The sequence below is a fragment of the Sorex araneus genome, chromosome 2 (genome assembly GCF_027595985.1).
Source record: "Sorex araneus isolate mSorAra2 chromosome 2, mSorAra2.pri, whole genome shotgun sequence".
Lineage (NCBI taxonomy): Eukaryota > Metazoa > Chordata > Mammalia > Eulipotyphla > Soricidae > Sorex > Sorex araneus.
In genome coordinates, this window is record NC_073303.1 from 132222410 (window position 1) to 132366588 (window position 144179).

Below are 144179 nucleotides of genomic sequence, written 5' to 3' on the forward strand. Positions count from 1 at the left end.
GTCTATAACTGTATGTCATGGTGATTAATTTAAAAAAAAGTAAAAAAAGAGTTGTGGCTTCTGCCTACATTAAAATAAATTTTAAAACATTTTTTACAAAGAAACATAGGTAAGCTTTAGGTGAGGGAGACGTGCTTGCCACCCTCTCTGGTCTCGTCCACACTATGGAGGCAATTTGGAAGTTTCATCAAAATGCTAAATATACTGTCTTATTTTCAATCTGTTCCACTTGTTTTTGCTGTTTTGTTTTGGGTTACTCCTGGCTTCATACGCAGGGATCACACCTGGTGGGACTCAGGGGACCATATGGGGTGCCTGGGATCAAACCAGGGTCGGCTGCATGTAAATGCAATACTTGGCATACTCTCATCGCTCTAGTCCCCCAATCTGTCCCACTTTGGAGACCTTACCCTACAGGTACATTACACCCACACGAAGTGGTATATGAGCAGGTTTTTCCATGGCACTATTATCTGTACTAAGGGAAGAATGAATGCCTTTGTTAATACAAATAATATTGTATTATTTGTATGTTAATGCCCATCAATAGTAACTGGCTGAATAAGCTATTCTCAAAAAAAAGTGCAGCTATAAAAAAATGAATAAGGAAGCTCTTCATGTGTGATATAAAAATTTTTCTAAGATATGACTTTAAAAAGAAAGGCATAGAAATTTGCATATAGCAGGCTAATTTTTAAGAAATATTTAGATAGATTTGGGGCATTGGAGAGAGTCACCAGCAAGGGCTGAGGGGCCTGTAACTATAGAAGTGGGAAGGAGACCTTTCACTGTATATATCTGTGTGTATTTTTAGTTATGAAAGTATTACAAAATTCTATTTTAAATATTATTAAGCAAATATAAGGGTTTGTCATCCTGTTTGTTTGGACGGGTAGGTTTCCCTAGACAGCACCCAGGGGAGGCCACACGCTCTCCCAGTTGTGCCTGGGTGACCATATTGTACCAGCACTCAAACCCGGGCCTTCGAGTGCCAGGCATGCTCTCCAGCTCTCAGAGCTGCCTCCCTGTCCCTGAGAGAAGCTTAAGAGGAGAAGAGCCAGCTCTCCTTCCCCCATTTCCTCTCTTATTCGCGCTTTCCACCTCACAGGACTTCTTTTCAATTAGATCTGTGGTTCCAGGACTTCCTGTGGTTAAGTAAGAAATAGACATTATCTAAATAGCATTATCTAGACCCACTGTTGGTCTCTGGGTTTATTTCTTCAGACTCAGGGCCAAAGAGAGAATAAAGGAGGTAAGCAGCACTGGCTTTTCATGCTGCTGCCTGTGTCCGCCTAGCCCTGGTCTGATCGCCAGCACTGGGAGTTATTCCTGAGAAAAGCCAGGACTAGTTGCCAACACCAGAGTGTGGTCGACCATCCCTCCCCCACTAAGAAAGAACAATTACATTTCTTCTAGTTCCTGGAAAGCAGAATAGCGAGGCCTGAGGTGTGATGTGCCTTTGGCTTTATGGTTCCCTTTTGCCTCTGCTTGTGTTGAAGCAGTTCTGAGCCCACTGTGGAAACAGAAGCTCCCACGCTGGCTCTCCTGCAGCTGTGGGGTAACAGGAGATCTGAATGGGATTAAGCCTTTAGCCCTGATCAATCCCTGTTCCATCCCAGCACCATGTGGCCCCTGTGTACTGCTGTGTGCAGCTCCAATGCAGCTCTCAGTACAATCGGGGTGGCCCAGAAATCTCCACAATACAAACTCAGCAGTACCAAGGCCTCACTCCGAAACTGCAAGATCCCCAGTCCTTCACATTGAACTGCTGGCCGAGTTGACCAAGAATGGCTTGGAGGGGCCCTCAGGCATCCTGAGAACCCCCTGTTCTCTACCTTCAAACACACACACACACACACACACACACACACACACACACACTAAAAAAAAAAAATCTAAAAATCCTGTAGTGGAAAGGATCTAAAACTAGCTGGAAACCACAGATGTCATTTTGCCAGGAAGACAGTGTGAACCCCAGAGCTGAGGAGGACGCCAGGCGGCCCAGGGTGTGTGGGGCTCGCTGCCTGCAGTCACGAGGCCACGCTGGGCGTTTCCAACTCCAACCTCACTGGATGCTTGCCACCTCTCTTGGCTTCCACCTGGACCCAAGAAACAAACCACCCTTCAGGATTGATTTTTTTTTTATCATAATAACATGATTTGTAAAGTTGTTCCTAATACAGTTGTTTCAGGCATTCAATATTTCAACAGCAATCTCACTATCAGTTTGAACTTTCCTCCACCAAATTCCCACCCCCTCACCACCCACCAAGCCTGCTCCCTTAGCAGGCACAGGCAAACTTACTTCATACTGCTTCACTTGTATCACTTGTATCACTTGTCGTCCCGTTGATTTTCGATTTGCTCGAGCAGGTGCCAATAACATCTCCACTTGTCCCTGTCTCGTGCTAGTGTAGCACAATGATATCTGCTTGCTCCAGGCACAGGAAGAGCCTAAAATCGTTCATTCAGGGATTTGATGAAGAAATCTGACCACCTAGTTGGTGGGCATCCACGCAGTCTTCTGATATCCCGTGGAATCCAGTCGATAACAGCTCTAGGCCAGTGGTCATCTCTGAATTGCATTACATGACTGGCCCATCTGATTTTTGATGCCTTGGCAAACGAGACAGAGGCCCTGATTCTTGACCGTCGATGGAGGTCAGAACTCCGGATTCCTTCTCTCACTTGAGTGAGATGTGACACTCCTAGCATAGCTCTTTTGATTCCTCTTTGGGATACCTGAATAGCGTTCTCATCCTGTTTGCGTAGGGCCCAGGTCTCTGAGGCATATGTGAGTGCGGGAAGAACGGTGGAATCGAAAAGATGTGCCCCGAGTCAGAGGTTCTTGGTCCTCTTAACCACTTCTTCAATGCTCTTGAAGGCATTCCACGCTGCTCTCTTCCTCCTGCGCAGTTCTGGTGCCAAGTCATTCCTCATGTTGTTTTCTCGACCCAGGTACACATAGCTGCTGCATTCGGAGCTGTTTGTTCCATTGAGAGCAAATGGAGTTTCAGGGACTAGTTTGTTTTTCATGAGCATTGTCTTGTTGAGATTCAGCTGTGATCCGACCTTTCCACACCCGAGGTTGAAGTCGGCCAGCATTTGTGCCACTTGGCTAACGTTTGGCGTTATGTGAACGATGTCATCAGCGAAGCGGAGGTGGTGTAATTGCCGACCGTCTATCTTCACTTCCATTCCTTCCCATTCCAGTCATCACATGATGTTCTGAGGGTGGCACTGAGGAGTTTCGGTGAAATGGTATCACCCTGCTGCACCCCTCTCTTTCATCAATGATCACTTCCTTGTAGAATAGTGAGATCCTGGTGGTGAATCCACAATACAGCTCGCAGAGGATTTTGATTGATATACTGAGTTTGAACACCCTGTTTGGCTAGGGTTTTGATGACTGCTTAAATCTCAACAGAATCGAAGGCCTTCTTTTTTTTTTTTTTCCTTTTTGGGTCATACCCGGTGATGCACAGGGTTACTCCTGGCTCTGCACTCAGGAATTACTACTGGTGGTGCTCAGGGGACCATATGGGATGCTGGGATTCGAACCCGGTCGGCCGAGTGCAAGGCAAACGCCCTACCCGCTGTGCTATCGCTCCAGCCCGGAAGGCCTTCTTTAAGTCGATGAACGTTAGACAGAGCACTATCTTGAACTCTCGTGAAACTTCAATGAGTTTGGTCACTGTGTGGATGTGGTCTATCGTGCTGAATCCCCTTCGGAACCTGGCTTGCTCGAATGGTTGTCCTTCGTCTAGTGATCTGCCTATTCTATTCAGGATGACACGAGTGAACAACTTGTAGGTGACAGACAGCAGGCAGATTGGGCGATAATTGCCGATGTCGTGGATATCTCCCTTCTTGTACAACAGAACAGTCCTACTGGTTTTCCACTGAGACAGCACCTTGCATTCAGACAGGTAGCGTTTAAAGAGTTGAGGCAGTGTATTGAGAAGTACTGGCGGCAGATTCTTCAGGTGTTCGGGTCTGACTTAGTCTGGACCAGGTGCTGTATGTGTCTTTACCGATGAAATGGCGTGTCGGATTTCAGAAGGGAGGATGTTGGGAACGACATATTCATCCTGCGGAATTTGGTATGTGGGCAGGTGGACATGGTTGTCAAAGAGATCCGAGTAGAAGTCGTGAATAATCCTCTCCATTTCCTTTCTGGAAGATGTGATAGATCCATCAGGACGTCAGAGGGCAGTCATCTTGGTCTTATAGTTGGCAAAGGATGGGCGAGCATTGCGAATACTTTTCCTGGCTTCTGCCGCATCGGCCAACACCACTGCTCTTCTTTCTTTGAGGTCTTCCTTTGTCGAATCTCTGCACAGCTTTGCAAGCTCAGATGTTAGTTTGTGGTTGCTTGAGGTTCGTGCCAAACCATGTTGATGAATGAGTTCGAGAGTTTCCGAAGACAGGCATTTGTTTGTGACTTTCTCACTCTCGGCATTCTTCACACAGTCATGGAGGTGCTTAACCAGTCGATCATATTCCTCATCGATGTTGTCAAGGATGGCATTCCCACGTTGCAGCAATAGTGCCAAAGAGCTCCCAGTTGATGCTCCTTCTGGGAGTTCTCTTCTAAGACTTAAATTTTGCAGTCCTTTCTCCCCGCTCTGTGAAGTAGAATTTCGCACTAAGGAGACAGTGGTCCAATCCCGTTTGGAATTTTGGGACAACAGCGACATCGGTCAGGCAAAACCTTCGATTGAATAGGATGTGGTCAATTTCATTGTAGAACTGTCTGGGAGACTCCCATGTCCAGCGTATAGATTGGGCCTTCCGGAACTGTGAGTTACCATGGATGGTCTTGGTCGACATGATAAATTCAGACAGTCTCTCACCTGATCATTCCATTCTAGGCCATGGGTCCCAATGTGGAGTTCTTCGGGCAACCTTCTTGGATCTATCTTAGCATTAAAATCACCAGCAATGATCTTGTAGAAGGTGTGGTCTTCTTTATAGAACTTCTCCAGTTCCATGTAGAACCTTTCAATTTCTTCTTCATCGTAATTGGATGTTGGTGCGTAGACCACGAAGATAGAAACTGCAGGCAGTGAGCCACATCTATTCAAGCGTAATCACCCGGTTCGGGTTGTTAGGCATTCGAATGAATCAATGCTCATGGCCAAGTTCGTGTTGACAAGGACACCAACACCACCGGATGCCTCTTTTGTCACATGTTCCGAGGAACAATTCTTCTCCAGTGTCGAAAATGGCGTGATGTGATTAATGTCTTCTCGTTTCGGTCAGACCAATGATGTCATACTTGATCTTCTGTGCTTGCACCATCAGGTCCTCGATGGATGCTTCTGATGCCAGTGTACGTGCGTTGAAAGTACAGACAATCATTTTAGTCTTTCTTCGTTTTGGCAGTCTAGTTCGTCCCTGAGATTTTTTTCAGCCTCTCCTTGCTCATCCTTCTTAACGCTGCCATTTTGGGGGCTCTTTCGGTGTCAGGTGAATGAGGCCGATTGTTGTTACTGTTGTTGGCTCGGCCATGCGGGCGGGATACTCTCGGTAGCTTGCCAGGCTCTCCAAGAGGGATGGAGGCTTTTAGGGCGGCCTCCAATTGCCCTTAGAGGTGTTACCATGGTTCACACCTTATTTGAACCCCATCAAATACGGTGCGGAAATAGTGGGTATTAAATGTCTTATGGTGTGTCTGGAGAGTGGCTTGGAGCATGGCGGTGACTTGGTAGTGGATGTAGTGGGGGTCGGCCAGTAAGGTATTTATCTGGCTTGGGTAGGGTGGGCCGTCTGGGTTGGACCCCTCCCTCAGATGCCAGAGATTGGAGGAGGCTGACAGAGGATCTTGTTTCCGGGTCTCATTGAACCTAGAGTTCAAGGTCGCAAAGTTCTACTTACCTGGTTTTGTGGGGCTTCACTCATGTGTGAGGTTCGGCCCAAGTGTCCGGAGATGGGCCTGGAGCATGGTGGTGGCTGGGTAGTGCTTACAACAAAATGGCAAATGGAATTATTGAAAAATATATTAATACAAGTCAATTTGTCATAATTGCTGTATCTTGCAGTGGTGTTGCTCATGTCACTGAGGAGTGGCTGAGCTGGCGCTAGCTGAGTCCACCATGTCGCTGAGCGTGGTGGTCTTCTACACAACTTTCCCACCACATTTGCTGTGCTCCAGGGGCCATGGCAATAGGCAGGTAGGGCATTTGCCTGGCACGCTGTCAACCCAGGTTTGATCTCTGGCATCCCACATGGTCCCCTGAGCGCCACCACAAGTGATTCCTAAGCCAGGAATAACCCTGAGCATTACCAGGTGTGACCCAAAAAGCCTGTGCTCCCACTGGGCATCAGTGCTACGGAATTAGGAGGTGGTGTACACTGAGGATGTGCGGCTGTGAGCTCCAGGAGCTGTGGAGCTGGGAGATTTGGTGTCTTGGCTGCTGGACGGGGTGAGTTGTAAAGCAGGGCTGTCTCTGTGAAGGATGAAGCCGGGCATACGGGGTGGGATTTGCTGGTGCCCATTCTGAGAAGTGCCAGCTCACAGCCCAGACCATCTATCTGGGACAATTCCACAGCTTGGCATTCTTCTTGAGATTAGCTGTGGAACTGGAACATTTCTGTAGTTGAAGATGTCAGGTGTGGTGGGGGCTTCTGGCAGAAGGCTGAGAAGGTCCCAGAGCTCCCCACAGAGACCCATCAGGGTAATTCAGAGGCTTGGCTCCTTTTGAGATTAGTTGTGGGTGTTGGGTCATTTCTATGCTGGAAGATGTTGGGTCCCTTCAGGATTGATGTAAACCTATTAACTCACCTTGCAATTTCAGGTATTAGGTGTCCCTCCAAAGCCAGAGCAAGAACTTACTTCACTTCTTGTCCAGAGCAGTTGCCAGAACTGAAGCCCTCCACATTGGTAGATTCTCTTTCCTTTTAATCACCTTTAATGCCAACATCAAACTCACAATGGGGAAGTTTGGGCCATCTGGCAGCTGTTATCACTAAAACTGTCTAAGAGCCTGGATGGATTTGATAGGACCCAGGAGACAACTGCGGCTGGGCAGGGCAGGAGGCACAGATGATCCCTTTCACCCATACCTAAGTCAAAAGTTCAAAGAAACAAAGGAAGCAGCATTGTGTCTCTCTTAACTGGGATGCTGAGATGATCACACATCTGGGCTGCTCAGGGGGAGCACCTTGTCTTGCACATATGAGTCCTGGGGTTCAAATTCCAACACTCACCTCCCCTCTTTATACGAATGAGGTGATACCCTTTAAACACTTAGATGAACAGAAATTGGTGAATAACTTAGAAATGCAACACTGGATGGCTAACTCACATGCCCCCCTCTGGAGTGTGCCCCCACAGATCGGCAAATCCTGCAACTGAGCTATCCAGAGACCAATGTCTCTGCCCTTCCTGAGATTTAGTTGTTAATTTCCCTTGGTTTCTGTCATTTATCCCAAAGAATGTGTCTTGCTTTTAAAAAAAAAAGCTTGCTTTTTGGAAAATATGAGCATTCCTTAAAAAACTAGAAATCGAGGTTCCATATGACCCCACAATATCACTTCTCAGAATATATCCCGAGGGTGCAAAAAAAGCATAGTAGAAATGACATCTGCACTTGTATGTTCACTGCAGCACTGTTCACAATAGCCAGAATCTGGAAACAACCCAAGTGACCAAGAACAAACAGCTGGTTAAAGAAACTTTTGAACATCTACACAGTGGAATACTATAAAGCTGTTAAAGAAAAGACAAAGTCATGAAATTTGCTTATAAGTGGATGATCATGGAGAGTATCATGCTAAGTTGAAAATAGTCAGAAAGAGAGGGGCAGACATAGAATGACTGCACTCATTTGTGGAATATAAAATGAGACTAATGTCCAAGGACAGTAGAGACATGGGCCAGGAATATTGCTCAATGATTGGTAGCCTGCCTCATGAACTGGGGTAGGCAGCTGGATAGAGAAGGGATCACTAAAAAAATGGCAGTTGGAGGGATCAGTCAGGATCAGAGATGTGTGCTGAAAGTAGATAAAGGACCAAACATGACCTCTCAGTATTTGTATTGCAAACCAAAAGTAGAGAGTATGGGGGAAATTGTCTGACACAGAGGTGGGGGTGGGGATGGGGTGGATACTGGGGACATTGGTGGTGGAGAATGTGCACTGGTGGTGGGTGTTTGATCATTGTGTGACTGAAACTCAAACATGAAAGCTTTGTAACTGTATCTCACGCTGATTCAAAAAAAGTTTCTAAATTTTAAATTTTTAAAAATTTTTCAATAAGATAAAAAAATAGAATGGCCGAATATGAATGGAGCAGCAATGGTAATAGTATGCCACATGCTACTCCAAACATTTCTCTGCTGAGCCACTAAAGCCATCTCTGCAGAATATGCCTCTGCTTCCTCTTGCTTTACTCTCACCTATTCTCTGCTTAGTAGGAACACTGGCATTTTAGCCAGAATTAAAAACATTTTTTCTTCTTTTTCTGGATTTTTTTCCACACACCTGGCTGTGCTCGAGCCACTGCTAGTTCATATGTAGAACTAGGAGTTCTACATATATAAGGGACCATATGTAGAGCTAAGGATGTAACCAGGTTGGCCATATTCAAGGCAAGTACCTTACCTGCTGTACTACTTTTGCTGCTTTGGGGCCACAGCTGGCGATTCTCAGGGCTTACTCCTGGCTCAGCACACAGGAATCATACCTGGCAGTGCTCAGGAGATCATATGGGATGCCAAAGACCAAACTTGGGCTGGCCACGTGCATGGCAAGTGTACTATCCTGCTGTACCATCTCCTCTGCCCCAAATCTTTCTTTTTAATAGGATCAATCCCAACAGTGTAGGCCTGATGTGCAGTGCTCAGGGGCCACCACGGGTGACGAGGTGCTGGAGATTAGACCCTCACATGTGCTAGGCATGTGCTTTACCATAAGCCATCTCCCTGACTTGATGGAAATGCTTCACTGGCTTTCTGGTGTTCTTAAATAAACTTAAACTCTAGGAAGCCCTGCTTGCACTCCCAGCCCAAATGTTCCTATATCTATCCTAATGCTCGCTTCTGTCTGAAACCTTCTTCTCCCTTCTCTGACCTGGACCTTTGGATCTTGGTTGAAGTTTCGCTTTCTCAGGGGTCTGATTTGTTGTCTCCCATTTAAATTAAGTCCCCTTGTTACTTACTTTTTATTTTTAATGTATGAAACATTATTGTTGTTCACTTTTTTAATGTATAAAACATTATTATTTTCATTTTTTAACTCTTTGAGATTTTGTAACAAGTATTTGGAACATTTAAAAAAAAGTTGCAAGAGAGTCCGATATATTCTTCCTTCAATTTCCCTTCATGTCCATATTATTTATTTACTTTTTAAAAAAATTATTTATTTTTAATTAGTGAATCAACGTGAGGGCACAGTTACAGTTTTATACATTTTTGTGCTCGTGTTTTCCCCATACAAAGTTCAAGAACCCATCCCTTCACCAGTGCCCATTCCCTACCACCAGTATTACTTTTAATAACATGTTGTTTTCCTTCATAGCTTCCATTACAGCTTGTAACCACACATTCATTTTGGTAACTTTGGACAATGTCTGACTTCCTCAGATTCTAAGCTTCTTCAGGGCAGGACATTTCCAGGATGCTTGCTGCAGTCACCCCAAAGCCTACCAGACAGGAGGACAGAGTAGGTACTCAAATATTTGGTGAAAGAGCAAATAAAAAGACATTTGCATGACTGGTTAAGAGGTAAGACTGTAAAACGTGTAGTGTTAGAAAAAAAGAATAAAGAGAAATACAAAAAACCTTTGTTGACAGGTGGTGGAGGGAAGGTAATGATTTACTAGGCCGATCTGCTACCTGACTGAGAGAGGGGTCGAAGACACCTGTTGTCACCAAGTTGTACACAGACAGTTTCAAATCAGGTGGCGCCTCGTAGGGGAATACACCGGCTTTACACAAATGGCCTGAAAATGACCCAGGATGATCAAGGTGGAGCTGAAATTCCAGTGGATGAGAGAAACCAGGGCTAGAGAGAGCACAGCCTTGTGATGTTCCACCTCAGTTTGATCCCAGGCACCACATGGTCCCCCAAGATCCCTTGAGCACAGATCCCAGAGTAGTCCCTGAGCACCGATGCGTGTAAACCAGCCCCTCCTCCCCTAAGTCAGAAAGAGATCAGGGCCAGATGTTTGGAAGCGGAACCCAAGCATGTAAGAGCACTGGGATGAGTGAAATATTTACCAAGGAGGTCACCCCACAGGAAATATCCCCTGCAGTGGACAGAACCCACACCACAAAATCTTTACCATCAAAGAAACAGATACCCACAAAGGGAAGGAATTCACTCAAGATATCGCAGCCAGTCAGCAAGGCAGCGTTCCAAACCCACTTTTCCTGACAGTTCAAGTTTTCCTTGTATTATAAAATAGTCACTTTTTGAATTTCAGACATACCAGCTTGATAATAAACACTCAGTTCCCTGACTGTCAAGGCAGCAAAATGAAAAACACAAATTTCATTTCCTTCATTTATTAAGTATGACAATGAACTGTTAGGGTGTATACATGAACTACAGCCAGTAGGACTCCAATTCAGAACACAAGCTGTACACATATTGAACATCTCTATTTAGACTCTTGCCCCTTTTGTGTTGACTTAACACAAGTTTTAAAGTCTTGGCAGAGAAATTCAATAACAGCCTCATTTAAGTGGAAAACATTTAACTTCCACTCTTCTGCAATGTCTTGAATCTTGTCTCCACCTTGTAAGCAAATATTTTTCCCTTTATTTTAGAAAAGAAACACTTCTCCCTTTTCACTCAGAAGGATCTCTTCAGTGCAGTCAAAGCTTCTCCCCGCACTAGGAGGGGATTTTCATATACTGTTAAGTTGCAAAGTGCTTTCAAAACATCCCGTGCCTGTCCTCCCTCCCCTGTGCTCACATAAATCAATGGGCATTGGACAGTGTCAGGGTCACTAAAACACACAGTTGGGCTGGGGAGTGGGAGGGGAGGAAAGCCCAGTGCAAAGACAGGAGTGCATTGGCAGCTGAGCTCTGTGTGGGAGCCATGCCAGCACGCTCCATCCTTTGGTCCTACGTGGATACAGAACAGGAAGACAGTATGAGGGTATGTTTCTCCTCCAGTGTCTCGACTAAGGAGCAGGATTTGCAATGAAACCAAAACTGAAAGTGGAGATTCATCATGCCCTGAGTCTGAAGACTGAGTTAATCCCTAAAACATACAACATAAGGATGGGCCAAAGGCACTGGCTTCCAGAACCCTCCCCTGGACCTGGAGAGAGGAAGTCTCAAGGTATTCCAAGTCTGGGGCAGAGGGACCAAGTCCAGGAGTGAATTCCTCCCTGCTCCTTCTTGCCCTGGGGAGCTGCAGCTCTGGACAGAACTTGCCACCCCTCCTACTTTCTCTGTGAGCTTCTAGGGACCTGAACTCAGGAGCTGCATCCAGCCAAGTGAGAATTGTGGTTCAGCATCCCACAGAAGTGCCCACACTAAGTTGTCTACTGGCAGCCATGGAAAAAAGGAAAACAGGCTGAAGTCAGTCCAAGAACAAAAATGCTGTGGGCTTGCGTTTGTAAAACTACCAGCCTTCAGAACAGGAATCCTGTTCAGTGTTCTATGAAAACTTTAGAAGCTATAAACTTAGAGCACCACTAACACATACACGATCCTGTTAAAAAGCTTTCCTCATCAAATACACATACATTTAAAATAGAGGTGTGTGTGTATGTGTGTGTGTGTGTTAAAATTAGTAACATAAAAAATATGATGAAGTATATGACTATTGCCAGGCTAAAGAGTTAAGTGCTTAATTGGCATAGAAGCTCTTGTTATCCCAAGAACACAGGGACATTCACATTCACATCCACAAATTGTCAAGTTCTCTACCAACACTGATAGCAGAAAGCTTTCCCCCAACTTTTACACAAACACAAAAAAATAAAGATGGGAGAGAAGTCTCCAGGAAAGGTCCCAGCATGCTAGCATACTTCTCAGAACCCCAGTGGCCAACCCACAGATGACACAGAGGCAAAAGACCCACTAAGACGATGGTGGGAGGTATTTCTCTCAATTTGGAACACCATTGAGAATTTCTAAGAGTCGGGCTGTTTAAAGGGACCTTATCACCTAGAAGGAAATGAACACCATTTCCAACATTCCTTAAATAGAAGTGTAGCCTCACTCTGATTGGTGTTAAGGCTGAAAATGGGCCCAGGCCCAGAATCCATTCTATTCTTTGCTTCAAGCCCACATGGGTAAACAAAGAAAGTGAGCTTACAACTAGCTATGCCTGGAATATTTCCGATGAGGTTATCAAAGCTGCCTCCTTGAGGTCCCTGAGGGCTCTAGGGTAACACTGGAGCCCTTTAGTAAGCATCTCTGATACCTCAGCAAACTCAAGATACTTAACAAACTCAACAAACTTCCTAGCCTAGGAAGCCCCCATATCTGCTGCTTCTCAGGGCACAGGTCACCACTTTTCCAGGGCTGGGAGAAGGAACAAACTTTTCATTCTGTTTCAGCAGCAAAGGAGAAGTGGGTTGACTGAGAGGGCCTAGCTCAGATGCTCCTGAACTAAAAATAAAACTAGACGTGGTATTTGAGACGCAGCTGAAACAGCATCAGTCTGAGCAGAACTGGCCATGAGCATCAGAAGAACTGGGTCTCAATGTTCCCTGCCTGGACGGAAGCACAAGGAGCTTCCCTACACGACCCAACTGCCAGCTTTGCTAAAACGACCTGATACCTGCAAACCATCGCCACAGAATGAACCCCAGCAACCTAATGAAAGCTGACCATACACAGACACTAAACAAGTCATTAAAAAAAAAAAAATGGTTATAATAATTTTTTAAAAAATCCCAAGCAGGGCAGGTTCTTCAATGGGTGGGTCGATGTTGCACTGTGTGCTCCTCCGAGCTGAGAGGCTGCCCAAGTGCCCTCAGGTGGTCTCCAGCACGGAGGCCTCTAGCTCCAAGGCTTCCGTGGGCTCCTCGTAGTCTGACATGTAGGACTCCAGGCTCTGCCTCGCCATCAGCTCCCGCCGTGCCTGCAGCCGCTCACAGCGTGGACAGCTTCCGGACTTGAAACAGACTTTATGATAACATGCTTTACACTCTGGGGTGAGAAGAAGAGAGGGCACGGGGACACCCAACATTGTCACAGACTGGAAGCAGGTCCCTTCTGTAGCCCCTCACCACAGCTCAGTGCCCAAACACAGGGGACCACCAAATAAAACCTAACTTCCCCTTCTTCCTCTCCTCCTCCTCCTCCTCCTCTTCCCCCTGCCCCCTCATTACTACTACTTACTACTACTATTGGTTTGCACCCACATCCAGTGGTGCTCAGAGCTTGCCCTGGCTGCATGCTCAGGGATCACTCCTGGATACTTTCAGGGGACCATACGAGGTGCCATGGTCAACTGCATGCAAGACAAGTGCCTTAAACCTATACTATCTCTCTGCCCCTCAGACCTAACTCCTATTAAAGTCCTCACCTTCACAGGTCCGACATTTGTGGAGTTCAAAAGGAAAGATGATGTCATCCTCATTCTGACAGAACTCACAGATGAAGCCCTTTGCTTGGCAAAGCTGGAGGGGAAAGACAAACAGCGGAATGAGGCCCAGCATGCTGAGAGCAGACAGAAGGAGACTAGAAGTGTGGGAGGAGCGAAAGGGCCAGAGAGGTGAGTGGACTCCGAGGGGCTGTCCTGGCCACAGGAGGGTCAGAGCCCAGGCCTGTGTGTGCAGCATCATGACACAGCCCACGAGGCATGACTGAGAAACCTCAGTGTCAGAATGGTTCTCAACGAAGAAACGAAGAGAGGAAAGTAACAGAGTCCCACTCTCAAGAAAAAAAGAAAAGGTAAAGATAATTGATGCTATTATCTATTTTTTGGAGTCAACAGAATTGAGGCTTACCTCAGAGAGCAAAATATCTTTGGTGACAGGGACTGAAACGGAAAAGAAAGCCAGGCCCCCGTCTCTGATTCTAATCCAGGGTTCTCCTCCCGGAATAAGGCAATTCTCTCCTGACAATCTGCCATCATTCACCTGGGGCAGTGCCAGAATTAATTCCTCTTCTAGTTCTAGGTGCTGTACACACTGATGAGTTAGCTGTTCGCCAGCCCAGGAAGTAGTACACCTGTCCAGTTTCTCTCACAGAATTCACAGGCCGCCTCAGCCTCCTGGAACTCAACAGTAACAACTGCCCGACTCCCTAGCCAAGATTCTGTTCCCTGCTAACGTGACTCCATTACCATGCAGCGCTCTACGTGGGCAGCCCCTGTCCTGGCAAGCTCGGCAAGCCGGGGCCCCAGCTCCCCCTTCTTGGTGGCAGTGAGATCATTCAGTGAGTACAGGTGGAGATCCTCAGTGAGGTGGCCTGGAACTACGTCAAAGGAATCCAGAAGCCTGGAGGAAAGGCGGGGCGGGAAAGGGGATGGAGAGTGAGCGCCTCTGAGTGTACAGCAGAGCAGAAGACCTGTCAGGAGGCCGGAGAGGGAAGACAGGCCTGGGCAGGGGCCTCTGCCAGCCCAGTGTCCCCTCACACTACTGGGGGCCTCTCTCTCAGCCCAGTGTCCCCTCACAATACTGGGGGCCTCTCTCTCAGCCCAGCATCCCCTCACACTAGCGGGGAACACCTCTCTCAGCCCAGCATCCCCTCACACTACTAGGGGCCTCTCTCTCAGCCCAGCATCCCCTCACACTACTAGGGGCCTCTCTCTCAGCCCAGCATCCCCTCACACTACTAGGGGCCTCTCTCTCAGCCCAGCATCCCCTCACACTACTAGGGGCCTCTCTCTCAGCCCAGCATCCCCTCACACTAGCGGGGAACACCTCTCTCAGCCCAGCATCCCCTCATACTACTAGGGGCCTCTCTCTCAGCCCAGCATTCCCTCACGCTACCATGGGGCCCCTCTCTCAGCCCAGCATCCCCTCACACTACCCGAGAATCCCTCTCTCAGTCCAGAGTCCCCTCACACTACCGGAGGACCCCTCTCTCAGCCCAGAGTCCCCTCACGCTACCAGGGGCTCTCGCTCCCTTCAGAGTGAAGCATGCCAGCTCGCAGAGAGCAGAGGGCCTGCCCAGGGGACAGACCCAGACCCAGTTACTGCTGGGGTTTCTCAGTTCTCACTTGTGACATCTCTACAAGATCCCCCCACTTCCCATCTCTGCCTGCCAAGCCATCTGCTGCTGCACAGCCCTTCCAGAGCTGACCTCGCCAGAGACGCTGGCCTGCAGGTCGGACTTACTCTTTGGCCAGCCGGCACGTCTTGAACATGTTCTTCATGTGATACAGCTGGATTCGCAGCAGCTGAAGAGAAAGACCGACATGGTGGTGGTTGGAGGGGTGCAGAAAGGAAGGGAGAAATACCATTAGGCAGTCTAGCACCAGCCAGGGAGACAACTCGAAGGGTTGGAGCCCCTGATCAATGTCGGCCACTGCCTGGCCCCTGCAAACCACTAGAAGGGGCCCCCAGGCACCACTGGGCATAGCCCCGCTCTCCCAGAAAAAAAAAACCGGAACCTTTAAATCCTGGATACAGAAACCAGACATGGGGAAGCCAGAGTTGCACTCTTCTAAGTGACCCTTAGTCAGAGAAGCTCCCACTGTCCCCCACTAGATTGGCCTGTCCTCCTCCCTGTGGGCCTGGGTCAGCCTGTCCACCCCACTGTGGGCCTGGGTCAGCCTGTCCACCCCCTCCCCCGTGGGCCCGGGTTGGCCTGTCCAAGCACACATCGGGGTGTGAGAAATCTGGCAGGTTCCCCCCCCCCCCCCCCAGGCCCTCTTCTCTGTTCAATAAGGCCATTTTCAAGAAACCTGGCCTTTGTCATGAACACTGGCCAAAGCTTCGGAGTTACTGAAGGGGGTTGGTGCAAGATCTGAGACACTGGCCAGACCAGTAGTTAAGAATGGCAAGAGAGGGGCTGGAGCGACAGCACAGTGGGTTGGGCATTTGCCTTGCACACGGCTGACCCAGGTTCGATTCCCAGCATCCCATATGGTCCCCCGAGCACCCCCAGGAGTGATTCCTGAGTGCAGAGCCAGGAGTGACCCCTGAGCATCGCCAGGTATGACCCAAAAAGAAAAAAAAATGGCAAGAGATCAAAAGCACCCAGAGGAAAGAGGATGAGACACTACAGCTCTGACACGGTGACCCTGGGCAAGCCCGCAGAGGGAGGGCGCCTCTGACTCGGCCTTTCCCGGGGTCCTACCCGGACTTGACTGAGCAGCTTGACCTTCCGGTAGAGCGCACTGTTGATGTCCTGCACGTTGAAGAGCGGGTCGTTCCAGATCTTGAGGAGCAGGTCCTTGGAGAAGTTGCTGACGCAGTACTTGCTGAAGTCCCACTTGCGCAGGATCCGGCTGGGGATGACCACTTGGGCGTTCTCATGGCAGCACTGACAGAAGTACTTGCCCAAGTACTCACAGTACCGCAGCCGCTTGATATAATCTAGAAAGACCAGAAGACCAGCAGGCTGACTGTGGCTCCTCCTGAGAGCCAGCAAGGCTATTCACGGCCCCTGGTGAGAGAGGACACTCACCTGGGTCGGTGCGGATGCCACAGCCCGCACAGCGGTAATTCTGCTTGGCCACAGCGATCTTCCTCCTGAGGAAAGAACGGGGAGGTGGTTGGCCGGCAGACAGACAGCGCTCAGACACGGGATTCTGCCAAGCCCAGGAGGGACCTATAGGGAGAAGGCAACGGGTGGGAGCTGCCAGCTGCAGGCCCCTGACTAAAAAGAACTGTGTGGCTGATGTGACACTCTGATAACCAGAGGCTAAAGCCATTTTCCCAGGTTGATCATTGGCAAACTCACGTGGGAGCCGGATGGACATTAAAAATGATCTGAGGCCGTGGTGGCGCCCACTCCAGGTTCCCACGGACACGGATGCGGAGCTTGTAGATGTCTGCATGCTGCCCATCATCCGGTGAGATGGGGAGTGAGTCAGGGATGGGCAGGAGCTAAGGAGAAATGAACAAGGAGATCTAACACGAACAGTCTGACAGAACACGTGCATCATGTTTCTACCACAGCAGACTGAAATACTTTTCAGGAACACTGTAAGTAAGGCTTTAGGGCAGTGTGGCCTCAAAACAAGCCACGAGGCACCAGGATACTGCAAGCAAGGCCCTTGGGGTCCAAGAAGCGAAAAAACAGAAAGAAACAGCATCCCAGTGTGATTCTACTGCTGACCTTGCCGTGTCCCAGCCACTGACCAGGCCAGGGTGCTCTGTGCCCTGTTCCACTGCAAGACAAAAAAGGGTCTGAACAATTCACAATCCATGATTGCCACCTCTCGGTCTGACTAGGGGGCCGTCAGAGGGAGAGTGAAGCCACTGTCTGTGGCTCTGGGACAGTAATGAAAAGTCTAGGCCTCACGCGTGCATTCACATTCATTTAGCACACACAATGAGCGGCTTCTCTGAGTGAGGGGGAAACAGGATCATTACAGGCGGGACATGTGACACGTGTGGGCATGCTCAGAAGACTCCCTGCTCTGGGAGCCCGACACCGAGTGAGGAAGAGTGCTACAGCATTTACCTTCTGAGGGGCTTCGTGCTCTGCAACTAACCACTCGAGCTCTGAGGCTGCCGGCAGCTGCATGCCCTCAAACTGCTTCAGGAGCCCCATGGCCACGGCCTCGGCAGAGGTGGAGTGTGAGAAGCAGTGGGAGCTGGAAAGAGAGACACAGAGAGGCTGGGCAGGAAGAGACAGCACTGGCCATCAGGCTCTGGTACCAGGGGCCCCAGCCTGCCTGGCCTTCTTACCAGACACTGTATACAGGGAGAAAGAATGAGGCACTTAGCCTCACCCCTGAGGCAGGAATCCACCCTGGAGCACTATTCCCCAGCTCTGAATCACTTCCCTGCCCTGACTGGTAAAATAGAAAGCAAAACCAGTTTGGGGGAGGGGGAGGGAAAGGCTTATTTAAAGCTAGTGAAAAGCTTGTTTTAAAATATCTTTAAACAGAAGTGAAGCCCACCCCAACAGAAGCCCGGCAGCTGCAAACTCCAGAACCTAATCACCACCATGCTCACGGCCCACCTTCACAGGCTCTGGATGAGGCCCTCTTACATGGGAACAAATCCACTGAAAAGCCCAGGTATGCGGGTTTTGTGACTGAAACTTCCAGTCTCGCACCAAGCCAGGAATAGGCCGTCTCCCTGCATCTCACTCTGCTTTGGGCAGCCTGGCAGTCATGCCCACGAACTGCCTCTGAATGCCATATAAGCTTATGGCCATAATCCAGAGACTCAGAAATAAATCTCAAAAGAGAGCAACATGCTCCAGACCCCCAAATCACCATCCAATTAAAAATTTAACCCCAGTGCTATGCTTTAGCACTAGAGAAAACTGTCGTCCACGGGAAGGGACTGAACAGGACAGTGAGGCGGAAGGAACTCAGAACTGTGGTCTCTGCACCATGAATGGACTAGTGGGGACCCTGGGCCTCCCTTCCCAACACCTGTTCAGCGGAAAGGAATTTACCCGGGAGAGGACTGGCAGCTCAACTTCATGCAAATGATCAAATGCTCAAATTCTCAAGGTTCTCAAATTCTCAAATGTCTGTTGGTTCTTATTGATAGCCTCAGTGGATAGGCAGAAGCTTTTCCAATCTGAGAAGTGGCTTGGTGCTTCTATGCCATTAGAAAAATCTGGACACAGGAAGTCATTTTCTACCAACCAAACCTGTGGGTGAAGTTATTTTTTCCCATTTTTTGTAAATGACAGAAACGGGTAGGTTTTATGTTGCTTCGGTCTCTATTAACTCCTATGCTTTCTAAGACAGCAAACCACATCCTTACTGGATCAGAAAGGACCTTCTCCAGGGTCTAATCATTTCAAAGTGATGTCACTCAGTCTACTTGATCTGGTCTTTTCTTTCAGAAAATTTCAGGAACCCAACCAATTCACTGCCTGGGGCCCACTACAACTAAGTTAGCATGAGATTTCACCCCTTGTGCAGGCAGGGTCAGTGCCCTTTTGTCAGCATGAAGCAGCTCCAGAAGACCTAATCTTCAACCATTCTCCCTTAAAGACAGGGAAAGGCCCTCGGCAATGAAACTTAGCTCAACAGAACTTCTGGGAGGAAAATCCTAAAACTGACCCACCCTGTGGACACAAAAAACAGACCTTCAGCAGACCCTGAGGAGGTTGGACCCCTCCCCATGGAGTTCCTCAAACCCTTGGACCTCTCCCTTAATCTGATTAAAATGTGACCCAGCCCTGAGAAGACTCCAGAACTTCCAGATCAAGACAACCAGGGAATGAAGGGTTGGGTATTCAAGCATTGTATAACTGAGATTTAAACCTGAAAACTTTGTAACTTTCCACATGGTGACTCAATAAAAAATTAAAAAAAAAAAAAAAAGACAATCAGGGAAGAGCCTACAAAAGACACCTTGAACAAAGGAAGGGCGCGCATATGCACATATGCTGCTTGCGCCCACATGGCTGAGCACATGTGTTGCCCGCATCTCCCCTCTTGAGATGTGTACTTTCATGCTTTCGTGTCCAATACTAGGATTTATGTAGGGGCTCTCTCCGCCCTTGGAGAAGCTCGTGTTCTCTCGAGTGCATTACACACACTCTCTCTCTTTCTCCCTCACACACACCTTAAAAATCCTCCAAATAAAATCTATTTATTCACACACACACACAAAAATTTAACCCCAGCTCTAGCACCCTACTTAAAATTTTAGAATTTCTGGAGCAACATCTCATACTTTGTGCCACTGCTATACCAAGAGTAGCATACCAGATATGATGGAGTGTAAAGTAGAAGACAACCCATGTTGATAAATATATATATAAATATATAATATAAAAAATAAAATATGTAGAATATATAAAATATTAAAATGTGATATAAAATTTATAAGTATATTATATATATATATATTCCACTACCCAGCCACCACCACGCTCCAGGCCACTCTCCGGACACTTGGGTCGAACCTCACGCACGAGTGAAGCCCCGCAAAGCCAGGTAAGCAGAACTTTGTGACCTTGAGATCTAGGTTCAACGAGACCTAGAGACCTAGACAAGATCCTCTGTCTGCCTCCAATCTCTGGCATCTGGGCATCTGAGGGAAGGGTCCAACCCAGATGCCCCACTCTACCCAAGCCAGATAAGTACCTCACTGGCTGACCCTCACTACATCCACTACCTAGCCACCGCCACACTCCAAGCTGTTCCCTGGACCGTGCAGCCGCTTTGCAGCTGTGCGACAAACCATAAAACATTTAATACCTATTATTCCTGCACCATATTTGATAGGGTTCAAATTTGGTGTGAACCATGGTAACACCTCTAAGGGTGATTGGAGGCTGCCCTAAAAGCCTCTGTCCCTCTTGGAGAGCCCGGCAAGCTACCGAGAGTATCCCGCCTGCACGGCAGAGCCTAGCAAACCACCCGTCGCATATTCGATATGCCAACAACAGTAACAACAATTGGCCTCATTCACCTGTCACCTAAAGAGCCCCCAATATATAATATATATATAAATATATATATTAGTACACAAGGCTTAACCTGTAAAGATATGTTAGTGATCTCTTATACAGGGGTTTAATGGCTCTAAAGTGATATACAACAATTTCACATACTTTCCTCTAAGAAACTTTTTGATCATTTTTAGTCAATTATTTATAACAAATATTACAAAATAAATTATTCAGCATCTGCCTCTGGGGCAGGATTGGGATGTGGTGAGTAAATTTTAAATAATGGTGGTGTGAAGGTGTAATGGTGGTGAGTTTGGTGTTGAAATATTGAATGCAATAAATTACTGTGAACAACTTTATAAAAATAAAAATTTAAAAAGTAACATTTTTTAAAATAATAATAAAAAAATAAAAAAGAAGTGAGTAACATTGCTTTGTGGACTATCACTTGAATGAGCTGTTATTTTCCCTACTTGGGTCTATAACCAGAAACACATCCCACCAAACTTCATAGGCAGAAGCCATGACCCCTGGTCTCCTTGCTGATCCCTAGACATAGAGATGACCTACAGACTTCTGTTCTCGTCAGTCAGCAATGAAGGGGCCACCTCCACACAGCCCATTCTGCACTGTCCCTTGGGCTCCCACCCTTGGCAAGACCCATCACTTGAACTAGCCTTCTGGTAAATTTAGATGTCTTCATCCACAGTCTTTCCCATCTCTACATTAAGAACCCACATATCCCAAGGTTTTATTTTCTTAAAAATATACTTACAAGGACTGGGAAGAAATGAAGGACTTGCTGTTTGGGACTGTGTTCCTTCTGATGTCAGCATCTAGACGGAAACCAGTGGGAAGGGGAGCAAGAAATGGGAGAGCTTTAGTAAGGAAGGGATATCAGTGGAGGCCATTCACAGGTATTTGCATCTAGGCAATAGGGCGGGCACAGGTGTTCTGCTCTATGCAGTGTAAGAGCAGAATCCAGGCAAAGCTCTAAACACATTGGAATTGGGCTGTTAAAGTCACAACCTGACTGAGTTAGTGACATTATACATACACAGAGACAATCAGAGTGGCTACAGATCCAGTGGAAACAAACTCAGATCTGGTGCAATACAGTGAATGAGAAAGGAAAGCACTCAGGGCACATCCTTTACAACGCACAGGCACAGGAGAAACACGACAATCTCTCCATCTTTCTCTAAACCTCAGCTCTCTTACCTGAGAAAGCTACAGAACAAGAACTCTAGCTAGCACTCTCTTTTCCTCCTTCTCTCTCTCTCTTCTTCCCTCCCTCCCTCTCTTCTCCACTCCCCACCCATCTCTCTCTCTCCCCCTCTCTCTTTTTTGGCTTTTGGGGTCACACCAGTGATGCTCAGGTGTCAGCCTGGCTCTGCACTCAGGAATTACTCCTGGCGGTGCTCGGGGGACCAAATGGGATGTCAGGGACCAAACCCAGGTTGGCTGTGTGCAAGGCAAACGCCCTCCTGTACTGCTGCTGTACTGTTGCTCTGGTCCCCTATCTAGTTCTTTTTTATATCAACTGATGCCTAACACAGAGCTTGGAACATGAGAGTTATTTATATAACATATAATGTGTATGATATTGAAACTGTGCTTCTAACATCTCCCTACTATTATTACCACCTATAGTGCTTGAGGGAAAAGGCCACATAGAAATATTTCCTTCCTCTCTGGTGGGGCAGGGAGAAAAAAAAAAAAAAACTCCTGTCTATGGAGAGCAATTCTGGAAATGCGTGGGAACAAACTTTCATGAAGATATTCACATGGTTTGACCTACAGTAAACCGTGGCTGACTTTCTAAAGCCTATTTCTGAGAAGAGATTTTGAAGAGTATTTCTAGTAATGGCATGCCTGAGTGTCCAGAAATTTCTACCCCAATGGTTTCGATGGGAATAATGTGAAATACAGCGTCATGTTCAAGGCAAACAGTCTATTCATGTCATGAAAACAGACTGATCTGGAAGTCTCATTCCTCACTCTCTACCTCCAGTGCAACGAACCTCCCTGCCCACTCCAATCCACACAATGGGCGGTAATCTGACACGGGTCACCCTCACTTGGCTGTGGCAGCTCAATTTTCCGGCATGTTTCCTTTCTACATACATATATTCCCTATATCCCGTTAGATTATAAAATCTCCTTTTGAGGAAATGATATTGTCTCATTCTTCTGCTGGTGCTTTAATAGTTAACACAGTACTCTGAGTATAAGCACATACTCAAAAATTTTCCTTACATAGCTTCAAAACTGTATACACAAGAGAGTAGATGGAAAGCTGATGAGTTTTCATACATGTGCCAAGCACAGAAAAACTTAAAACAGGAACAAAAATTCAGACCAGTAATTAATAAATTCTCTTTTTATTTAACAAAGAAGTTCATGTATATCATAGTTTTTACCCAAACTTAAACCACTAATATCCATATTCTGCTAATTGTCTAGTACAGTTGAAATACTACAAGTGGATAAAATTAAAAATTGGGATGCCTCCGAGTGAAATGAGTCAGAAAGAGAGAGACAGACATAGAAAGATTGCACTCATCTATGGTATATAGAATAACAGAGTGGGAGACTAACACCCAAGAACTGTAGAAATAAGTACCAGGAGGTTGACTCCATGGCTTCGAGGCTGGCCTCACGTTCCGGGGAAAGGTCAACTCAGAGAAGCGATCACCAACTACATTGTAGTCGAAGGCCATGTGGGGGAAGGGAGTTGCGGGCTGAATGAGGGCTAGAGACTGAGCACAGCGGCCACTCAACACCTTTATTGCAAACCACAACAGCTAATTAGAGAGAGAAAACAGAAGGGAATGCCTTGCCACAGTGGCAGGGTGGGGTGGGGGGGAGATGGGATTGGGGAGGGTGGGAGGGACACTGGGTTTACGGGTGGTGGAGAATGGGCACTGGTGAAGGGATGGGTTCCCAAACTTTGTATGAGGGAACTATAAGCACAAAAGTGTATAAATCTGTAACTGTACCCTCACGGTGATTCTCTAATTAAAAATAAATAAATTAAAAAATAATAATAAAAAAAAAAATTGGGATGCCTCCGGACTTTAAGCCAGGCTGACTTCACTGGGGTGTCTCAGATGGAGGCAGGCATCGTCCCTCCACCTGCCCCCTAAGGGCCCCCGTGGCCACCAACTTCCCGAGCCCAAAGAGAAGTGCAGGTATGCGGGTTCACTGACAGCAAACTCCAGGCCTCAAGGGATAGGGGACAGACCAGTCCTTCTAAATCCCTGCCCCCATCGAGCCCTGGAGGTCACACCCACAAACTGCTTCTGGCTGCTACTTACGCTCCTTAACAGCCATGATCAGAGACACACAAAAGAATCCCCGAACCAAGCAACTCGATGGAGAGATTTCTTCAGATCCTAATTATCTAAAATTTTATAATTCTAGGACATCTTATGCTATTCACAACAAGCATTACGAAAGAGAGTATGGGGGAGGTTGTCTGCCATAGAGGCAGTGGGAGGGGTGGGAGGGGGGGATACTGGGGACCTTGGTGGTGGGAGATATGCACTGGTGGAGGATTGGGTGATCAATCATTGTATGACTGAAACTCAAACAGGAAAGCTTTGTAACTGTGTCTCACAGTGATTAATAATAATAATAATAATAATAATAATAATAATAATAGGGGCTGGAGTGACAGCACAGTGGGTAGGACATTTGCCTTGCACGCAGCCGACCCGGGTTCGATTCCCAGCATCCCATATGGTCCCCTGAGCACCGGCAGGAGTAATTCCTGAGTGCAGAACCAGGAGTAACCCCTGTGCATTGCCAGGTGTGACCCAAAAAGAAATAATAATAATAACAATAATATTAACATCCTAAATTAAAAAAAAAAAAGCAATGTGGAGTTCATGCACAATTCAATCAGCTTAATCAATGGCTGAATAAATAGCAGTACTCCTACATTTCCCTCTCGGAGAGTCTGGCAAGCTACCGAGAGTATCCCGCCTGCACAGCAGAGCCTGGCAAGCTCCCTGGGGTGTATTCCATATGCCAAAAATAGTAACAAGTCTCACAATGGATACGTTACTGGTACCCGCTTGAGCAAATCGATGAATGATGGGAGGACAGTGCTACTCCTACATTAAAAAAATAAATGGGGGCGTGGAAATAACTCTACAGCTTAGGCACAGGCACAAAGCCACACGTCAACCCCCAGTGCACCAGCACCCACCCAGTAAGTTCTGACATGCCTGGCGGCTCAGAGTCAGTGACCCCAGCACCGGTCATGATGCAAGCTTGTAACTGCAGGGGTACAACCCTGACAAAAAGGAGAACCTAAAAAAAAAAAAAAAAAAAGGAGAACCTGAAGGTGTGTGGGCAAAATCACCAGGAAGGGATCCCTCGCTGGCCCAGAAGAGGGTGAGCCTGAAATTTGCTAAAGAAAGCAGAAATGTCCCCCTAGACAGCCCAGTCATACACAGGAAGACTCCCAGGGCTATACTAAGAAGTTTTCTTCCTCAGCAGTCTCCACTGTAGTATCAGTCTAACCAGTTCATCTTTTCTTTATTTTTACATTTTTTTTGTTTTGGGGTAACACCTGACGGTGGTCAGGAGTTACTCCTGGCTCTGCACTCAGGAATCACTCCTGGTGGGCTTAGGGGAACATATGAGATGCAGGGATGGAACCCAGGTAAGCAGCATGCCAGGCAGGAGTCCTACCCACTGTCCTATCTCTCAGGCTCCACCAGCTAATCTTTTCTAATAAATTTACTTTCCTCTCATTTAAACTGCCTCATTCTCCTGGTAAATTCTTCTAAACCCACCACGCAGACCCAGCAGGGCCCATTTCGAGTCCCTCGGCCTTCAGACCTTGATCTTATCTCAGAAGTGGAAGGACAAGGCCACGTTCCACAAATGCCCTTTGGGAACTGAGCCTCAGCTGTATCTTTCTGGCTCTGATCAGTTCAGACACATTATTAGATTAAGGGGGTTCCAACACTAGGCAAAGTCCTAAATAAAGAGAGCAGAGCCTATGAGAGAAAATTAAGCAGTAAAGAGAAGAGGAAGCTATTCGACAGACTTCCCCTTAGGAAGGTCTGGATGGCCACCTGCCAAGTGGAAGTCAATGTAATTATACAAATTTTTATTCTTTGCATTATAAACAAGTTTTTTATTCCATCAAAGAACTGATCTCATGTGCCCCATGACTGGAATGAAGCTATTACTGCTGAGTGAAAAAAGTGACAGAAGAAAAAAACTTGCAGGTTCAGACACTGATATTGAGATCATCAGTGACGAACTGATGTAAACTCCAAAGCCTAGCAAAATATATAAAATGTTTAACACGATAACAAGGCACAGGAAGAGAACCAACTTCAGAAATAACTCATTGTAATGATGCTGGTTTCCACCCGCTGCCCTTTGAGCAAGTATGGTCATGTACAACACTTTTAGAAGTCATTTTCTTTACTTGCAAGTTCTAAGGGAAACACTTTAAAATGAAGACCCACAATTATTCTTGTTTTATAAAGAGAAAAAATCATTTAAAAAGGGGTATGTAGGGGGGGAAAAGGGTGTGTGGGGGAAGGTCAGAAAGTTAAGAGAGCAGGTAAGGTCCTTGCTAGGACCTGGCTCAATCCCCAGCTCTACATATAGTCCCCCAAGCACCACCCAGAAATGATTTCTGAGTACAAAGCAGAAGTAAAGCCCTGAGAACCACAGAGTATAATCCCAAAACAGGAAAAGAATGGGGTGGGGGGATATAAACAAGAGAAACTATCAAAAATCTAGAAAGGCATCATAGCAATGGGAGAAATATATGCATGTCATAAAGGGTTAATATTCAAAATATATAAAGAACTCACACACTTAGCAATGAAAAAGCATGAAATCCTGAAAAGAAATTGGGGAAAGTCCTGAAGCGATGGATTCTGAACCAGTCACACGGATGGCTAGTGCACACACTGCGCGCTGGGCACAGCGGCCACCACACCAAGTGCTGGTGCTGAGCGCCGCGTGGCAGTGGTGTGCTGGTGTGCTCTGGAACAGATGCTCTGTGTTCGGGACCCAGAAGAGGAACTGCTGTGTTGTAGTAACTCTAATTTTAATTGTGTTGTCAGCTCGTGCTAATGGAGCTTGCTGGGTGCAGCACTGGGTGGGTGCGAGGGCAGCTCTGTATGCAGAGGGCTGGGAGGGAGCTGGTGGAGGGAGGGTTTCTCCTGCTCTGCAGGGACTCCAGTATCCGCAGTGCATCTTCCCCGGGGGCTGGGGTGGACCCGAGTTCCCTAGCAGTTTTCATGATCAGCTGCCCTTGGCATCTCCTCTGTGAAAGGCCTGGCACCTCTCCTGAATGGCTTCCTTCAGACAAAGAGGACGGTTTCCCAGCAGGATGCTGACAAGCCCTCCCATGAAGAGTCCCTGACATCTCGACCCCGGACAACGGGAGTGCCTGCCCCACCAGCTGTGGCCTCCTGAAAGGAAGAAATCAGAACTTAAGAAAAGGGATTCATTCTGTTAAGCAGAGTAGATTAGACAGTTGCAGAGCAACTGAAAATAGACAAAGTCCTTGAGATTATGCTTAAATAGTTCAATTTTTCTAAGTTAAGGGCTCAGAGGAACTTCCCAGGGACTCTCAGTAGCAAACATCACATAAGGTGATCAGAATAAGGTGTGTTTCTACAAACCTTTAGAAGAAATCAGGAAGGGAATTCAAGAGAAGAATAATGTCATTTTTAGAAAGAATTTGGTACCATTAATAAACTTCATTGAAGCCAGAAACATAAAAAGGACAGAAAACAATAAATGTGTAAACGAGCTGCAAATTATACTTCCATGAAAAAGATAATCTGTGCTCAGCAAGAAAGTCACCATAATAAAGAGAGGTTTGTTCTTATTACTTTGTGCCAATCCCAATGAGTTAAGACTGTGTGTTAAAAGAAAAAGAAGGCTTTTGTTTTTGTTTGTTTGAGAGGTGGGGGGTGGGGGTGGGGAAGTGGTGCTCAGGGCTTACTCCTGGCTCTGTGTGCTCAGGAGTCACCCCAGGAGTGCTTGGGGGACCACACGCAGTGCCAGGGATCAAACTAGGAGAAGAGGCATGCAAGTCATTTCAACTTTCTTTCTGCACTCAGAAAAAAGTCATTTTTCAGTTGAAAACATTTTATATTCTTGTGTAAAACTATATATATACACATGTATATAAACACACATACATTTACACATGAAAAACTTTTAAAACATAAAAAGTATAAAACATATAAAAAGACATAAAACTCTTGTGTTTTTAAGGAAAAACCTGCAAGTCCCAAAATGTGAGGTATAAGAACACTAGAAAGCAGACAGGCTATGCCAATAAATACTATAGTGAAACAGTAAAGGATTGTTGTGAGAAACATATTAGACACCAGATTACAAAATTACTTTGCATGATTTTTTTCTCAAGCAGGATAAAGATGTTAGAATAAATAATAGAGAAAAAGGTAACTAAATGACTTATTTCTCTAACTCTCAACCCACTATTGATTATATTGTATTCTAATAATAACACTAACAATTAAAAGGAACTATGTTAAAAAATATCTTGGGTTGTTGATTATTGATTTTATGTTTTAAAATCACCTTAGTAGAAAATGCCAATTTCATTCCTCTATCTACAGAGCCTACTTGTTTGGAACACAGACAAACGATGAAGGCCAAATCCTGGGCAATCAATCCTAACGGTATACAAAGTACCCAGAAGAGATAGCTTTGACTGTAAATCACAGGAAGCCTCATACCATTGCTCTCTGAATAAGTAGCAGTGATTTAAGTTATAGGTTTAGACTAAAATTTCTTTACCTGCTATTCCTTTCAAACTGTCCCCCACTTCCATCAGTCACAATGACTAAGTACACAATCTACAGTTATCACCGTAGAGAGATTCAGTATGGATAACCCCCGGAGGTGGATTATTGGGATCATATGGGGAAGAAGAAAAGGAACATCGGAATTGCTCCTAGTTGGCTTAAGATCATTTCCAACTAGTCCTTCAGAATCTGTGGTCCTAGTAACCTTGACAGATATACATGACGAAGAATATACAGAAGCGGTGCCAACTTTTACTCACACACATACATTTATAAGCACACCCACACATCCAACACAGACTACCTGAAAACATGGAGGCCATTGACACTGAGAGTCCAGTCTTTGACATGGGAGTCAGGTTAGATCCTTCGCTACCATCTGTGTAACGATTGTAAAGGAGGCCCTTCAGTATTCAGGCAGGAAGCAAGCCGAGGAGACTGACAGTTTTATACCATGTTTCTGAAATCAAGGCTTGACTTTGGCTCCAAAAGATAAAAATAACTTTTACATGCTCATAAAAGTACCTCTGCAACTTGAGAGACAGAACTGTTTCTTCCCCAGGTGACTCTAGTCATCTAAATGTCCCATGTGTTGGGTCCTATCCTACCCAAGCAATGCCACTAGCATCCAAGTAAGCCATGCATAGGGGGTGAGCTTATGTCCCTCAACTCTTTGTTTGTTGCATGGATGCAGGAGAATCCCTATGACTTGTGGGACTAGATTCATTGAAGGCTACACTAGTTTTATGCAACTGCCCCCACCCCCAGATTAGAACCCCAAGGAGCAGTTTTATTACACATGGACAGGGAGAGTTGTGGCTCTGCTAGGCAGGAAGGTACTTCATAGACTGATATTACTGCTCTATTTGAAAAAATTATTTTCCTCCCTTTTTCACTTTCTCTCTTCAATGACTCTTTTTGTCCTTTTCTTTCAGGACTATAGTAATGTTCCCTTTAAATACTTAGGAGTAATTTCTATTGTATCGCAGAGCATAAGAGAACAGAATTCTGATTTCATGTAGGTAGAGGTCTTCAGGAGCTCCTAGCAGAAAGGAGCAACTGGAAACAAAGCGTCAGGGTGAGTGTCACGGGAAGCCTGCACCCCAGAACAGTTCCCACCAGTGTTCTTTCCACATCCACTCTTAGACCACCATGTGGGGTTGGAACCATTCCCGGCAGTGCTCAGGGCTTTCTCCTGGCAAACTCAGGGGGGGCCATATACGATGTCAGGATCAAACCTGGGGTCATCCACATGCAAAGCAAGTACCTAAAACCTGTTCTCTCTCTTCCACTTAAATTTTCTGGGGGGAGTTGGGGGACTATCTCGACTACTTAATCTTGGGGGAATTGTGGAGGGGTCACACCCACAATATTCAGAGTTTACTCCTGGCTCTGCACTCAGGAATCACTCCGGCAGGCTCAGGGGAAGATACAGGATGCCTGGGACTGACCCGGGTCAACCATTGCCGGGCAAACCCCTCCCCGCTGTGCTATCTCTGGCCCACCACTGGCACTTTAAAGGGGTTGTTTCTAGCAAAGAATGACTTCACTTACAGTAGTAACAGAGCATGTTAAGGTCCCCAATCGAGGGAAAGTTTCTCAGTCTATGCTCCCAAAGCAAAAGCATAATGAAGAACATCTGCTTCAAAAAACAAAGCAAATGAAAGCTCTTGAAACACTTGATCAGGTCTTACCTTGAATTTCAAACTCATCAACCTCATCAGCAGAGCCAGAGTCAGAGAACTGGGTTGAGTCACGTGAACTAAACTGAGAGCTGCTGGAAGTGACTCGAAAGCCTGTTGTTAAAAAATAAAAATAAATGAAAATAAAATTTAAAAAATGAGAACCAGAAAGAGGTCACTACTACAGGATCCTAGTGAAGAGGCCTGCTCTGACCGCGACTGTAGAGGAACTGCAGCTGGGACGGTGGCGGGGAAGCCAGCTCTTCAGCTGATGGCTCCCATTCTACTGATGAAGTCGGGGAAAGTAGCATGTCAGCAGGAGGCACCGTCCTCTCTGGAGGCCACGTCTGGGACTTGGTCTTATCAGGAACCTACTTTTTTTTTTTCTTTTTGGATTATACGGAGAGATTCTCAGGGGTTACTCCAGGCTCTGCAACTCAGGAATCACTCCCGGCAGTGCTCAGGGGCCCATATGGGATGCTGTGAATCGAACCCGGTTGGCTGCGTGTAAGGCAAACTCCCTACCTGCTGTACCATTGCTATGGCCTCAGAAGAAACCTACTTTTAAAAAGTCAGTCATGACAGAAAATGGATGGTATTCTAGAACTCTGGTCTAGTATAGAAAAAAAATTTGAAAGGAAAATAGGAAAGTTGTTGACAACAGAGGACTCCTGGGTTTGGCTATAATGTCTTATTAAAACCAAAAAACTGTTTTTTTAATAATGGTGGGTGAGGATCCAGCAGGCACGCAGAGTCCAGAGAGAGCCCCCAGTGGGGTGGGGGGGTGGGGAATCCTGCAGCCACTCACTGCCGTGCTCGGTCTCCTGGTACACAGGGAGCAGGTTCTTGGTGCGGATCTGTTGGCGGCGAAGGCGGATCTTCTGCTTCAGCTCCTGGATCTCCCGATCACTGTCCTCCTCCCCATCCTCTTCCTCTTCCAGGCACTGACTCATCATGTTGCACTTCATCAGCTCAATGGCAGCAATCAGGGACTCTGAGATGCTGAAGTGGGCATTCTCCTAAAGCAGGAAACACCAACAAGAGGCACTAAACATCTCACTGGCCACAGAAGTCCCTCCTCCTTGGGGGGTCATTCTAAACCAGCCCCTCAGGTGGGTGCCTGAAGCCTGAAGCTTGCAACCTTATATATCCTGTTTTTTCCCTATACACCCATGTTATAAAGTTTAATTTATAAATTAGGCATAGTAAGAGATTAATGACATGAAAGGTTTTTTAAAGAATAGTCATAAATAATATACTGTAATAAAAGATGAATTTCCCAAAATAACTTATCATATACAATATTTTCAGGCCATAGTTGACTGAAATTGCTGAGGAGAGCTGGAGACCCTGGATAAACAGGAAACTGTTGCACTGTAGCAATGTTGTTCATCGATTTGCTCGAGCGGGCACCAGTAACGTCTCCACTGTAAGACTTGTTACTGATTTTGGCATATCGAATACACCACGGGGAGCTTGCCAGGCTCTGCCGTGCAGGCGGGATACTCTCGGTAGCTTGCCAGGCTCTCTAAGAGGGACGGAGGAATCAAACCCAGGTAGGCCGTGTGCAAGGCAAATGCCCTACCCGCTGTGCTATCGCTCCAGGCAACTAATGGATAATATTAGAAAGCAGAGCTCCAAGACCTGCTTTTATTCAAAACACACAAATGAAAAGTTTATTTCTACTATGAGAAGATTAATGGCCAGAAAACCTGTTCCATATTCTCTTTGCTCTCTACATGGCTAAGCCTGATTCACATTCTACATGAAAATATGACAGAGAAGTAGTTCTGGGTTATATATCTGGGTTTTTTCTAAAGTTATATACCTATACACATAATATAAATAAAATGTTTCAAAATAAAGTGACTTATAAGCCACAGGTTGCAATAGGCTTGGTTTTGTTGTTGCTGTCATGTTTGTTTTTTAGTTACAAATTCTTAGGGAAAAATGTAAAAGTAGATTCTGGAAAGATTTTTACCTGAGGTCAAGAGAGAAACAATCACAAAGCTTGCGCTCAGTGCCTCTCTAACCAAAGCAGCTTGGAGACAAAATCTGTAACAGTTTTGGACTCAGCGAGCTCTCCAGAGATGACCTGTAAGCCTGCCTTTACTGTAAATTTCTCTTCATTCTTGCCTGTACAGCATTTTTCAACCGGGGGCCATGAGGACCTTATGCACTCCCAGGAGATTCCAAGGGAAACACAGTTGAAGATCTTGTATGTGAGAGAGCCCAGCGTAAGGGTGGAGCAGGTCGGAAGGAGACCATGGCCCACACTGTCACTGCTGTGTTCTCAGAGCCCCATGAGGTCAGGACGGCCCCGCCCTCAGGCCACCCTGAGCCGGTCCTCACCTTTTCCAGGTCAGCGCAGCTGCCAAAGTCTTGCTCAGACAGGTAGCTGATGAGAGACTGTCCCTCCGAGGGTCTCCGGAACATGCCTTCCCCCGAGCACAGGTGCTGGCCACTCTCTACGGAAAGGGGACGGACTCTGTAACAAGCGTGCTCTCCGAGAGGGGGGAAGCTCCTTCCGCTACAGACCCCTAGCTTTTCCCGTACCGGCTGGGGAGATGTGCACCTGCAGGAAGCCTCCGAATCTCACGACCCTCCAGCACCAAGCCTCTTGGCTGAGAAGGGTGAAATAGTATGGAGAAGCCTAGAGATAATCCTCTTACCACCTAAATGTAAAGACAACATACTGGCCCTCCTACCCCACACAGAGAGAAAAAACAAAAACCTGGGCTGAGTCAGAAAGGAAATAAATGGTTTCCTCCTGTGGATAATTTCCAAGTGGAACCTATCTTCGGATATTTAAACCCCGACACCCAAAGCCTCTTTCCAAGATTCCTCTCGCTCAGATAGCCAATCACCTTGATTAACAGACACACACTGAAAACAGCTGTTGCACCATAGAGGGTGGGACCCGTACGTGACAAATGAGTCAAGAGAAATTCGGAGCAGTGTGAATTCTTGCAGTGGGGGGAAATAATGCCAGGGAGGATGAGTCTGGAATATTGTACCTTCCACAGAGCTCGGGCCTCAGCAGCCACAGGGGAGAGCAGGAAAGAGACTCAGCTGGAGCTCTGGCCTTCCTAGCGCTCACTTATCATACTCCACAGGCCGAGAGCTGGGCATGCTGGCTTCACTGCTCTGGCCAGAGTAGGGCAAGGGGCCTCTCAACTTCGGCTTATCATGCAGGATTCTAGTGACAGTGACCACCAGGAAGTAAAAACACACATACAAGGTGAGTAACAGATACATTCCCAACCTTGGAGTTTTCCACATTTCACTGCTCCCGTTCCCAGTGCCCTCCCAGACAGGAGAGAGGTGGCACACAACTTGGGACAGTCCAAGAATAAAGGGACACATGGAGGAAGAGGATGGGAAGTCAATATAGTCAAAGGGCAGAAGGAAAACCAGAACCCAGAAGGCAACACACAAAGGAGGGAAAAAAAATCAAAGGCGCTGTCCCCTTTCTTTCTCTATCCTGACCACGATACTCTGTGAGTTCCAAGAATATCAGCCAATTTCTACCCTGCTTGACCAATTTAGAAAACTATCTTCTGATGGCAAAACAAAGAGAGTGACACTGATACTTTTCTAACACCATGATACCAGGTTTTAAAACAGTATCACAAAGGCCATACTCACTAAGGAAATACTAGGCTATAGCCTCTCTCCAAGCTGAACTATGAGGATGTTATGCCCACAAATCCAACACACTTCTGAGTCGGGAGAACAAGAACAAATTACCAGCAAAGATCTTACAAGCATCAAGCAGTGCTACATAAGCCAAGAGTGAAAACCTTCTAACAGGGCTTATGGGACAGGAGAAACTGACCTTCTCTGAGGAAAAACAAAATGTCTGGTGACAGAGTCAGGTGGCAGCCTGAGAAACGAGCAGGATGTGTCAAGAGCACAACTTGGGATGCTGCATCCAACCCATTTCCTTGACAGAATTCCCTTGCCAGATATTTCTCTCGCCAAAATCGCCACTACACGGTAAGAAATAACTCTTCTTAGGTTTCAAAGACCTTTAGTCCTACCAGAGTTCTGCTCCTTAGTACTGAACCGGAGACAAATCAGCACTCACTAAACATCTTGTTAAACATCCATGACTTTGAAGGGACTTTAGTTGTCCCCAAACTACCCAACACACACTCCAACATTGTACCTTACTCCCTCACAACACAGTTGTCTTGACTGTCCACAATAGGACAGTTCTAATTCTTAGAATTTTCTTGTACTCACTTGAAATCTGTCTTGCTTACAAGTTTTCATTTCCTGACAAACAATGCTCTTCTAAATGAGGACACAGACTTATTTCCCTTTAATCTCCTCTCTCCTAAGCTAGTATCCCTGGGAGCTTCATTCATTACCAGCCTCTGGTTTCCAGCCCTCCCTCACCACTGTTTTGCAGACACTTTCTAGACCTAACATATCTGTGAATGATGGTACCCAAAATATGCATGGTATCCATGCATGGTATCTGTGAATGATGGCACCCACAATGCACAATGAGAACACCACTGTGAAAGCGAAAAAAAAACAGACTTTAAATGACTAGAAAACTGTGCAACAGCTAGGATGGAACAGGGCAGGGCTGTCTTACAAGGTAAGGAAGCTGGGTGAAAGAATAAAGGAAACTATAGGCAAGACAAAAAATACTCCCCCCCCAAAAAAAAAAATGAAAAACAGAACATGCACTTATATCCAAGACCACAGAAAAGGGAGAGGAGACATTCTGGTGCTAATGCAAGGAGAATCAAGTGATTAATTGTTACTGTTCTGTTAGAAGAAAAATTGTGCCAGGGATTTATCAAGATGCTTAGGACAAACAAAAAGCCTTGTCACTTTTGGGCAGAACAGAATTGGTAAGTCTTGAATCTGCCTCCAGGAAGCTTTTGGGAGACTGAACAAGACATTTGGAAGTTGTAAACAGAAAACACTTTGTGCACAATTTGGTCCATTTTACAGTAAGGTCCAAGCTTCCCAGATGAACCAGACTTCATCTGACACCAGAATGGAGAGGGATGTTGCACAGTGAGAAAGGTGGTCACAGAGGAACAGGAGGAGGAGGGAACAGACAGAAAGGAGAAGCACCAGCTCCCAAACCTGCAATGGGGTCTTCAACTATGATGGTGACACTCCTGGGGCCTCCTGCATGGACAGACAGGCACAGAGGCGAGTCCAGAGAGGGAACGGGAATACAGAGAGTGAGAAAGAGTGAGCTTCTGTCTAATAGAGGCAGGGACCCTGAAAGAGAACCCTAGTGCTGAAGGAGGGACGACCCTTGTGAACAGCCAAAATGACCAAGACCCCTCCCTCGGGCCCAGTTATAGAGGTGTAAGTGTGCCCTGGTGCCTTTCCCCAAGTAGGTCATGAGGTTTCTGGAATCCACATGGCTCTGAGAATGGGGCAGAAAAATTTCCCATGCTCAAAAACCTGTGGCCTGGAAGCAGATGTGAAGAAAGGTTTTAACCCAAGTATCCTTCACATCAAAAGCAGCATATGGGAAGACGAGCATTGATTTGGGAGGGGTCTGTTTCCCCCCAAAAGAGTTTCAGTTAGTCAAATCATATTGAAGGGAAACAGAAACAAAAATCACTGAGATATTTCAGAGGAGGGCCTTAACTCTCATCTTTCTAGAAATTACCAAGAGAAAGAAATGGCAGCTTCGGTTGCTAAAGAATCCTTATATTTGTGGAATTTTGGAAGTATTTTATTCTGGGTGGGATTTGTCACCCTCACCTAGCTCTGAGTTCAGACATACAGGTTGTACTGGCTGTTTGTGCAGATTCTCCTACAAATGAAACCCAACCAAGCCCTGCCAGATACCATCAACACAGAAAAGATAACGGCAGGCAGCAAAGGAACAAAAGGCACCTTCCCCCAGCCCCGAGAGCAAGCAGTCCTGTGAGGAACCTGTGGCCTGGGCCTCTACCCACTGCCCGGCCAACAGAATTAGTGGTGGAACAACCAGTCCAACCACTCACTAATTCACGTCACTGTACCACACTCACTATGCCCCTGATTTTAATGAGGAAGCCCTATTAGTATGGCTTTTCCTCTCTCGTATGGTATGATATCCTAACCAAAGTTCTCAGAAATCATAGGGAGGGTGACATTTAATGGAATTATTTAGGGTGGCGGTTATGGGGACCCACACCCAGTGGTGCTCAGGGCTTACTTCTGGCTCTATGTTCAGGGATCACTCCAGGCAGGGCTTTGAGTACAAAAGATGGAACTGGGATCAGCTACATGTAAGATAGGTGCCTTAACCCCTGTACTACTGCTCTAACATGTAATTCTTTTTAATTCTCCTGACAAATGTAGTTAAAACTTAAACTATGATGAGTCACACTAAGCTCTACTGCAAAGGAACTGCTGAAGAATCCAGGACAGGGGCTGGAGCGATAGCACAGCGGGTAGGGCGTTTGCCTTGCACGCGGCCGACCCGGGTTCGATTCCCAGAATCCCATATGGTCCCCTGAGCACCACCAGGGATAATTCCTGAGCGCAGAGCCAGGAGTAACCCCTGTGCATAGCCAGGTGTGACCCAAAAAGAAAAAAAAAAAAAGAATCCAGGACAGTGCTTCCTCTTCAGCCATGTACAAAGGAATGGACACATTCTGAGACATTCCTGGGTATGCATAATGTACTGCACTCTACTCTCACTCTGAGCAGGATGCCCATCGTGTCTTCAGAAACCCATCTCTGCCTGCCATCTGAAGATCTTTCAAGACCAACTCCCCACTGTACCCGAGGAAGTTGCCCTGCTGAGCTAGTCACTGCAGTTACCTGGGGCTCCCCTGGACGCAATGTTGGTGTCTGAATGGGAGCGAGTGTGGCATTTCTTTGTTCCACTGGGAACCGTGAGAATCTGTCCCTCTGAGAAGCTGGACCTGCGCAGAACGCTGGGCAGCGGGCTCTGCCCACCTCCCTCCTGGCCTCCGAGGGAAGCAGCAGCAGACTCCAGCTTCTGGGAGATGCTGTTCTCCTCACTGCCGCCGTGACTCTGACAGCGGGCAGTCCAGCCTTGGGGGCCTGGGTTCCCAATGGCCAAGTACTCAGGCCCCTCGCTGGCTTCACTCGGAGACTCATCCTGGCTGCTGACCCAGGAAGTTTCAATGGGGCTGGTCAGGGTGCTGGAGCTCATCTCATGTGGGGTTGAGAGGGAATCCTTGGCTACAGGGGAGGACAGGAGCAGCGCGTCTTGGGCAGTCTGGCCCTCTGTCGGTGAGCTGTGTCCTCTGCTCTCCTGGGGCCTCTGAGGACCAGAGAGGGAAAAGGAAGTAGATCTTCTTTCTAGGGTAGAAAAAAGGGAAAAGAAAGGTGTGATGAAATCCTTCAGTCACAAATAAAAGGCTTCTCCACAAATAAAGACCAAACGCCCTATTGCTTCGAGGGAGGCAGGCCAAATGATCAGCAGGGAGTTTGAGGGAGGGAAACTGAGATGCAAGGAGGCCGAGAAAGGTGCTTTTGAGATGGTGCCTCAGTGCTCGTTAGCAGAATCCCTCATCTGCAAGTAAGCACCAGGAGCCAGAGAGATAGTCCAGCAGACAGAGCCGCTGCCTTGAGCTCGGCCAGCTCGGGCTCAATCCCCCGCATGGGCGGTCCCTTGAGGCTGCCAGGATCAGGCCTGAGCGCAGAGCCAGGAATAAGCCCTGAGCATCACTGAGTGTGGCCCCAAAGCAACAACAAAGTTTAAATTAAAAAATTAATTAAATGAACACTAAATAATACCTCTTCAGAGGTCTGTTTGAGGGTCCAATAAGATGATATATATGAAATAATTCAACATAATGTGACACACAGTAGGCATTCAATAAGCATCAACTATTATTACTGAAATGCCTCCTGGTTTAAGATCTATAAACATTTCTCTTCTTCAGTTTTTCTATAACTTTTTAGAAATACCACATTAAAATGTGACATCTGACAAACCCTATACCAAACCTGTATCTACAGCCCACCGTGGGGAACCCACCAAGTTCTCTACTTTATTGTGACTCCGCAGACTTAGTGTGACTGTCCCTCTCTGTCCCCGTTACCTGAGTTGTTGTTGGAGACGGGCTGGAGGCTAGAGAAGGACCCAAAGTAGGAAGGCTGGGTGCTGCCAGGTGGGGGCGCATGTGTGGAGCCGGGCAGGGCAGTGAGGCTCTGGCTCTTTGTCGAGAGCAGTGGGCTCTCCTGCTTCCCAGCAAACTACAAGCAGAACAGAACAACCACGTGTCACAGCCAAGGACCGAGGCCCTCGGGAGATGAGCACCCCACACCACAGAAATGCTGAGGAAGCCAGCTTTTTCCAGCTGGGACTGCAGCCAGACTGGAGATAACACCCGAAGACCCTCTACTCACACATTCAATTTAATGTGAGTTAAACCTTGAGGTCGGTCAAACACCACAGCTTTTATTACTGAGTCCCGTGTGGCAAACCACGAATGCTTGATCATAAAGGGAGTACAATGACATGTTCAAAACCACGCACATAGAGTCAGAGAGACCAGAGTTCAAATCCAGGCCCTATCCAAATCTTTATCAAGTGACTTGCCTACTCCTTTATTAAATGAAACTAATGCCTATCTTACAAAGTTGAATTAATTAAATGAGATTATTTATGCATGCATATGCGTAGCATCACGCCTGGCCCTAGAAAATATTCAACAGATGGCAGCCAAGAATCAAAATTCAAAAACCAGGGTAGATTCAGGATCCCCCCTGGAAAGGAGAAGCTGATTTACTTCTAGGTGAAGCAGTTTTACAGGATGAGTGAGTTAGAGAGGGTTAGAACCAAGCCTCAACAAACAATGACACTTCCTTAGATTTCAAGGGCAAAGTGATTCTATGTAATTCTATATTAAGGTCCAACATGCTAGATACACCTGATTCAAAATCATCCCTATTTTTCCTAACTCTTTGTCAAGTCTGCACTTAAGGAAGTGTTTAGATGAAGGATTTTAAAAAAGAGTTTTTTTAAAAAAATAGACACCTTCCTTCTCAAATAGACTTACTTTTAGACCACTGACTTCAATGGGTACATACTGTACTTGACCTTCTCTCCAAGTTGCTGTTTTTTATTTTATTTTATTTTTTGCCTTTTGGGTCACACCTGGCAATGCACAGGGGTTACTCCTGGCTCATGCACTCAGGAATTACTCCTGGCGGTGCTTAGGGGACCATATGGAATGCTGGGAATCAAACCCAGGTCGGCCGCGTGCAAGGCAAACTCCCTACCTGCTGTGCTATTGCTCCAGCCCCTGTTGTTTGTTTTTTAAATGTAAGATTTCAGCCCTAGTGAAGACACAGTTTGCTACAGAGGGGATCAGGAGCCCAGCAGAGAAACATACACTTCCTTGTCCCCCCTTACCATAGAAGCATCAATCTGAGCGAGGAGACGGGGGTTGTTCTGTTCCACCGCTTCTAAGCACTGAAGCATGGCTGTGACATGGGCGTCGCTTAGCAGAAAAGCAGTCTCTGTGGAGAGAAAAGTGACCACAGTAAGGAAGCCTGTGCAGATTCCATGTAGGCTCGTGGAGAAGTTCAGGCAAGGAGAAGGGAAAACATAAAATGATCTGAGAATCAAGCAACTATGAAGAGAAGCGGAATCAGAGAAATATACAAAGACAAGTATATGGAGGTCCACATGGTGTGCAATACAGCTGGGAGGCCATGAGCATAGGCTTGGCATCAGAAAGACGTACATCTACCCGCTGACCTCTGCTTCTTGGCTGGAATATAGGGAAATTCACACCTGGCTCTCAGAGCATCACAACTGTGATGGGCACACAGAAAACCTGTGGGCATTCTCACTAGTTTGGATGCACCAAAGTGGCAGATACATACGTCATGTTAGGCTGTGTTTTGCATAAGGGACAAGAAAGACTGGAGACATATTTCTGATTAGACTCTTTAATGCACTGAGTGAAAGTGAGAACATGGGGAAGGAAGAGTCCACACAGGAAGAGTAAAGCCTACGTGAGTCCGACCTACCTGTGTAGAATTTCCTGATGTACTGCCTGTCCCCGAGCAGGGGCCGGAGCTGGGCCGAGAGACAGTGGCTCTGCAGGCTGTGCTGCAGCCACAGCTCGGCCACAGCATGCTCATTCTCCTCGCCAGAGCTGTTCTGCTCATTCTCATGCAGGTCAATGAACTGGGCAACAAAAAAGACAAGGTTAAACAGATCTTCTGGCAAATACTGCAAGGCTGAGACCGAATGATCAGAGAAAGAAAATCAGACGGGTAAGAGGAGGCGATCAGAGGCACGTTTTTCTCCAGCAAGCATCTACTGGCTACTGAAAAGGAAAAGGGGAGGAGCTGGAGCTACAGCACAGTGGGTAGGGCCTTTGTCTTGCATGCAGCCGAGCCGGGTTCAATTCCCAGCATCCGATATGGTCCCCTGAAGTACAGAGCCAGGAGTAACCCCTGTGCATTGCCAGGTGTGACCCAAAAAGCAAAAAAAAAAAAAAAAGGGAAAGGGGAAGCAAGGCCCAGAGAGGGCCACACTGCTCCACCTGGCCTCCTGTTCCAGCTCCTCGGGGTACTCAGGGAAGGGTGGGGGCCTGACTTCTCTGGCTGCTCTCAGAGTACTTTCTTCCAAGTCACTGCCAGGAAAGAAAGTCATAAAAACCTGGGAGGTAGGATCTAGGGGAAAAACTTGCCAATGAAGAAATAATGTGACTTTTGCCTCTAGTCATAGCATTCTCTATCTGGAGCTCCTTCTACTTTGCCATTTCTCAGAGTGAGGTCTCAGTCCAGAATCAGTGCAAAAACAAACAAACAAACAAAAAATCTTGGACAATTTCAGATACTTTCTAAGAGAAAATGACTATTGCAATATATTGTAGAAAAGGAAGTTGATTAAGGGGGAGTTGATGTGGGGGAAAAAAGTGAGGACACAGAAATTTATGTAAGAAAATCAAAGGTCAATCTAATACCTGTGATTTGGTTCTCTCATCATGTAAAAACAAATAACTTTGGGGCTGGAGTGATAGTAAGGTGTTTGCCTTGCACGCGGGCGGCTGACCCAGGCTTGATTCCCAGCATCCCATATGGTTCCCCAAGCACCGCCAGGACTAATTCCTGAGTGCAGAGCCAGGAGTCAGCCCTGAGCATCACCGGGTGTGACCCAAAAAGAAAAAAAAAAAAAAAGACTTTTCAGGGCCAGAGATAGTACAGCAGGGAGGCACCTGCTTAGCCAACAGTCAACCTGGGTTGGGTTTGACCTGACCCGCACAACTACATATGGTTCCCCACACCTACCAGGACTGAGCCTGAGCACAAAGCCAGGAATAGTCCCTCAGTACAGCTGGGTGTAGCCCCAATACAAAAACAAACAACCTGGGCTGGAGTGATAGCACAGCAGGTAGGGCATTTGCCTTGCACAAGGTCCTGGTTTTGATTCCCAGCATCCCAGAGTCCCCTGAGTACTACCAGGGGTAATTCCTGAGTGCAAAGCCTGTGCATTGCCCGGGTGTGACCCAAAAAGCAAAAAACAAAACAAAACAAAATAAACAAAAACCACCAGAGAATTTATAGACTGGAGATAGAGTACAGAAGGTAAGGGGCCCTTTCGAACGTGTCGTTGTGCAAAGTCATGCCACATCCCAGTGGCCCGACGTGAGCCGAGAGGATTTTCTAGTCCTCTGTATTCGGGACGCTTTAGCGTTCGTGCCCTGATGTCTCTCACGAATCTTTAATACCTCCGGCACTCTCAATAAAAGACACCGTTTATGACAAAAAAAAAAAAAAGAAGAAAGTAAGGGGCCTGCCTTGCATCCTGCAAACTCAGGGTTACTCCCTGGTACCCCAACTGTTCCCTCTGAGTACAGGGCCAAGAATAACCATCACCATAAGTAACCCCAAAGCAAAAACAAACAAAAGAGACTTTTCTTGCCAGCTTTCATCACTGTACCTGACAATAGATGAGATATATATGAAACATGAAAGCATATATCAAATACCAGAGATGGCAGGCTATATTCATTCTGCTGTTCTTTGTAATTTTATATATATTAGAAATTCTCCATAAATAAAGAATAAAAGAGAGATAAAAGTGCCAAGTGGCTTTGTAACTGACCACGTCACTCGCCTCCTGGCCTGGTTTCCCTGAGTGGACTCAGGGGTGCTCAGCTGAGCTGGGAGGACAGGTCTGAGCACAAGGGCAGCTGCTCCCCCAAGAATATGGCCTCCCCAAGGCTTGTGCTACCATCAACCCCTCCACACTCATCTAAACGGTGACCAGCAAAACCGTCTCATCTCACCCCAACCACTTTAGGGAATCTCTTGCCATTTCCTTGGATTTGAAAAGCTTCACTATGATCCCATAAATGCAAAAATTTTTTTTTGGCTTTTTGGGTCACACCCGGCGATGCACAGGGGTTACTCCTGGCTCTGCACTCAGGAATTACCCCTGGTAGTGCTCAGGGGACCATATGGGATGCTGGGAATAGAACCCGGGTCGGCCGCATGCAAAGCAAATGCCCTCCCCGCTGTGCTATCGCTCCAGTCCCCAGTGCAAATATTTTTTGAAAGCAGAACAAAAAGCTTTCTCCAGAGAAACGGAGCAATGGTGTCTGAAAGAGTTTTTTGCTCGCTTACTTGCTTATCTTGGGGGAGCTTCCAACCTGGATCGTGGTGCTAGGGCCACCTGCATGGTGCTCCAGGTCCCTAAGGGTCACATGGACAGGTGTTTGGGGTTGGGAGTATACAGTGCCAAGGTATGAACCCCTGGTCCTTGAGTTGTTTCCCTGGCCCCTAAAGGCTAAATTTTAAAGTGAATAATCCTCCCCTCCAAAAGTCAGTCCTGGGGCTAGAGTGATAGAACAGCGGGGTAGGGTGTTTGCCTTGCATGTGGCCTACCCGGGTTTGATTCCCAGCATCCCATATGGTCCTCCGAGCACCACTGGGAGTAATTCCTGAGTGCATGAGCCAGGAGTAACCCCTGTGCAACACCGGGTGTGACCCAAAAAGAAAAAAAAATTCCAAAAGCCAGTCCTCAGGGATAATTTCCTATTCTCAGATAATAGCAAACTTGATACGCAACATCCTTTTAGTCACAAGACTCTTCCACCAGAACATTAAACAAGGAAGGTTAGGGCTCCTCACTTTGCCTCTTACCTTCTCCACATGAAGGGCTGAGTGGGGACTGAGCCAGCGTATGTCTTTCACGAACTGCCAGTAGTCAGCCTGACGGCAGCACACCTGCTACAGGGACACACAAGAACAAAGCACAACCACTATTCACCACATTTAGCTCTGGAGTTGACAAAGAAAAGAAACATCACTTTCCCTGCTTAAACAAAGGTTCCTGGCAGCAGTCAAAGGAATACATAACACATAACCACTAAGAAACCCTGAAGGGACTGCAAAGAGAGTGCAGCGAGTAAGGTCTTACGGGCACAGAGGGGACCCAGTTCATCCCCTGGCACCACATACACATACTCTCCTGAGCACAGAGCCAAGAGTGAGGCTGTGGCTGTGATCCAAAAGCAAACAAAAAAAATTCATTTGGTTTTAATCATTCTTTTGGACAGATAAAAAAAATATGATATAAAAGTCATATACATTATATAGTGAAAAAATCTGTTTTTTCCTTGTTTTTCCTACCATCCGATTTCCTAAAAGTAGCACTGTAGCACTGTCACACTGTAGCACTGTCATTCCATTGTTCATCAATTTGCTCGAGCAGACACCAGTAACATCTCCATTATGAGACTTGTTACTGCTTTTGGCATATCAAATACGCCACGGGCAGCTTGTCAGGCTCTGCCGTGCAGGCGGGATACTCTCGGTAGCTTGCTGGGCTCTCTGAGAAGGACAGAAGAATCGAACCTGGGTCAGCTGTGTGCAAGGCAAACGCCCTATCCGCCGTACTATTGCTCCAGCCCCTATAATATGTTTTAAGGCACCAGACAGAGCCCAGAATCCTTAAGAGAAATGATTACTGTGAGTTACTGAAAAATCAGAAATCTCTATGAAATAAAGGGCAGCAAACAAAACATCAAAAAGAGTTTGATAAGTTGCTCAGTGAGCCAGAGTTCATTAACTGCAAACAGAAGACCTGAGGTTCAACTCTCAAAACCACATGGCCCTCCCGAGCACAGCCAGCAGTGGCTCCTGACACAGAGTCCAGTGGAGTCCCTGCCATGTATGACCCAAAAATAAGCAACTATAAAAAATACCAGAACAAACTGGAAAAGAAATTTGCGATTCATTACAAAGGGCTAATTTCCTAAAAAAATTAAAGAGTTCTTAAAAATCAGCAGAGATTAATAATCCTCGGGGGAAATGGGGGAAAGCCCACAGGAAAAAATATTTGGCATATTATAAACATTTTTCCTGTAAAAAAATGTAATTGAGTTTTCACCTCTCAATTGGTGATAAATTAAAGATTAGTAACAGCCTTTACTGAGCAAGTGTAAGACTACTAAGATACCTTAGCTGATGAGGGTGTAAGTAGAAACAACTTTTTGCAGGGCAATTTTGTAATGGTACCAAAACTGAAACACATACTCTTTAGCCAAAGAATTATACTGCTAAGAATATCAATGGCAATGGAAAAAAAGATCTATATACAAAATTTACGTCAAAGGCCTTCTTTAAATCCATGAACATTAGACAGAGCAGCATCTTGAACTCTCGCGAAATTTCAATGAGCTTGGTCACTATGTAGATATAGTCTATCATGCTGAATCCTTTTCGGAACCCAGCTTGCTCAAAGTCTAGTGTTCTGCTTATTCTATTCAGGATGACTCGAATGAACAACCTGTAGACAATGGACAAAAGGCAGATTAGGCGATAGTTGCCGATGTCGTGGATGTCTCCCTTCTTGTACAACAGAACGGTCCTGCTGGTTTTCCATTGGGATGGAACCTTGCATTTGGACAGGTAGCGTGTGAAGTGCCAAGCCAGTGTACTGAGGAGTACTGGCAGCAGATTCTTCAGGTGTTTGGGTCTGACCTTGTCTGGACCAGGTGCTGCACGCATCTGCATCTTTACCGATGAAATGGCGTGTTGGATTTCGGAAGGGATAATGCTGGGAACAACATATCCATCCTGCAGAATTTGGTACGTATGCAGGTGGATGTGGCTGTCAAAGAGATCCGAGTAGAAGTCGTGAATAATCCTCTCCATTGCCCTTCTGGAAGATGTGACAGATCCATCAGGATGTCAGAGGGCAGTCATCTTGGTCTTATAGTTGGCAAAGGACAGGTGAGTGTTGTGAATACTTTTCCTGGCTTCTGCCGCATTGGCCAACACCACTGCTCTTCTCACTTTGAGGTCTTCCTTTATTGAGCTCGGATGTTAGCTTTTGGTTGCCTGAGGCTTGTGCCAAACCATGTTGGCAATTGAGCTCAAGAGTTTCCGAAGACAAGCGTCTGTTTGTGGCTATCCCACTCTTGGCATTCTTCGTGCAGTCATGGAGGTGCTATTCCTCGCCGATGTTGTCAACAACGGCATCTTCCAATGTTGCCACAATAGTGCCAGAGCTCCCAGTTGGTGGTCATTCTGGGAGTTCTCTTCTTAAACTGAAACTTTGCAGACCTTTCTCCCCGCTCTGTGAAGTAGAATTTCACACAAAGGAGACAGTGGTCTGATCCCGTTTAGAATTTTGGGACAACAGTGACATTGCTCAAGCAAAACTTTTGATTGAATATGATGTGGTCAATTTCGTTGTGGAACTGTCCACAGAAAGACTTCCATGTCCAACGTTTAGATTCAGCCTTCTGGAACTGTGATTTTCTATGGATGATCTTGGTCGACATGATTAACTCAGACAGTCTCTCACCCTGTTCATTCCATTCTATGGTCCCAATGTGGAGTCTTCAGACGATACTCTCAGTCCTATCTTGGCATTAAAATCACCAACAATGATCTTGCAGAGGGTGTGGTCTTCTTTATAGAACTTCTCCAGCTCCATGTAGAACTTCTCAATTTCTTCTTCATCATAGTTGGATGTTGGTGCGTAGACTACGAAGATAGAAACTGCCGGCAGTGAGCCACATCTATTCAAGCTCAATTGTCCGATTCAGGTTGTTAGGCATTCGAATAAATCAATACTCATGGCCAAGTTCATGTTAACAAGGACACTGACACCACCGACGCCTCTGCTGTCTCATGTTCTGAGGAATAGTTCTTCTCCAGTGTCAAAAATGGTGTGATGTTTTTGATGCCTTCTCATTTGCTCTCACGGAATGAACATTTCCGAATACAGCAGCTATGTGTACTTGGGTTGAGAATTCAACATGAGGAATGATTTGGCGCCAGAACTGCGCAGGAGGAAGAGAGCAGTGAGGAATGCTTTCAAGAGCATTGAAGAAGTGGTTAAGAGGACAAAAAACCTCTGGCTCTGGGCACATCTTTTCGACTCCACCCTTCTTCCTCCACTAACATACACCTCAGAGAGTTCCGCCCTACGCAAAAAGGATGAGAACGCTATTCGGGTATCCTAAAGAGCAATCAAAAGTGCTATGCTTGGAGTCTCACTCAAGTGAAAGAAGGAATCCGGAGTTCCAACTTCTGTCGAATGATCAAGAATCAGGGACACTGTCTCGTTTGCCAAGTCATCAAAAATCAGATGGGCCAGACACATAATGAGATTCAGAGATGACCGCTGGACTAGAGCTGTTACAGACTCGATTCCACAGGACATCAAAAGACCGTGTAAGCTGCCCACCTACGAGATGGTCAGACTTCTTTGTCAAAACCCTGAATGAACGGCTTGAGGCTCTTCGTGGTCCTGGAGCAAGCAGATACTATTGGGCTACACTAGCATGCGACAGGGATGAATGGAGACATTAATGGCACCCACTCAAATCAAAGATCAATGGGATAACAAGTGATACAAAATTATTCACTTTAGCATTGTTACTAATAGAAAATGATTGAAAATAAATCCAGTGGGAGACTGCGCCAGGCTGTTTTCACTCAGGGCAACCCAGAAGGGGGCAGATGAGAACCCTCCCCCCCCCAAGGGACCCAGCCCCAGCAGCTGACCTCCACTACCCAACCACCGCCTAGCTCCAGGCCGCTTTCCGGACGGCGCGGCCGCTTCAACACATTATAAGACACTTCCCACCCATTCTCCATAACTACCACACCATATCTGATGAAGTTCAGACAGTAGGCAACAAATTAACAAATCATAGAGCCTGGTAATCTACTCCTGGCTTATTCAATACGGTCAAAAACAGTAACAATAGATCTCATTCCCCTGACCCTGAAAGAGCCTCCATTCATTGGGAAAGACGAGTAAGGAGAGGCTGCTAAAATCTCAGGGCTGGGAGGAATGAGACGTTACTGGTGCCCACTCGAGTAAATCAACTAACAATGGGATGACAGTGATACAGTGATACAGTGATATACAACGAAATGTTTTGAAATGGCAGCTGTGGAAAGAATGAAGAAAAGAATAAAAATTTATCAATGGAGAAGTTCTTTGTGTAATATTTGCAACAAATTATAAAGTACATGAAGTTCTTTTAAAAGTTATAAATAGGAGTAAGCCCTGAGCACTGCTGGGTGTGGCCCCAAAACAAAACAAAAAAAAGTTATGAATAGGGATTATAGTATGTTTTTTATTCTCAGGAAATACATCAGGTGTAGAAAAAAGTTCATGCTGCTTTTACAAAAAAATTTTTCTGAGGGCCGGAGCGATAGCACAGCGGGTAGGGCGTTTGCCTTGCACACGACCGACCTGGGTTCGATCCCCGGCATCCCATATGGTCCCCCAAGCACTGCCAGGAGTGATTCCTGAGTGCAAAGCCAGGAGTAACCCCTGAGCATCGCTGGGTGTGACCCAAAAAGAAAAAAAAAAAATTTCTGAAATGAAACTAGGCAAAAATAATTATTTGTGGGATGAAAAGTAAGTCTTTCTGCAGACTTTTATTTTTTGTTCTTTAACCGTATAAATGTACTATTTTAGACATTAAGTTTGGAGGGCTGTTTTATTTTAATCAGGGGGATACAGTTGTTTTAGGGCTTACTCCTGGTTCTGTGCTCAGTGGTTACTCCCAGTGGTCTGGGGACCAGGGATGGAACTCATGCTAGCCACATGCAGGCAAGTGCCCTACCTGCAGTACTATCCTGATGCCAGACAATGTTTAGTTTTGGGTTGGGGAGTCACACCCAGTGATGCTCAGGGGTTATTCCTGACTCTGCACTCAAGAATTACTCCTGGCAGTGCTTGGGGGGACTATATGGGATGCTGGGAATCGAATCCAGGTCAGAAGCATACAAGGCAAGTAAACCCACTAAACAATCTTTATAACCACAACATTAAGTATTTTCAAAGTTATAAATACAGTCACATTATAGACGTAGTAAAGTTAGATATACAGTACCATCTTAATATTCTAAAATACATTAAATACGAACAGAAAAAACTACCATTCTAAAATATCAGAATGATTATTTACACTTGGTGTTAAGAATATGTATATTTAATATTTCTGAAAGTCAAAAGTAATGTCAAAAAGTAATTTGGGTGGGGCTGGAGCGATAGCACAGTGGGTAGAGCATTTGCCTTGCACGTGGCCAACCTGGGTTCAATCCCCAGCATCCCATATGGTCCCCCGAAAACCGCCAGTAATTCCTGAGTTCATGAGCCAGGAGTAACCCCTGTGCATCACTAGGTGTGACCCCAAAAAGCAAAAAAATAATAATGTGGGTGTTTTACAAATTTTCAAGAAATTCAAATTATTTATGTGCTGAGAAAAGAAAAACATAAAAGGACTCAAGGAGATGGCTCAAGGGATGTGCACATAGTTGGCCTATGGGAGTCCTGGTTTAATCCTAGACACTGCACAATCCCCTAAGCACCACTGGGAATGGCCCAAATTAAAAATAAAAACATATACAGAGGTCTTTTTGTTATTGAACCATCTCCATTGCCACCAACAGATGGAACAAAGAAAAATATTTTGTTGTTTTTGTTCTGGGGCCTCACCTAGCAATGCTCAGGGCTCCTGGCTCTGCCCTTGCTCTCATTCGTGGTGGTGCTCCGGGGACCATATGGGATGCCAGGGATCGAACTGGGTCAGCCATGTGCAAGGCAAACACCCTCCCCACTGTGCTCTCTCTGGCCCCTAAAGAAAAAATCTTTTTACTCCTTCAATTCATCTGAGAAATATCAGAAATTGAATGTCTATGGGGGAAAAGGCAGCAGACAGAGAAGGGAACACCTAGTAGAGAATGTTGGGAGGACCCACTTGGGTTGAAAGCTTCTGTACCAAGTAGACTATAGACCGAACATGATGGCCACTCAATACCTCTATAGCAAACCTCAACACCCAACAGGAGAGAGAACAAAAGGGAATGCCCTACCACAGAGGCAGGGTGGGGTGGTGGGGGTTGGGGTGGGGGTGGTGGGAGGGATACCTGGAACATTGGTGGAGGAGAATGGGCACTGGTGGAGGGATGTAAACCAAATGCAAACATGAAAGTTCATAAGTTTGTAACTGTACCTCATGGTGATTCACTAATAAAAACAAAAAATAAAAAATAAAATTTTTTAAAAAGCTCTCTTCTTTAAAAAAAAGAAAAGAAACTGAATGTCTATATTTCTAAGCAGCAGAAATTAGGTTATCAAATATGCACTGTTTTATGGAAGGACCAAGGGTAGCCCAGAACTACTCAGTCAAGAAAATTAAGATCCTCTAAGAATACAGCCAGCCATGGCATTACTTTCCTAAATCCATAAGTGATCTGAAAAATACAGTTCACATTCTATAACACATTCGTTTGTGCTGGATAACACTGCCCTGTTCTTGCTCCTCCCACAGGGAGCTTAGGTATACTGAGCCATTCCCACAATAGGCACACCTGAGGCACACCCAATCCCTCAGGCACTCCTAATCCTATATTGCTTTCCTCTTTCCTGTATGTTATTTGCATTGTTTAGCAATGTCCTTTTTGTACAGGAAGACAGTGGATGCTATGCTTTTGTAACTTGGGAATTAATTGACTCAGAAATAATATTTATGGGGGCTGGAGTGATAGCACAGCGGGTAGGGCATTTGCCTTGCATGCGGCCAACCTGGATTCAATTCCCAGCATCCCATATGGTCCCCCAGCACCACCAGGAGTAATTCCTGAGTGCAGAGCCAGGAGTAACCCCTGTGTATCGCTGGGTATGACAAGAAAAGCAAAAAAGAAAAAAAGAATGTTTACTAGTGGGCATCAATCATATTTACCTGATTTAAGTCTCAGTTGCCCTTACTTCCTAACACCCCCAAAGCAGGGTCCCAATAAAGGGACTGGATAGGCCCAGAGCAAGTTGTAAGCTACCCTGGCATTCGAAAGGGGACAGCTAAGCACCGTAAGTATAATGAGTCAAGAGCTTGATCATGGAACAAACTGTCATGACCCAAAAAGAAGTAACTGAATAAGGACCCTGCTGGGGTTAGGAAAGACTAACCTGGCCTGAGGACTGTAGTCTGGGATATATAGCAAGATGTCCCCAGGAAGAGCCACCCTTTAAGCTATATCTCTTATGTGTTCATACAAAATAACTAGACATATTATTAGAAGTAAATTTACTATGATTATTTAAATGGATTACTAGCTGAGGAAAGGAGAAAGCAACACACCCTGGATGGAATCCCGCCCTTGAGTGGACCTCCTAGTAATCTGGAGTGCTGAACTCCCAGATGAGATTTGTCCTTGAGTTAATCTCCTAGAAGAACTTCCCCTTAAGGAGTGGCTTTACCTCTGGTTTGTTGTTATGACAAGGTTCAACCCCACCTATGTGGACTCCACCCTTCATGATTTCTATGTAACTGTGCTGTAAGGGTAAGAGAAGAGGACTCTGAGGCCTACAGGGAGACTAGGGTGAGGGAACTATGACGACTGGGACTATGACCAAGACTACCACTACGATTATGCTGTAAGGGAAAGATCAGACTACACTGGGAGGAGAGAAGTTAACTGACTATTGGCCATCTGGGGACACTGTTTCTCCATTCCCCCGGTCCTTTGTCCATCCATCCATCGCCATGCGCTGGCCAGGGAAACAGTCCTCAGCCACTGAACGCAAGTCCCATGTGTGCCCGCAAGTCCCATGTGTGCCCGTGCGTTTCTTGGGAACTCAGACTCACGAAGGTACATAAAAGATATGTCCCACATGAATCATGCCTTCCCTCCTCTAAGGACACAACACCCAGAATTCTTCCATCTGATGAAGCAGCCAGAAAGCCTCTGAGAGCCTGAATTTTTAGGGAGGAAATGAAAGGGGGAAAAACAAATCCTTGACACAGCCTTAATTTTTATGTCTCTGCAAGGCAGAACAGAGTAGTGGTTAAATTGCTATAGATCTATTCTTTCCACAAGATCTTATGAATACTAAGTATGTCTGTGTATGATGCATTCGCCTGGTTTGCTCTGCTTCCACTTCCAAAAATACTACCATGTTTGAAGGTTACTATACATTTCAGTAATTTTCATTTTGATGACTAAGAGGTTTCCCAAATATCCTGACTTTTAACAGTGCAACAAGGGGCCAGAGACAGCTCAGCCAGCCAAGTGCTTGGCATGCAGGAAGCCCCGGCTGGATTCCTGGTACAACGTGGTCCCCTGAGCACCGCCAGGAGCAACCCCCGACACTGAGTCAGAAACAGACCCTGAGCATTGTTTGGGTAAGGCCCCTCAGCAAAATGAAACAACCATAATAATTGTAACATTATATGCTAAGGTTATTATACCTTTACTAAACTTCCTCCTTTTGTGAATTTCACTGACTCTCTATTACATCCTGACACACTTTCCTTTTTCTAGCACAGATGGTAAAATGTCCAGTAACATAGCTAAGTGATTAGCCTTGTGACCATGTAAAGCTAGAACAGAGAAAAGAAAAGAACCTTTTTGCTATCAAATACAAGTGTCTGAGCTCCTGAATTGCAGTGTCCACTAATCGGCTGCTATTTTAGTCACTGGGCTGGAAACTTGTTTTGAGTTCTTGTAAAACATGTTGGTATGATTCCAGTCTTAAGTTTACTGAGTTTATTGCAGGGAACTTAGGTTTACTGAGTTGTACCCATCACAGTGCCACTGAGGCATACCCAATTCCATCAGGCACTAATAATCCTATGTTGTTTTTCTCTTTCCCCTATGTCACATGCATGGCTTAGCAATGTCCTTTCTGTATAGACACAGGAAGACAGTGGATGCTCTGCTTCTGTAGGACTTGACTCTGAATAATATTTACTCTTGAGCATCAATCATATTTACCTAACTTAAGCCACAGTTGCCCTTACTTCCTAACACCACCAAACAGCAGGTCCCAGTGAGAGACTTGGATGAACTCAGGGCAAGCCAAAAGCTACCTGACATCAAAAAGGGACAAGCTAAGCTAAGCGCCACAAGATGTATAATAAATTAAGAGCACAGTCATGAGACAAACTCTATCATGGAACAAACTGTCATGACCCAAAAAGAAGTAACTGAGTAAGGACCCTACTGAGGTTAGGAAAGACTAATCTGGCCTGAGGACTGTAGTCTGGGATTTATAGTGAGATGTCCATAGGAAGAGCCACCCTTTAAGCTTAATAAATCTCTTATGTGTTCATACAAAATAACTAGAAATGTTAGCAGAAAATAAATTTACTATGAGTGTTTAAATGGATTACTAGCTGAGGAAAGGAGAAAGCAATACACCCTGGATGGAATCCCACCCTTGAGCAGATTCCTAGTAATCTAGAGTGCTGAACCCCCAGATGAAATTTTGTCCTTAAGCTAATCTCCTAAAAGAGATTCCCCTGAAGGAGGGGCTTTACATCTGTTTATTGTTATGATATGTGTACCCCCACCCTTCACAATTTCTACATAACACTGTGAGACTTGAATAAACAGTCACTGATTACCAACCAGCATGGCCCCAAACCTGAAAGCTTTGTAACATTTTTCATGGTGATTCAATAAATAAATAAATAAATAAAATAAAGAGCAACCCCTGAGCATCACTGGGTTTGGTTCCAAAACAAAAAAACAAATTAAAATAAATTTGTAGTATCATCTTCTCCCTGCTAAAAACTTAATGTACTATTTCTTTCCAACAAACGATTCAGGAAATCTGGCCAAAACAAAAGATCTTCCTACCTGGTCGTGGATGAGTCCATGATAGAGTATGCTCTGCATGTCCCTGCAGAGCCGCTCCAGGCCGCCATACTTGGACCAGACATTGGGACTGTTGGCTGACACCAAGCCCTCCACAGTCGTTTTCAAGTTACCCAGCAACTGCCAGTGCTCCCTCCTGCAAGGACACCAATTACACTGGTTAGTCAATTTTGCTGCATCAGATTCTGATGGTGCCAAAGAAAGTCAAGCCAAAAAGCTTCTTTGCCTATGTCCTCACATTCTCTCTCTTATTAACTTTTCATTTTTCACTGGTCCTAAGACCCAAATCTGAGAAGACTGAAGTTGTAAGGTACCGTATGATTACAAAAACAAGCAAACAAAAAACCTTTCCTTTACTTGGCATAATAATAACCCTGACTTGGTAAGATCCTCCATCTATTATGAATCTTTTCATACATAAGTATAACCCTGTGTTTCTGAAAGTCGGACTCATTAAAATAAAATTCCTTAAAATGACAGTACATAGGAAATACAGATAAATGGACCATTTCTTTAAAACCAGAAATATTTTGCCACATTTGGTCATTTCACTATATATCAGGATATATATAGACCCTCTCACTATCAGGATATATATAGTGAGAGAAGCAGAGAGTCTCTTGCCCGCACGCGTGGCTGTCTTCCCCAGGGCCCCTCAGAAGGGATGGGCTCCAGCTTTCCTCCCCACCCCGAGCAGAGCTCCTGGTGGCCAAAGACCACCGGAACCTTGCCACAGCCATTCTCGAGGCCCCTCTCCACAGGTTCGGACGGGCCTTACGCATGAAGGTACTGGGAGAGGAACCCAGGTGTGTGTAATCCCATCAACGGCCAACATCCAGAGACTTGAAAGCAAGCTCCCAGAAGCTATCCTGTAGAAGATATCTTGTAGCCTACTTCTCCCTCCAGGAGAAACTGGCAATCTTCTGAGAGCTTCCTGCCCACATGGGACAGCCTTGCAAGCTTCCCATGGTGTATTCATATGCTAAAACCAGTAACAAGCTGGATCTCATTCCCCTGACCCTGAAAGAGCCTCCAGTGACATCGTTGGGAGGGCCGAGTCGAGAGAGACTTCTAAGATCTTAGGGAAAGGGTGAATGGAGAGGTTACTGAGCCCACTCGAGAAATCGATGATTAACGGGATTTCGTGATCGTGATATCAGGATAACAAGTAAAAATGCCAGCACACAATGATTAAGGATAATAATAAAAATGTGTTCATGTATCTTAATATTATTATTTTATAAGAGTTACCTCAGCAATGTGGTAGCACAGGGGGACATCCGGTAGTACTAAGGGGGGATGTAACACTAGAGACCAAGATTAAGTTCTCATATGCGCTGAGCTATTTGCCAGGCCCATGCCCACAATTTAAAATTTTTTAAAAATTAAATATAATAAATTGATTCAGGAAATAAAGAGAGGGGGAGGGGGAGAGGGAGTGAGGGGAAGGGGGAGAGAGAGAGAGAGAGAGAGAGAGAGAGAGAGAGAGAGAGAGAGAGAGAGAGAGAGAGAGATGTGTTCCATTAGTGGAAAATGAACCCATGATTTTTTTTTTTTTTTTTTTTTTTTTTTTTTTTTTGCTTTTTGGGTCACACCCGGCGATGCACAGGGGTTACTCCTGGCTCTGCACTCAGGAGTCACCCCTGGCGGTGCTCAGGGGACCATATGGGATGCTGGGATTCGAACCCGGGTCGGCCGCGTGCAAGGCAAACGCCCTACCCGCTGTGCTATCGCTCCAGCCCCGAACCCATGATTTTTAAATAAAATTGAGACAAATGTATCTCAGCTGAAATAGTCTATATGAAAAAGACCAAAAGGATCAATGCTGGCAGGGCTGCAATGCAAAAGGAACTCTTGGTCACTGTTGATAAGACTGTTATATGGCTCAGGCTCTCTAGAAAATGGTTCGGATAGCTCTCAAAACATTACCAACAAACTTCCAGAAGATTCTGCAGTTCCACTCCTGGAACACAAAAACATTTATCTAAAAAGACACATACACACCTATGATCGCCACAATACCATTTACAATAGTCAAAATCTGGAAACCATTCAAGTATTTGGCAACAGAGAAGTGGATAAAGAAACTGTGACAATGGACTACGACTCAGCTATGAGAAAAAAATGAAATTTTGCAGTTTTCTGAAACTTGGATGAACTGGAAGGTATTGTGACGTGAAGTGAGTCCGAGAGATAAACATCGGGTGTTCTCATTCACATGTGGAGCATAAAGAAATAAGAAAGTGGGGGAACAAAGCCTGAACTATGATCAGTAGAACTTGGAACAAAGGTGTGTGTGGGGAGACCATCGAATAACAGTGGGGAGCCGGAAAGGTGGGGGAGGACTGGGTGTAGTACCTCTGCAATTATAAAATAATGACTTCAATACTGTTGTAAACTATGATACTACAATATTTCTAAAAGAAATAAAATACGTATATATAAACTCAATTATAAATAACTCTGTAACTTAGTTTATATATAAACTCAATCATGAACAACTTTGTAACTTTGCAATTCAAAGTGATTTTATATATCTGCCTATAAATCCACACGTATACACACTTACCTCAACTGAGCCACTTGTAGTTATATCCTAAAATCAATCAACTACTGACTTACCCTCCTGAATCATTTGAAGGACTTTAGTGCAAAACTGCCTTAATATGATTTTCATGGTTTCTCTTAGCATTTTTCCAACACAGCTTATAATATAAATAAAAACTCAAAACCAAATGCAATTGAATGAAAATAATTAAATTCACTGAATTCAACTAGATAAAGAAAACATGAGGAAATGAAGTGTCAGATTCTTTTGGGACATCAATGTTGTATTTCAACACTTTGTCTTTTTTTTTTATTATTGAATCACCATGTGGAAAATTACAATGCTTTCAGGCTTAAGTCTCAGTTATACAATGCTGTAACACATATTCCACCACCAAAAAAACCCCAGTATACCTCCCATCCCTCCCCCCACCCACCTGTGTGACTGATAAATTTCACTTTCTCTTTACTTTGGTTACATTCAATATTTCAACAAAAAACTCACTATTATTATGAGGAGTTCCCCACTAGATACAGACCTGCTGTGGAGAGATATGAGGCCGCAACTGCAGCCGCGCGGTTTTGGATTTCTGTATTTTAGCAACTAAGTCCAGGGGAATTTCTTCCAGAAATCGGATCATTGTGAGCTCGTATCTCTCATTAGTAGTCCTCATAATATGGCCGTTGCCACGCCCTTCCCCCCCAGCAAGGAAAAGGCAGAGAGAAAAACCTTTCCCCTCCAGGGCAGGCATGGGGCCGGTGGCTTAGTTCTCAGTCTAAAGACATTCTGCAAGGAGCTGCCAGTATCAAAAGGATTAAAACTGCCAGCAGCCGCTGTGTTCTGAGATTGGTTTCTATGTCTCTGGGATAATGGACGCCCAGGGGTGGCGGAGCCATATCTGAGCATATATTTTGTATATCAGGAAAGGTCGCGCGGCCATGGCCACGCAGTTTGGAGGTGTCCCATTCCCGCACACCAGAGCCGTGTTAGTAGCTGCTCAGTGTCGCCAGGGCTCCATCAGGAGAAGGCATGCCAGATGTATCTTCTCTGTCTGGATCCCCGGTGTTGTTGGCCCGGTCTGGGGTCCCGAGCAATCTCCAGCCGGCGGTGCCCCCAGAGCGGCCCAAATTCTTCACTGCTGGTTATGGCAAGACGGCGCCAAGGGCAGGTCGAGGGCGTGACTTCTGGAGGCCGGGGCAAATCGAGAGCTGGGCTTGCGCACCCCACTCCCATGTCCCCCGAGGTTTGGAGGTGTCCCATTCCCACATTCCCACACACCGGAGCCATGTTAATAGCTGCTCAGTGTCACCGGGGCTCCATCAGGAGAAGGCATGCCAACTGTACCTTCTCCGTCTGGTGGTGCCCGCTGGAGTGGCCCAAATTCTTCACTGCTTGTTATGGCAAGATGGCCAACACTTTGTCTTTTCATTTCTATTAGAATACCCTTCCTCTTTTCTTTTTTTTTGTTTAATTAAAGGTTTATTCAATGAAAGTATGTATAAAAACTTACAAATCGCGAACTCAACTATACATGTCATAAGACGACATGATACTGAGCTTTAAACATGTACGTACAACACGCTATCCACTGGCCTTCCCCTCCACTCCTGGCCCCTGCTTTACTGTATAAGACCCCCGCCCCCCACCTGACACTGGCCCCCGGGAGGATGAATGGACACCCAATATTTCACTGTTTTCAGGCCCCTGGAGGAAATCTCAGGTATTAAAAATTAAAACCAAAGATTCAACATCAAAATCTAAGTCTGTGTTTTGTTTCTGTATTTCCCCCCAACAGCCATCAAGTTTTTTTTTCCCCCCATGTTTGACATTTCCTGACAGACGGACTTTGTCAATAATCAGCCTTGACTCTGGAGGTCATGAAAGGGACGACTCGCCCTGTCACCACACCCCCCTCCCCACCCCTCTGCCGCAGGACACTCCATTCCCATCCCTTTTCCTGTGGTCCCCACATGGATTGAAAAGCGGCTGGTTTGGTGCTGTTTCTGCACCAAAAGTACCATCGGCAAGTACGAGACTGGCCTGTGTCACTTTGTGCCCGGCAAGAATGTAGAATGGCGCTCCCAAGTCGGATTGGGAAAACAACCACACTCGTCAGAAAGGAAAATACGGTATTTTGGTGGTGGTCGCCTCTGGAAGGAGCCAGCAATTAGGTAAGGCGTGTGTACTGATCAAATTGTGGAGTGTCTACACGTTTTCTGACACAGGCACATGCGCACACACACACACACACACACACACACACACACACACACCCCACACGCACCCACACAAACACATACACACGGCTTGTCATGCTATATCCCCAAATTAAGATTGCCATCACATTATTACTTCTTTTTTTTTCTCTTTTGTGTTTTGTTCGAGTAGATTTCTTAAAATTCTCTCGACTGGACATAATCTCAAAGGATGCATTCTGAATCAGACGCCCGGGGAGGGGGGAGGGGGGCAAATGATAAATACTGAGAATGTTCTCTGGGGTTTTAGGGCTTCCCCCCTCCCCCCCACCGTCTGGATTTCTGCAGAGCCCAGAGCCCAGCTGGATCTGTAAGCACGAGGCACGCTGCTGCGTCTGAGGGCTTTTTTTTTTCTTCCGAGAAGGAAGACAAAAGTATTACCCAGGGAAAAGTCATAATTCGCGTTTACCAAATAGCTTCCTAGTGGTTTGGCTTGGTTAGAAGACCCTTCATGAGCTCCAAGTATGCTTTTTAAAATTCTCTAAAAAAGCCTGGAAACAAACAGACCAAAAAAAAAAAAATCGATTTGACGGTACAAGTACTACTGACCATTATCTTTCTGACATCCCCTGAATGAAAGCAAATATGGTCCAGGTTTATAATGCACAGAGCTTGGAGGGACGGAGGCGGGGGTTGAGAGATGGGAGCGGGGTAGGGGGTGGGGAGGGGGGTTTGGGGTGCTGTTCGGATCATGCCATGGAGAACCCGAGTTCTCTACCCGGGTGGGGGGAAGGGAAGGCAAAGGTAGTCTTTGTAAAAATGTCAGTTTTTTTCGTTTTGTGTTTGTTAAAAAAAAAAAAAAAGGAAGAAAAAAAAAGCCAAGAGCAGCAGGCGACAGGGAGTGGAGGGGAGGAGGTCAGTCCAACAACACGGTTTCCTGTTCCTTTTTGATGGACGCCAGCACTGGGTGGTCGGGCTCGGGGACCTCCGAGTCCCCCCCGGCGCCCAGCAGGAGGGTGCAGTTCTCGTCCAGCGCGAACACGTCCGAGGCCTGGCTCTGGCATGCATGCTTCACCACCTCGCTGGGCGTGGCGAAGTTCTTGTCGCACAGGTTGCACTTGTAGGGCTTGCTGGCCTGCACCAGCAGGCTGTCCATCTGGCTGCCCTCCTCGAACGTGCACAGCTCGAGCGTCTGCTTGTCCACCACAGTGTAGGTGTCGATGCTCTGGTTGAGCACACGTGGCACGCCGCCTGGTTGGCGCAGCAGAAGCTCTTGTCACACGTGCTGCACTTGAAGGGCTTGCCTGTGTGGCTGTACATGTGCTCGTGCCAGTGGCTCTTCTGGATGAACTTGCGGCCGCAGATGGTGCACTCGTACTTGCGCCGCTTCACCTCGCGCTCATGGTCTGCCTGCTCCAGGTTGTCGATGTCCGCGATGTCCGACGGCGGCGGCGGCTCGGACGACGGCTGCCTGTCCAGCAGCGGCGAGTCGGAGATGTGCGGCAGCTCGCTGTCGGGCGCGTCGGCCGTGTCCTTGGCCAGTACCCTTCCTCTTTTCAAGGACTATCGGGAGAGTGATAACCATTTCTTCCAAGGAAATGTCACCATACTAATTTACATAATGTTAAAAACCTACAGGATTAGGAGGGTCCTGAATTGGAATACTTTCTAATTTTATAAGTGCTCAAAACAAACCTCATTTGAACATTCTGTAGATTTTTCTGACCATTTACAAAAAGCCAACGTCTGTTGGTGGGAATGTCTCACGCTCAGACTCTAGGGAAAACAGTACGAAGAGTTCTCCTTTTTTTTTTATTTTGCTGTTTTTGGCTTTTTGGGTCACACCCAATGATGCACTGGGATTACTCCTGGCTCATGCACTCAGTAATTACTCCTGCCGGTGCTCAGAGGTAAATATGGGATGCAGGGAATCGAACCCGGATTGGCTGCGTGCAAGGCAAACACCCTACCTGCTGTTCTATGGCTCGGGCCCCTCGAAGAGTTCTCCTGAAAGCTTCCATATGATCTAGTGAGTATACTTCTTGGCATCTACAGCCAGAAATACAAAAATCGTCATTTGAAAAGAGAATACATATACTTGTGTTCAATGCAGTGCTTAATGCAATAGCCAAGATATGGGAACAACCAGATGTCAGCAAGAGATGATTGGATAAAGAAGTTTTGATATATATCGCACTGTCATCTCATTGTTCATCGAGTTGCTCGAGCAGGCACCAGTAATGTCTCCATTGTGAGACTTGTTACTATTTTTGGCATATCAAATAAGTCACAGCTAGCTTGTCAGGCTCTGCCGTGTGGCCGGGATATTCTTGGTAGCTTGCCAGGCTCTCTGAGAGGGATGGAAGAATCGAACCCGGGTCAGCTGCGTGCAAGGCAAACACCCTACCTGCTGTGCTACATGTACACAATAAAATATATCTGTAAGAAGAAATCATGCAGCTTACTGCTAGTTGGATAAAACTGAAGGATATTGTGTTAAGCAAAATAAATCATAAGGAGAAAGACAAAAACTGGATGACTTCACTCATCTGCAGTAAGCAGAGAAATGAAACATGGGGACTAACAGCACTGAACAGTGACAAACTACTGGCCTTGGATTACAAACTTAGATTACCAAATGGCAGGGAGATGGAGGAGTAAGTGATGCAGGGGGATTATAAATTATACTAGGTCATGGCAGGGAGAAGTAGGAGTAAGTGACAAAAGAGGTATAAATAAATACTGTTATTGGCAGAGGGTCTGGGGAACTTTAGTGGTGATGAGATATGACAGGCATACTATTAAGATGGAAAAACAAGATCATAAACATTGAGGAGCTCGAGTGGTAGTGCAGTACAGTGGGTACAGCATCTGCCTTGCATGTGACTGACCCAGGTCTGTTCCTGGCATCCCATCTGTCCCCTATGCACCATTCATCAGTAATTCCTGACTGTAGAGTCGGGTGAGACCTGGGCATTGCTGGGTGTGCCCCCCACCACCCAAAGTAAAGGACCATAAACACTAATACTACTGTAAACATGCTACCTAAAGTACAATGGTAAAAGTTTTAACAGCCTTTAAGAAAGTAAAAATCTCTTTGTATCATTAAAAAAGAAAAGAAACTGAAGAAGTAGCACTTGGGTTAGATTAAATTAAGAAGCTTCTGCACCACAAAGGAAATGATGACCAGGATACAAAGCCAACCCGCCAAATGGGAAAAATTATTTACCCACCACCCATCTGAAAGGGGTTAATATCAAAGATACATAAGGCGCTGGTAGAACTTTACAAGAAAAAACTCCAGCCTCAACACAAAATGGAGAGAAGAGATAAACAGAAACTTCCTCAAAGAAAAATCACAACCCTTTCACCGCTGCTGCCGCTCCAGCATGACCGAGGAGCCCAAAAGAGCTACTTTGGACACCAGCAGCCCACTGAAATACTTCCAGAATGTGAACTGAGCGTTTACGCCAGGCTGCTACAGCCGGGGCCGGGTATCTCTCTCTAGGTTTTTCCATCTTATGAGCACCATAAAAGGGTAAAAGTTTGTAGTGATATAATTTCTGGCAGAATTTTCCTTGGACTTTATACAGAAACCGAAAACCAGGCGGCCGCGCGACCTAATGTCATCTAATCATCAGCAATATGAAATGGTTCCTTTGTAACAGGTTGGACTTTAGGAGGATAATCCTAACGAGAATAGTAAGTCTTTTGAAATATTGAAGGCAATCAAAGTGGTAGCCATCTCTCTAGACTGAACTAAGCTATAACCCCACGCCGGCTAAGGAGAAGAAATATTTCTTTCTCGGGAAGAAATGCGGCGTGGCGTTACCCATATTATGATGTCCATTAAGCAGACACGAACCTGGTGGCGTGGGAACTGGATATAAGGAAAAAAAAATTATGTACATGGAACAGCGGGACGCTGGTGGAGTCTCGAGCCGGGGCCGATACCAGCGCACTACTATTGGTTCCAGAAACTGCTTGCAGACATGCTGCTAGTCTATCAACTAAGCTATATTCCCACGCCGGCTGATGACGGGAAATAACCATCTTTCTCGGTTTTTTTCCCCTTGTCAGGCAGCGTGGCATCAATTATACTATGAGGATTACTAAGCAGGCATGAACTCGGTGGCTTGGGAAGGAGGGGGGAAAAAAAGAAAAAGAAAAGTTATGTAACAAACAGCGGGACTTAATATCTCTACATTCTCAGCAATGGAAAACTATCAAATAGTTCCTTGGTAGTAGGACTGTCTTTTTTGGGGGGAACTTCGGCAACAATAGTGAGTTATGAGTTGAAACATGGAATGTAATCAAGATAAAGAGTAAACAAAGTGAAATTTATCACTTACAAGGGCGGGGACTGGGGGGCGGGAGGAGGTGGGAGGTATACTGGGGTGGTTGGTGATGGAATATGGGCACTGGTGAAGGGAAGGGTGTTTGAGTATTGTATAACTGACATAACCCTGAGAACTATGTAACTTTCCACATGGTGATTCAATGAACAAAAAAAAAAAAAAAGAAAAAGAAAAAGAAAAAGAAAAAACACAAATGGAAAAGGCAAATCAAAGAAATGTTCTACACCATTAACCATCAAGGAGATGCAGATCAGAACAGTAAGATCTCATATCACATCACAGCACACATCAAAAACAAGCAGGACCAGTACTGGCATGGAGGTGGGGAGAAAGGGTCTCTCACTCACTGCTGCTGGGAATGTTAACTCACCCAGCCTTTCTGAAAAATGCATGGATATTCCTAAAAGCTCGAAGAATTGAGCTTCCATTTGACCTAGCAAATCCAACTCCTGGAACTTTTGTCCCTTCCGGGGCTAAAAACAAAACTGTGAAAAGACATTTGTACCCCTATGTTCCTTGCAGCATTATATACAATATGAGATCTGAAAAAAAGCCAAGTGTTGAAAAATAGATGACTGAAAAAAGAAACTGGTTCACACACACACATATATATATGTATATATATATGTATATATATATATATATATATATATAACAGAATATTACTCGGCCATAAGATAAAGTCATACAATTTGCTGCCACACGTGGAGACTATTGCATTGAGTGAAGTTAGAGGAAGAGAGGTCGACAGAGAATGCTCTCTTATGCAGGATATAAAGAAATATATCACTGTATCACTGTCATCCTGTTGATCATCAATTTACTCAAGCATGCCCAGTAACATTTCCATTTGTCCTAGCCCTGAAATTTTAGCAGCCTCTCTTTACTCATTCTTCCCAATGGTGCTGCATTAGAGGCTCTTCAGGGTCAGGGGAATGAGACCCATCATTGTTACTGTATTTGGCATATGAATATGCCACAGGGAGCTTGCCAGGCTCTTCCCCGTGCGGGCAGGAAACTCTCAGTAGCTTACCAGGTTCTCCAAGAGGAAGAACTAGGCTATTGGATGTCACGCAGCTGCATGCTACTGGCAGCCTGGATTTATAGTCTCTGGATGTTGGCCATTGATGGGATTACAAGGCTCCAGGGGCAGTTTCTGGCAGTTACCAGAATATATAGGTTATAAATTTTTTTTGCACTTTGTGCATCGACTGATTTATTTTTTTTAATTTATTTATTTTTAATTAGTGAATCACCGTGAGGGTACAGTTACAGATTTATACTTTTTTTTTGGGGGGGGGTCACACCTGGCGATGCACAGGGGTTACTCCTGGCTCATACACTCAGGAATCACCCCTGACGGTGCTCAGGGGACCATATGGGATGCTCAGATTCGAACCCGGGTCGGCCGCGTGCAAGGCAAACGCCCTACCTGCTGTGCTATCGCTCCAGCACCGAGATTTATACATTTTTGTGCTCATGTTTTCCTCATACAAAGTTCGAGAACCCATCCCTTCACCAGTGCCCATTTTCCACCACTGGAAAACCCAGCATCCCTCCTGCCTTCCCCAATCCCATTTCCCCCCACCCCACCCTGCCACTGTGGCAGGGTATTCCCTTTTGTTCTCCCTCTCTAATTAGGTGTTGTGGTTCGCATTAGAGGTGTTGAGTGGCCACTATGTTCAGTCTCTAGTCTACATTCAGCCCGCATCACCCTTTCCCCGCATGGCCTCCGACCGCATTATACTTGGTGATCCCTTCTCTGAGTTGCCCTCTCCCCAGAATGTGAGGCCAGCCTCCATACCATGGAGTCAATCTCCTGGTACTTATTTCTACTATTCTTCTATTCTTGGGTGCTAGTCTCCTACTCTGTTATTCTATATTCCACAGATGAGTGCAATATTTCTATGTCTGTCTCTCTCTTTCTGACTCATTTCACTTAGCATGATACTTTCCATGCCGATCCACTTATATGCAAAATTCATGACCTCATTTTTTTCTAACAGCTGCATAGTATTCTATTGTATAGATGTACCAAAGTTTCTTCAACCAGTCATCTGTTCTAGGGCACCACCACTCATACAGTTAGAATCCCAGGAGCGCATGGCCACGAAATGATATTCAAAATAAGCAACAGAAAATAAATTATCTAGAATTTGCCTATGGCAGGCAGGCTTGAACGGTGGTGGGAAGATGTAATGGTGGTGGGATTGGTGTTGAAATACTGAATGTAATCAATTAATGTGAACAACCTTATGAAAATAAAATTTAAGAATAAAAAAAAAGCATGTGGATCTCCTGCATTGCTACTAATTCTATATGAATTGTCAACCCTAGAAGGCTGACAAAAAAAGCAAGATGAAGATGAAAATGAACAGTTTGAAGGGGGAGGTGCCACCAATAACACTGCCACATGCCCAACTTATGGGACAAGACCGGATTGTTCATTCTATACCTTGAGCAAAGGCATAGAGCTGTTGGTTGGTTAACAAACGTTAACCAAAAGTTGGTTAAAGAAGAGTCTCATCTCAGAGTATTCACAATGGAAAAATCGAGCACTTACATAACCATGCTATGAAGTGAAAACTGCAGGAATGGAAAAAGGTAGGACAGGGATGTTTCAAAGAAGACAGGGATGTTTTAAAGGGTGACGAGGCACTAGGCAAAGGAGGGATGACTGCAGGAATGTAGAAGAACAAGAATGAGAATGGCGTGGCCAGGATGGAGTGTAAGTGAAGCTACGGTTTTGTGACAGGGACTTCAGTGAGACTAAACTCTGAAGAGACTGAATGAGTTTTGACTACTGCTTCTTTATTATAATTTATTATAATTCTTTATTATAATTTTGGTGATGGTGGTACTTCCAAACAGCGCACAGAAAATTCTGGGGCAACTCCTGGCGATGCTCAGCTAACTGGTCAAGGTGGCTCACTGCCAAGGCCCAAGAGATGATGCTGTTGGGCCCATAGTCTCAGAGACCACCGTTGAGCCCAGTGACACTCAGGAATTACTGAGGCCTCCCAACAGTGCGATGGGCCCGCAAGGCCACACCCAGTGGTGTTTGAAACATTAACTATTTCTTTTATCAGTAAGAAAATACTGCATGTTACTAAGCTTGTTGAATGTCGAGGCTGTCTAGAACAGAACTTAATTCAGATAGGTAATTAATCAGATCATGAGGGACACCAGGATCTTCAGTGAATACTATTAGTAGAGACCCAGGATTTATGCCCCTTTTCTTTGGTAACAACTTTGATTTTGCATAGAAAAAACATTTTCTGCTGCTGAATATGTCCATGAAATTCTAAGCATTCCCCTTCCCCAAAATCCAGGCCTGAGCGAGCAGCATCCTCTGCACCTACCTCCTAATGCCCTGGCCACAGGAGCAGGGAAGCTCACACCAATTAACGGGAAGGGTCAGGCCCAAAATAGTTGCTTTTGTTGCATCTATGGAAATTACAACTTCAGAGGGGTGGGGAGGTATGTGGCATGGGGTAGAGCAGGTCTGCTAAAAAAGACCAAGGATTATCCTACAGATAAATCTACCTGAAAAAATTCTACCTGAAAATGAAGAAGCAGAACCCACAGATGGAAAAAAAGTTCTTGTTTAAGAAATTTTAAACAAGAGGGGCTGAAGCAATAGCACAGCAAGAAGGCATTTGCCTTGCATGCAGCCAACACGGGTTCGATTCCCAGCATCCCATATATACCCTGTAGCATCGCCAGGAATAATTCCTGAGTGCAGAGCCAGGAGTCACTTCTGTGCATTGCTGGATATAACCCCCCCCAAAAAAAAAAGAAAAAAGGAAAAAAAAAAAAACCTACATTTGATCGTGACTGAAGAAATACTACAACCTGGATTTTTTAAAGTCACATTAAGTCAGTATTTTGGAAATTGTTGGGGGGGATGGGAAGGGAAGCCTCAAGAGAAAATTCAGGAACAGCGGCTGGAATGACAGCACAGCAGGCAGGGCATTTGCTTTGCACACAGCTGACCCAGGTTCAATACCCAGGGTCCCATACTGTCCCCTGAGCACCGCCAGGAGTAATTCCTGAGTGCAGAGCCAGGAGTAACCCTTGAGAACCGCCAGGAGAAACTCCGGAGCACGGCTTGGAGTAACCCTTTAGCACCATGGGCTGTAGCCCAAAATATACGAGAGAAAGAGAGTGAGAGAGAAAGAGAGAGAGAGAATTCAGGAAACAATCTCACTGGACTTAAAAATCAGAAATGATAAAGAGGGAAGTACCAAATTATACTCTGGCTTCTAGCTTGATTGATGGAGGGGAAAATGCTATTAACTGAGATAGAGAACAGAGAAAGAAAAAGTTTTGGTCAATGACATGAGCTCATTTGGGGGATTTGCACCTGCGTTGGCTCCACCCGGGCCCGAGCCCTAGGCTTCAAGGCTCCCCGCAGCGTCCGCGGGGGAGGGCCCGTCCGGAGAGACGGCCCGCCAGGCACTCCGGTCCCCCTCTCACGCATCACCGACTGCCAGCGAGGGCCAGGTATGGGCTCGACGCTCCAGCGTCATCCATTTTCAGGGCTAGTTGATTAGGCAGGTGAGTTGTTACACACTCCTTAGCAGATTCCGACTTCCATGGCCACCGTCCAGTTGTCTACATCAACCAACACCTTTTCTGGGGTCTGATGAGCATCGGCATCGGGCACCTTAACCCGGTGTTCAGTTCATCCCGCTGCGCCAGTTCTGCTTACCGAAAGTGGCCCACTAGGCACTCGCATTCCACGCCCGGCTCCACGCCAGCGAGCCGGGCTTCTTACCCATTTAAAGTTTGAGAATAGGGGCTGGAGCGATAGCATAGCGGGTAGGGTGTTTGCCTTGCACGCGGCCGACCCGGGTTCGATTCCCAGCATCCCATATGGTCCCCCCGCGCACCGCCAGGAGTAACCCCTGTGCATCGTCAGGTGTGACGCAAAAAAATAAATAAAATAAAGTTTGAGAATACGTTGAGATCGTTTCGGCCCCAAGACCTCTAATCATTCGCTTTACCGGATAAAACTGCATGGGTGGTCGTGCGAGAGCGCCAGCTATCCTGAGGGAAACTTTGGTTCGATTAGTCTTTCGCCCCTATACCCAGGTTGGACGGGCCAATTTGCACGTCAGGACCGCTACGGACCTCCACCAGCGTTTCCTCTGGCTTCGCCCTGCCCAGGCACAGTTCACCATCTTTGGGGTCCTAACACGTGCGCTCGTGCTCCACCTCCCCGGCGCAGCGGGCGAGAAGGGCCGGTGGTGCGCCCTCGGAGGACTGGAGAGGCCTCGGGATCCCACCTCGGCCGGCCGCTGGCCCGCCCCCCCACCGCGCACCGAAGGACGACGGGAGTGGGGGGGGAAGAGGCGCTAGAGGGACTGGGACCGCCAGGACCTTCACCTTCATTGCGCCATGGCGGCTTTCCGGCGATCCCCTGACTCTCGCACGTGTTAGACTCCTTGGTCCGTGTTTCAAGACGGGTCGGGTGGGTGGCGACATCGCCTCCGACCCCGTGCGCTCACTTCGCCCCGCTTGGTGGCGGAGTGGCTTCGGAGACTCCCGGGGCTGATGGCGCGTCTCGCCCGGGGCGCACTGGGGACAGCGGGGACAGAGGGGGTGGGGGAGTGGTCGCGCCGTGGGAGGGGCGGCCCGCTGCGCGGACGACGGGGAGAGAGGACGGGTGGAGGGGTCGGGAGGAAGGGGGAGAGAGGGGCGGGAAAGATCCGCGGACCGCCGGCATAGCCGGCCACGCGGCGCCGGGTTGAATCCTCCGGGCGGGTTGAATCCTCCCGGCGGACTGAGCGGACCCCACCCATTTCGCGACGCTTTCCAAGGCATTTGGGAGATAGTAAAAATTATCTCAAAGGTCCTGGGGTGCACACAGCCGATGTGGCTTTGATCCCCAGCGTCCCATATGGTCCCAGAGCACTGCCAGGAGTACTTCCTAAGGGCAGAGCTAAGAGAAACCCTGAGAATTGCTAGGTGTGTGCACTGTTTCTACCACTACACCAGAAATTGTGCACGGACCTGTGCTCCAAGCTCAGAAGGAGACTGCATAGCTCAAAGGTGCCTAGGAGGGGCTGGAGCGATAGCACAGTGGGTAGGGCGTTTGCCTTGCACGCGGCCGACCCGGGTTCGATTCCCAGCATCCCATATGGTCCCCTGAGCACCGCCAGGGGTTATTCCTGAGTGCAGAACCAGGAGTAAACCCTGTGCATCGCCAGGTGTGACCCAAAAAGCAAAAAAAAAAAAAATAAAAAAGGTGCCTAGGAGACAGAACTGCCAGAATGACCATTCCTTTCACTGTTCCAGGTTTACCAGACACCCTCTAACAAATGAAATTTAGGAAATCCCTGAGAAAATTAAATACCACCCCTATGCACTGCAGTTTTCTGCTAGTGATAACTAGCTAACTGAAAACATTAGGGACCCCATATAAATATATATACACACATATTTCAAAGAAAGGGTGACCACTGAGTCCCTTTTTTCCTGAAAAAGAGGAGTACTAAGTCAAAAAAGTTTGAGAACTCTAGGCCAAACTTAGTCATGGAAGAAGAGCAAGGTAAAGCATTACAAACGAGCAAATACTCTCCTTATTTCAAGAAAAAATGGCGTCCTGTGATAAATTTCATGCACATTATCTTACTCAGTCTGCAGTCAAGAGAGCATCGTTCTTCCCTTTCAGATAAAAGGAGCCAAGTCAAGCAGTGCCGCAGACCAGATGCTAGTCCTGCACAGCTCCACTCTATCAGTCGCTTTCAAAGATGCATATGACAGCTGTACCCATACATATAAATGGTCCCATTCCATCAAGATTTTTTCTGAACTATTTTGTTGACCACAGAAAGGTTAGGTCTGGGGCTGGAGCAGTAGCACAGCGGGTAGGGCATTTGCCTTGCACGTGGCTGACCCAGGTTCAATTCCCAGCATCCCATATGGTCCCCTGAGCACTGCCAGGTTAGGTCTCCAATGATCAAGACACAGTCCCTTGATTCTCAGGCAGAGGCTCATGTTTATCAGTTGCCTATCTCATAGCTGAGGAAGCATCAGTGCCACTCAACCACAAGAAACAACACACTCTATACCCAACAACTACACAGCTGCCGACGGGACAGGCCACAGCAATGAGAGGCACTGCGGGGGTGAGGCCACGACTGACATGAAATGTGGACTGCAGCCTCTCAGTTACCAGAAAGGCACAGAAAGAACCAGGACGGAGAAATGACACCTGCACACGGCAGTCCTGCTCATCTGTATGACAAGCAAAGAATGCTACAAAACTGATTCCTACACATTCCTTTCTAAAATGTTTATCACTGGGACCGGAGCAATAGTAGAACAGGTAGAGCGTTTGCCTTCACACAGTTAAACCAGGTTCAATCCCAGCATCCTCTATGGTTCCCTGAGTCTACCAAGAGAGATTCCTGACTAAGTGCTGAGCACCACTGAGTGTGCCCCCCACCCCCCCAAAAAAAAACACTCGAACTCATACAATTTTTTGTTCCAGTAGCTACGCACAGTAAGAAGTAATGAAAGTGTGTAGTGTCAGTATTGAAAATGAAGACTCTGTAGTTTGACTCTGTTTTCACTATCACTTTATGACCCTGACATGTTATTTATCCATCTATCCATGTCATAAGTTCCTCATATGATAAATGGTAGTCATAATAGTACCTAACTCATACAGTTGATATGAAAATTAAGTAAGTTAGTTAATACAAGGTTCGTAAGCAGTGCCTGGAATGTGGTATTTACTAAAGCCATTAAATAATTAAGCCAAATAGATGTTCACTCAGTTGGGTAGGAAATCTGAACTTGAATTCTGACCCAGTCTCTCCCACATGATCTGGTAGCGAAAAACTAAAAGATTTCTAAACCTTGAGTAGAATTTATATGGAACCTCTGAATTTTCTATTTTGTGATACTGGGTATCAAACCCAAGGGAGTCCATGTGCAAGGCAGGTACTCTGCTTCTGGGAATATCCCAGTCTTAAACATATGTAAGAAGCATTTCAAAGACATCTGCAGAAAAACAGCCAATATATATAAGCAGAAACTGAAACATAGAAAAGGAAGTAAGAGTTTTCTTCGCTGAACATTATCATTAATAGATTTCACAAAGAAACCCCCAAAGTCTTTTTCTTTTCTTTTTGGGTCACACCCAGCGATGCTCAGGGGTTAGTCCTGGCTCTGCACTCAAGAATTTCTCCTGGCAGTGCTCAGGGGACCATATGGGAAGCTGGGGATTGAACCCGGATGGGCAGCGTGCAAGGCAAACACCCTCCCCTCTGTACTACTGCTCCAGCCACCCCCGCCTAAAGTCTTTCAATCCAAGTTTTGTATAGCAGATGACAGACATAAAAAGGGGTTATACTCAAAAGCAGCCAGGTCTTCACCCAGGCACAGACTCTTACTCGTTTTCCCTGTTGATATTTTCTTGGAGGTAAATATTCTACCTTCAGTCTCTGGCCCCTAATCACTCCATCTGTTTTAATTTTTATTTATTTTTTAAATATCCAGCAAAACTTCCAATAACACATTCCTGCTCTATCCTGCTCCCATCCCATAGTCGAGAGAGGTTAAAACCAGAGTTACCGATGAAATAGCCGAGGAAGCACCTGGACAATACCAAAGTTACTAGTCAAACTGTTGTTACTGTGTTTTTATCGTAAATTTCCAACTTCTAAAAGGTGACAACCGCTCCATGTACAGAAATGTGCACTGCTTGGCAGTGTGGTCTGGAGGCGGGACAGTCCAAAGATAGGCCAGGGGCAGGGCAGAGGGGAAGCAGGATGGGTCTATGCGCCGGGCAGGGCAAAAGCGGGATCCGGGTCTGACAGGCCAGAGATTGCCAGGGGGAAGGCGGGACAGGTCCAATGACAGGTCGGGCATGCAGGAGGTGTGTGTGTGTGGGGGGGGGTGGGGGGGGGAACGGATCTGACTATGGGTCTGGGCATGGCGCGGGGGGGGGAGGGGGCAGGTCTGGCTATGGGATGGGTATGGCAGGGGGCAGGCGGGACGGGCCTGACTACGGGCTTGGCACGCAGGGGCAGCGCGACGGCCGGGAAGGCCCGCAGCCCTGCCCATCGCGGCCGGCAGTCCGCCTGCGCTCCGCTGGCCCCTTCTCCCTCCGGCTCCCCGCGCACCTGCTCTCCTCAGGCGGGCTCCCCCGGCCGCCGCGCTCCACGGCCGCGCCCTCGGGCCGCATCGGGCCGCTTCCCGCTGACAGCCGCGTCCTAGACGCTTCTCCCCGGAACGCAGGCGTCGGCCACGGCGGGCGGGCTTCGGCGACGGACTTCTGGGACTGCCGCCGCGGCCGGGTTCGGGCGCTCCGCCCGACTTCCGGTTCTGAGAACTACAGTTCCCAGCAGGCACCGGGGCCCAGGCCGCTTCCGGGGCGCGGGCGGGGCGGGCCGCGGCGGGGCCGGGCGCAACACTCCGCTCGCCCGCGGGGTCCCGGCTAGAGACGTCGGCGATGCGGACCGCGCTCGGGTGGTCCCCGCCGCCCTGCGTAGCCGACACCCGCCGGGCTGGGGGTCTCGGGCCTTGCGGCACTTGCGGACACACGCCCGGATGGGCGGTAGCGCGCGGGGGCCGCGGGGGCGTACAGTGGGGAAAGGCTTTGTTTCCTGAGTGAGGGTCCCCGCTGGGCCGTGCTTGGGCCTCAAACATCAATGAAAAGCCGATTTCGTCAAGTTTGTTTAAACGGTTGCTTCTGAGAGTGTGGCGCGGGTCTGTGGGTGCATGTGCTATGTTGCTGGGGTGATAAGGCTAGAAAAATGGATACGTGGGATTCTACAGCCTGACTGCAGCGGAGCAAGTGATGCCCACGAATGAACTGAGTCCGTTGTGCAGAATGGCAGAAGCTAAACTGGCAATTCTAGAAAAACTAAAGTGGGAATTACAAGGGAATCCAATCGATTTCCTACATCCAAGAAGGGAAATCTCAGCTATAGGTCAGTTTGTCAAATGGCTTTTTCTTTTCTTCATTATTTGTTTGGGGGCCACAGCCAGAGGTTGTTGCTCAGAGATTACTCTTGACTCTGCGCTCAGGAATCACTCCTGGTGGTGCTCTGGGGACCAAACCCCTGTTGGTTGCATGCATGGCAAACGCCCTACCCGCTATACTATTTTTCTGGCCCCATCAAATAGCTTTTGTTTTTCTTGGCTTTGTGGGTCACACCCAGGGATGCACAAGAGTTACTCACGAGGGCTGGAGCAATAGTACAGCGGGTAGAGCTTTTGCCTTGCACGCGGCCGACCCGGGTTCAATTCCCAGCATCCCATATGGTCCTCTGAGTACCACCAGGGGTGATTCCTGAGTGCAGAGCCAGGAGTAACCCCTGTGCATCGCTGGGTGTGACCCAAAAAGCAAAAAAAAAAAAGTTACTCATGGCTCTGCACTCAGAAATTACTCCTGGTGGTGCTTGAGGGACCATGTGGGATGCTGGGAATCGAACCCAGGTTGGCCACATGCCCTACCGGCTGTGCTGTCGCTCCAGCCCTTCAAATGGCTTTTAAATTGCCAGACACTCTTATTTTTCAAAAAGAAGTTGGAATCTGCATCTTTAAATCACAGTATCACAGTCATCCTGTTGTTCGTCGATTTACTTGAGCAAGCACCAGTACACTGAGATTTTAGCAGCTTCCTTTACTCGTCTTTCCCAACGATTGGAGGCTCTTTCAGGGTCAGGGGAATGAGACCTATTGTTACTGTTTTTGGCATATCGAATACGCCACGGGTAGCTTGCCAGGCTCTGCCGTGTGGGCAGGATACTCTGGGTAGCTTGCCAGGCTCTCTGAGAGGTATGTATATATCTTTACTGTATTTGGGATATAAATACACCACAGGGAGCTTGCCAGGCTCTCCTGTGCAGGCAATAGACTCTCAGTAGCTTGTCAGGTTCTCTAAGAGGAAGAACTAGGCTATTAGGTGTTGTGCTTCCGAGAGCTTGGTTTTATGGTCTCTGGATGTTGGCCATTGATGGGATTACATGGCATCAGAGGCGCAGTTTCTGGGTGTGACTGCCCAGCTACTGGGAAATGGGGGATCTGGTTGATCTTTCAGTGCCTATCTGAGTTTGGAGATCTTGACCCCGGGTCCCGCACACCTGGGTTCCTTGCCGGTTTCTTCATGTGTGAGGCTCTTCTGAACGTGTGAGAGCGGCCTTGAGCATGGCCGTGGCTGGGTTCTGGAGCTCTTCTACTGTCGAGGCTCTGCTCGGGGCAGGGAGGGAAACACAACCCTTCCCCTCTGAGGGGCCCCGGTGAAGACAGCCAGGCGCGGGGGCAAGAGACTGTCACTCTCTTCCAAGAGCTTGGTTTTATGGTCTCTGGATGTTGGCCGTTGATGGGATTACATGGGTTGGGAGCAGTTTCTGGGTGTGACAGCCTAGCTACTGGAAAGTTGGGGATCTGGGTGGAAGAGGCCCAGTCCTGATCCGAGTTGAAGACCTGCAGAACCCAGCCACAGCCATGCTCAAGGCCACTCTCCACGCGTTTGGACAAGCCTCATGCATGAAGAAACCAGCCGAGGAACCCGGCGTGCAAGACCAGGGGCTGAGATCTCCAAGGCATCTTTAAATATAATTTAAAATTTTTAGTGTATTAGCAACAAAGTTTTATTGCTGTTTGTTTTGACCATACCAAAAAGCTAAGGTGCTTTTTCTTTTTCTTTCTTTTTTTTTAGCTTTTTGGGTCACACCTGGCAACGCACAGGGGTTACTCCTGGCTCTGCACTCAGGAATTACCCCTGGCTGTGCTCAGGGGACCATATGGGATGCTGGGATTTGAACGCGGGTCGGCCACTTACAAGGCAAACGCCCTACCCGCTGTGCTATCTCTCCAGCCCCTAAGGTACTTTTTCTGTCTTAGAGCTAGGAATCATTCTGGAAGGTGCTCCAACTGAACCTGGACTACAGAATGTAAAGCATGCACTATAGCCCTTTGAGGTATCTCTCTGTGCCCCCGAGGTCTTTTCAGAAGCAGAAGCATAACACACCAAAATTAAATGGAAAAAAAATAGGGGCCAGCAAAGTGATACAATGATAGAGTTCCACATTCATGGGAAAGTCCTGGGTTGCATTTCCAGCACAACACACAAACAATAAAACAGGATTTTCATTATTTGTTCAAGTCTGTATTTACATGTACTTACTGTAAAGAATCACATTTAAAACGACAATATGGGGCTGGAGCAATAGTACAGCAGGTAGGGCGTTTGCCTTGCACGCGGCCGACCTGGGTTCGATTCCCAGCATCCCATATGGTCCTCTGAGCACTGCCAGGGGTTATTCCTGAGTGCAGAGCCAAGAATAAGCCCTGTGCATTGCCAGGTATGACCCAAAAAGCAATAAATAAATAAAACATGACAATAATTCATACTAGCTACACGTTCTCCCTTCTCATCCCTCTATGTTTTCTCCCCAAGAAGCCATATCCTGAATCTTGTATTTATAATTCTGCTCCATTCTATTTATTTATTCATTTTATTTCTAACTTTATTTATTTATTTATTTTTGCTTTTTGGGTCACACCCAGCGATGCACAGGGGTTACTCCTGGCTCATGCACTCAGGAATTACTCCTGGCTGTGCTCAGGGGACCATATGGGATGCTGGGATTCGAACCCGGGTCGGCCGCGTGCAAGGCAAATGCCCTACCCGCTGTGCTATCGCTCCAGCCCGATTCTGCTCCATTTTAAATAGTTTATTTGAATATATTCAAATTTCTAGAAAGCATTATTTTAAAAGTTTTTAAACTTTTAACTTTATAAAAATGTTAACTTAGGAGCTGGAGTGATAGCACAGCGGGTAGGGCATTTGCCTTGCACACGGCCGACCCGGGTTCAAATCCCAGCATCCCATATGGTCCCCTGAGCACGGCCAAGGGTAATTCCTGAGTGCAGAGCCAGGAGTAACCCCTGTGCATCGCCAGGTGTGACCCAAATAAAAGCAAAAAAAAAAAAGTTAACTTAATTTTATTGTATTCAATTTTTAATTGAATCACCATGAGATACTAGTACTGCACTGTCGTAGCACTGTCATCCCGCTGGTTCATCAATTTGCTCGAGTGGGCACCAGTAATTTCTCCATTGTGAGACTTGTTATTACTGTTTTTGGCATATCGAATATGTCATGGGCAGCTTGCCAGGCTTTGATGTGCCGGTGGGATACTCTCGCCGGGCTTGCCAGGCTCTCCGAGAGGGACAGAGGAATCACACCCGGGTCGGCTGCATGCAAGGCAACAATGCCCTACCCATTGTGCTATCAATCCAGTTCATGAGATATACAGTTGCAAAATTATTCTTGATTGGGTTCAGTCATACAATGTTCTAACCCCATCCCTTCACCATTTCCTACGACCAACTTTCCATCCTCTGCCCCCATAACCTTCCTTTAGAGCAGTTCTCTCTCTCTCTCTCTCTCTCTCTCTCTCTCTCTTCTCTCTCTCTCTCTCTCTCTCTCCCCCCCCACGCTTTATTCCTTCTAGTCACTGTAACTTGCAATACTATTACCAAAAGTTATCACGAATGTCCCTTTACCTCTTGTCCAGACCGCTCATTTCTAACTACCATTGTCACAATGGTCCCTTGTCTGTTCTAACGGAACCTTCCCTCCCCCAGCTTATGGAAGCTTCCTTTCGTGGACCAGTCCTCCTAACCCTCATTTTTACTGTCTTTGGGTATTATTCTCATAATACTGTCACTGTCATTGTCACTGTCATCCCGTTGCTCTGAGATTTGTTCAAGTGGGCACCAGTATCTCTCAATATGAGACTTATTGTTACTGTTTTTGGCATATCCAATACGCCACAGGTAACTTGCCAGGCTCTGCCGTGCAGGCGCGATACTCTCGGTAGCTTGCCGGGCTCTCCAAAAGGGGCGGAGGAATTGAACACGGGTCGGCCGCGTGAAAGGCAAACGCACTACCGCTGTGCCGTCATAATACAATTCTCATATTTTGTTGTTGTTATCATTGTTGTTTTCTTAGGTTTTTTGGGTCACACCCAATGATGTTCAGGGATTACTCCTGGCTCTGCACTCAGGAATTACTCCTGGTGGTGGTTAGGGGACCATATGGAATGCCGGGGATCTAACCCAGATTGGCCATGTGCAAGGCAAACACCCTGCCCGCTGTGCTATTGCTCCAGCCCCCGGAGAGTAACCCCTCATGCTGTTTTTTATGTCCCACAAATGAGGGAGATCATTTTTTTTTTGAGAAGTCAAGAACTTATTTTATTTTAATATAAACATTGAAGATCCACCCCCTCCCCACCACCCTACAAAACTTGAATATGGAATGTTCAACAGCCTATCCATTTTAGATTACAAAACAGGAAAAAAATCCAGTTGTCTAATGATGAATGTTTGAGAATAGTTTAAGTAGCTGAACACCTACTGCAAAAATTCCTTAGCTGAAGGCTGAAAAAAAAATTCAGTCTCTGCTGAGAAAATACCATTAACTTAAATGCCTTTGCTTTACAGGTGGGATTATTTTTTCATGAAGTCAACGGGGTTATTGACAGCAGTATTAAGATCATAGGCACACAGATCTAGTGCTCAAACTACTAGCTCAAATCTCTACACAGCACTTTAAATCACCAAACTCAGTTTAGTGGTTCCCATACAATTTTGCAGTTCGAGGGAGATCATTTTATGCCTGTTCCGCTTCCTCTGACTTTCTTCACAGCAGGATATCCCCATGTCCATCCATGTATGAACAAATTTCATGACTTAATTTTCCTAACAGCTGCGTAGTATTCCATTGTGTAGTGCCATAGTTTCTTTATCCACTCATCTATTCTTACACACTTGGTTGATGCCAGATTCCGGCAACTGTGAATAGTGCTACAATGAACATAAGAGTGCAGATCACTTTTATTCATTGCATTTTGGGGCCCCTAGAGTATATTCCCAGGAGCAGTATTGCTGGGTCACATGGAAGCTCAATTTCTAGTGTTTTTGAGGAACGTCCATATTGTTTCCCAGAAAGGCTTGACCAGAAGGCATCAAGATTCAATAAATGTCTCCTAAATATAAAGGCCTATATAGCAAATACTTGCTGAATTAATATTTTAGAAGAGGCTCGCCAGGAGTGATCCCTGAGCACAAAGCCAGAAAGAATCCCTGAGCACATCAGGAGTGCTCCATCTCTGCCCTGCCCCTGCCAAAAAAACACACTTGAAGGTAGATTCATCTTAATATATTTAAGATGTCAGGATGATATTTTTATTTAAACAATAATACACTTGAGCACCACTGGCAGAAATTCAATTTGCTGAAGAACTAGTTATTTTAAAAACAGGGATTTTTTTTTGCAAGGCAAATACCCTACCTGCTGTGCTATACCTCCAGCCCCCTAAAAAGTTTTGAAGTGCCTTATTGTCAAAACATTTGTTTTAAAGAAATAATCTTGAGTATATTTGGCAAATATCAAAATAATTGTGAATATAATATTATTATAGTCGCTGAACTTTATTTTTGAAGAAAAAAAGGGAAAGGAATTTTTTCTTTTTTGGCTTTTCAGGTCACACTCATCGATGCACAGGGGTTACTCCTGGCTCTGCACTCAGGAATTACCCCTGGCGGTGCTCAAGGCACCATATGGAATGCTGGGAATCGAAGCTGGGTTGTCTTCGTGCAAGGCAAACGCCCTACCCGCTGTGCTATTGCTCCAGCTCCAGGAAATTTCTTTCACTGTAGATTGTCAACTAATGAATGAGAGTTAGAAGAATCATTATTTTGTGGCCTCCATATTAATAATTCATTCAGTCAAAAACCTTTTACAAATCCTTTATATGTAGGCAAGATTTTTTTAAATATGCAAAAGCCAGAGAGCTAGCATATCAGGTATAGAACTTGATTTGCAAACAGCTGACATAGATTCTATAAGTGGCACTACATACAGTTTCCCCGTGCAGTCATGTGTGATCCAAAAACAGTTAAAAAAAAAGGCAATATTTTGGTTTGGGTTTTGTTTTCTTATGACAGAACCCTTATCTAATTTAACTGAAATTTTAGTATTTCATGTGATATAGTCTTAGTTGTAATAATTTTGAATATATAAACTTGGTTTAGCAGGGCAAGCCCCACTGTACCTCCCTCTGGCACTAACTTTGGATATATTTCAAGTTAATTTAAGTTTTGTCCAGTTTAACTTTTTTCTGTGTTGGGGATCAAATCCAGGTGCTCCACATGAAAGATATTTTGGTCACAAAGTCATTGATTTTACCAAATTTACTAAAAATCCTTTTTTCTTTTGATTTTTCTTGTTTGTTTTAGGGCCACACCCAGCAATGCTCAGAGTATCCTGACTCTGTGCTCAGGAATTATTCTTGGCAGTGCTCCAGGGCCATATGGGATGCCGGGGATAAAGTGCTACTCTACAAGGCAGATGCCCTGCCCACTATACTACTGCTTGGGTCCCTGATTTACCAAAATTCTTTTTTTTTTCTTTTTGGGTCACACCCAGCGATGCTTAGGGGTCACTCCTGGCTCTGCACTCAGGAATTACCCCTGGCCGTGCTCAGGGGACCATATGGGATGCTGGGAATCGAACCCGGGTCAGCCTCGTGCAAGGCAAACGCCTTACCCACTGTGCTATCACTCCAGCCCCCCCCCCCCCAAATTCTTTACAGGTTTTTCTTTCCTTTCTTTTCTTTCTTTTTTTGGCTTTTAAAAACTTTCTCAAGGCTACTCATGGCTCTGCATTCAGGATTACCCCTGGTGGAGGTCAGGGGACCACATGGGATGCTGGAGATCGAACCCAAGTCAGCCGCGTGCAAGGCAAATGCCCTCTCTGCTGTAGTATCATTCTGGCCCCCTCTTTTCTTTCTTTTTATAAAGATTTTAAAAGTCCATATTGGATGGAATGATTTTAAAACTTGCTGATAAAATTTGCCTAGCTTTAACTGATTGATTTCTGCTTTATCCTTACAGCAACATTTGCACTAGCCCAAATAATTTATATAATTATGTATATGGGATATTGCATTGGCATCCATTTGGGCTTTAGAATTTTACAATAAAAAATGCAAAATCTTATTTCTGGACTGACCATATCTGAGGAATGTTCAGCTTGTCCCTGTAACAGCTCTGTGCAACTCGAGATAAAGTAGACTAAGAGAAGGGATCTTTTACTGGGGGAAAGAAAGGTGGTAGTTAATCCACTGTCTATCTTGGATTCTGTCCCAGAGCACAGAGGTCAAGAGACAAATTAAAAAGGAGTTTGGGGGGGCTGGAGTGATAACACAGCGGGTAGGGCGTTTGCCTTGCACACGGCCGTCCCGGGTTTGAATCCCAGCATCCCATATGGTCCCCTGATCACCGCCAGGGGTGGTTCCTGAGTGCACAGCCAGGAGTAATCCCTGTGCATCGCCAGCTGCGACCCAAAAAGCAAAAAAAAAAAAAAAAAAAGGAGTTTGGGGAAAATCAGATTGCCCAAAGGCACAAGGTGCTATTATCTAGTTAGTGCTACAGAGCCTCTGCAGAGCCTTAGACCACCAAACTCTCAAATACAAGAACATTTTTATTTGTTTGCTTTGTTTTGGGGTCACACGTGGCGGTGCTCAGGGCTGACCGCTGGTTCTCCTGGCAGTGCTCAGGGGTCGCTGGCTGTGGCTGAGATGCTCGGGATCTGACAGACAACCAGCTCAAGGTGCCAGTGACAGGTTGGAGCGCGGACTAACCGGGCCAGGACCATCTGGAGGAGACTGGCCTGCACAGTGTGTCCAGCGTCATGGCCTCCTCCTCCTCACTGAAAGTGACCGGCTACTTTTAATAAACACTGTTGCCAGAAGACCTGGGTACTGCCCAGCAGGCCCGGGGGATTGTGCCCTGCGCCGTGAGAGGCTGCGTGGGACAGGCCGGGCTGGACTGGCCCAGCCCGAGGACAGCAGGCTTCTCCTTGGCCTGCACTCCAGAGCTGTCCCTACCGGCGAGCCGCTCTCATTGGCTCCAACCCACGGTGACCTCTGTGGCTTCCCAGACCCCTGGAGCAGATTTAAAACTTAGCATTTCCAGGGCTGAGGAGATCACTCAGAGAGTCATGAGGAAGCCCCAGGTTTCATCTCCAGCACCACAGGGGCTGCTGAGCACTGCTGGGAGTGACGCCTCACATTGAACTGAGGAACAGGCCCTGAGAACCACCGAGTGTCGCCCCCCCCAAAACAAACAATCCAAACGATATAATTTGAAATAGGGGGAAGTATGATTTGTGTACATTTCCATAACTTTAAAAAATGCCACAAGTTCAGCGATCCCTTAGTTATCAGAATCCTTACTCTGCCCAGAGAAGACAAAATTATGAATATTTGAATGATTGAATTCTGATATTAAGAGGCAGTCACTGTCACTGTTACTGTCATCCCGTTGCTCTGAGATTTGTTCGAGCGGGCACCAGTAATGTCTCTCATTGTGAGACTTATTGTTACTATTTTTGGCATATCGAATACGTCACAGGTAGCTTGCCAGGCTCTGCCATGCGGGCAAGATACTCTCGGTAGCTTGCCGGGCTCTCTGAGAGGGGCAGAGGAATCGAACACGGGTCGGCCTTGTGCTATCGCTCCAGCCCATTAAGAGGGAAAAAACAAAAACTTAAAAAAAAGAAAAAGGTAAATGGAAACCCAAAAGAGAAACAAGGAGCTTACAAAGTAGTAAAAATAAAGCCGCTAGAGCAGAAAACAGTGGCAATGAGAAAAATATTTAACAGAATATAGAAGAAAAATTGTGCATACAAGTAACTTGCATAGTTAGGTATAATAATGAATACCTAATACCTAAGTAATACATACCTATAACTAATACCTAAGTAATAGGTAATACCTAAGTAAATTGGTGAACAATGGGACGACAGTGCTACAGTGCTATTGTTGATTCTTCCTAGGTAAAAAAGAAAATGTTGTTAATAAATACGATGTATTTAATGAAGTAAGAGGAGATGCTTGAACCTAGTTTCCTTCGCGTCTGAGCTGTGGGGTGGTAAAAGAATTTACCTGGAGAGCAAGATAGTTTAGACAGAGCAAAGCGAGTTTATTGAAAGAGAGAGTGTACACTGGTCAGACTGACAAGAGGGAAACCCAAAGAGAGAAACCCTCTTAATATAGTCTTAGGGAGTCTTTTATTGTGTGTGTCTCTGGGCTGTGTAGACGGAAAGTTTCGGCTTTCCATAGATCAGTGAATTCTGGGGCTTGGGTCAGCAGGAGATGTGTTGACAGTTCTAGGAACCCAGAAGCAGAGGTGAGCCACAGTGGGACCTTTGGGATCACAAATGATTACTTGAGCAGAGACAGTACAACTGATTTTGAAATAGAGACTCCAGTGAAGCATCTTTGGGGGGATTTTTCTAGACCATTTCATTTAATAAGTATCTTCATGTGGACTCCCAACAGAAAAATAGAAAAATATTTCATTGGGGTTTGAGGTTGGAAGTCATGTCACCAACTGCATTTAAAATATTCTTTTTTTTTGGGGGGGGAGTCACACCCGGCGATGCACAGAGGTCACTCCTGGCTCATGCACTCAGGAATCACCCCTGGCTGTGCTCAGGGGACCATATGGGATGCTGGGATTCGAACCCGGGTCGGCCACGTGCAAGGCAAGCGCCCTACCCGCTGTGCTATTACTCCAGCCCTGCATTTAAATATTCTTAAATAAATGCTATGGTAATTTTGAGTTACTTTAGGTCAAAAGTTGTTTTCTATGCAAAATGAAAATTTAGCAGAGAGGAAGACAGCAGAAATTTCTTAGTGGAGAGATGGTATCGAAATATTTACACGTAAGCACAGTTGCTTTAGGAGGAGGCAGAGGTAAATAGACATGGAATATCTTGTTTTGTAAATGGGGGAAAAGCTACCGTACGGGAATTTATCAATATTAAGAAGTTTTTCTTTGAGGATGATCAGAATGAAAACGAATCCTCCTAGCGATTCCCAAAGCAAATGAAAATGAGAAAAATGTATCCAAACAAAGCACAGGAATTTACCCCTCTCTTGAGGGACAATAAGGATTTACTAAGGTAGCTAAGTTTAGTGCAATACTTTGAGTTCTGGTTGAAAAATAACATGAGAAGCATTAGCACTTACATTTTTTTGAAAGGGGACACACAATGCCACCACAGTAGCTAGCCATTGCTTTGCCTATTGACTCCACCAGCCCGCACGGTGGTAGCCAGGGGTGGTAGCCAGGGAGGTAGCATGGTGGTTTGCTGGCCAGGGAGAGGCTGACTGGTATGCAGTTTTGCAACCTACGTTTGCAAGGGGTCTTTCCTGTCACCGAGGCCGCACTGCCACGGAGTTTTGATACTATTTGTAGCAGGAAAGGCTCAGGAAGTAGGAGGCACAGGATGCAATTTTAAGGCATGTGGATCATTTTAAAGCAGCGACCTGCGTCCCGTCCCCGTATTCGGGAGGAAGAAAGAAGTGAATCGCTCAGTGGTCCCTCCACAGGGCCCAAGCGGCTCGTGCAATGTCTCCTGTGTCCGCCAGGGGCCGCTGGGAGCGCGGCGTGCGGAGCCGCTCTAGCCCGCCGTGGTCTCGGTGGCGGCCGCCGCGCGTGCGCGCTGGGCTGGGGCTGCGCTGTGCGTGCGTGAGTGGGAGGCGGCTCGGGTTCGGCCTTCCAGAGCTCTCGGAGTCAACGTCTCGGCCATGAGCCGCTTCGGGGCCCGGCTGGCGGGAGCCGCGGCGAGCCCGGCGCCGAGGGCCCGGGGCAGCGAGAACCTCGACAAGATCGACATGTCTCTGGGTGAGGGCGGCGGCCCGGCGGCGCCGTGCGGGGAGGCCGCGGGCTCTGGCGGCGGCTGGGGATCCGGGGCCCGCGCGCCCGCTCCGCCTGGGAGGGACGTTGGCGCCGCGCGGGGTCTGCGGGAGCGGCCACGAGCGCGTGTCCGCAGCGGGCGGCTCCGGGCGCGCCCCCGGCCCGGCTCGCGCCCTCCTGACCAGCCGCGCGCGCCCCCGGCCCAGCCCGCGCGCCTCACCCCGCCGTGCGCGCGCCCGCGGCATGCGCGCCCCACTCTGCGCGTCCCCGAGCCCGCGCGCCCCCGGCCAGGGCTCACGTGCAGGCACCGGGCGGTTGCTCCGGTCACGTGCGGGGGGGGGTGGCGCTGCCCGGCTCTCGTGGTCTCTCAGGACCCGCGGGTGGGGGTGGGGCGGACGCCGCACGGCCAGGCGAGCTCGCTCGTGGGGGGTCGATGGCGCCGGGATCCCCGTGGGGGATGTGCAGTACTGTGCCAACCTCGGGCAACTGCGTCCCTGTTGTTTTTGATTTTTTTGTTTTTTTTTTTTAAAAAAAAGTCAGATGCTTTTTTTTTAAACATAATTTTACAGAGAGGGCATAAAGTAGTTATTTTAAGTAGCTATTTTTAATATTTTATCATGGCTGGAGAGGTTTTAGAACCTAATTTTTTAAGTTATGACCCATCAGGATTATGTGAATATTCATGTAGTATCACTACCTAAGGGCCTTATCAAATTAGATTCTAAGCCAAATAAGCTTTATCATAGCCCAGTTTCTTTTTTTCATAGAATTGTGAGATCTAAATTTAATCTAAATGCCAGAACAATGTCTATTACTTCTCAGTTAAGTAAATGTTACCATGTTCCTAATGGTGTGCAAGAAACCTTAGCTCATCTCTCTTTGTCTTAGTAGCTCTTTATGTTCTTCACTGTCACTGTCATCCCGTTGCTCATCGATTTGTTCGATCGGGCACCAGTAACATCTCTCATTGAGAGACTTATTGTTACTGTTTTTGGCATATCCAATACGCACAGGTAGCTTGCCAGACTCTGCCGTTTGGGCGAGATACTCTCGGTAGCTTGCCGGGTTCTCTGAGAGGGGCGGAGGAATCGGACTCGGGTCTGCCTCGTGAGAGGCAAACACCCAACTGCTGTGCTATTGCTCCAGGCCCCTTTATGTTCTTAGAAAATAAAATATAAAATATAAAATATGTTACAGTTGATATGCTATCTTTAATTTTTATATGTATATTGGATAACACTAAAAAATAAGTTAAAATGTATTTGATTTCCTTTTAAAAAAATATTCCCAGACCAAAATACATTAAAAAAAAAAAAACTGGGGCTGGAGTGATAGCACAGCGAGTAGGGCGTTTGCCTTGCACGCGGCCAACCCGGGTTCGAATCCCAGCATCCCATATGGTCCCCTGAACACCGCCAGGGGTAATTCCTGAGTGCAGAGCCAGGAGTAACCCCTGTGCATCGCCAGGTGTGACCCAAAAAAAAGCAAAAAAAAAAAAAAAAAAACTTAGTAACATCCAAAAAAGCACAACCATATAGCGGATAGGGCATTTGCTTTGCACACGGCTGACCCAGGTTTCATTCCCAGCCTCCCAAATGGTCCCTGGCCCTGCCAAGAGTAGTTCACAGCCAGGAGTAACTTAACCTTATCGCCAGGTGTGACCCAAAAAGCCCCCCACCAGATTAAAAAAAAAAGCATAACTATGCTTACCCTGTGTTGATGGACTATGTGGTGACAGCTTTACTGCTTCAAGCCCCTTAACCCGTGTGTTATCTCTTCAGCCCCCCAAATTAATTATTTTGGTGTACTGCTTTGACTCATTTTTATTTAAGCCTCTTATTTATTTTGGGTTACACCCGCAATACTCAGGGCTTACTCTTGTCTCTGCACTGAGCAATTACTTCTGATGGTGCTCAGGGGACCATATGGGATGTCAGGGATTGAACCCAGGATCTGCCGCGTCAAGGCAAATACCCTACCCGCTGTACTATTTGCTCCAGCTCCCCTCTTTATTTTTGAAAAACCTTTTAACTGACAAGTTTTTGTAAGAGGATTGATCTTAAAGATATTTGAATTACTCTGGTGATACTTAGATTGTTTCATATATTTGAATTTGAGTTAAAGTTTACAGATAGGTGATTAAAATATGAATCTATTATCTATATTTTTTTAGCTTTTATTCCTTTAATTTTGTCTAGGCGTTGGAAAAGGCTACTTATATAGTCGGAGGTATTCGATTATGTTTGGAAAAAATAATGGGTTCATTAGTTTTGTTAAATTTTACTAAATTGTTGATCAATTTCTTTGCTTTATCATTAGCATTTATATTTTGTGGGAACTGACAAGAGTGACTTTCTTTTTCTGTTTTTTGGGTCACACCCAGTGGTGCTCAGGGGTTTTTCCTGGCTCTGCACTTAGGAATTATTCCTGGTGGTTCTCGGGAGACCATATGGGATGCTGGCTGCGTGCAAGGCAACCATTCTACTCACTGTACTATAGTTCCGGCTCCCAAAAATGACTTTATTGGAGAATAGTTTGCTTCTTGTAATCTTTTAACAGGTAAAAGTGGAAATCTAAGAGTACATTTAACTTTCTGATCTTTTTCTGTGATGTTACTGCTTTCAGTATTGTTGTGAATTATGTTGGCATTGTTTGCAATGTTTTTGGAAATGATACGTAATGAAATAAGTGTAGAAAGATTATTAAGGTAACTGAAATACTTTGCTAGAGGAATAGAGAACCAAATAGTATATTTTTGTGCCATACTTCCATTGTAGTATTTAATTTTGTTTGCTATTAACATGTCTTTCCATCAATAATTTTATTTTTGGGTCATACCCAGTGATGCTCAATTGCTCTGGGATCTTATGGGGTGCCAGGGATTGAACTTGGGTCAGTTGCGTGCAAAGCAAATGTCCTACCCACTACTGTCGCTCCAGCCCCTCTATCAGTAATTTTAACTAGAACAGACAGTGTATATTTATTTCTGTTGTATCACAGCTTACCCTACATTTCATATTCATTGTGCAAAGTATGTGCTTAATAAATATTTCCTGAGTTGAGATAAACTTAGACATTTTGTTTTCTAAGTAATGTTTTTTTTTCACTGGTTTTCCTAAAATGCCTTTGGGTTTACATGGGCAGTTGGCTAAGTGGGCCATCTGTTCACAGTCCCAAGGATGTGACACTGCTTTGGCCCTGCAGTGCCATGGGTCACACCTTTTGGTGCTCATGGACCCTTCAGGGCTGCACTCTACGGTGCTTGGGGGACCATAGTTGGGAACTGAACCTAACAGGTTTTCATTTATTTACTTTCATCAGGGAAAGAAGTAATACGGATAGCAATCCTTCATTAATTGATAGATAACCCTTGGGCAATTGACTTGAGCATTTCCTCCAAAACCTTTCTCCTGTGCTCTAAGCATATTGGCTGATTTGAGCTCTTATCATCTGATCATTACCCTCCTATAACTGGAAGTGTTTTCACAGTAGAAAAGTTAGAGGCATAGGAAATCAAATGAAAGTGAGTTAAGTGAACCACTTAAGATGAAAATAACTGGGTTTTCTTCTATTACAGATGATATTATCAAATTGAATAGAAAGGAAGGGAAGAAGCAGAACTTTCCAAGACTAAACAAAAGACTCCAGCAAAGTGGTGCCAAGCAATTCAGAATGAGAGTTCGCTGGGGAATCCAACAGAATTCTGGTAAGTCTTGTAAATCTATAATCAACTAGTACTTGTAGACTTATAATTTACTATCTTTAGCGCCTTTATGTTTTAACATAAAGGAAATAAATCAGTACCTTTGTGAGATACATTTTTTTTAAAACCAGAACATTTATTCATACTAATTGCTGAAATCCTTAAGATGAACTGGATGCTGCAACAGCTGCTTCTTGGGTTTAGGCATTGTTCCCTCACGGAATCCATGCCTGAATCTGCGGAACACAATTTTCAGGTGCCTCATTTGACCTGTGCTGGTGGTGTTCCTCCTCTTGGCCTTAGCGCTCCAGTTATACTTCCTCTTGCGCTTGGCGGGGTAGCTGCACTTGCTGCAGGTGGACTTCTGCAGGTGGTAGGCCTTGGAGCCGCAGTGGCGGCACAACGTGTGCGTCTTGTTGTGACGCTTCCCGTACGATGACATCCCCTTCGTCATCGTGTTTCTACAGCGGGGACCAAAGAACGAGATACATTTTCTTTTCCTCCTCGGGTTTTTGTTTAATCTTGAAATCTTGTAGTTTTGGGGGACCAGAGCAGTAGTACAGTGGGAAGGGCAGTTGCGTTGCATGCAGCTGTCCTGGATTCGATCCCCTACATTCCATATGGTTCCCCAAGCAGCAACAGGAATGACTGCTGAGTGTAAGCCAGGAGTAACCCTTGAGCATTGCCTGGTGTGTTCCCCAAACAAATATCTGACAAGTTTGTAGTTGTCTTAAATAGTGACAGGTGTTTCTTTTTTTTTTTTTTTTTTTTGCTTTTTGGGTCACACCCAGCAATGCTCAGGGATTACTCCTGGCTTTGCACTCAGGAATTACTCCTGGCAGTGCTTGGGGGACCATATGGGATGCCAGGGATCGAACCCGGGTCGGCCGCGTGCAAGGCAAATGCCCTCCCCGCAGTGCTATCGCTCCGGCCCCGTGACAGGTGTTTCTTAAACTGACTTTTAACTTTTTGTTAGTGTTGCCAGGGATTGAATCCAGAGCCTCCTACATGCAGGCAGTTGCTCTATCACTGAGTTACATCCCTGACCCTAACATTATTTCTTTTTTTCTTTTTTTTTGGGGGGGGTTTGGTTTTTGGGTCACACCTGGCTGTGCTCAGGACCTACTCCAGGCTCTGAGTTCAGAGAGCACTCCTGACAGGGCTCGGAGGACCATGTGTGATGCTGGGATTGAACCCTGGTGGGCCATGTGCAAGGCAGTTGCCCTACCTGCTGTACTGTTGCTCTAGTCTCCCACAAAGCTATTTCTTAAAAAAAAACAGCTATTTTAAAGTAACTTAGTATATAAGTAGACTCAATTACATGCACAGTTACAAAATTATAAGTTTCATTTATCATGAGGTCTTCCCTCTTTCCAGTTAAGTGTTCCATTACTTGTCTGGGGGTGGGATGCATGGATGGCTGGGGTGCATGCTTTGTGTGTGGGAGTACCAGGTTCTATCCCTAGCATTGTATGATCACCCATGTACTGCCAGGTGTACTGAACCCCTCCTTAGGAGTAATCCCCAACATACCACCAGGTTTAGCCTCAAAGACAAAGACAGTCTAATGGATGACTGTAACTCCAGTTCAAATATATTCTTTTAAGGAATATATCATCTTACAAGGTAATTTGTTTATTTGTTTATTTTTCTCTCCTTTGCTTTCTTTTTTTTAAAAATTTTTTATTAGTGAATCGCCGTGAGGTACAGTTACAGACTTACAAACTTTCGTGCTTGCGTTTCAGTCATACAGTGATCAAGTACCCATCCTTCTACCAGTGCCCATTCTCTACCACCAATGATCCTAGTATCCCATCCCCACCTCCCACCCCCCCCCTGTGGCAGGGCATTCCCTTTGTTCTCTCTTTCCTTTTGGGTGTTGTAGTTTGCACTAGAGGCATTGAGTGGCCACTGTGTTCGATCTGTAGTCTACAGTTGGTTCAAATCTCTCAACCCGAGCTTGTCCTCCAAATACCCTTTACTTGGTGTTCCCTTCATCTGAGCTGCCGGAGGGGAGAGAGACCAAGAAGGAAGGATATTTCCTCCGTTAGCCGGCGTGGGATATTGCCCCATTTTCTGATGGGGTTGGATGTCTTCATTTTGTAGAGTTCAACTAGTGCCTTGTATATCCTTGATATGAACCCCTTATCAGATGGGCATTGGGTGAATATCCTTTCCCATTCTGTAGATTGTCTTCGTATTTTGGTCACTGTTTCTTTTGAGGTGCAGAAGCTTCTTAGTTTAAGGTAGTCCCATTTGTTAATCTCTGTTTCCACTTGCTTGGCCAGTGGTGTGTCATCTTTGAAAATACCTTTAGCTTCAATGTCGTGGAGGGTTTTGCCAACCATTACAAGGTAATTTATTCCACTATTGAAGACAGCTCTGTTTACTGGAAAATTGTTTTAATAAATCATGCTTATTTATTACTTCTACAAAGCTGAAAGAAGTAAATTTTTTTTACTGCCCGAGAGCCCTTTAAATACGTGGAGATAGTACTCTGTGTAGTGACTTCCAGACTCTTTATAATATCATCCAGGATCTCATGAATTGATTTATTTTGCTTTTTGGGTCACACTCACCAATGCTTAGGCATCACTCCTAGCTCGCACTCAGAAATTACTCCTGGTGGTGCTCTGGGGACCATATGGGATGCTGGCGATCGAAGCTGGGTTGGCCATGTGCAAGACAAATTCCCTACCTCTGTACTGTTGCTCCAGCCCTCCTCTTGGATTTATTAAATCATCCGAAAGTGACACTTTTGGGGGGAGGTGGGGCGGGGAGGGCACATATCAGGCAGTTCTCAAGGACTGTTCTTGGCACTGTGCTCAAGAGTGAACCTTGGCAGTGCTCAGGGAACCATCTGTGGTGTTGAGGATTAAACCAGGGTTTCAGCACTGCAGCTGCAGGCAAAGCCACGTGCCTTACTTCTTACACTCTCTCGCTACCCTCTGTGAGTTTAGGTTTTTTGTTTGGGGGTCACATCCAGCAGTGCTTTGGACTTAATTAACAGGGCTGGCTCTGCTCAGGGGTCACTTTTTCAGTGCTCGGGGGACCATGAACAGTACCAGGATCAAACCTGGTTCCGCACATGCAGGACAAAGTGCCTTAACCCCTGTACATCTTTCTGACAAGTGACACTTAAGATTGAATGCCTTAGAGGTGATCCAACAGTCTTGGAACTTTACTTATAGCTATTTTTGGTTACTTGGAAGCTTATTTAGTTATAACTGCTTGTTCTAAGACAAATCTAAAATAGTAATTGAACACCTTTAATTATATATGACTTTAACTTCAGCATTTTAAACTAAGCTCTTTAAGTTTTAAAATCTCTATAGATTTTTTTTTTTTTTTTGCTTTTTGGGTCACACCCAGCAATGCTCAGGGGTTACTCCTGGCTTTGCACTCAGGAATTACTCCTGGCAGTGCTTGGGGGACTATATGGGATGCCGGGGATCGAACCCGGGTCGGCCTCATGCAAGGCAAACGCCCTATCCGCTGTGTTATCGCTCTGGCCCCATAAGTTTTAAAATCTCTAGATCTTTTTTACATATATGCAGAAATGTTCACCCTGACACCCATGTCCTCTGTGCCTTGTGATCACTAAGCACAGAGCCAGGAATAAACTCGAGCACAGCTGGGCGGGTCACAAATCAAAACAAAGCAAAATAAAAACCAACCTGAAAGAAACAGTTGGTTGAACATATAACAACGAATATATTTTCATTAACATGTCCTCTAATTAATGTCTGATATATACTTAGTCTGATCATTTTAACAGATTAGATCCTACCAAAAAAATACTTGTTCTTGGGGCTGGAATGATAGCACAGGGGGTAGGGCGTTTGCCTTGCACGCGGCCGACCCAGGTTCTAATCCCAGCATCCCATATGGTCCCCTGAGCACCGCCAGGGCTAATTCCTGAGTTCAGAGCCAGGAGTAACCCCTGTGCATCGCCAGGTGTGACCCAAAAAAAAAAAAAAAAAAAAAAACCAAAAAATACTTGTTCTTAATAATTTCTTGAACAACTAAACCTAAGCAAGTAAATTTTGTGATACCTAACTGTAGAGGATAATTGATCATAGTGATTTATATTGAAAAGTTAATTTTTTCAATATAAATTCCTATTTTGTGGTAAAATTTTGTGTGATAAATTAACAAAATATCTAATCTGAGAAATCACAAGAAAACTTTCTTAATGGGGGCTATGATATGGGCTTTTAGATAACTGGTATCTAGCTTTGGATCTTACAAAATTATTATTAATAATGGAACTTTATATGTTTTCTACTTTTATGTGACAGGTCCTAAACTAGAATAGCTATATCACTAAATATGACTAGAGATATGGGGTTGCCTTAAACTGTTGTTAGGAAATGTTTAAGTTTCCACTTGTAATAATCTGTCTTGGAGGATTAGAAAACTACAAGAATTATAAAAAACAGGTAGGACAGAGAAGTCAATAAGTGTTTTTTTTTTCTTTTTGGGTCACACTCAGTGATGCTTAGGAGTTACTCCTGTCTCTGCACTCAGAAATTACTCCTGGCAGTGCTTGGTGGACCATGTGGGATGCCAGGGATCGAACTTGGGTTAGCCATATGCAAGGCAAACATCCTACCCACTGTACTATCACTACAACCCATCAATAAATGTTTTAAATGTCATTAATGTTTTGGTTGGGTTAACAAAGAAGTGAATCAGTCCTAATTTTGTGCCTCCTCTATAACTTAGCCACTCAGTAAATACTTGTTCAAATAGTCTGAATGTCCATTAGTGGCGGATACTGCACAGCATCAGGTCTCCCAAGTGTTGGGTTGGGGACCCACTCAGATCCAAGGGTCCCATAAAGTCAAAGCCTTTCGCATATAAACCATGACATTGTGTTTTCATCTTTTAATTATCTCATGAACAGCAGACTTATCTGGCATCCATATGATTTGTTAAAGTTAAAATGTTGAATTATAGTTAATTCAGATAGATTTTTTTTTCTTCTTTGGGTCACACCCATCGATGTACAGGGGTTACTCCTGGTTTCACACTTAGGAATTACTCCTGGTGGTGTTGATGGATCATATGGGATGCTGGGGATTGAACCCGGGTCGGCCATGTGCAAGGCAAATGCCCTACCTGCTGTCCTATGGCTCCAACCCCAAATCAGACAGATTTTTGTAAGAATGCAAGTACAACTACTATTTCTACTAAGTATTTTTGTTTGCTTTGGATTACTTGGATTACTTTTAAAACCTTGGGGGCTGGAGTGGTAGGTGTAGCAGATAGGGCATTTGGCTTCCATGCGGCCAATCTAGCTTAGATTCCCAGCATCCCATATGGTCCCCTGAGCACTGCCAGGAGTAATTCCTGAATGCGAAGCCAGGAGTAACCCCTGTGCCTCACCGGGTGTAACCCATAAAGGGGAAAAAAACCCTCATAGGCAGTTTTGATGTGTGTATTAAACTGCTGCTGCTCTAGTAGAGCAGATGATATCAAAACATCTTTGTTTGCTTTGGGCCATACCTGGCTCTGCTCAGGGATTACTCCTAGCAATGCTCAGGTAACCATAATTGGTGCAGGGAATCTAAATCATCAAACAAATTTTATATATATTTTTAAAAAGGTAGAGAGGGAAGATGGAATTATCTAGACTTGCTAGGATGAAGTAGAGAAAAAAATAAGCGAGAAATAAAAATGTGGAAAGGATAATTGTATAGGAATGATAATAAGAGAAGGCATCCAGGAATAGAATAATACTTTTGATAATTATTTTTTTTTATTAAATTTCACTTTTGTTTTTTGGGTCATACCTGGCAACCTTGAACATTTATCTTGCTTGCTTTTCTCCACATTTCTTTTCTTTTGTATTTCTGCTCTGGAAATGCCCGTGTTCTCAAACACAGATTTCTCCCTCCCAACTCTCACATCTTGTAAACAAGTTTAAAAACTTCCCTGCTTCATCAAAAAAAAAAAAGGTTTAAAATTGTAGTTTTTATTTCCTTTTTTCCCCCTCTCCTATTAAAAAGTAATACATCAGTATCCTTAGAATTTAAGAGCACCCAAAAGAGGAAGAAATGCTCAACCCCCATCAAATGAAGTTGCCATACCGGTGGAACTGCTGCAGGAGGGGTGGCGGGCAGGGAGGGAGGCTTGTGTGTTTGGAGGGTCAGTGTGAGTTTAGATGAGTTTTTAATAGTGATGCCTAGAAGTCATACTCGATAGATGTGTGGAGGTCAATATTTAAGACATAAGTCACTTGAAATTTGTGCTTTAAGTCCAAACTGTAGTGTCTTGCCTCCCCAGTCTCATTCACTGTAAAGGGTCATAATAACCACCTAGTTGTCCTTGCCACAGGAACAAGCCCTGAGGTACAATCTGGAACTTGGAAGAAAATCTCATTCTTCAGAATTACTCCAGCATCCTCTACTGACAAAGCTTAGCATCATGTTTACTGTTATGAAAAATATTTTAGGGGCCAGATAATGCAGCTGTTAAAATGTCTGCGGTGGACCTGGGTTAGATCCCCAGCACTCCCATACGGTCTTCAGAGCCCTCCAGTAGTTACCCTTGGCACTGGAGCTATAGTACAGTGGATAGAGCACTTGCATTGCACATTGCTAACCTAGATCAACGCCTGGCACCCCAAATAGTACCCCGAGCCTGCCAGGAGGGAGCTCTGAGTACTGCCAGATATGGCCTCAAAACAACAGCAAAGAAAGTGATTACTGAGCACAAAGCCAGGAGTAATCCCTGAGCACCACTGGGTGTAGCCCCAATATCAGCAACAGCAAAAAGGAAAAGTATTCCAGTCAAAAAATCTTGAATTCCCCAGAACTTGGTCTACCAATAACTTGTTAATTAAGACATTAAAATAGCAAGTATTTCGTATTATATACTGATGTCTTATAAGTTAGAGAAAAAAAAGTTAAGAAAATCATGACATATATTAATATGTTAAGTTTATTTCATTAGTTTACAAGAAAATATACATGTAAATGAACCTGTGCTGTTCAAACTTCGGTATAGAAAGGAATTCCTCCTTCCTTTAATTTTTTTTTTATATTGATTATTTTGTTCCCAGCTGTGCTCAGGGCTTAGTACTGGCTCTCTGCTCAGGAATCACTCCTGGCAACCTAAGAGATAATACAGTGAGTAGAGCACCTGCCTTGTACACAGCTACCTGGGTTCTATCCCCAGCACCCCATGTGCTGCATCCCCAAGCCTGGCAGGATTGATCCCTGAGTGCAGAGTCAGGTGTAAGTCCAGAGCACTGTCAGATGTGCTCCCCCCCTTCCCCAGTCTCTGGGCTGGAGACATAATATACCAGGTAAGTTAGTTGCAGGTGGTCTGGGTTCTATCCCCAGCATCTTGTATCCTTGAGCACTGCCAGGAGTAATTCCTGAGCATCAGTGGGTACAGGCAACCCAGAAACAAACACACACAAAACCCAAAAAGCTCAATAGTTTTTTCTGTAATCCTAAGAATGACAGGATGGGGACCAGAGTGATAGTTATAGCAGGCAGGGCATTTGTCTTGCATGAGGCCGACCCGGATTCGATTCTGCATCCCATATGGTCCCTCAAGCACCACTAGGAGTAATTCCTGAACACAGAGCCAGGAGTATCCCTGAGCATTGCTGGGTATGGTCCAAAAATAATAATAATGATAAAAATCATATAAAAAATGAATGGCAATATTAGGGGCTTGAGTGATAGCACAGCAGGTGGGGCGTTTGCCTTGCACACGGCTGACCCCGGTTTGATTCCTAGCATCCCATATGGCCCCCCGAGCACTGGCTGGAGTAATTCCTGAGTGCATGAGCCAGGAGTAACCCCTGTGCATTTCCGGGTGTGACGACCCAAAAAGAAAAAAAGGAAAAAAAAAAGAATGGCAATATCAAACTAATTATTATATAAAATAATTATTTAAAATAATTAAAAGGATCTTTGTTAGGATTGACAAAAATATACATTTAGATTGAACTGTGCAGGACCTTTGGGAGGGAAAGATTAAATCTTTCAATTCATTTTAGTAGCAAGAGACTCGAATAAGTGAGTTGCAGAGCAATATAAAGACAATACTTGGTTTTGGTTTTTTTTTTGTTTTGAATTACAATAAATACTTTATTATTTATTTATTTTTAATTTATTCTTTTATTGAATCACCATGTGGAAAGTTACAAAGCTTTCAGGTTTAAGTCCCAGTTACACAATGCTCGAACACCCATCCCTTCACCAGTACACATATTCCACCACCAAGAATCACAGTATACCTCCCCCCGGCCCCCCAGGTTTTGTTTTTTGAGGCCACACATAGTGGTCACTCTTGGTGGGCCTCAGGCAACCATGTAAGGCCCCTGGGATTCAAGCCCAGGCCCACCACATGTGAAGCAAGTGCCCTGTTCTTTCTGCTTCTCCAGCCCTTGGAGATGTCACTCTTGAGATACTTATAAAATTAATATAATTTCTCATCAAGGCAAATGAGACTTTGACCCTGAAAAAATGATTTATGTATAGAACAGTTTATAATAATTTATACTTTATAGCTCAGTAAGAATATAGGTAGCAGGACTGGGGTGTAGATCATAGGTAATATGCTCAACCTTCCATATGTGAAACTGGATTTACTCTTGGTGTTGAAAAATGTACAGTAGCCAAGAAATGCATGAAAAATATTTATTCTCACTAGTAAATTGCTAGATAAGATAATTTTTTTTCAAGTATTAAGTGATAAAAGTTAGAAAAGAAGATCTGAGGCCATATTGATTGTATAGGGGTTAAGGTGCATGTGTTGCATGTGGCAAACTGATTTGGTTCAAGGGACATGTGGTCCCTTGAGCATTGCTGGGTATAGCCCTCGAGAACCCTGTTTCATGCTGGGGTGTCTGTGTAGTCCCCAGCACTGCGGCACCCAAAGGCTCGACATTCTTAGGCCCTTGCATTGAACTGCAGACAAGCTGGCTGAATCTAAGGGCTTCAGGCCTGACCACTGCTCAAAAGGACCTCCTACCCAAAAAAATACTCAGTGGCAGTGATATGGAAAAAGTGACATACTTGTGTTTCTGGAAGTACATACACATGTAGTTATTTTGAAGAGGATTCTATAAATAAGAAGCTTTTTGAGAATTTCCTTGACACTGGGGGCAAAGAGATGGTGACAATGGGTAGGATGCTTTTCTTGCATGCAGCTTAGCCTGGTTTTCTCCTGGGAACCCTATGTGATACTGTCCCTTAATCTGACCAGGAGTGATACCTGCATCCAGAGCCAAGACTAAGCTCTGGGGTTAAGGCCCTTGAGTTGACGAGTAGCTGTCTTCTCTTCTGTCACTGGCAGTACTTCCTTCCAGTTTAATTGCTGACATGTAGCTATCTCCAGTTGAATCGCTGGGGCCAAGTACCACTAAGAATGACCCCTTGACACCACTGTGTTGGTGCTCCCCCCACACCTATCCTCACACATAAATTAACTTAAAAATTGTTTGCTTAACCAGGGGCAAGGGGGCTCTAGGGAGTGGTGAAGGGGCACATACCTTGTATGTGCAGAGGTCCAAGTTTGAGTCCAGGCCCCACTTGACTCCCCGTTACCACCAGCCTAGCCCCAGCACTGTCTAGTCTGGTTGGCTGAGTATTAGTGAGAGTGGCCCCTCGTTGTCTGAGTACTGGTGAAGGGATGGGTGTTCGAGCATTGTGTAACTGGGACTTAAACCTGAAAGCTTTGTAACTTTCCACATGGTGATTCAATAAAAGAATAAATTAAAAATAAATAAATAATAAAGTATTTATTGTAATTCAAAACAAAAAAAAAACTGAGTACTGCTTGGTACCTCCCAAAATTAACATTTTAAATTCAAATTGTAAAAAGTACTTTAAAATTTAAAGAAGAATTTAAATAGCAGGAAGGCCACTCAGAGGACTGGACCGTGATTACTGTGCAGTTTTCTTCCTGGGTGCCACCAGCTGTAAGCCTTCTCCCAGCACTGCTGCGGAGACCTGCTCACCTTTGTCTCCCAGATTAATTACTGGGCATGGATGGTGCTCAGAGGTAAAGTAGATGCTTTGCATGCTTGAGACCTAGGGTAGCTTGGGAGGGTGGGGTTTACTCTTTCATGTGGTAGTGCATGCTTAAAAATTCACATGTGTAGGTAATGCCAGGGATGAAAACAAAGAGTCTGTACGTGAGAAGCGTACAGCTAACCACTGAACTCTATCTAGCGCCAGCCCCAAGAAATTTATACTTTTTTAAAAAATATATTTTTAAATTGAGACACCGATTGATAAAGTTGTTCATAATAGAGTTGTTTTAGGCACACAATATTCCAATACTAGTCTCACCACCAATGTCCCTCTTCCTCCACCAATGTCCTCAGGTTTCCTCCCATGCCCAAACCTGTCTTTTTGGCAGGCATTAACAAATTCATTCTATATTACTTGCTACGATGAAACTTAAAGAAATGGAAAACATTTATTAGAAATAAATCAACATAAGCCATGTTGGCATGATTATTGTATGGTTCTAATCTCTGTTAATCTAGCAGAGGACAACCACATGAACCATTAAGTGAATGCCGTACTTGGTGCCTTATGTTGGGAAGTTTCTCCTGTCCTTTGAAGGTGCTCTGCTTCTTGCAAGCTAGATTCAAAACTGAATTCCCTAAGCTGTTGCCTTCCTAAGTATAAGGAACTATAAAGTTCCTCAAATCTGAATGGTTAGAGTGTTCTTGGTGAGGCATTCTATTCATTGCCACTTCCAAACTCTTCTGGTTTCTATGAGTCTCATTTGGTAGATCTGCACATATCACGGGCTTTCCTTTTTATGTAAATTGCTTTTTTGATCTTGCTGCTTTTATTATTCTGTCTCTATCTTTGGATTATGGTGTTTTGAAAATAATGTATCTTGGAGTTTTTCTAATTGGATCTTTTTTCGCTGGGACCCTTAAGGCCTCTTGGATGCCTTGTAATTTTCAGCACTGGGAATTCTTATTGATGAATACTTAAGCTATTTTTTCTTCATCACATTTGCCTTCTGTTCCTGAAGGGACTCTGATGACTCTTATAATGTTCTCTTGAACTTAACCCATAGTTCTCTGGTATATTTATTTACTTTTAGACAATTTTCCCACTTCTGCTATTACCGAGTGGTTTCATCCTTTCTGGAAACTCTGGGTCTTTTGCTCAGTGGCTGCTGTTCTGCTCTTCAGAGCTTCTCTTGAGGCTTTGGTATCCCGTACCATGCTCTTTATTTCTGTCATTTCTGTTTGTACCTTTTTTTCCTTTCGACTTGGTTGTGCTTTGCTAACTTTCTGTACTATTGTTTCTTTGAGCTCCTTGATCATCCTAATATAATTAAAGACACTAGGGGGCTGGAGCGATAGCACAGCGGGTAGGGCGTTTGCCTTGCACGCGGCCGACCCGGGTTCAATTCCCAGCATCCCATATGGTCCCCTGAGCACCGCCAGGGATAATTCCTGAGTGCAGAGCCAGGAGTAACCCCTGTGCAGAGCCAGGTGTGACCCCCCCAAAAAAAAAAAAATTAAAGACACTAAAGATTTACTGAGCTGGCTGGTAATTGCATCTCCAGTGTTCTCTTCACTCATTTAGCTTGGTGGGTTTCTATGTGTTTTCCCTATTTTTTTAATCAAATCACAATGAGATCCACAAAGATACAAAGTTGTTCATGATGAGATTCAGTCATTCAGTGTTCTAGCACTCATCCCTTCACCAATGCACAGTTCCCACCACCAATATCCTGAGTTTTCTTCCCCAGAGATCCCTCCCCCTGCCCCCACATCCTGCCTCTATGACAGACTCTTTCCCTCCTTCCTTTCCCCGCCCCCTCTCATTTTCCTTCTACAGTGTGGTTTGCATCACTTGTTCTGAAAGAGTATCATGCATATCACTTCATCTCCTCTCAGCACGCAGCTTTTGTCCATTGTGCTCTTTTCCAGCTGTCACTGTCAGTGGTCCCTTCTCTGTTCCAATTGCACTCTCCTTCCCCTTTGTGGCAAAGCTTCTTACCATGGACCCATCCTCCTGGCCCTTGTTTTTATTGTTTTTGGATATCATTCACATACTATGGTGGTTTTTTTTAATATACACATATCACATAAATGAGTGCAAACATTTGACTCATTTCACTCAGCATGATACTCTCCATGTCAGTCCATGTATAAGCAAATTTCAGGACTTATTTTTCCTAACAGCTGCGTACTGTTTCATTGTGTAGTTGTACCATAGTTTCATTTACTCAGTCATCTGTTTGGGGGCACTTGGGTTGTTTCAGATTCTGGCTACTGTGAATAGCGCTGCAATGAACACAGGAGTGCAGATGGCTTTTCTGCATTGTGTTTCTGGGTCCCCAGGGTATATTCCCAGGAGCCGCATGGCTACCTTATTGGTTTCCCAGTGCTGTGTTGGTCAGTCTTTGTAGTCCACCCCCTGGAAGATGTTGAGGGATAAGGCTGAAAGTTGCTCTCTTTCTTCTCTGACTATCCTCCAGATACATAACTATGAGCAGCGTGTACTTTGTTGAGTAGATCTATTGATTCAGGTGCTGTTTGTGACTCTTACTATGGTACGGATCCAGGGTGGAGACCGCTGGGATCTCTCTGGTAGGAAGGGGCTCTGCCTCATTTGGAATAGGCCCTGTGATGTCAATTGGTGGCAAGCCTTGCCAGGGGTGGTGGAGTAGTAGGCAGAAGGTCAGGAAAAACTTGTGTCTTGAGGAAATAAATATGCGTTTAAATATAGAAATGTATATATTATGGTAGCAGCCTGGAAGATAGCTTGGCAGCTTAATGGACTTGCCTGGCAATTATCAGTTCATGACTTCAAGCCCAGTGCTGCTTTGTATGCTGAGGTGGTCAGGACAACCCCATTATTTGTGATCTTGAGAAAGGGCCCAGGAAGATGGCTCAGTAACTCAAGGAAACACAGGGTGAGCGTGAAGCAGTGAACTTAATCCCCGGTCCCTTGCATGCACCAAGGCTATTCTGAGTACACGTAAGGTCTGGGATTGTAAAATACCAGTTATGTTTTTACTTGCTTAGTTGAATTTATCTCTAGGTGAGTGTTAATTCTGGATGGTGGCATAATGGAAGGTAAATACTTCATATTTGTGCTCCTTAGAGTCTTTTAATAACCTACAGTTTGCACTTATTTTTTCTTCATTAAAAAAGTTACTACTTAAAAATAGGTAAGATACTTAGTAGAAAAGTTAAACTAATATTGTCACATGCCATGAGTATTAAAATATGTCCATGAAACTTAAGTAGGGACTTTCAACTTCTGTATTTTTTAAAATCTATGTATTTAGGACAAAAGCAGTTTAAATATGACAGCTGAAACTACACCCAGGTTGCAGTACAATTGTAAATAAATGGAGGATGATCTAGTGATTTTATTCTAGATCAGTGTCACGCAGCAGAAATCAAATGTAAGCCACATACTAACAATACATTTTATTTAATCCCTTATAGTCAAAATATTGCAACATAAAGTTAATGTAAAATTATTAGTATTGCAAATTTTTTGTTATTCCCAATTCAGAATAGTCATATTTTAGGTACTGTATAAACACATAAAATTAGTGATTACCACATTGCTCATGGAGAGAGAGAGGGAGAGAGAGAGAGAGAGAGAGAGAGAGAGAGAGAGAGAGAGAGAGAGAGAGAGAATGAGAATGAGCTCTTTGCCCTGCCTGTAGCTGACCCTGGCTTGCACCCTGGCCCCGCATATGCTCCTCCAACACCACTCTTGGGGGTGGGGCCAAACCAAAGGAAAGTCACAAACTTTTAAATATTAACTTTGAAAATTTCTACATGAAAATAAGTACACATCTGTAGGGTAACATTGTAACATTGGTTTGTCCTTTTTCCCTTGCTGCAGGGACCTTAGGTTTATTGGGTTACTTCCATCACAGTGCTCCCAGGCACTTCCATTCCTCTGTGTTTATCTTTTTTTTTTTTTTTTTTGCTTTTTGGGTCACACCCAGCAATGCACAGGGGTCACTCCTGGCTCATGCACTCAGGAATCACCCCTGGCGGTGCTCAGGGGACCATATGGGATGCTGGGATTCGAACCCGGGTCGGCCGTGTGCAAGGCAAACGCCCTACCCGCTATGCTATCACTCCAGCCCCACCTCTGTGTTTATCTTTAACCTCTCCTCTGTGCTCTGCTTCTCCTATCTGTTAATCACTTTTGTCCCCAAATCAGACCCTGTGACTTGTAAGGTCAGATTCTTCTAAGGACTCTGAATTTTGTATTTGTAAGTGAAATACTGTTTTTCTCTTTCCCCTTCGTCCTTTGCATAGTTTAGAGCAATATCCTTTCTGTATGGACTGAGGAAGACAGTTGATGCTATGCTTTTGTAACTTGGGAGTTTACTGACTCCGAATACTATTTACTCCTGTGCATCCATCGTATTTACTCATTTGCCCTTAGTTCCTATCACTCCAAAAGCAGGGTCCTATGAAGGAACTGGATCAACCTACGATAAGCTGTGAGCTACCCTGGGATCGAAATGGGACAGGCAAAGCACCATGAAACTTATAATACACTAAGAGCATAGTCATGGATGAATTCTATCACGACCCAAATTAAAATGACTGGGCAAAGACCCTGCTAGCATTGTCACTGTCACTGTCATCCCGTTGCTCATTAATTTGCTCGAGTGGGCACCAGTAACGTCTCATTGTGAGACTTGTTACTGTTTTTGGCATATTGAATACACCACTGGTAGCTTGCCAGGCTCTGCCATGCGGGTGGGATACTCTTGGTAGCTTGCTGGGCTCTCCGAGAGGGGCAGAGGAATCAAACCCGGGCCGACAAGTGCAAGGCAAATGCCCTACCAACTGTACTATATCTCTCACTGTGTCCATGCAAAAGGACTAGAAAGATTATTAAGAAGTAAGTAAATCAGGGCCGGAGCAGTACTGTGGGTAGGACGTTTGCCCTGCACGCAGCTAACCCGGGTTCAATCCCCAGCATCCCATAAGGTCCCCAAATACCGCCAGGAGTAACTCCTGAGTGCAGAGCCAGGAGTAACCCCTGAATATAGCTGGGTGTGACCCAAAAAGAAAAAAAAAAGAAGTAAATCTGAATGTTTATAGATTTAGGAAGGAGAAGTATATTCTTAGATAAAATTACACCCCCCCCTTTTTTTTTTTGCTTTTTGGGTCACACCCAGCAATGTATAGGGGTCACTCCTGGCTCATGCACTCAGGAATCACCCCTGGCAGTGCTCAGGGGCCCATATGGGATGCTGGGATTTGAACCCGGGTCGGCCGAGTGCAAGGCAAACGCCCTACCCACTGTGCTATCACTCCAGCCCGGAAATTCCACCCTTGAGCAGATCTCCTAGCAGGAGATGTCCATCTTAGAAGAGCGTCCCCGGAAGGAGTGTTGACTGTGCTATCTGACCTGGCTGTAGCTGCGACCCCCAATGCTCGGAGGTTGGGCTCTAGACTAAGGCTTCGGGACTGGGCGCAGGAAGATGAACATGGGGGAAGGCAGGATACGGGAATGATTGCAGTGTGAGACAGTGAGATTGGAACAGGCGCACAGGGAGAATGGAGTAAACGGCAGGAAGGAGATTGGAATAAACGGTAACTCATCACCAACCAGCCTGGTGCCCTGTTCCCTCCAAACAGCTGTTGGTGGCGGCTATACTCGGGGTGGGGAAGTGGCTCATGGCCATGAACGCAGGGGGCGAGAGAGCCCTCTCTGCACACTCAGTTTCTGAATGCATAACATCCTTACACTTTCATTGAAGAAATAAAATATCCCGTAACCTCTTTGTTCTTCTGTTGTGTTCTTTATCTTTCTGTACCTTCCTTTTTGTAGGTTTTGGTAAAAATAGTCATAGGGGAAGAGTAATGCCTGGAAAGAGACGTCCTTATGGAGTTATTACTGGCCTTGCAGCTAGGAAAGCAACTGGAATTCGAAAGGGAATTAGTCCTATGAATCGACCACCTCTGAGTGACAAGGTAATTATGGCCTAATCCTGAGTCAAATACCCTCTTCCATTATTTGTATTAGTATTTCTGTGAGTGAACTTGAGAGGCTTTTCTTTTTTTTTTAAAGTTTTGGGACCACAACCAGCGATGCTAAGGGCTTACACCCTGGCCTGCACTATGGGACCACTCCTGGCTGGGTTTAGGGGATGGCATAGACCCTACATGCTATACTATTGCTCTGGCCCCTTGAGAGAACTTTTTTTTTTTTTGCTTTTTGGGTCACACCCGGCGATGCACAGGGGTTGCTCCTGGCTCTGCACTCAGGAATTACCCCTGGCGGTGCTCAGGGGACCATATGGGATGCTGGGAATCGAACCCAGGTTGGCCGCGTGCAAGGCAAACACCCTACCCGCTGTGCTATTGCTCCAGCCCCATTGAGAGAACATTTTTATTGGAATAAATTGATTGAATATTTTGATTGAAAAATATTTTGATTGTAATGTGGTACTTTGCACCTTAGAATAGTAAATTTGTTAACAATAAAGCTTATAACTCATGAAGTATAAAACTGCATATGCCTAAATACAGGTTTTTGTATTTTGTACAGATTCCTGACTTTACCTCTTATGTGTGTGTAAGTTTTATTTTGTTTTTATTTTATTCTTTAATTAGTGAATCACCATGAGGGTACAGATACAGATTCACACATGTTAGAACTTGTTTTTCCCTCATACAGTGTTCACATGTGTGTGTAAGTTTTAACTGGCTTTTTTTGTTGTTGTAGGGGTGTAAGGGATTGAACCGAACCCAGAACCTCAGACTGAGGCATATTTTGTCATTGAGCCACATACCAAACCCTTACTTTGGCGATTAAAACATAATCGTGTGTGTGTGCACGCGCGTACGTGTGCATATGTCATATATCCATATTCATGCATTTTAGTTATTTTCTAGTAATGGGTTGTTTGGATCTTTTGTCTGATTATTTAATCATTAAAAATAGGTGCCTTATGTCTGTACAATGGATTTCTATTATTAAAAAACATTCTTAGAAAAGAAATGTTCATACACAGGACAGAATGGACACATCTCAAGCGTGTTAATAAAGCTGGAGTGAGTATGAAGTTTGCCTTGCATGTGGCTGATCTGGTTTTAGTCTCTGTCATCCCATATGGTTCCCCAAGCCTACCAGGTCTGATCCCTAATGCAATTCTGAGCATCTCTGGTGTGCCCTCTAAAACAAAAAAATCAACCATGCTAAGTGAAAGAAGAACATTAAAGTCCACGTGCTGGGGCCAGTAGGTAATATATTTGGTAGACACCTGCTCAGAATGTATCTGTTCTGGTGTGATTCCCAGCATCATGTGGCCCCTTGAGTACTCCTTGGTACAAATCCCAAGTATTCATTGGAGCTTCCAGCCTTGGGGGGGCTACGTCTACTGGTGGTATGGTTGGGGATGGTGGGGGATGCATTAAAGATAAAGTTGGTGGGCTGGAGTGATAGCACAGCGGGTAGGTGTTTGCCTTGCACGCGACCGACCCGGCTTCGATTCCTAGCATCCTATATGGTTTCCTGAGTGCATGAGCCAGGAGTAACCCCTGTGCATTGCCGGGTGTGACCCAAAAAGCCAAAAAAAAAAAAAAAGATAAAGTTGGGAGTGGACCATTGGTCTGATTTCACAGCATATATACTTGATCTTAGGTTTTTTTTTTTTTTTTAAGTGATATTAGGCATCAAATACAGGGATTTGTTTTTGCAGGGCACATGTTCTTCTACTGAGCCATATCCTGGCTACCCTTGATACGCTTTTGTGGGAATGGCGACCTCCTAAGCAATGCTCAGGGGGCCTTGAGGGTAATTCTATGCGGTACTTAGCCAATCCAAGAATATGGTACTGATCGAAGTCTGCAGTGCTGGGCACAACCATATTTATCTCAGTGATGCTTGGGGTCTTCAGGACTATACGTGGTAATGCTTGGTATGTGCCAGGGCTACTCAAAGGGACCTTTAGGAGACCATGTGCTGAAAGTCAAATCCAGGTCAGGCATATGCTGTCTTCCAACTCCTTGATATTCTTTATCCCATTTTTACATTTATTTTCCTAATGTTCACAGAAAGTGAAGACATTTATAAATTTTGTTGACTTTATTTCGAATTATGACTATTTTCACTTAGAGTACAAGGGAACCCAGATTAAGTATGTATTATGGACCCAGATTAAGTATGTATTATGGACCATATGTTATGATCCATATAATATTTTTAATCAGGTACTTTTAATAGACTTCATGGAAAGTTTAGAAACCTGAATTAGGCTTTAGGCTTTAGTGATGGGGTAAAGTTTTATATTTTGGGGGGGGGAGAAAAGTTTGATGCTTATTTGATGCTGAGAGAGAGAGAGAGAGAGAGAGATTAGTTCTCAGGCTGGAGACACTCTGCCTCATATCCTTATTTTGACTATAAACAATGGTATATATTGTAGAGCACATGCCAAAAATGTATCTATATATTTATATACATATATACAGACGGAGTGATAGCACAGCAGGTAGGGCGTTTGCCTTGCACATGGCCGACCCAGGTTCGATTCCTTTGTCCCTCTTGGAGAGCCCAGCAAATTATGGAGAGTATTCCGCCCACACAACAGAGCCTGGCATGCTACCCGTGGCGTATTCGATATCCCAGAAATAGTAACAACAAGTCTCACAGTGGAGACGTTACTGGTGCCCGCTCAAGTAAATCGATAAACAATGGGACGACAGTGCTACAGACAGTGCTTACCTGTATAAGCTGTTGTTTATTCACTATTCTGCCTCAGAAGAAATGCTTATTGTAGAGGGAATATAGTAAAGAGCATTCTGATTAACATGGTTTCTTGCTTTCTGAAAGAATATAGAACGATATTTTCCAGTGTTAAAACGGAAGACAAGCCTTCTGAGACAAAGTGATGTACAGAGGAAACCAGTTGCTGTTCTCAAGAGACCTAATCAGCTGAATAGAAAGTAAGTACTCAAATAAAGGACAATTGCACATCTTCCTGTATAAAGATACCCTTGCACTAAGTGTTCAGTGTAATGAATACTTTTGTTACATCATTTTGTTCTTTGTAAGGATAAAGTAGGCAGAAAGAAAAACAGTAATAATTCTTCTGTTTCAAGTACCATTTCTTCATCTTTTTTTTTTCTTTTTGGGTCACACCCGGTGATGCACTCAGGAATTACTCTTGGCGGACCATATGGGATGCTGGGAATCGAACCCGGGTAGGCCGCTTGCAAGGCAAAAGCCCTATCGGCTGTGCTATCGCTTTAGCCCCCATTTCTTCATCTCTTACAGATGATTATTCAAACTAAAACATCTGCAATTAAGTCTTTATATAAGTGGGATGGTCAGAACTATAATTTTACTTAACATCTCTTTTTCTTTTGGTAATCATATGGAAAAGGGGAGCTTCTCAAATAAAAGCTTGTCAGTTACATGATTTAGTAATGACTACGTGTTAATTGGGGTAGTTAGAGAAATTCTGCTTTTGAGTCTCAAGATTGGAGGTAAAATTAGAATAGCTTGCTAAGCACTTAAAAGTGCTTATATTTATGTAACTTTAAACAAATAACTGCATAAATATAAGTATACCATATATGAAAATCTGTTTTCTCATATTTTACTAATTTCCTATAAAAACTAGAAAGGAATTGGTGAGAGTCAAGTCAGATATAATTAAGAGCACTTCTGCATTGAAAAAATTGGAAAAGTTAGCTCTTCATTGATTTATATTTATGAAGTTTCTAATTTATAGTTTCTCTCTGAGGAAGAGAAAACTGGAAAAGATACTTTTTCAAAAAATTTAAAAAATGCAGGGGCTGGAGTGATAGCACAGCGGATAGCACAGCCTTGCACACGGCCGACCCGGGTTCAAATCCCAGCATCCCATATGGTCCCCTGAGCACTGCCAGGGGTGATTCCTGAGTGCATGAGCCAGGAATGACCCCTGTGCATTGCTGGGTGTGACCCAAAAAGCAAAAAAAATAAATAAATAAATAAAAAAATTTAAAAATGGGACTGGAGCAATAGCACAGTGGGTAGGGTGTTTGCTTTGCACGCAGCCAACCCGGGTTTGATTCCCAGCATCCCATGTTGTCCCCTGAGCACCACCGGGGTGAATCCTGAGTGCATCACTGGGTGAGACCCAAAAAGCAAAAAAAAAAAAAAAAAAGTTTTTTTTAGCAGATAGATATATAGATATTTGTTCTAATCCGATAAATCTGTACAAGTTGGCCTTTTAGAAAATAGGATTTAAAATGTTTTTAATTCTTCAGAAGAACTGCTATATATAGTCTGTTGATTATTAAGTAAAGCAGAAAGTGAGGGATATTTATAAGTCATTCAGTAGGGTCGAGTAAATAAGGAAATGATAGTCTTTACATTTAATGTTCCTCAGATTTCCAGCTTATGAATTTTAACTATACTTATTTTTCTCAAGATCCTTGACAATTTAAGTGGGTTAGAAGATTCATGGTATATGTGGTTTTATTGCAGAAATAACATTCCAGCCAATTTCACCAGGAGTGGAAATAAATTAAGTCATCAGAAGGACACTCGTCAGGCAACTTTTCTTTTCAGAAGAGGCCTGAAGGTATTAAAAAACCCCAAAACCTTTGAGGTATTTTCTTTTTCCTCCAAAAGGATCCTCCTTACTTTTGGTAATGATCCTAAAGTCAGAGTCCTGAGAGTTCAGAGTTTAGAGGAGGGGTGGTTTTTGAATAAAAAGAACATAATAGGGGCCAGAGAGAGAGTACATCGGGTAAGGCATTTGCCTTAACACACAACTTGCCCGGATTTGATTTCCAGTATCCCACATGGTGCCCTGAGTATGACCGGGGTGATTCCTGAGTGCAGAGCCAAGGAGAGGCCCCTGAGCACTGGCGGGTGTCACCCAAAAAACAAAGAACATTAGATCAGTTTTCTTTTTTCATATACTTCATTTCTGTAGTTTTGTCAACCTCCTACATAATATTATCTAGTAATTCATTACGTTATTTAGAAATAAACCTGTAGTAACCGCTTTTTCTACTACATGAATGCCAACAAAGTAGTTTTTAGAATAGTTTTACACACTTCTCTCCTGGACGCTTACATCCGATATTGGGTTATAAAATTACAAAGCATTATAAATAGCTCATTGCATTAAAATTTTATGCATTCTATAATAATCTCCTGGTTTCTTTTCTTTTCAGGTTCAGGCCCAGTTGAACACAGAACAAATGCTAAATGATGCAGTAGCAAAGAGAACTCGTCAGTAAGTTTGCATTTGTCTTTTAAGTTACCATTTCAAAACTTATTATACTAGTCAACCAAGTTTTTTTCTGCCTCAGTCCAAAAGACATTAAATGAGACCCAAAAGAAACTGAGCAAATAATTTTGTGCATTTTTTCTTCCAAAAGTTTTATGTTTCCATGTCAGTGTTTTTACAAGGCTTTGCATGAAATACTTTGGTCTCTAAAAAGTTTATTTTAATTGCCATTTTCTATTTCAATTAGCTTTTAAATTTTTTCTGCACTTTTATTTTATACATGATTTTATTCAGAGAGTAAAAAATAGAAAATTAAAATCTAGAAAATTTGTAAGCCTTTAAAACAGAGTATGGGGGCTGGAGCAATAGTATAGCAGGTAGGTCATTTGCCTTGCACATGGCCGACCTAGTTTCAATTCGCAGCATTCCTGAGTGTAGAGCCAGGAGTAACCCCTGTGCATTGCCGGGTGTGACCCAAAAAGTAAAAAAACTAAAAAAAAAAAACAAAAACAAAACCCAAAAACCAGTAATGTTGGTTTTTATTTTTTTCCCACATTTTTTGGCACTCACATTGCCATTCTATTTTGGGGTGGGTATAAGGCGCACACCTTGCAGTGCTTAGAACTAGGTGTTGGGGATTGAACCTGGGCCGACCATGCAAGGCAAGTACCCTACCAGGTGTACTTGCTAGGTCCCTAAACGGAGGTCCCTAAACGGAGCTTCAGCGTTCTGTAAATGTGATTGACACCAGAATTGAGCATAAGCTTTTAAAAATAATGCTTAGTTTTTGGAGAACACACATAACACAGTAATGTCCCAGTTACAATCAACAAAAGTAGGGCATGATGTTGAGCAGTTGTAGTTTAAGAAAGAAAACCATTTGAACTTGACACCATATCTATTTGGTATAAAGGTCATAACATTGAAAGCATAGAAAGGAAATGATAATCAGGGTTTCTGCAGTGAACAACACTTAAGATATTTGTAATGACGTAAGTGTTTTGAATTTGAGAATCAGCCTATAGAATAAAGAAAAGGGTTGGAGATACAGTACAGGAAGTAAACACTTGCCTTTCATACAGCTGACCCTAGTTTAATCCCTGGTATCCATACCTATTATCCTCTGAACACGGAGTCCGGAAAAGCCCCCTAAGACCACCAGATTTGTCCCCCAAACAGAACAAAATAATAGTTTGGTAGCAATATAATATAAACATCAGATTTTGATTAAAAGTAGAGGTCATAAAAAGTTAACTTCAGAATGAGAAAAGTTGTGGAAGGAATAGAAGTTACTATCCTCACAAAGTGGGGAGAGGACACTACAGAAAGACACTACAGAAAGATTTAAGTATATTTAAAGTTATAATAGCAGAGGCAAAAAAAGTGGCAATGACTATCAAAGTTTTAGGTATGCATAGGGAAATTTGAGGATATTATAATGCACCTAAATAGCCTTAGTAAGGTATTGTTACTGGAGCTAAGTAATTGAGCAGTCATTCGAAACAGTATAAGGGACAGAGATGTGGCACAGTGGTACAGTCATCTTGTCAGATCCTAGGTTCAATCTCTGGTACTGGAAAAAAACAACAGGAATGAAGTGTCTTTAGTTCCTACACTCATGATACTGATTATATTATGCTGGGGTCCTGCTGTTTTTCTTAAAAGTACATAAATTCCATTTTTGTTAATTGTTTTTTGAAACTAGGTGGCGTACTTCCACCACAAATGGAGGAATTTTGACTGTATCTATTGACAATCCAGGAGCAGTGCAGTCCCCAATGTAAGTTTTTATCTTTAAAAAATTGTAACCATGTTTGCAAAACAGATACTGAGAGGTTATCATGTTTGGTCCTTTATCTACTTTCAACACACATCTCCCATCCCAAAAGATTCCTCCAACCATCACTGTCTTAGTGATCCCTTCTTTATTCCAGCTGCCTTTCCCCCCTGCTCTTGAGTCAGGCTTCTAATTATGGGACAATATTCTTGGCCCCTGTGTCTACTCTCCTTGGGTGTCAGTCTCATATTATGTTAATGTATACTCCACAAGTGAGTGTAGTCATTCTATGTCTGTCCCTCTCTTTCTGACTCATTTCACTTAGCATGATACTCTCCATTACCATTCACTTACAAGCAAATTTCATGACTTCATCTCTCCTAACAGCTGTGTAGTATAGCATAGTAGGGGGAAGTTGTCTGCCATAGATGCAGGGGTGTCTGCCATGGATGCAGGGGTTGTAAAGGGGGAAGTATATTGGGAACATTGGTGGTGGAGAATGTGCACTGGTGGGAGATGAGTGTATGATCATTGTATGACTGAAACTCAAACATGAAAGCTTTGTAACTAGCTCATGGTGATTCAATAAAAATAGAGAATTAAAAAAAGAATTAAAAATTATTTTTCCTTGTTTTTGTTTTGTTTTTGGGTCACACCAGGCAATGCACAGGGGTTACTCCTGGCTCATGCACTCAGAAATCACTCCTGGTGGTGCTCGGGGGACCATATGGGATGCTGGGAATCGAACCCGGGTTGGCCACCTGCAAAGCAAACGCCCTACCTGCTGTACTATTGCTCCAGCCCCAGAATTAAAAATTTTTAACCATGTTGAACAAAAGACAAATTACAACATATCAGCTTATAAAATAATAAAAAGTATCGGATGTTGATCAAAGTCTGATATCCAAGTGAGGATAAGTTGAGGCAAGGATAAAATGTAACACTTAAGGTTCAAAATGGAAACAATATGAATTTAGAAAAAAATGTTCTTTTTTTTTTTTTTTTGCTTTTTGGGTCACGCCCAGCGATGCACAGGGGTCACTCCTGGCTCCTGCACTCAGGAATCACCCCTGGGATGCTGGGATTTGAACCCGGGTCGGCCGCGTGCAAGACAAACGCCCTACCCTCTGTGCTATCACTCCAGCCCCAAGAAAATGGTCTCGATTCCAGATTCTATATTTCTTTTGTCACCACTTTTTATATAAGATCATAGTTTGTTTTAAAAGTGTGTGCATATGTAACATTGTGTACATAAACTTGAACATATAATAAAAGAAAAAGAAGTGATCTTAATCTGCACTCCCTTTTACGTCTTTGTCTTATGGGTATTGTGTTCCTGCTCAGTGTGCAGCTGTCCCTTAGCCTGTGACCAGGAGCTGTTCTGCAGGTGTTCACAGACTGGCAATTAGGACCTAGATGCAGTATACCAGTATATAAAGGACTCTGCTATGTAATACATTCTTTCTCTCTCTCTCTCTCTCTCTCTCTCTCTCTCTCTCTCTCTCTCTCTCTCTCTCTCTTTGTCCCTTTTTGGCTTTTTGGGTCACACCTGGCAATCCTCAGGGGTTACTCCTGGCTCTGCACTCAGAAGTTACTCCTGGTGGTGCTCAGGGGACCATATGGGATGCCAGGGATCCAGTCCGGGTTGGCTACTTGCAAGGCAAATGCCCTACCCACTGAGCTATCATTCTGGCCCCTGTATGGTATATTCTTTTATCTACTTGATTTTGATTTAGTTAGCTATATCATTGTATTATTACCTTATAAACTTTATATTATAAGCTTTGTAGATTAAAATAAAAAGGACATAAACTTCTATGACTATCCGAAAAATGAAGATTTTAGAGTTTTTTATTTTAGTAGCTAGTGAGGACTTAAAACACTGTTCTCAGTTACTAAGTTTGTAGTTCTACTTAAAGAAGTATTTTGTACTTGTCTTCAGGTTAGTCAGTAAAGCAACAAGTTGCCTTTCTTTGAGAACATAGAATAGCCTTAATACCCTTGCATATGCCTACAAGTCAGCTGTATATATGTACTAAGTGAATGTTTGTTTTTGATTGCTAAACTGGTCTGATTTCATTTTAATTTTGTTTCAAATAGAACACAGAAACCACGATTAGCACGTTCTGCTGTACCCTCATTCTTGACAAAACGGGAGCAGTCTGATGTAAAGAAAGTTCCTAAAGGTGTCCCCCTACAATTTGACATAAATAGTGTTGGAAAACAGGTAAATTTCTCCCCCTACCTTACTTTTTTGCACCATACATTGAGAATATCTTAATTAACTAAGTGTCGTATAAAGAGTTAAGTAAGGTGCTTTAAGTATTCTTAGCCCTAGGAAACTACTGATCTAAAATAAGACTATCCTCTTTTGCTCATTCATCTAATTGGGATCATAAAATATGTAATCTTTTTCAACTGATATTTTTTCTTAGCGTAGTTTTTTCCAAAGTTCATTTATATTGTTTGTCTTTCATTGTATTGCTAAGTAGTGTTTGGTTATGTACAACATATCTCTTCATCAATTGATAATAGACTGTGGTATCATTCTTTAAACATATTGTGACTTACATGCCTCTGGATATTTTTGTACAAGTTTGTGCAAATTGTATTACAATTCTATTTTTAACCCTTTTGGGGGCATGTTTTTCTTAACGCAGGGACTATTCATGTGTCGTTGTTTGGGAGTGCTCCCAAGGTTTTTGGGATATTGCCAGTGACTGAACCTGGGCCTTTTGCATGGAAAGCATGTTATTGGCTCTTTGAGTTAGCTCCCAACCTCCCAGATTGAGCCATTCTTACAGGATGAACCTTATTAAGCCCACCTGATTTTTTTTTTTTCTTTTTGTAATGTAGGGGTCATGCCCAGAACTTCTCACATGCAAGGCGTGAGCCACATCCCAGGCCCTTGTATAACTTTTTTTTTTCCAAAGAGCTGGCTGCAACATTCCTACTACTATGTATGAGGATTATAAATATCTTCATATCCTCTGCAACACTTGTTACTGTCTTTTTGATCATAACTGTAAGTTGGTATGGTGCTCTGGGTTTGCTCCAGTGCTCAGAATTTAACCTGGATCTTGCAGAGCAGGTGCACCAGACCTTTGAGCTATCCTCCTGGCCCAATATTGCATTTTTGACTATTTTTGTATTAACATTGTACCTATGATTTTGCTACATTTTGATAATATTTGCTATTTAAATCATTTATAGATTTCTTCATGATTTTTCTTTATAAACAACAATATCAGTTTTAAATTCTTTTCAATCTTTAATCCTTCCCTTTTCTTTATTATGATGACTTAGGACCTTCAGTATAATGTTAAATCAAGTGCTGAGAGCAATTATGCTTAAACCTTTCCATAAACTTGGGAAAGTATACTAGCATTAGATTCTTAAGATTATCTTCTTCAGAATGAGGGAGTTCCCTTCTATCCTTATTTGCTGAGAATTTTATCATATTGTGGTGTTGGAGGAGTATTTGATATATATTAACATCAGTCTATGGAATTAAAGATAGGATATTGGACAGAAATTTTATTTTGGTGGTTTTTGTTGCTTGACTGTTGCTACTTTCAGAGATGATATATATATATATATTTCCAAGAAATTTTAACTGTTACTACTATTAACTACCAAAGCAAATAAGACTTACAATCACGTGGTTGATTTTTGTTTTTGTTTTCTCCAGACAGGAATGACGTTGAATGAGCGGTTTGGGATCCTAAAGGAGCAGAGAGCGACTCTCTCGTTCAACAAAGGGGGAAACCGTTTTGTGACTGTGGGATAGATCTCATTCAGAGGGACTTCTGAGTGATGACTCAGTTTTAAAAGTTGAATTGCTTGAAGAATTTATCTCAAATTCAAGAAACTATTTGACAAAATTCACAAGGCTAAATAACTCTTATTTTTATTTTTGAATTTTTTAACATGTATAAATAATACCCTGAAAGAATAACAGGGAATATACTTATCTGTTCTGAAAGATTTCATGGTGGCCCAGACAGAAATATTCTTTCTGTGACTTCTTTCTTCTTCATGCAGCAGAAATAAGATAGAAAGTGATTATTTTTATGATGGTGATATCTAGGATCCCATTGCCTTTGACCATTTTTTACACTTTACCATGGTAAATCTTAGTCTTCTAAATATGGGTATGTCCCTTTGATGCTGTTACCCTTTAATACTGTTGATGTAATAAGTGCAGTTGACTTTTCTTCATTATAGATAAAAAAGATTACTTGGATTACAGTTTTGGGTTTTAAGACTTAGTGGGAATATCTAGAACTTGGTTCTTTTCAGATAATGTTAGATTATTCCTCCAGAGTTGTACAAATCTTTATTACTGAACGTTTTAACAAGCAATTTGGCTCTAGTATTAGTCTCATTCTAAAATATTGGGGTTTGAAGACTATAATTGCATGTTTATAAAAGTTACTTGCTATCTGACTTTGGAGAAGGTCCTCCACATGTAAAAATCTGGTGGTGTATTTAATGAAAGAAGGCATGAGAGGAAGTTGCAGGTTGAAGATAGTAAACCTGAGTTCAGTCATTAAAAATTAAAAATCAGGTGATAGATACACTGTTTGGATTTTGTATAGTCTTCAGTGTAGTGTATACAAAGAATTCCCCAAATTATATTTAGAAGAATTATTTAAATAAATTAGATATTTTGATAGTTAAAATAATAGCTGTAAAATCCTAGACTACTTGTTTAAAAAGTCAAATTTTCTAAGCTTTTAAGCTTGCTAAATTGAACAGTGTACAACTCCAGAAACAAGAACTTGTATACCTTAGGAAGGGAAAAAATGAAAAATGGTAAGAGTTATATTATAGCCTTGTTTTATATTTTTCATTCTGATTTCTTTTATAAAGTTCAGTCATTTTGATGAGAAAAATGGGTAGGAGGAGTTGGTGTGTTGTGCCAAGCTAGAGCTAAGCATTTTCAGATGGTTGTATGCGCTTAAGTTATGGTATAATGCCAAAGTACAGCAAAATATTATGGCAATAAGTTAAAAGTTCAGTCATTTAAAGCTTGACATTTTGGTTTTCTGTAATATTAGAATATCTGGGTTAGGTGTGTTTTTCTAGAGTGTGTTATTAATGTTGATTTCGTTGTATGGAAAAAAAGCTTAACATTATCACTCCTGCCTGCTTTGCAGTCGTGTCTAGACCTCATTGTTGTCTCACGCTGTTTGGCTCACTTGGTTTATGCTAGCTGTGGAAAGCGATCAGTAACAATTTCATGCTTATACCAAAGAGGTAAATCTGATCTTTAGTATTTGAATTTTGCCAGTAAATCTGGTGATAAAGGATTACTGGAAACCAGTAAAAATAATTGAAAATAAAATCTACTTTGTCTCCGTAAGCTAAGGACTGATTGCAAAATATTTTTTGCAAGTAGGAATGCTTAGATTTGATCCATGAATTACAATCTTTAAACTGGTTTTGAATTACTGGTAGCTTATCTTAAAGCGAAGGGAAAACACCTGAGTGTGAGCTTGCTCTTGTGAAAATAAGGTATAAAGATGTGTTTCACTTTCATATTATTTTAAATATTGTACAGAGCTGCTAATAAATGCCATTTTTTGGGAAAACCATAAAAAAAGTTGCCCCAAATATCAGCATTAAGTGCATCAAACAACAAAGTATCTTTGGTATATTAAACTTTGCTCTTCATGCATCTGTCATTTTATTTTTAAACAAAAGTTTTCCTTTGTACATCTTAATTAAAATTCTTGAGTGCTCATATGTTGTATATAAAGAAAAGAATATGCTTTGTTGTAGTCATCATTTTTCACTTAAAAGCTTATTTATTTTTTAACACCTTAAAATTTCCTTTGCGTCAAGGTGTATACAAAACATTAATGCAGTTCATCACACAAAAAAATGTATTTAATGAGGAGAAGTGCTTTGTAGTGTATTTTTTTTTTAAAGTTAATTTAGGTCTATTCTGAACTGTTGTTCATTTTTAACAAATAAAATGTTGCAGGTCTCTTGGTTTGTTATTAGCTATAAAGATTGTTGTAATTTTTAGAGCGCTCTGTGCCTCGAGGCATCTTTTTGTGATTATATTTTTAATTTTCAGGGTTTTCTAAGTACCATATAAATTGATAAATCAGTGTCGGTTTGCATCGACACCCTTTGACCATTTTCATTTCTTACTTGAATAGAAAATAGCCAGGAGTTAAAAATTGACAATCAGATTTTCTTGGAATGCATTTTTAGAAGTCATTCAATTCAGTTCCTCTTTTTTCAGACTCATTTTTTGACCTTAGACCTTTTAATTACCAGTTCATGTTAATCTCATGAATTGAAAGTCCCTGTTATCATTGAGGAGTAGTAAGTGGTTGTATCTAAGTAGGGGTGAGAGCTCATGTTCCAAGCAGTGCTTAATAGACTTTACTACTTTGGCATTCAAGTCACATTAGACCCATACAAAGAAGCCATTGTTCTAATCAAGCATGCATTGTGTTTTTTTTTTCTAATAGACTTCAGTTTTACCAATTACAAGGAAATCATAAAATACAAATGATACAAGTGTTAAGAAACCTGCAGATTTTGTTGCCAAATTAATTTTATTTTATTTTTCGTTAAATATAGAGGTATTTTGCTGTCAGTAGCTTTATAATTTATACTTTATGAAGTACTGATAATTTTTTGTTCTGATTTTTATTTATTATAAAGAAGATAAGAGGAAAAAATAGCTGACTTTGCACTACAAAAACAAACACTACCAATTCACTTTTTGTTTTGGTGTCACACCAGGCGATGTTCAGGAATTACTCCTGTACATGCTCTGGGGACCATACGTGGTGGCCAGAATTGAACCCGGATTGACTGCAAGGCAAACACACTGCCCACTGTACTATCATTCTGACTCCAGATTTCTTCACTTCTACTCAGCATGCCTTGAAGCTTATGACTTGGTTGTTAAGCCTGGGGTCGTAGCTCAGTGGTAGAGCATTTGTGAGGGTTTGGGTTTAGTCTGACACTGCAAGAAGACAAAAGCATTGTTATTTTTGCCACTGTAAAATGAAGAGCTCAGTGGTAGAGCATTTGTGAGGGTTTGGGTTTAGTCTGACACTGCAAGAAGACAAAAGCATTGTTATTTTTGCCACTGTAAAATGAAGTGTGTGATTCAAGTTTCCCTTTAAAGAGGATTCTCTTTGCATAGATCAATTTGAAGTTTTTTTTTTTAAAAATTATACTATTTATTCCAAACATTTACAATAAAAGTTTTGAACTACTATGGGCCATAGTATGGGTTCAAAGATTTGCTTACAAATGGTTGCCTTCTAATGTGTCTTTTCCTTGTCATCATAGTTTATTGTCTGAAATTTGTTCAGTGAATAGTTTGGTAAAACAAGTGGTGATGGTTGTTCAGGTGTGAAACTGAAGTTTTGAATTTATTTAAATGAAGTTTACAAATGTTTAAAGATGAATTGGAAACGTTCTCTAGTGTGTTTATGTATTTGATTTCAACTTCAATTTCTATTATCCTCTGATGAAAAAGTTTCTATAAATTGCATATTTTAAAAAGTTGATTAGTGCTTTTTTAAAAAGGAGTCAGAAATGGAAGGATCAGTAATTTAATTTGAATATTTTTAACTTGCAAGTTTCTGTGCATGCTTTTTGAATAAAAGGGGTTGATGAAAATTTTAGTATTACAGCTTGGAATTTATAAGAGGCAATCTTAAGAGTAATGGTCATAATACATTTCTAGTGGGTAGGGTAGAGGAAAATGTTCTCTGTACAATGTAGTAAGATGTAGAGCTTGGAGAGCACTGTTGAGATTTGGGTGAAACTTTTGCTTCTGGCATTAAGTGGGTTAATTTTAGCCTGTAAAGTAAACAGGATGGAGTGGGTAAGTCTTATCTGTCAGTTTTTAGCATACAGTATCTCCCATTGCCAATGTTTTTATTTTTATCATTTGCTTCCTGGTATAGTTCTTAACATAGAATGCCACTGCCTATTTTTTCATCATTTTGTCACAGCATTAAGTGGGAAAAAGTTATAGATTCCTATAGTTCTGCTCCTGGCCATTTACTACTTTTTTCTTATTTTTTTTAAATTATTATTATTATTATTTTTTGCTTTTTGGGTCACACCCAGCGATGCTCAGGGGTTACTCTTGGCTTTGCACTCAGGAATTACTCCTGGTGGTGCTTGGGGGACCATATGGGATGCCGGGGATAGAATCAGGGTTGGCCGCGTGCAAGGCGAACGCCCTACCCGCTGTGCTATCGCTCCGGCCCCTACTTTTTTTTTTTTTTTAAATCATGTCTGGAAAGCTTTTTTTTTTTTTTTTTTTTTGCTTTTTTTTGGGGGGGTCACACCTGGCGATGCTAAGGCTGACTCCTGGCTCTGCACTCAGGGATCACTCCTGGTGGTGCTCGGGGTACAATCTGGGATGCTGGGGCATGAGCCTGGGTCAGCCACATGCAAGGCTAAGGCCCTCCCCACTGTACTTTCCCTCTAGCCTATTATCACTTCTTTTACTTTTACTTTTTTTTTTTAATGAACTCTAAAATCCCTTCAGTTTTTATTTAGTTCATTTGAAAGATGATAGTTGGGGCTGAAGCAGGCAGGGTGCTTGCCTTGCACACAGCCAATTCACGTTCAATCCTTGGCACTCCTTTGTCCCCTGAACATCCCAGGAGTGATCTCTGAGTGCATATCCAGGATTTAGCCCTGAGCAGCAGTGGATGTGGCACCAAACAAAAAGGCAATAGTTGGGCCAGAGCCATAGTACAGTGGGTAGGGTATTGGCCTTTACTTTGCCAATCCAGATTCGATCCTTGGCATCTCAGATGATTCCCCAAGCACTGTCAGAAGTTATTCCTGAGTGCAGAGCCAGGGGTAACCCCTGAGGATCGCCGGGTGTGACCCAAAAAGCCAAAAAAAAACACCCAAAACCCAAGAAACACCTCAAAACCCAGAAGAGCAATAGTCACGTTATGGAGAAAATGGAATAGGATAAGGATTCACTCAGCCTTCTTGTAAGTGAAATATCAAGCCCTTTAAAGTTTGAAGATTCCTGTTCTCAGAGTGTTTATGTAGCTTCGTTTTCATTTAATGCTGTGACATCTACATTTTCCTCCATGCTTTGCTTTTGATCTTCAAATATCTATAGGTTATGTGTCCTGTTTTCAAAATCTCTTACAGCGTATCATTCTATGTTAATATATAACTTCTGTTGGTATATAACCTATTTTATAGTCTCTCCATCTTTGTTATTTCTTCTATTACATTTAACCCCTGGGATTTAGGAGATAATAGCATAGAATTTAAAATCTAGTTGAATAAGTAACATACTGGTCAGAAGTTGAGAGACTTGGATTGGGTTGGTATGTTGCAATTATAATAAGATGCATACAGGTAGAACGAGGCCATGCTATGGGGAAATTGTCACAATATCTTAAAAGGTTCTAGGTAACCAAATGTAGATGACATGAATAGTGTATATTAGATACCTAACAAAGTTCAATAGAATTGTAACATCTGGTGGAGACATACAGCTTGACACACATGCTCTGCATTACAAAGCCCCAAATTCATTCTTTGGCTATCATGAACCCTTGAGCACTGCCATAGTGGCAACTTGGTGACCCCTAGTATGAAGGGTCTGAATATGTTAAGTATCACTGGAGTGTCCTCATGCCTTCTGAATATTTCTTGGGAGCCCCCCCCCCAAAAAAAAGATACTCTGCTTTTTTTATATATTCTGCTTTTACTGTAGTTTATTGTAAGTTTTTAGGATTAAATGAGGTTCTGTTCTTAATCTGAAATCTAAGAATGAAGACCAGAGAATAATAAGGCTGTTGTTTTGAACACAGTTGATTCAGGGTCAATCCTTTGTACTGTATATAGTACCTGGTGAACTGCTAGGAGTGATCTCAGCACTGGGCCAGGTGTGTGGCTTGAGCATAGCCTGAAACCAATACACTTTTAGGGATACCACTTGCCATTAGGGTGATCTTCTAATTATTGTGAAACATGCTGATAAGCTTAGGATGTGGTAAAAGTTGTATTGATGCTAAGACAAACTTAGTTTTGCATTTAGAATTTGGGGGAAGTGCTAATCAAGCTACTGAAAGAGTTCAGGTCTTGAATGATGGGTAGGGTCTCCAATTTTAAGTGTCTGGGCCACATTCAGTGGCATAGGCGGGGGGGGGGGAGGGGGGGCGCCTATGCCACTGCTGTCTCTGCTGGGACCGAGAGGTGTCTCCCAGGTGCCAGATCAAACTCTGGTTGGCTGGTGCAAGGCATGCACCTTAACTTTTTTTGCTTTTGTTTTTTTGGTATGAACTTTGTGACTTGTCATTAGTGTATTCTACATATACTATTATATATCCTACTGAGTGTGTACATGCTGAATCTCCTTCCAATCAAATACTGCTTATGCTCTAGCCTATCCCATTGCATAAATCCAGATTTGTCAAAACTTCATGTATCCATGATACGGTAGAACCCTTTTCTTCAAATTCTGCTTGCTAATCTCCACCAACCTATATTGGCTGTTTATCTTTATTCTTTAAATGATATATTTGTCAATACTCAGGATAGAGTGTAGTGCCTTGAAAACAGGTGCCTGCCTTACATGTACTTGCTGTATCAACTCCCCAATATTCCAGTGTCCCACATTGTAGTCAGCACTTTGCAATTCTCTTTTTAAGCCTATGCTGCCAATAATCCCCAACTGTGCAATCTGAAAACATCTCAAGTGATTTTCAATTGTCTGACAGTTGTGTGTGTGTGTAAGCTCCATGAAAAGCTGAGTGCTGCAATTGACAGAAACTGAGCACAACAGCCAGGAAGTATGACCCTTACTAAGCAGGTGTATGAGCGCTGTGGTGATCCTTGCAAGCACTACTGCCCCATAGTGTCTCCGAAGTGTGACCCCTGGACAACACTTGTAAGCACTGTTGCTAAAGAGGGTTTAAACACATTCAGCAGTGGCAGAATGTACAAGCATGGCAGCCTGCTGTGTGAACCTTACAGCACTGCAGCCTGGAGTGTGTGTAATTGTGTGTGTAATCCCTAATCAGGGAACGGTAATAAAGGGAAGGAAATAATTTTAAACTTAAATATATTTGGACTGGAGTGATAGCACAGCAGGTAGGGCGTTTGCCTTACACGTGGTTGACCTGGGTTCTATTCCTCTGTCCCTCCTAGAGAGCCCTGCAAACTACCGAGAGTATCTTGCCTGCACAGCAGAGCCTGGCAAGCTACCCGTGGCGTATTCGATATGCCAAAAACAGTAACAAGTCTCACAGTGGAGACATTACTGGTGCCCACTCGAGCAAATCGATGAACAACGGGATGACAGTGCTACAGTGCAGTGCTATGTTTACTTAAACACACTATAACTACAAAAACCACCCAATTTACAAAATGTCAACAATTTTTCTTTGAGTAGCACAGTATCTATGAGGGAAAAAATCGATGAATAACGGGACTCCAGTGCTAGATATATTTAGATTACATAAATATGTTATAATTGCTTGTAGGGGAAAGGATACAAATAAAAAGTTGAATATATAAAAGGAAAATGCTTAAGACATTGCCTTTGAGATCTAGTTGGCTTAAATGATGTCATGGTTCTCACTTTATCAGTACTTGAGTTTTGTTTATTTTTTCTTTTTGGCTCACACCCGGCGATGCACAGGGGTTAGTCCTGGCTCTGCACTCAGGAATTACTTCTGGTGGTGCTCAGGGGACCAAATGGGATGCTGGAATTTGAACCCTGGTTGGCCGCATGCAAGGCAAACTCCCTATCTGCTGTGCTATTGCTCCAGCCCAGTTTCATTTCTTAACTGTGATTCTTTAATTTCTTGCTTTTCTTTTCTTTTCTTTTTTCTTTCTTTCTCTTTTTCCTTCCTTTCTTTCCTTATTTTCTTTTTGGGTCACACCCAGCGATGCACAGGGGTTACTCCTGGCTCTGCACTCAGGAATTACTCCTGGCGGTGCTCAGGGGACCAGATGGGATGCTGGGAATCGAACCCTAGTAAGCGGTGTGCAAGGCAAACGCCCTACCTACTGTACTGTCACTCCCGCCCTAATTTATTAAAGATAAGGCAGGGGCTGGAGCAATAGCACAGTGGGTGGGGCGTTTGCCTTGTACACGTCCAACCCGGGTTGAAATCCCAGCATCCCATACGGCCCCCTAAGTTCCTAAGTGCAGAACCATGAGTAACCCCTGTGCATTGCCGGGTGTGACCCAAGGCAAAAAAAAAAAGATACAGGCAGATTATTTTTCACAAATTTTATTTCCTATCAAAGTTTTGGGCTTTAATGCCATCCTTTTCATCCTCAGAAGCTGAGGGTGTTCAGAGCCCTGCAGCGTTGCGCGGCTGTTTGTCCCGCGACCCCTTAAGGCCGGCGGCAGCCCTGCAGCGCAGCCCTCCTCTCGCCGCGCCCGGCCTCTGCGGGGGCCCCCTAGAGGCCGGTGGGGGCACTGCAGCGCAGCCCTCCGCTCGCCATGCCAGGCCTCGGCAGAAGCGGACAAGCTCCCCCGAGGGACGCTCCTGTTTCCTAGCGGCACTCCAGATATGCCGCCGGGAGCCCTGGGTGGAAGGCTTTCGGATCCCGAGTCCGTTCCATGCCTGTGACCCTGGCTGTGGGCGGAGGCGACGCGGGCTCCTCGGCGCTGCCGTACCGTCCGGTCTGGCTGGTCCCGTCTGCGCCCCGAACTCGGGGGCCCATCCGTCGGCCCAATACCGGCCTGGCCCCGCTCCTCCCCGGGCTCCGGCCCCGCCCCGAGTTCTAGCCCCGCCCCGTCCCCGCCCCGACTCGCAGTTCTGCGCGCATGCGCGTGGCGGCCGGCGGCGCGGCGGGGAAATGGCGGCGGCCGCGGGCGGCACGGGCGGCGCGGGCCCGGGCCCGTCGGAAGGGGCCCTCTCCGGCGTTAGCTGCGGCCCGGCCTCCGGCGCGGCCCCGGGCCCGGCCTCTTGGAGCCGAGCCCTCGATCGAGCGCTGGAGGAGGCGGCGCTCAGCGGGGTGTTGAGCCTGAGCGGCCGGAAACTGAGGGAGTTTCCCCGGGGAGCGGCCAGCCACGACCTGACGGACACCACCCGGGCCGGTGAGCGGCGCTCGGGGTGGATCGGGGGGCGCTCGGGGGGCGGGCGGAGCGCTCGGGGGTCTTTCGGGCGCGGGTCCGCGCTAGGGGCTGGCTGCGGCTGTCCCCGCCCCTGCGAACACGGCTGCTAGCCGGACCCCCGTCGCCCTCAGGGCCCGGGAGGTCAGGCGGCTCTTGCTGGGGTCCGGGTGGGCAGGGACGTCGGTGTGTCCAGGCCGCTGCACTGCCGGCCCCTGCGCCCCCGCGGCGCTTTCCGGGAGCCCGAGCGCCGGGTCCCCCGCCCTGCTCCTCAGGTGTGCTAGGAAGCCGGGCGACCCCCTCGCTCGGCCGACCCTCGCCCCGAGAACGCCGGAGAGCGAAAACTTAGGAAAGCTCCGTGATTTGCAGTTGCAATGCTTTTAAAAACGCAACAAACATTTTGCTTCATTCTTAGTTTTGAACACAGGAAAGAAAACAGGAATTAAGTATAACTTGATTTTCTTAGTTGTACCGAACAATGGTGATTGAGATGTTCAACTTATGTTTCTATTGTGTTTAAGATACAGCTTCCTCAGGGAGTAGATGAAAAACCGAGTCTATTCATGCTGTACACGAACACAAAGGGGGGAAAAATCCCTTAGACAGGTTTCTATAGTATGATGTAGTTATTTATTTTCATATGGTGTTTTGCAACCATAGATATAGAGTGCTTTGTGTCATTTAGTATGTTAAAAACTCTTTATATTACATCTTTCCCATGCCTGTACACTTATGAAAGTTAATAAATGTTACATAATGGACCAATCGTTTTAGAAAAATAGGTTGTTAAACTCTTGTTCTTGCGTGAAATATGAAAAATTAAATGCTAGCAATCTCTTTCTTTGGGAAACAGTTGTATGTAGTTGGACGTGGTTTGTATTTTTAGTGAGTGATATCTAAGCTTTCTAGCAAAAGCAACTGTGACCCAGCCCCAGCCTGTTGCATGTGTTTTGTCTGATAGGTGATCTCTAAAATCTTTGTACTCCAAATTTCCTTATTCTGTTTGAGTGTAGTGCAGTTTAAACAGGTGTGAGTCATTTCAACATTGCTACATTATTAAGCCTGAAGCTAAAGACAATCGGATTAAAGGAGTTTATCTAACTTGTTCTCTTACCTACTTTTGAATAATTCTAGGACCAACATGTTTTGCCTGTAAAATATTCTTAATTGAAGCTGGAGACACAGTGTAGTGGGTAAGGCATTTGCCTCTCATATGGTGACCCTGGGTTTGATCCCCACCACCACATAGGGAACCCAGAGCCAAGAGTGATCCCTGAACCAGGAGTGATTCTGACACAGAGAGTCCTGAGCACCTGACCTCAAAACAGAAAAATCAGACAACAGAGCAAGCTAGCAAACAAAAAATATTTTATTAGCAAAAATCCAGTGGCAGGGCTGGAGTAATAGCACAGTGGGTAGGGCATTTGCCTTGCACGCGGCCGACCCAGGTTCGATTCCCAGTATCCCATATGGTGCCCTGAGCATCCAGGGGTGATTCCTGAGTGCAGAGCCAGGAGTAACCCCTGTGCTTCGCCAGGTGTGACCCAAAAAGCATAACACACACACACACACACACACACACACACACACACACACACACACACACACAACCCAGGAGCATTTAAAAGAATAAATTATATAATTGGTTTTTATTCTTATTGTGCTTTGGATTTTTTATTTGGTTATTTCTATAGAAAACATTTTGATGGGTGAATTTTTTTTTTTTTTTTTTGCTTTTTGGGGTCTCACCCAGTGATGCGCAGGGGTTACTCCTGGCTTTGCACTCAGAAATTACTCCTGGCAGTACTTGGGGGACCATATGGGATGCCGGGGATCGAACCCGGGTCGGCCGCGTGCAAGGCAAACACCCTACCCGCTGTGCTATCACTCCAGCCCCCTTGATGGGTGAATTTTTGTCTAGACAGAAGGCATAAAAAAGTTTTAAGACTACATTTGTTTCTAAAATGTAGAAATAATCTATTAAATACAAAAAAATTGTGCTTTTGCAGACTTAAGTATACAAAAATTTTAAAAAATTGTACTTTGGTAGTACATAAAAACAAAATTTTTCAACAGAAAAGTTGATGTGGATAACATTTATTAAATGTTTATTCAGTGTTTGCTATTTATTGTGTTGTTTCACAATAAATTGTCTTGTTAGATGCTCATAACCAATGGATTGAGTTTTATTATTCCCACTTGGCGTATCATTTGGTAGAAAGTCACATATTTAGTAGTAAAGATAGGATTTCGTGATCCTGCATTATCTCTCATTTTCACAGTTTTCTCTATACCACACAGCCTCTCTGTACAACTAGGTACTACTATTCCTTTTTTTTACAGATAATTATACAGATCTATAATTTGCTCATAGATCTGTAGCTAAAAAAACAGAAGACAGTGCTAACCAGGATTGAGCCTAGTGTGAGAAAATTTCAAAATCTAGTCTCCCTGCTATATATATACTTTGATGAGTTCAAACTTGACTTAGTTTAGGGCTCTCTTTAGACTTTCAAATTATGCAAATTTTTAAAATCTTTTTTCTGCTAACTTTAAGTAGATTTTTTTTTAACTTTTTATTAAATCACCATGTGGAAAGTTACAAAGTTCTCAGGTTTATGTCTCAGTTATACAATATTCAAACACCCATCCCTTCACTAGTGCCCATATTCCACCACCAAAACACCCAGTATACCCCTCCGCCCCCACCCCCTACCCCCTGCTGTATAACTAATGAATTTCACTTCATTTTTCTCTTTACCTTGATTACATTCCATAATTCAACACAAAACTCACTATAGTTGTTGGAGTTTCCACCCAAGAGAGACAGACCTACTACCAAGTAGGCATTTGATAATTAGTTTTCCATTGCTGGAAATGAAGAGATATGTAGCCCCACTACTACAAGTACATAACTCTCTTTTTTTTTTTTCCTTTTCCCCCTTTTTTTTTTTCTTTTCCCCCTAATTCCCCTTCCCGCGCCTCAAAGTGTGGTGTACGCCACGCCTCGTCAGCCAGCGTGGGGCTTTTGCTTAGTTTACAGTCCAGAGAGGTGGCTGCTACATTAATAACCTTCAATATTTCAACAAAAACTTACTGTTATTATTTGGAGTTTCCCCCCCCCCCCAAGTCAGACCTGTTCAAAAGGAATCGTTTCACATTGCTGATAATTATAAATGTTAAGTAGTGTCCGAGCGGTTTTGGATTTCTGTATAAAGTCCAGGGAAAATTCTGCCAGAAATTGAATAGCCCAGCTCACAGTCCCAGTGCATTGCTGTAAGAAGACTCTGGAATCAAAGTCTTTAGGCGCAGAGGGTCCGCTTCACGCTCAGCGGCTCCGGATTTATCTGGGCCGAGGGCGCGCCAGTTACACCCCCTTCCCATGAGTTCCTGGGAGCCCCAAGAGTAAAAACCGAATACCTCTGGGTTTGGAGTCTTAGAAGATGGCGCCTGCCACGTGGGTGCCGCCAACCCGCCGTTTTCCGTGCAGGAAGACGGTGGGGAGGAAAGAATCCACCTCCCGGCAGCACAGAGTTGTAGCCCAGTTCGCAGTCCCAGTGCATTGCTATTAGATGCTGCGCTGGATGCCCGAATGTGTTAGATCTCTGGAATCAAAGTCTTTAGGCGCAGAGGGTCCCTAAGTAGATTTTTTTAAACAGAATTAACAATTTGACTAATGCAGTAAGATTTCTTGATAATATGGTGACGTTTATTTGGTCTGAAAAATGGTTGCATTAAGGAATAGAAGAGACACTATTTGAATAAGAGAATACTAGGTTGATGATAAAGGTTAGAGACAGGGACAATAGTAGTATTTATTCAGTAAACAGGTACTGAGGAATTTTGACAGTTGTAGCACATAGGACCAAAGCTTCCTACCCTCTTGGAATTCAAGAAGTTTAGTGGAGTAATAAAGAAATCAATACAAGGGAGGGAATTTCTTTGTTCTTGTTATTATTTGTTTATTATTTTTAGGCCACACTTTGATGTACTCAGGCCCTACTCCTGGCTTTGTGCTCAGAATTTACTCCTCACAGGCCTGTGTGTAAGGCCTTCTCCCTACGATCTGTCTGACTGACCCCACGGGGGTCCATTTTGGTAGTGTGATGACACTGCATTTGAATGGTGGATGTGGCAAGTTGTTTGCAGTTGAAGGTATGTGAAACTGTTCTCCTGAAGTTGTATAATACTCTGAGCCAGTGGCAATGAAGTAAAAAGTGTTTTTGTTTTTTAGATGAACTGCTAATAGCAAAGCTCCTATATGCTAGATAATATGGGGGGAATTAAAATAATGTGAGGATTAAAAAGACTAGTAATCTGGTAGCCCTGGATTGTGGCTCAGTGTCAAGCCTAGCGTTGGTGGCCACACACTGGCTCTACTCCTGGCACACTCTCCCCGGGCGCCAGACATCTGGGACCTTTGCTGCTTCACAACCAGTGTGTGATCTGCCCTCTCCTCCCACCTCAGGCACCACAATTGAGTTTGTGACATTTGAACAACAAAGGGAAGGGAAAAGATAAAGGAAAATTAATTTTTAAAAATCTAGGAATCCAGTTGGGAGGCTATAGTCATAATCCAAAAGTATGAAAATCTAAGGCAGAGTTCATAATGGGAAATTAAAATGTACAAATGAAGAGTGAAATTGTTTTTAAAAGGACCTTGAATCAAAGACTGCAAGCTCTTAAACCTGAAGGACTAACTAGGCAGTGGCAATGTGACAGATAATAATAGTAGCTAACGTTTATTGCACTCACTCTTGGCATATTCCAGGTATATACTAAGCTGTGTGTATATGTATAGATATACACATATGTATATGCAGTATGTATACACACATGTATATATCCACATATATAACATATATATACTCTACAGCTTGAGTTGTAAGTACTGTTTTTGACCCCAGTTTTTTGCACATTAAAAGAAATGAAGATTTAAGATTAATAACAGTCATGCAGCAAAAAAATAACAGAATGGGATTTAAATTCAAAATCTCCTGTCCTTGAAACCTGTATTTTAGATCACTAAACCATACTGATAAAGAAGTTTAGTACAGTTTTTTTGTCTTATGTGTTCTGCTTTCTGTTTTTGTGCAAGGCAGATTCCTGAACCCCTGTATAATCACGCTGGCCCTTCTTTTTCTTTAATTATTTGGTTTATGGCCACTTTTTTTTTTTGGCAGGGGCGGGGGTCACACCCAGCAATGCACAGGGGTTATTCCTGGCTCTGCACTCAGGAATTACTCCCGGCGGTGCTCAGGGGACCATATGGGATGCTGGCAATCGAACCCGGGTCAGTCGAGTGCAAACACCCTACCCGCTATGCTATCGCTCCAGCCCCTATGGCCACTTCTGTATGGGGGTTACTCCTGTAGCAGAGAGGGACCATACTACTCTGGCAACTGAACTTGGGTGCTCATGTCTCATGTCTCTGACCCCTACACATTATTGTGGGACTAGGGGGAGGTTTTGATCCATACCTTTAAGGAGCTGGTGGCAGATCTAGGTAATCGTGTGCAGCAAATAGAAATGTTATAGAGAGTAATGAAGAGAAAATCTAGACTATTTAGAGTCACGGAGCTTATAGGGTGAGATCACAAACTGTAGCATATACTAAAGAAGAGTTTATGAGATTCTTGAGTGTAGAGAGTGGAAAAGCTAGTCTCTGGTAACTTTCACATGCACCAGCATTTAAAAAGTCAAGAAAAGAAATTAGCTTGAGTAAAAACAGAAACTATGTCCCATAATTGGCCCGTATGAGAATTCAGAGACTGGAAGCCAAGCACCCACGGCACCAGCTAAGTTAGTTTACAGATAAGGAGCAGTTTCTTAGAGGTTAGTATACTGTGTTTAAGATTATGTAGTGAGGTGGTGCAGAAGGCAGAGGTTGTAGTTGAAACTGTGAGGAATCACCAAGTAGAAGTCAGAAAAGGGGAAAAAAACCAAGGACTCATCTTTGGGAAAAAGCTTCCTGTTGAAGTGGAGTGGGACTCTTAAGATCACATTTATGAAAATGGAAAGCCATGAGAAGACGGACTTTATAGAAGTGGGCATTTCCTAGGGAAAGAATAATGAAGATTACTAAGACCATTGAGGTTTTTGTATTTTTGCGTCACCCCCTGACTCTGCACTCAGGAATTACTCCTGGCGGTGCTCGGAGGAGCATATGGGATGCTAGTGATTGACCCCAGGTGGGCCGTGTACAAGGCAAACACCCTACTCACTGTGCTATAGCCCCAGACCCTTCATTTAGTTTTTAAAGGAAGTAACTTTTACTAATACCCGCCCCTTCCTCTGTGCACTCACACACACAGACACACACAGACACAGACACACACACACACACACTTTTTCTTTTTGAGGTGCTGGGGTCTTAGGGTCTTAGGTGCCAGGGAATCAGTTTGTAAGCCACAAAAATGACGGTTTTAAAAAGAGAGAGAGAGCAAAAGGGAATGCCCTGCCACAGAGGCGGGGTGGGGTGAAAGGGACAGGGTGGGGGTGGTGGGAGGGATGTTGGGACCATTGGTGGTGGAAAATGGGCACTGGTAGAGGGATGGGTAATCGATCATTGTATGACTGAAATGCAAGCTTGAAAATTTGTAAGTCCGTAACTATCTCACAGTGATTCACTAATTAAAAAAAAAAATGATGGTTTTGTTAGTCTTGGAAATCCTAACTGGAGAAGTCAGTCAGTGGTATGCCAGTGACCATGGTATCAGCATCCAGGACTTTCTCTAAGACCAGTGCTATTCAGTGTGGGAGGTGCTAATCATGGGTGGTTATTAAAATTAAAAGTCAGTTGATAATTTATTTGTTTAGCCATTGGTTAGCCAGCCATTTTTCAAGTATAGAAGCCACATGCATTATATTGGACAGCATGTTGTCATGTGGGATCACATGAATACTAGAACTTTTCCATCATCACAGAATGTGAAATCGGATAGTCTTGAATAGACTTGAAGTTTTCTTTGCAATTTCTTATATATCACTCCCTAGGTTTTGTTTTTTTTGGTGGTGTTACTCTATTTCCATAACAGTAAACCACCATGGATACTAGAGCTGAAAACACTATTAAATAATTCCTGAGAAGGCAGAGGGTAGAGGAGGGGGCAGCAGGAAACGGGTTTGCAGTTAGAAAGATCTTTGCTCAAATATGAGGGTAGTCAAGGATTTATTTTTGGAATTTATTTTTCTTCTAGAAAGAAAATCTTGTTAGCAAAGACTACCATTTAAGCAACTTTATTAATAAAGGTTTGAACTATATAGTTGACACATTTACCATCCACCTGAATGTTGTATATTCAAATCTGGAAAACTCTTCTGAGAGAAGGTTCTTTATAATGAAGAGCAGAGGCTGGAGAGATAGTACAGATAATCAGACACTTATCTTGTGGGAGTCTGAGTTTGGGCTGATCCCCTGCACCACATATGCTCCCACAGCGCACCCAGAAGATACCAGTATTATATTATTTGCTTTTTCCGTCTGAAGTATATTGAAATACTGTGTCATATATAACTTTTTTTGTACTAGAACTTTATCGGCTCTAATATATTTAGCCAGGTTCCCTTTTTGTTTCTGTTCTTGGACCATATCCAGCTCAGGGGGAGATGCCAGCTCTCACTCCTGACTTCCCATTCAGGAATTACTTCTTGCAGTGAGAGACCCCATGAGATGCCAGGGCTCAAAGCCAGATTGTGCTGCAAGCTCTATTATCTCTCCGGTCCCAGAATCAGATACCTTTCATTTAGATGAGTCTGATATTTTTTCATCCTTTTATAAGACTCTGATCACATCTTCTTATCTTTGGGATAAATTCCTAGAAGTGAACTTAACCTAACAAATCATTTGATAAGCAATTTAAAAATTCATACAAACATAAAAGAATTCAAACACTTTCATAGCTAGGCTTACATATTACATCTGTTTGGCTATGTTTATAGGCCGCCCTCAGAAACTTGTATTTTTTTCTAAACATGAAAGTCTTCTTAGTTCACATTTCATACCTCTTTTTACTTAACATCCATGATCTCTGGCACATCTTTCTGTTAGAGTGCGTGGAGGTTGCAGTGAGAAGAGTGGTTGGAGGTAAAGTACAGGGCTTAAGGGACCAGCTTTGCATGGGGCTAGGCTGCTTCGATCCTTGGCCCCCCATATGGTCCCCTGAGCACTGCTCAGTGTGACCCCCACCCTCCCCACCAAATAGAAACCTAAACCAAGTTATCTCACTTGGTTTTTTTCCTTAAGTATATATGAATGACAGAAGTTTACATTTATTCTCATCTTGGGAATATCAAGATGATAAGCTGATGTTGCCTCAATAGGAAATTTGTAGGCTTGGAATTTTAGAGATTCTACTCTATATTCCATGTTTGCTGTAATAGAAATCTATGGTTTCAACTTACTAGCCATAAGAGAAAATCAAAACAAATGCTTTTACTTTTATATAATTTACCACCCCATTCCTGGTTTCAGAAATAGTGATGAAATACTGTGTATAATTCTACCCTTTATAACTCAGTTTCTATAGAAATACACTAAGTGATATTTAAATTCGTCTTGGAGCTGTTAGAATGCGAGTACTATCAAGCCTTTTCTTTTTCTGTATGTTTTGTGCTGAGGATAAAAGACAAGACCAGGGGCTGGAGCAATAGTACAGCAGGTAGGGCGTTTGCCTTTCACGTGGCCAACCCGGGTTCAATTCCCAGCATCCCATATGGTCCCCTGAGCACCGCCAGGAGTAATTCCTGAGTGCATGAGCCAGGAGTGACCCCTGTGCATCACTGGGTGTGACCCAAAAAGCAAAAATAAATAAATAAATAAATAAATAAAAATTTTTTAAAGAAAGCTAAAAGAGCAAGAAAGTCAAAAGCTAATAAATATCTTAAACTTTCAGAACTAGTTTATGATCCTAAAAGTAGTTATACTACATTTAATATTGCTGGTTACTTTAGTAACTCAAAAATTCCTGTGTGTGGGGGGCTGGAGCGATAGCACAGTGGGTAGGGCGTTTGCCTTGCATGTGGCTGACCCACGTTCGATCCCCATATCCCATATGGTCCCCTGAGCACCGCCAGGAGTAATTCCTGAGTGCAAAGCCAGGAGTAACCCCTGTGCATTGCCGGATGTGACCCCCCCAAAAAAATTCCTGTGTGTAAACTACTATAATTACCATATACTTTTTCCAAGTTTGACTGAAATAACTATCCTGTAAACAAACTGAAAAAAAAAAAAAAGTATGTTACTACTTAAGTACCTTAAGTACCTTTTATGGTTTTTTTTTTTTTTTTTTTTGCTTTTCGGGTCACACCCAGCGATGCTCAGGGGTTACTCCTGGCTTTGCACTCAGGAATTACTCCTGGCGGTGCTTGGGGGACCATATGGGATGCCGGGGATCGAACCCGGGTCGGCCGCGTGCAAGGCAAACGCCCTACCCGCTGTGCTATCGCTCCGGCCCCCCCTTTTATGGGTTTTTTTCCCCATAAAAATAGTCTGAAAAATGATATGCACAACATAGAAAGTATAAAGATAAGCCAGTATAAGAGAGATAAATATAGCAAACAGCTGATAACCAGGACAAAAACTGTATCTCAGTGATAGAACATGTCCTTCATATATTTGAGGCCCTGGGTACTATCCTCAACAGTCACCCTCTACCCCAAGCAAAACTTTAGAGAAAATTCTTGAACTCTGGTACTTTACTAAAAAGGATTGCAAATTGCTGATAAATTTGTGGCTAAAGTGTTCAACCTCAGCAGTAATTAAGGGAGTATCACTGTATCACTGTCATCCCATTGTATGTCGATTTACTCGAGTGGGCACCAGTATTGTCTCTGTTACACTCAGCCCTGAGATTTTTTGTTTGTTTGTTTTGTTTTGTTTTTGCTTTTTTGGTCACACCCGGCAATGCACAGGGGTTACTCCTGGCTCTGAACTCAGGGATTAGTCCTGGAGGTTCTCAGGGGACCATATCGGATTCTGGGAATCGAACCTGGATCGGCCTTGTGCAAGGCAAGCTATAAGAATTTCTAGCTCTTGAAAAAATTTTAAAATAGAAAATAGGGCTTTATTTTGCTAATAAAGTATATTTTTTATTCTTGTTTTTGTTTTTTTTTGTGGTGCCAGAAATTAAACTCAAAACTTTAGTTAGATTAACTCTCTACCTTGAACCAGATCCTTAATGGTCCCTTCTCCATCCCAACTGCCTTTTCTCTCAGCACATAAAACCGGCTTCCAAACCGTAGAATGATCCTCCTGGCCTTATCTCTACTGTCCTTAGGCATTAGTCTCACATTGTTATTTTATATTCCACAAATGAGTGTAGTCATTCTATGTCTGTCCCTCTCTTTCTGACTCATTTCACTTAGCATGATACTCTCCATGAACATTCACTTATAAGCAAATTTCATGACTCCATCTTTCCTAATGTATTCCACTGTGTAGATGTACCAAAGTTTCTTTAACCAGTTGTCTGTTCTCGGTCACTCGGGTTGCTTCCAGATTCTGGCTATTGTGAACAGTGACGCAATGAATATACAGGTACAGATGTCATTTCTACGATGCTTTTTTTGCATCCTCGGGATATATTCCCAGAAGTGGTATTGTGGGATCATATGGAAGCTCACTTTCTAGGTTTTTAAGGAATGCCCATATTGTTTTCCAAAAATGCTGGATCATTCGGCATTCCCATCAACAATGAAACAGTAGCTTTCTCCCCACATCCACACCAGCACTGGTTGTTCTTGTTCTTTTGAATGTGTGCCAGTCTCTGTGGTGTGAGTTGATATCTCATTGTTGTTTTGATTTGCATCTCCCTGATGGTTATCGATGTGGAGTGTTTTTTCATATGCCTTTTGGCCATTTGTATTTCTTTTTTTGAGGAAGCTTCTGTTAATTTCTTTTCCCCATTTTTTTTTTTGATGGGGTTGGAGGTTTTTCCTTGTACAATTCTACTAGTGTGACATGTTTTCTAACTTAGTAATGTTAGATTTCTGATCATCTGTTATCAAGTGGCAGGCAAGACATTTGCTAGATCTCTGACTTTCTGCCTATAAAATTGTCAATGACGATTTTAAAAAGGGATATTCCTGAGTTTGGGCTGGAGAGATAGTACAACAGGCAGGGGGACTCATTTTGCATGGTCCTCGGCACTATGTGCGGTCCTGTGAACCCTGCTAGGAGTGATCTCAACGAGAGCCAGGAGTAATCCCAGCCCCTCACCCCACCCCAACCCCTGCCAAAAGAGGATATTCCTATTCTAAACTGCAAAAAGTGATTCAGATTTGTGTATCCATTAAGCTGAATCTTTATCAAGCAGACTGATGGTCTAGGTACAGGTCATCCGGAAAACACCACCTGATAGTTAATTTGGTTAGATAGTAAATTTTTTACATGCTAAGTTAACCCAAAGATTTTACTTCATTGAAATGTATTTCTTTAAAGCTCAGTTATTTTGAAAAATTGGGCACTGTAATAGAGGTTAGAATAAACACTTGAAAACTTGGTTTGTTTTAAAGAGTGCAATTGAAGTTGTTAAAATCATGAGTAGATAATCAGTTTACGCTATGAAAATGGAACATCTGTGGTTAATCCTAGTTCTTAGTTGAAGGTAAATGTGTAGCCAGAGGGACATATGCCTGCCTGTGTGCTTATGTCTGTGTCAGTCTCCAGCACACTTGGTCCCAGGGCAGGAGTCAGCGTAGCGGCCCTGCTTCCCTCAGCACTGTAGCGCCAAGGATGACCAGGACTGACCGGGATCCTGAGCACTGCTGGGGAGCTCCTGTTTCCCCCCAGCACTGTTAGGGAGCTCCTATCCCCCCCCAGCACTGTTAGGGAGCTCCTGTTCCCCCCCCACACACACTGTTGGGAGCGCCTATTCCGCCCCCCCCCCAGCACTGTTAGGGAGCTCCTATTCCCCCCCAGCACTGTTAGGGAGCTCCTACCCCCCCACATACTATTAGGGAGCTCCTATCCCCCCCCACACACACTGTTAGGGAGCACCTGTCCTCCCCCCACACACTCTTAGGGAGCTCCTCCCATCCCCCCCCACTGTTAGGGAGCTCCTCTCCACCCACAGTATTAGGGAGCTCCTGTTCCACCCCCCACACACACTTTGTTAGGGAGCTCCTATCCCCCACACTGTTAGGGAGCTCCTGTTTCCCCCCAGCACTGCTAGGGAGCTCCTGTTCCCTCCCACGCCCCCCCCCCACAGTTAGGGAGCTCCTATCCCCCCCCACACACACACTGTTAGGGAGCTCCTGTTTCCCCCCAGCACTGCTAGGGAGGTCCTGTTCCCTCCCCCCCACCCCCCACACACACTGTTAGGGAGCTCCTATCCCCCCCACACACACTGTTAGGGAGCGCCTGTTCCCCCCTTACTGTTAGGGAGCTCCTATCCCCCCACATACACTGTTAGGGAGCTCCTTCCCCTCCCCCACAGCCCAATTTAAAAAAAAAACACAGTGGCTGTAAATAACACAAAATATCTTTATGAGGCTTGGAAAACCAGAGGTTGGAAGGTGAGGTAACAGGAGCAGCATCCCAAATCATGTTACAGCTGTTGACTGCCACTGGGGCTGGATACTGTGGCTTGCACTGCAGCACCAGAACACTTGTTACCAATAATGCTTTCCAACCACTGGAAATTAGGATCTTTTGTCTGCCTTCATTTCAAGATTAGGAAAGAATTGTATATCTCTGCCCTATGCTCCTCTGTCTTTTAATTAAGAGTCTGGGAATGCAAGTATGTTATGCAGTGTTTTTCAATTTCTATTGACACAGAACTCAACCCATCAAGTATTGAATTCCCTAAATGTAGGATTGTATTTAGTTCCTAGGCAGCCTGAAAAAATGATGTGGTATTTAATATTAAAGTCAAATAACCAAGTTAACCTTCAGTGAAGTATACAGTTATCGTAATGCCAATTTAGCAAGCATTAAATGATAGACAAATCCTGACTGTAAATAGTATAACTTTGCTGCAGTCAGCCTTTCCTTTGGTTGTAGGCTGGAGGTGTGGAGTAGCTCAGCTCATCAGTGCTCAGGACCACAGGGACCACACCACTCCGTGGATTTGATGAGATGGAGTGGGCTGAAGGGGATGATACTTAGAGAGTAAGAAGATTTTGATGTTTTACCTTGATTCTTTACTATTTACTTGTTTGGCCTCTCTAAACCAGTCTTTTTTTTTTTTTTCTTTTTGAGTCACACCCGGCGATGCTCAGGGGTTACTCCTGGCTGTGCACTCAGGAATTACTCCTGGAGGTACTTGGGGGACCATATAGGATGCGGGGGATCAAACCCAGGTCGGCTGTGTGCAAGGCAAACGCCCTACCCGCTGTGCTATCTCTCCAGCCCCTAAGCCAATCTTTCATATATTTCCTCATTTAGAAAATAAAAAAAGAGAAGGCTGGGTTGGGGTGTTTATGAGGAGTTTCCTCAGGTAGAGGTTTGGCATGTGTGAGAGTTCAGTTGTGTCTCTCCTCCAATTGAATTCATCTAGAGTCAGCTTTGATTTACCCAACAAATAATTTCTGGTTTTTTTTTTTTCTTTTTGGGTCACACCCAGCGATACACAGGGTTACTCCTGGCTCTACGCTCAGGAATTACTCCTGGCGGTGCTGGGGGACCATATGGGATGCTGGGAATCGGACACGGGTCGGCCGCGTGCAAGGCAAACGCCCTACCCTCTGTGCTATCACTCCAGCCCTCTAATTTCAGTTTTTATCTTGTGCCTGAACACCAGACATACAGTTAGTTGTCTACTTAATATTTCCTCTCGGTGCCTTAATAGGCATTTCAGATGTACTCTTGATTTTACTGATCGTAAGCCCTTCCAACCTTGTCTTCCCAAACACACAAAAAGTAGAGAGAAGTTAATGTCAGTAATGTATTCTTAAGAATGAATGGCACCAGGGCCAGAGCGATAGTATAGCGGGTAGGTTGTTTGCCTTGCACGAGACAGACCTGGGTTCAATCCCTGGCATCCCATATGGTCCCCCAAGCACTGCCAGGAGTAACTCCTGAGTGTAGAGCCAGGAGTAATCCTTGAACATCGCCGAGTGTGACCCCCAAAAAAGCGCAAAAATAAAGGTTAATGGCACCACCATCAGTCTATGATTAAGGTGGAGACTTACCTCAGCTCACCATCTAGAATGTATCACTTGTATCACTTGTCTTCAGGTTGATCTTTGATTTGCTCGAGCGGGCGCCAGTAACGTCTCCATTTGTCCCTGTCGCGTGCTAGTATAGCCCAATGATATTTGCTCGCTCCAGGCACAGGAAGAGCCTCAAACCGTTCATTCAGGGATTTGACGAAGAAGTCTGACCATCTCATTAGTGGGCGGCCTTTAAATGTCCCGTGGAATCCAGTCGGTAACAGCTCTAGTCCAGTGGTCGTCTCTGAATCGCATTACGTGACTGGCCCATCTGATTTTTGATGCTTTAGCAAACTAGACAGCGTCCCTGATTTTTGACTCTTGACTGAGGTCGGAACTCTGGATTCCTTCTCTCATTTGAATGAGATGTGATACTCCTAGCATGGTTTTTTCAGTTCCTCTTTGGGATACCTGAATAGCATTCTCACCCAGTTTGTGTAGGGCCCAGGTCTCTGAGGCATACGTTAGTGCAGGAAGAACAGTGGAATCGAAAAGATGTGCCCGGAGTCGAGGTTCTTCGTCCTTTTAACCTCTTCTTTGACGCTCTTGAAGGCATTCCACACTGCTCTCTTCCTCCTACGAAGTTCTGGCGCCAAGTCGTTCCTCATGTTGAGTTCTCGACCCAGGTACACATAGCTGCTGCATTCGAAGATGTTCGTTCCATTGAGAGCAAATGGAATGTCAGGGACTAGTTCATTTTTTATGAGCATTGTCTTGTTGAGATTCAGCTGCAGTCTGACATTTCCACACTTGAGGTCAAAGTCGGCCAGCATTTGTGCCACTTGGCTGTTTGGCGTTATGAGAACAATGTCATCAGCGAAGCGGGGGTGGTGTAGTTGCTGACCATCTATCTTCACTCCCATTCCTTCCCATTCCAGTCGTCGCATGACGTTCTCAAGGATGGCACTGAAGAGTTTCGGTGAAATGGTATCGCCCTGCCCAACCCCTCTCTACGTCAATGATCAGTTCCTTGTAGAATGGTGAGATCTTGGTGGTGAATTCGTAATACAGCTTGCAGAGGATCTTGATATACTGAGTTTGAACGCCCTGTTTGGCTAGGGCTTCCATGACTGCTTCAATCTCAACAGAATTGAAGGCCTTCTTAAGTCGATGAACATTAGACAGAGCGGCATCTTGAACTCTCTCGAAACTTCAGTGAGTTTGGTCACAGCACCTGGTCCAGACAAGGTCAGACCCAAACACCTGAAGAATCTGCCGCCAGTACTCGTCAATACACTGGCTCAGCTCTTCACATGCTACCTGTCTGAATGCAAGGTTTTCCCAGTGGAAAACCAGCAGGACCGTTCTGTTGTACAAGAAGGGAGACATCCATGACATCAGCAACTGTTGCCCAATCTGCCTGCTGTCTGTCGTCTACAAGTTGTTCACTCGTATCATCCTGAATAGAATAGGCAGAACACTAGATGAAGGACAACCATGTGAGCAAGCCGGGTTCCGAAAAGGATTCAGCACGATCGACCATATCCACACAGTGACCAGACTCATTGAAGTTTCGTGAGAGTTCATCTAGAATGTAGCTTGACTTTAAAACAGTAGTCATCCTTTAATGTCTGTCTTTCATCTTCCTTAGTTAGCAAATCATAACTGCACCAACATAACCTAAGTTGTTTATTTCTCTCGCTGAAACTCCAATACAGACTTTTCATGTGTCCCTGGGAAGTACAATAGTGTACATCTTTCTTTTTCTGCTTTTACCTTTTGAAAACATTCTCCAGATAGCAGCCAAAAATGGTATTTTTAAAGTATGCATCTGGGACAGGAGAGATAGTACAGTGGACAAGGTGCTTTCCTTGCACATGGCTAACCTGGGTTCTATCTTGTGCACCACATACAGTCCTCTGAGTCAGGATTAATACCTGAGCTCTGAGCCAGAAGTAAGCCCTGAGTACCTCTGGATGTGCCCATATCCAGAGGTGGGCACTAACCCACATCCCCCTTCCCCCCCACAAAAGCATCAAATCACGTACTTCCCTGCCAAATCAAATCAAATACTAAAGTATTTTGAGTTATAAAAGTATCTGTTTCCCTTTATGTATGTTAAGATGCCAGATGCCTTAGCAGAGTCTAAAAAGTCTTATGTTTGGCCTCTCTATACTTTGCCACATGTATTTCTACTTTCCAATTCTTTCAGTGTTATTTTCTATTCTTGAGTTTTAGGAAATTATGTTGAAATTCCTCCATCCCTTTCGGAGAGCCCGGCAAGCTACTGAGTATCCTGTTCGCATGGCAGAGCCTGGCAAGCTACCATGATGTTTTCGATATGCCAAAAACAGTAACAACAAGTTTCACAATGGAAATGTTATTGGTGCCCGCTTGAGCAAATTGATGAACAATAGAACAACAGTGCTTATTTTATTTATTTATTTATTTATTTTAATTATTTTTTTATTGATTGATTGATTGATTTTGCATTGCTTTTTGGACCACACCCAGCAATGTTCAGGGGTTACACCTGGCTCTGCACTCAAGAATCACTCTTAGCCATGTGCAGGGTGCCATATGAGATGCCAGGGATCAAGGCTGGTTTGGCCGTGTGCGAGGCACTGCCTACTGTACTCAGTCTCTAATTCATTAAAAAAAATTTTTTAATTGAATATTTGTGAGATAGACCATTACAAAGCTGTTCATGATTGGGTTTCAGTCAGACAATAATCAAAGTCCATCCTTCCACCAGTATACATTTCCCACCACCAATGTCCCCAGTATCCTTCCCTTCATCCCCAACCCCACCCCACACCCCGCCTGCCTCTTATGTTTTTTGTTTTTTTTTTTTAAGAATTTTATTTTATTGAATCACCGTGTGGAAAATTACAATGCTTTCAGGCTTAAGTTTCAGTTATACAATGCTGAAACAACCATCCCTTCACCAGTGCCCATATCCCACCACCCCAAAGATAAAAAAACACAGTATACCTCCCATCCTGCCCCCCACACCCCCGCCCCTGCCTTGTAACCGATAAATTTTATTTTACTTTCTGTTTACTTTGGTAACATTCAATATTTCAAAACAAACCTCACTATTATTGTTAGGAGTACCTCACTAGAGTCAGACCTGTTGTGAAGAGATATGAGGCCACGTGGTTTTGGATTTCTGTACTTTGACAACTAAGTCCAGGGAGATTTCTTCCAGATATTGGATATTGCAAGCTTGTAAACCCCATCTGTGGTCGTCATAATATGGTGGTCACCATGCCCTTCACCTCCAGCAAGGAAGAGGTGAGAGAGAGAAATACCTTTCCCCTCCTGGGCGGGCATGGGGCCACGGCTTAGTTCTCAATCTGGAGACATTCTGCAAGGAGCTGCCCATGCCGAAAACTTTAGCTGGCGTCTGGAGTCACGCTCGTGCAGCTGTGGAGAGGCCGCATACACGTGTGGCCCCCAGGATCACATCTTGGCGGCAGGCGGGGCCGGGGCCACCCCTCTTCCCAAGAGCACCCTCACGTCCTATTGCTGCCGTTCGTAAATCCCATCTGTGGTCCTCATAATATGGCGGTCACCACGCCCTTCACCCAAGGGCAAGGAAGAGGCGAGAGAAATACCTTTCCCCACCTGGACGCCGCCACTGGCAGTCACTTTCTCCTCTCTCTCTCTCTCTCTCTCTCTCTCTCTCTCTCTCTCTCTCTCTCTCTCTCTCTCTCTCTCTCTCTCCTTTTGTGCATTATGGTTTGCAATACAGGTACTAAGAGGTCATCATGTTTGCTCAGGGCTTTGGTATTTTTATCGGGATTATAAGGCTGCAGTAGCTTTTTTTAACTGGATGGCAGCTTTGGGATATGACGGGATTGCCAAGGTTTCCGGAACTACAGGGAGGTGGGGGAAGTAGGCCATCCCAGATTAACTGATGCTTTTGATCTCTTTCAAGATTTATGTAGAGGTCTCTGAAGCAAGACTGGTAGAAGAGCTTACATGGCATGGTGGTGCTGGAAGTGGTTTGTGGTAGTGACTTCCAGGAGTACAGGGAAGTGGGGGGAGGCAGCCCATTCCGACCCGAGAAAGCCTGGAGATGTTAGCCACAAAACCCGCAGATCTTAATTTTCAAAAAGTTAATATCTTGGTGAGGTCTGTCCTGAGACAATGAATTATGGGTGGGGGCATGGTGGTGATTTGGGGTTGTGGGAGCAAGCAATTGCCAGGGGCTCTGCTTGGGCGGGCACCAGGCTGATGCCCACCTCCCCCCACCTCCAGTTTACACCAGTCTGTTCAGCCTTGGGCTGGTCTGAAATTAACTGCTGCTTTTGATCTTTCAAGATTTATTTATGGGTCTCTGAAGTGAGGCCGATAAGTGAGCTTGTATAGCTGAGCTGGAGGTGGTTTTTGGGTGTGGATCCCCCATACCTAACTTCTGGACATTTAATTTCTTGGAAAACTGGCCTCGCATTCTTGGGGTCCAGCCAGAGGCACAGCGGCAATTTTGGGATATCAGGAAGCCTGAAGGCATCTGATGCACTCACCCTGAGGGTACAGGTTGACCTGCTGGCAGCTCTGCACCCCCCTAATTTGTGTTTTCTGTTGTTTTTTTTTTTTTTATTGGGCTATTTTCAGTTATGCCGGAAGAGCTGGGGACCACTGCTCATGCTGTTTGGTTTGGTGATATGGGCCTGAAGCTTTGGTGCTCTGCCCTGCAGTGTGTGCTAAGCTTGTGCTCTTATTACTTGAGCTTTGGTCCTAAAATAATCTTTTTTTTTTTAAATATGAAAATAATTTGTGGGGCCAAAGAGATAGCTCAAAGCTGGACCATGTGCCTGGTATGTTCAGTTGCCACGTTTGGTTCCTGGCGTTGTGTGCTTCCCCAAGCATGCTGGATGTCACACTGATGTTCCCAGCACTACCACCCCTGCAGTGCCAGATCTGTTCTTCTGGGAGTGGCCTCTGTCTTCAGCACTGCTAAAGAGGCCATCTGCTACAACTGACCACCCCACCCCCCCCACAAAGAAGTTATTCACACGCATGCTGAGAAACATATGTTGGAAACACTGGTCACTGTATTCCAGCATGCCCCAGACACAACACTGGTCACTGTATTCCAGCATGCCCCAGACACAACGTTTGGTTGTTTCTCACCTTTTCTTCCATATAAAGGGAGTATGGTTATCTCCTGTTTTAAGCATATGTTTAAACTCATCTGCAGTGTTTTCTTTAACCCAATGTTGTATTTTGCTTAACATGTGTACAGGTCTGCTGGCAGAGCTAAGCAATACTCCGGATTGTTTCAGACCACTTCAATAAAATAAATGCTGCAGTAAAATGAGTTACACTAATTCTTGGGTTTCCCTGTGCATATAAAATTTAAGTTTAGAGATTATGAATATGTCTCGCAGGTGCAGTGTGTGCATCTCGGAGGTAGAGTTTGAAACTTAGAACTGTCCAGGAAAAATGTTATGTTTACACTCTAGTGAGTGAATAACATGTTTATAAAAACCAATTTATGTACTTAAATTTGAAAATGGACTGGAGCAATAGCACAGCGGGTAGGGCGTTTGCCTTGCATGCAGCTGACCCGGGTTTGATTCCTCCAACCCTCTCCAAGAGCCTTGGCAAGCTACTGAGAGTATCCCACCCGCACGGCAGAGCCTGGCAAGCTACCCGTGGTGTAGATATGCCTAAAACAGTAACAACAAGTCTCAGGATGGAGACGTTACTGGTGCCCACTTGAGCAAATGGATGAACAATGGGATGACAGTGACAGTGAAATTTGAAAATATTTCTTTGCTCTCATCCAACCCCATACGCATTTCAGTTTCACTGAGATTTCGGCGATTCACATCCGCAGACTCTGATTCCAATTTTGGCTCATTACTATTTCAGTCCTCCCGGTCAGCTCACCATGGTTGCAATCAATTCCCAAATGCCTGTTAATGTTGATATTTTGACATTCCATGATTTAAGATTGTAATTTTTATTACTTTTTAAAAATTATTTATCTATTTTTGGGTTTGGGTCTATATCTAGCAGTACTCAGGGCTTCTGCTCTTGGCTTTGCACTCAAGGATCACTCCTGGTGGATCTTGGGGGACTAGGTGGAGTGCTGAGTATTGAGCCTAGCTTGGCTACATGAACTGCAAGTGCCTAACCCACTGGACTATTGCTCTGGTCCTCGAAAATGTTCTTAATGGTTTTAAGAATGATGAAATCTTTTCCAAAGGCTTTTTATTTACTTTGCCTTGTTCTGTCAGAGAGATTGCTGTCTCTAGCCATTACAACCTTACCAAATACCTTTCTTAAACAGTGTCAAAAGTTGCAATGACCTTTGATCCATAGGCTGCATGAGAACATTAGTAGCCTATTATTTTCATCAGAGATTTTGTGTGATGTAGGCTCAAGTGGGCACCAGTAACGACTCCATCCTGAGACTTGTTGTTACTGTTTTTGGCATATCTACACCACGGGTAGCTTGCCAGGCTCTGCCGTGCGGGTGGGATACTCTCAGTAGCTTGCCAGGCTCTTGGAGAGGGTTGGAGGAATCAAACCCGGGTCAGCTGCATGCAAAGCAAACGCCCTACCCGCTGTGCTATTGCTCCAGTCCATTTTCAAATTTAAGTACATAAATTGGTTTTTATAAACATGTTATTCACTCACTAGAGTGTAAACATAACATTTTTCCTGGACAGTTCTAAGTTTCAAACTCTACCTCCGAGATGCACACACTGCACCTGCGAGACATATTCATAATCTCTAAATTTAAATTTTATATGCACAGGGAAACCCAAGAATAGTGTAACTAATTTAGGGCTTAAATATTCACTAAGCCATATTGAAAACTAATGTGCTTTTACCCAGGATTTGTTGTTCCCATTTATATAGAGAGTCTAGGCAGAATAGATTTTGTGTCATTCTTAAGGGCTGTAGACTTTTTGGAAAGTCAGATAAGCATTGGCTTCAGCTTGGAATCCCCAGCTGTCATGGCCCCTGGTGAGCAGCCTGTCCTGTGGAGCTGGGGGACAGTGAGGCGTGACTGCGCTCCAAGGATGGAAGCCTTCAGTGGCACCTTCCAGTGCAGTTAGGTCTGCATGGGAAGCCTGTTGCTTAGCATCGCCGATTTCAGCAGTGACCTTCTCTAGAGCTGGCTAGCTTGCAGCTTCTCCAGCAGCACCACATCCGGCCTCATCTTGCACTGTGGTTCTGGAGACCGTCCCTGGCTTTCACCCTCAGAAACCCACCACTGCTAGTTCAGTCTGTTCTCTGCAGCTTCCTTATCTCTCTCCATCGTCATAGAATTGAAGAGAGCTAGTTAGGGTTTTGTTCTGGTTGAGGCTTTGGCTTAAGTGAAGTCAAA

At 44.5% G+C, this 144179-nt stretch overlaps 3 protein-coding genes and 1 pseudogene across 23 annotated transcripts in view; 2 read left to right on the plus strand and 2 right to left on the minus strand.

The window, feature by feature from the left end:
• Positions 1-11734: 11734 nt before the first annotated feature.
• Positions 11735-71499, minus strand: RUBCN (rubicon autophagy regulator). 7 transcript variants are annotated; one of them, XM_055126262.1, is made up of 21 exons: positions 71320-71499; positions 53061-53214; positions 43086-43169; positions 39960-40119; positions 39337-39443; positions 38021-38174; positions 36768-37274; positions 35082-35126; positions 32322-32437; positions 30778-30988; positions 29982-30083; positions 28592-28666; positions 21237-21297; positions 17555-17687; positions 16829-16974; positions 16553-16617; positions 16223-16461; positions 15259-15320; positions 14262-14415; positions 13500-13593; positions 11735-13120 (listed from the first exon to the last, which is right to left on the minus strand). In XM_055126262.1, the coding sequence occupies exons 1-21, from the start codon at positions 71379-71381 to the stop codon at positions 12945-12947; spliced, it is 2907 nt and encodes a 968-aa protein (XP_054982237.1). In that variant the 5' UTR covers positions 71382-71499; the 3' UTR covers positions 11735-12944. The 7 variants fall into 7 exon arrangements, with proteins under 7 accessions (XP_054982237.1, XP_054982236.1, XP_054982240.1 ...); XM_055126261.1 differs by having other exon boundaries at positions 43086-43172; XM_055126265.1 differs by lacking the exon at positions 28592-28666.
• An 11243-nt stretch (positions 71500-82742) lies between these two features.
• FYTTD1 (forty-two-three domain containing 1) lies at positions 82743-117088 on the plus strand. The gene is made up of 9 exons (XM_055126495.1): positions 82743-82912; positions 86502-86630; positions 102455-102597; positions 105458-105570; positions 107102-107198; positions 107800-107861; positions 109561-109635; positions 111733-111859; positions 113324-117088. The coding sequence occupies exons 1-9, from the start codon at positions 82816-82818 to the stop codon at positions 113420-113422; spliced, it is 942 nt and encodes a 313-aa protein (XP_054982470.1). The 5' UTR covers positions 82743-82815; the 3' UTR covers positions 113423-117088.
• LOC129402048 (60S ribosomal protein L37-like) lies at positions 86774-87311 on the minus strand (annotated as a pseudogene).
• Positions 117089-121770: 4682 nt separating the features above from the next.
• The window catches only part of LRCH3 (leucine rich repeats and calponin homology domain containing 3), a 124060-nt gene continuing 101651 nt past the window's right edge, over positions 121771-144179 (plus strand). For 4 of the 15 annotated variants that reach the window (XM_055129758.1, XM_055129760.1, XM_055129761.1 and 1 more), the window contains exon 1: positions 121778-122716. In XM_055129758.1, coding sequence (XP_054985733.1) covers positions 121930-122716 — 787 coding nt within the window. In that variant the 5' untranslated portion in view covers positions 121778-121929. Of the gene's footprint in view, positions 122717-144179 lie in introns of all 15 variants that reach the window. The other 11 variants (XM_055129751.1, XM_055129753.1, XM_055129755.1 and 8 more) reach the window with 6 other exon arrangements.

Excerpts from the sequence above, each read along its gene's own strand:
- RUBCN (XM_055126261.1), bottom strand. The coding sequence starts at position 71,381 with ATGCGGCCCGAGGGCGCGGCCGTGGAGCGCGGCGGCCGGGGGAGCCCG. Across the intron at positions 53,215-71,319 it reads AGCCCGCCTGAGGAGAGCAG|GAGGGAGCACTGGCAGTTGC; the intron begins GTGCGCGGGGAG and ends GTGTCCTTGCAG. Across the intron at positions 14,416-15,258 it reads ACGTGCCGGCTGGCCAAAGA|GCTTCTGGATTCCTTTGACG; the intron begins GTAAGTCCGACC and ends CCTTTCCTCCAG.
- FYTTD1 (XM_055126495.1), top strand. The coding sequence starts at position 82,816 with ATGAGCCGCTTCGGGGCCCGGCTGGCGGGAGCCGCGGCGAGCCCGGCG. Across the intron at positions 82,913-86,501 it reads CAAGATCGACATGTCTCTGG|ATGATATTATCAAATTGAAT; the intron begins GTGAGGGCGGCG and ends CTTCTATTACAG. Across the intron at positions 109,636-111,732 it reads GGAGCAGTGCAGTCCCCAAT|AACACAGAAACCACGATTAG; the intron begins GTAAGTTTTTAT and ends TGTTTCAAATAG.